Below are 144,179 nucleotides of genomic sequence, written 5' to 3'. Positions count from 1 at the left end.
CGGGTGCCCCTATCCAGAGTAAAATAATCTGAAATTAATTCATTTGTTTGTACCACCACTACCGGGTGTCTATAAAGTAACTTAATCCATTCAATAAAAGTATTTCCGAACCCGTACATTTCCAAAACCTTAAAAAGATAATCCCATTCTACCATATCAAATGCCTTTTCACGTCAAGTGAGATGGCAGCGACTGGAGTCTGATCATGGATGAAATGCCTTATGTTATCAGAAGAGTTGCTGCCCTGAATGCAATCCCACCTGATCTGTATGTATAAGAGATGTCATAAATTTACTTAATCGGTTAGCCAAAGTTTTTGACAAAATTTTAACATCTAGCTGGATCAGGGAAATTGGACGGTAACTCTTACACTCGCTTGGATCTTTGTCCTTTTTAAGAATCAGACTGATCCGGGCTTGCGTCATGGTTGGTGGAAGCTTTCCATTCTTTAATGATTCCGTATAATCTTCTAACAAAAGTGGAGCCAGTTCTGTAGCATAAGATCTAAAAAATTCAGCGACAAAGCCATCTGGCCTGGACCCTTGCCTGTAGGTAAGGCCTTAATTACCTCGTCAAGCTCCTCCAAGGTTATCTCAGAATCAAGAGAATACTTTTGCTCAGTTGTCAGTTTAGGGAGTTCTAATGGTTCCATAAAGTTTCTAATATCTTCATCAGTAGACAAAGATGTGGAACTATAAAGATCAAGATAGAATTCTTTAAAAGCATTATTAATATCAATGGCCGATGTAAAAATTTCACCACCAGCAGATTTCACTTAGGGAATGGTAGAAAAAGACTCTCTCTGCTTTATATATCTAGCCAAAAGCTACCCTGCTTTGTCCCCCAACTCAAAATATGACTGTCTTGCAGTAAATAACCAAAACTCCACCTTCCACAACAAAATAGTATTATATCTGTATTTCAATCGGGTCAGTTCTCTGAGGCCATGAGAAGACATTCGGCGCTTCAGCTCTTTTAATATTCCCTTCCAACTCCACAAGTTCTCGTGCTTTGGATTTTTTGATGAATGAGGCATACTGTATGATCTGACCCTTAAAAACTGCCTTAAGTGCCTCCCACATTTCAACATTTGTTGGAAATCAGGATTTTGCAAAAGGGATACATTAAAGCGCCAAATATGATTTCTTTTTCTCCATTTGTGGCAACACCTCTAAACTCACCAGGGCATGATCTGAGACTAAAATGTTTCCAATTGAGCAATCAACAACAGATGAAATGAGGGACTTAGATATATAAAATATATATATATATATATATATATATTCTACAATAAATCTTCTGGACTGATGAAAAAAATGTATAGTCCCTACCAGATGGGTTCAAAAGTCTCCAAATATCTGTAAGACCAAGATTTTTACACATCCTGTGAAGTGTCAGTGTTGCTCTAGTGGGTTTACACACTTTTGCTTCACTATGATCAAGTACTGAATCCATCAATAGATTAGTTGTCTCCTCCCAATATTATATCATGAGGGGTGCCAGTGGCTTGCAACATCCCTTCAAGATCTATAAAAAAGCCCTGCACATCAGTGTTAGGTGCGTAAATATTAGCCAAAATCAACCTTTGCCCCGAATTTCTGCTAAAACAGTAATAACTCTTCCTAATTTATCTTTAATCTGTTTGAGACATTTGAATTGTAGATGTTTACTTATCAATGTAATGACTCCCCTGCTCTTACTTGAGCCAGCACTAAAGAAAACATGTCCACCCCATATCTTCCCAAATTTTCAGCTTCCAGCGGGGGAAGATGCGTTTCTTGAAGAAACACTATATTATATTTCCTTCATTTAAGAAAATAAATAACCTTCCTTCTTTTTATGGGGTGCCCCAACCCATTCACATTCCACGTGGAGAGAAACAATCCACTCATATTAACATTTGACATTTTACATATTAGAAAAATAGATTGTGTGTCAAAAACAAGATTATAAAGATCACATTCCAACATTAGTGCAACAGTCAAACCCTGAACTTTCCCCAGAACAAAAAAAAAACAGAAAAAAGAAAAACATGCGCATTAACCCCGCGTCCATCCCTCTAAACTCAAACAGTCCATGCACACCTACGAAAGTCCCCACGACAACTTTGCCATCAGATTGCTCAATTTTGTGAGACAGAATTACATAACAGAAAATAATCTATAAAACAAACTCCAGCCAATAGGCAGGATAAACACAAAGAACGTGTAGATTCATTCACAAAACTGTCCCGGAGGTGTGTTCCTCCATAAAACAAGCTCCAGCCGCTAGAAAAAAAAAGTTGCCTCGGGCAGTCAAACGAATGTTCAGTGAGCCGGCTGTTCATGAGTGCAGCAGATGACCTAATCATTCCAATGTCCTGCAAAAAATACTCCACAAAACAAGCTCCAGCCAATAGGAGGCATAAACACAAGGCACGTGCAGATTCATCCACAACTGTCCCGAAGGAGTGTTATTCCACAAAACAAACTCCAGCCACTAAAAGAAACAAAACAGGCGCCCTGTTTCCTTGGACGGTCAAGTGTATGTTCAGTGAGTCAAGCTCACTTGGGAGCAACGTGAGAAACACACCATGACTTCCTCAGTCCATTGATTTTATGAAAGACATTGCTTGTTGTGGGCATGTAAATATTTTGCGGCCATCCTTAGTATCTATTCTCAATTTAGCTGGAAACATCAGTGCAAAAGAAACCTTCCGTTGATGTAAGAGATTCTTGCATTCTTGAATCGATCACGTTTCTCTCTTGTCGAATTCGCAAAGTCTGGGAACAAGAAAATGTTGTGGTTCTTCCAAGAAAGCCTTCCTTTACTCCTCGCCTCGCATAACACGAGATCTTTATCGGATGATCTCAGAAATTTGGCTAGAATTGATCGGGCCCTGTCTCCTTCCACAGATCTCCGAGCCGGGACCCTGTGAGCTCTCTCGATTTCCAGCTTATGGCCTGTTATTTTGAGCAGACTCGGAAAGCACTCGTCTAGGAATTTCACCATATCTCGGCCTTCGTCATGCTCAGGAATTCCAACAATTCAGACATTGTGTCACCGATTACGATTTTCCCAAAGGCGTTCCAAATCTACTTTGGTCGCTAGCGGGTTAGCAGCTAATTCCCTCTCCGATGACTCCAGATAATCGATCCGTTTCTCAACGTCCCCGATTCTTGTAACCAACTCAGAGAATTCCATACCAGTAATCGATCAATGTATTACCACAGGATCCTCCAAGTCTGCCACAACCTTCGTCAGCATCACAGACATACTCGCCAGGTGCCGCTGAATTTCTCCCGCCGCACCGTCCAAACTGAGTCCCTGGTCTGTGGCCCTGTCTGGGGTATCAGCTTGAGCACTTAAGTGTCTTTTAATATCTCCAGAGTCTGAGGATTTTGAATTCTTTGACATGTTGACTTCCTAGAACAGTTATGAAGCAGGGTGTATCGAATCTCACCAGTTTAAGACACAAAAAGAATTAAAAACTAGCAAAGTGCGCAGAGATCGCCGTTCACACGTCCGACCCCCGCATGGCGCCACGCGACTCCTATTGTGCAGTTTTAACAGTGGTTTAACCAGTGTGTATTGTAACATTTATGAACTGGCCCCATTCACTTCCAATTCAGTGCCTCACTGTAACTGCAATTTTTGCTCTTTTGTTTTTAAATAAATGTGGAACGAGCCAGTGTTATTTTATGTGGTAATCAACATTATGCCACAAATGCGGTCAATTGAGCTTAACTTACACTGAACCAGGAACATTCCTTTTTTTAAGAACTCCTTTTTTTTACAATGTATGATTGGTTTGAATGTGAGTAATATGAATGTATATAGATTTCTGAATAGATTACACAAATATCTTTTATTGCTTGGGAATATAGTCAATGAATGGACAGTTCACTAATGTATTAAACAGCATGTACTGCCCTGTAGCTGTAGAACAAGTTAGCCATACACTTATTAGTTTTTTTCTCTTCTTGTTTCACTTCTTGTTTCAAATGTCCTGCTGTGGACATGTTTTTCTCACTGTTATTTTAACACAAAGCGCATATAAATAACACAGACTATTTTTTATCTCATTTCAGGACATTTTTAAATGACAAAAGAAATATTGTGTGATTTCTTGTTATACAGAACCAACATTTAATGTTTGTTATTGACACCCATAAAATAAGTTAGGTTTAATAAGTTGAGTTAAGGGGAGTCTCGTGACGTCATGCGAGGATTGGACGTGTGAACGGCGAGCTCTGCGCACTTTGCTAGTTTTAATACTTTTTATGACATAAACCGGTGAGTTTCGATACACTCTGTTCCATAACTGTCCTAGGAGGACAATATGTGAAAGAATTCAAAATCCTCAGGCTCTGGAGACATTTTTATTCTTTTTCTCCCCAATTTGGAATGCCCAATTCCCACTACTTAGTAGGTCCTCGTAGTGTCATGGTTACTCACTTCATTCCAGGTGCGGAGGACAAGTCTCAGTTGCCTCCGCTTCTGAGACAGTCAATCCGTGCATCTTATCACGTGGCTCGATGTACATGACACCGCAGAGACTCCCAGCATGCGGAGGCTCATGCTACTCTCCGCGATCCATGCACAACTTACCACATGCCCCATTGAGAGCGAGAACCACTAATCGCAACCACGAGGAGGTTACCCCATGTGACTCTACCCTCCCTAGCAACTGGGCCAATTTGGTTGCTAAGGAGTCCTGGCTGGAGTCACTCAGCACACCCTAGATTCAAACTCGCGACTCCAGGGGTGGTAGTCAGTGTCAATACTCGTGAGGCGAGGAGTAAAGGAAGGCTTTCTTGGAAGAACCACAACATTTTCTTGTTCCCAGACTTTGCGAACTCGACAAGAGAGAAACGTGATCGATTCAAGGAATGCAAGAAACTTTTACATCAACGGAAGGTCACTTTTGCACTGATATTCCCTGGTATTGGAGGAGGGAGTGTGGGCTAAGATTCTAAAAAACGTCAAGTCTACATTTAGAGATGCAAGGGTGCGCCTTATGCAATTTAAGATTTTACATCAATTCTATTTGACCCCCTCTAGATTGTATAGGCTTGGTCTCAAAGACACACCCACCTGCTGGGGATACCAGTCAGAAGATGGGGACACAACCCATGTTTTGTGGTGGTGTGTTAAGATCCAAGAATTTTGGTTGAGGGTTCAGAGTTTTATGTGTGATGTATTGGGCACTCAAATTTAATTTTGCCACAGACTCTGTATTTTAGGCGATGGGGCGGTCATTAATATAGGGGATAAATGCATACAAAATTGTGTCCTAGCCAGTGTTATGATCGGCAGACAGATCATATTTAGGGGATAGAAGTCGGCTGAAGCGCCCTTGTTTCAAGAGTGGCACACAGAGATGGGCAGGGTAGTGGCATTTGAAGGAATGTCATATAGAAGGTTAGGTAACATGGATTTATTTAATAAAAAATGGGGCAACTATTTAGCCTTTTTAGAAGGTTCTCGGGGAGGGGCAGTAGAGGGAAATTTGTAGTTTTAAATGTATGATTTTATTTTATTATTTATTCTTAAGTGTTTCCTCTTGTATGTTTTTTTTGTATTTTTTTTTTGTTGTATTTTTTGTATTTTATTTTTTTATTTGTATGTGTGTATACATTCATTTTGTGTTGGACCACTGGATGTTTGTAGTGTATGGGGGGGGAGGGGGGACAGACAGACTTATAATTTGATATAATTTGATTCTGTGTGTATGTTCTGTTTCTTCAATTCTGTTTTTTGAATCAATAAAATGTAAATAAAAAAATAATAAAATAAGTTGACTTAAGTTTGCGCACTGGTCTGTGTAAGAATATATCAGTGCTTAAAACAGAGATAAGAATAAGTCTTTCATTGATTCATAAATTATATTGTTATTAGTAAGAAATATTTTATTAGGTTTAATTAGAATAAAAAAAATCTCATTATTTGAAAAAATCTTACATAATATAAAAAGCCTGCAGCAAAAACCTCAAATTTGGTATTGTTGTGTTGATCTGAATATTTGACCAACTCTTTTAATAACACAAATGATGCGTTCCAGTTGCACAGCTGTTGTTTTATTTTTGAAAAAAGTAGCATATTAACAACTACACTGTAAACAAGTATGAGGAAATAGCATTTTAAAGGAGGTGACCACTGGTGAATTTGTTAAATGGTTAGCTAATTTCTACATACACATTTACAATGTTTTACCATGTTTTTTAGATATGGTAGCATTGTAATACCATGGTTTTTGGACATGCTTCATGGTGATAGCTTGGTATTCTTTGAATCACCATGGAGTGCCATGTATGTAAATACCATTGTATATCAATTTTGGTAATCATTCAGTACCATGATATAAAATTACCATGGTATTACCATATAATACTGTCACTGTGCAATGATACCATCCCAGTACTTTTTGTAAGGGAAGGTAGTTTTAAAAGCATTATTACTGTATTGCTAAATTACTACTATAGCTACTGTAATAATAGGTTTATTACTGAATGAGGTGTCACTTGTTGCAGATTATAACTATCTTGCTTGTTTTCTTGTTTTACTACAAAAATAGAAGATAGTAGCACACTTTGGGTCATGTGTGGATAACGCGTGTCTTCTCTGCTCTAATGTGTGTTTTATTTTTTATTGAAAACATCTTACTTGTATTGGTTGGGATGACAGGAGAACACCAATGGGGGTTTACTGCCTGTCATTTCTTTCATGCGTTTTTTTCTCTTTTAGGAGAATCTACAGCAGCTGCTGCTGATGTCTTTACCAAATGTTGCTGTTTTAGGTCGAGATCCCCTGACAGGTGTGATGCTGTCATCTGTCATATAACTTCAAAACAGGATAATTTTCCTTCTCCAACTGTTTATTAACAATTCATAAAAATACAAGAAAGACCCAAACAAAAATGCAAATGTCTAAGATTAACATATACTGTGTTAATGTGTCTCGTTGGTTTCCCTCATGTCAACAGAGGGCGCTGTTGCAGAGCTGAGGAGACTGCTACTGTTATTGCTGGGCTGTGCTGTACAGGTAACCATTGTAAATATACTGCATGCTCACACACATATCTGCTGTCTTCAGAAATTTGCTCCTTAGATATTACCCTGTAAAATTAATGAGAGTGCAATGTTGATAAACATGCCTATGCTTACTGTGTGAAATTATCTCTCTGTTCCCATGATTTGTTGTCACTAGTGTGAAAGGAAGGAAACTTTCATTCAGCAAATTCAGTGCTTGGATATCGACACGCAGGCAGAGATTGCCCTTTGCATACAGGAGGTCAGTGCCAGGACTGTTGATAACATTTAATGTTCATGAAGAACTGAGAGAGTGTACTGTTCATCCTTTTAAAACATAAAGTCAAAATGTCAGTTTTAAGGCTTTAAGTGCTGTACATGACTATTAGCTATGAGGTCATCTACTGTATATGCTAGTGTACTCTTAAAAGTTGACAACAAACTTTTAGCAGCTATTTTAGAAGCATTTACAATTTACATTCAGATTTTTCAGCAAAATGGCCAAAAATGTTGTTGACTCATTTTGCACTGAGGGGCGTATCCAAATGTTTGTTCAATAAAGTGCTCTCTAGAGTGAGAATGTCCCTCCCTCAATACCAGCAATTAGCAAGTAGCAAGCTCAGGCCGGATTCACATACACCTTGAGCGGGGCATCTTGGCACCCATGTTAACAGATTACAGCTTTCACATTGCGAGCAGGAGCCACGAGGTGTAGCGCCCCAGATGCGTCCCATTGAGCAGATAGTTTCGGCATTGAGCCCATTTTTATCGGCAATTAACCAATCATGACCAAGTACGCTGATAAACATAAACAAGTGCACATGACTGCCCGCTGTTGTCGTTGAAGCAACAGTTTACCTCATTTGGATTTGCAAGGCCACAACACTGGATGAATGATTGTGGAGGTATCAATTACTCTCTCTAAATATATATATATATAATTTAAGGCTTTATTAAAGAATATATTTGCCGTAGGAACCTAGAGCTAACTTTTTTTTCTGCGCACAGCCATGGTTCTGTTTTCGTGGCCAATGTGAAAGTCCAACGCGACTACGTTGTTCACGCCCCTCTCACGAAGTATGTGTGAATCAGGCATCACTGCTGTGATTTAAACTGTTAAGGCTATTATTGGCTATTTAAGTAAAGGACAAGCCCTTAGATAAACATGACCTGCCCCAACATCCTGTTTCAAAACACTGTAAAAATGTTTTGTCAGGTAACTTTAAAAATGTGATTCATGTGGAAATTAACTGGTTTTATTCAATAATGTAATTTAATCGGAATAAATTTACCTGACAAATTAGGCTACACCAACAAAAGGAATTTCCCCTTTTTCTCCCCAATTTGGAATGCCCAATTCCTAATGCACTCTAAGTCCTCGTGGTGGCATAGTGACTCAATCTGGGTGGCGGAGGACGAATCTCAGTTGCCTCTGTGACTGAGACAGTCAATCTGCGCATCTTATCATGTGGCTTGTTTAGCATGTTACTGCGGAGACATAGCACGTGTGGAGGCTTCATGCTATTCTTGCGGCATCCACGCACAACTCACTACGCGCCCCACCGAGAGTGAACCACATTATGGCAACCACGAGGAGGTTACCCCATGTGACTCTACCCTCCCTAGCAACCAGGCCAATTTGGTTGCTTAGGAGACCTGGCTGGAGTCACTCAGCACACCCTGGATTTGAACCTGCGACTCCTGGGGTGGTATTCAGCGTCTTTACTCGTTGAGCTACCCAGGCCCCCACAAAAGGAATTTTTAATGAGTTAAATCAAATATGAATAGATCCTTGAGGTCACATTTGCAGGTTACCACTTTTTACAGTGTGGGAAATGTGTCAGCTAGTCGTGAACAAATATAAAATATATCAACAAAGTTGTGAACATCCTCTCAAACTAAAGAGTATTTCTTCATTTTTTTATGCTAATCACTAACCCAGTGATTCATCATGCTCCAGGTGACCCAGGACCCGAGTGCTGTGCTTCCCCTGGAGTTTGGAGACATGTGTGGACTGAATGGGGCAGAGCTGCAGAGTCTCTTCTGCTCCATGGCCAAACAGATCCAGAGTCTGCATGCTCAACGAGACACACACTTGGAGGTGAGAGAAGAACCTATATCTAACTACTGTATATCTGTGAATTCATGTTTCAGCTGAAGTAGGTGAGGATGAATTTAATTATAACAGAAGGCATTCATTAGCTTTGCATGTCTCTGTATGATTTAGAGGATAGCAGAGCTTTATCAGGAACGGGAATCATCTACATCCCATATAACCACGTCAAGCGGGTTTGGACCTCCAGAGGGACTGGCTGTGCAGCTGGCAGACAGCAAAGCTAAACTTCGTCGACTCAAACAGGAACTGTGAGTTTATTTGTTACTGCATATTTGACACTTTATCTGTACTGTCTGGATGGGCAATACATTTCCATATTTTTCAAGTCCCCATTATTATTGTTATTAAGTTATTTATTAAATTAATCCCAGCTTAAAGGAAAAGTTCAGCCAAAAAGGAAAATTCATTTACTCACCCTCATGCCATTCTAGATGTGTTTGACTTTCTTTCTTCTGCTGAACACAAATGAAGATTTTTAGAAGAATATCTCAGCTATGTTGGTGTAAGTGAATGGTGTCCAGACTCAGAAGGTCCAAAAAGCACATAAAGGAAGCATAAAAAGTAATCCATACAACTCCACTGGTTAAATCCATGTCTTCAGAAGCGATCTGATAGATGTGGGTGAGAAACAGATCAATATTAAATTTCTTTTTTACTATCAGTCTCCACCTTTGACCAGTCCGACCAGTAGATGGATGAATGTGAAAGTGACACACAATGTTGAAGTAAAAGTTTAGATTTTCAGTAAAAAAGGACTCAAGTATTTGCATGTTTCTCACCCACACCTATCGTATCACTTCAAAAGATATGAGTCTTATGGATTACATTTATGCTGTCATTATGTCCCTTTTGGACCTTCAAATTTCTGGTCACCATTCATTTGTGAGTACCTACAGACCAGAGATATTCTTCTAAAAATCTTCATTTGTGTTCAGTAGGAGAAAGAAAGTCACATGCATCTGGGATGGCATGAGGGTGAGTAAATGATGTGAGAATTAACATTTTTGGGTGAACTATTTCTTTAAGGTGCAAAGGAAACTATAAAGCTGTGTCCCAAATAATGCACTGTATAGATAGCATGCACAAAGCCATAAAGTGTATACATTTTCAAAGTGTAGTATCGTCCCAAATGGAACACTTAATGTTTTTTTACTAGAAGGAAGCATTCGCTGTTTAACAGCTGAAGGAAGTGACTTTTATGCTTGTGATGTGTTGCCGCTATCTTAGCATGTTAGCCAAGCTCTATCTGTCTATCTGTCTGTCTGTCTGTCTGTCTGTTTATCTATCTATCTATCTATCTATCTTATCTATCTATAGTGCTGTGAAAATCTTTTACCCCTTCCTGATTTCTTCTATTTTTGTGTATTTTAATACTAAATTGTTTTAGATCTTCAAACGAGATATAACATAAAATAAAGGCAACCTGAGTAAACACAAAATGCAGTTTTAAAATATATATTTTGTTATTGAAGCAAAAAAGTTATCCAACACCTATATCACCAATGTGAAAAACTAACTTCCCCCTTAAACTTAATAGCTGGTTGTGCCACCTTTAGCAGCAACAACTGCAACCAAACATTTATGATAACTGGAAATCAGTCTTTCACAATGCTGTGGTGGAATTTTGGCCCACTCTTCTTTGAAGAACTACTTTAGTTCAGCCACATTGGAGGGTTTTTGAGCATGAACTGCCCGTTTAAGGTCTTGCCACAGCATCTCGATTGGGTTCAAGTCAGGACTTTGGCTAGGCCACTCCAAAACTTTAATTTAGCTTTTTTTGAGCCATTCAGATTTACGCCAGATGTAACAGGACCCCTGTCTTTCAAAAAGTTCCACTTTCAACTCATCATTCCACAGAACATTCTTCCATAATGTTTGAGGAACATCAAGGTGTGTTTTGGAAAAATTCAGCCATAATGTTCTTCTGGGTTAGCAGTGGTTTTCGCCTTGCCACTCTTCCATAAATGGCATTTTTGGCCAGTGTCTTTCTGATAGTGGAGTCATGAACAGTGACCTTTATTGATGCGAGAGAGACCTGCATTTCCTTGGATGTTGTCCTTGGCTTTTTTGTGACTTCCTGGATGAGTCGTCGCTGTGGTCTTGGAGGAATTTTGGAAGGTCGGCCACTTCTGGGAAGGTTCACTACTGTGCCAAGTTTTCTCCATTTGGAGATAATGGATCACACTGTGGTTCTTTGGAGCCCAGAGCCTTTGAAATAGCTTTGCAACCCTTCCCAGACTGATGTATTTCAATCACCTGTTTTCTCATAATTTCTGGAATTTCTTTCGACCTTGGCATAGTGTGCTACTGGGTGAACTTCATGCTGCTGAAAAAGTTCTATTTAGGTGTTGATTTGATTGAACAGGGCTGGCAATATTCAGGCCCGGGTGTGTCTATTCCAGCTGAACCCCATTATGAATGCAGTTTCATAGATTTGAGGATTTAGTAACTGAGAGGGCAAATACATTTACATTTACATTTATTCATTTGGCAGACACTTTTATCCAAAGCGGCTTACAAAAGAGGAAAACATAAGCGAATCATCTTAGGAGACAGTGGTATGAAAAAGTGCTGTATTACAAAGTATCACTAGCATCATAATAGTATTCAAAACAGAATAAAGTGCAACAGGAATTTTTTATTTGTATTTTTTCAATGACTGGTTAAGTGCTCATGGAAAAGATGTGTTTTTAGTTGTTTTTTGAAGACAGAGAGTGAGTCAGCTTCACGGATGGAGTTGGGAAGGTCGTTCCACCAACGTGGTACGATGAAGCTGAAAGTCCGGGAAAGTGTTTTGGTGCCTCTTTGTGTTGGTACAACAAGGCGACGTTCCTTAGCCGACTATTTCACACAGGCCCAGTTGGTATTGGATAACCTTTTTGCTTCAATATATAACTATTATTTAAAAACAGTATTTTGTGTTTACTCAGATTGCCTTTGTTTTATGTTAGATTTTGTTTGAATTTTAGTATGACATACAGTATACACAAAAGCAGAAGAAATCGGGATAGGGGCAAATACTTTTTCAATCAGTCAATCAATCAATCAATCAATCAATCAATCAATCAGTCAATTGTCAGTTAGTCAGTCTGTCTGTCTGTCTGTCTTGACAAACTTTACCTATCTAGTTATTTTTGCAATCCTGCTTGGTGGCACTAATGACACAGAACTGACACACTTAAGCTAAAAAGATAATTACACATCAAAATGCTTGACAGAGAGGACAAAGGTGATCAACTACTGGACTACAAGCAAGAAGTGCAAACTATGGAGGAAGAGATAAAGAAACTACAGAAGGAAGTGAGCATGCTCTAATACATGATTAATAAATGTATTGTTTGATAGGGACAAATTACTGACATCCGATTTTATGTGCTGTGTGCGTTTGGTTGGGTCAGAACCGAGTGTTGCAGGTTGAAGCGCGTGTGAGTCGGGGGCTTAAGGATGAGTTGGACTGTCTGCGAGAGCGTGCAGGCAGAGTGGAGCAACTGCAAGTGGAGCTGAAAAACTGCACACATCGACTCCGCAGTATGGAGCTGTACCACACCCAGTTAAAGGTAGACACATACATCAGACTGGAATTAGGAATGATGACATGGAATTTAATTTGGAAATTAATTTCCATTTGATTTGGAAATATCTGGGGGCATGATTAAGTTATTTACTCATTATTTTTTATTACTTTGTTTTATAATAAAAGGGATAGTTTACCCAAAAATGAAATTTCTGAAAAGGCAGAATGTTAGTGACTGACAGCCTCAGTCAATATTCTCTTTCATTGTTTCTTATATCCATGCAATGAAAGTGACTGAGGCTCTCATTGTAGTCACATGGGTTTGAGACAACATGACGGTAAGTAAATAACAACAGAATTTATATTTGTGTGAACTAACCATTTAAATGTGTTAAATTGACAGCCCTAATATTTAGTTACTTATGACATGTATATTGGCAAATGATCAGTGTCATAGAACAAAAGAGATAAAAGAAACTGTGGCAATGTAAAACAAGTTTAGTTTGTTTACAGTAATTATCGGTTTATTTGGTCCTCTACAGGAGCAGCAGCTGTACTGTGCCTCACTGCAAGAGAACAAAGCTCTGCTGGAGGAGCAGCTGGCCGACACTCGTGCACGCTGCACAGCTCTGCGCGAACTAGAGAAAGAAAATCTTCTTCTCAGGCAGAAACTCATGGATATGGAGGGTGTATGCATGACTTTATTAACACTCTTATGGTTTTATGGCATGCTTCAATTTGTGGCTGTGGAGCTAGATTTTGATTAATTAAAGTTAAATGAAGTTTGTAATTTTTCTGATGTTAAAATAATTTCTCCTATCCCAGCTTAGTATGCAGAGACAACTATTAGTAAATCAGTAGTAGGTTTGTGACACAGCAGCATTGACTCGACTTTTAGAGAGTCGTGTTCTTCTAAAATGAAAGAGATATATTTGATAGGGGTATATAATTGAATGTGTGTAGGAGCGTGATGTGGAGAGACAGAGTGTGGACGAGCTTCTGGAAATGAATATGAGTCTACAGGTGGATCTTCAACGTCAGGCTCATTCTTTGGATGTCAGTCCGAGTGTGACTCATCAACACTTTCTCCAGTCAGAGCCAGAGTCTGACGAGGAAGTTCAGGAAATAAATATCCCTCAGATTGGTAGGTTTAAATTATGCTCAATTAGCTATTATGACTCATGCTGTCGCCATGTCATTGATTTCATGACTTAAATCATGTATTTGTATACCCAGCTGTCTTTCTTACCTTAGTAATAGATATTTCGGAATACATCTACATTGCTAACACTCTCTCTAAAAGGAATAGTCCCACCAAAAATCTAAATTCTGTCATCATTTACTCACACTCAAGTCATTCCAAACCCCGAATTACTTTTTCTTCAGTGGAGCAAAAAAGAGAATTATTAGGTTATTGGAATTATTAGAAAGACATTTAGCAGATTGACCTGGGTGAGCTTTTACAGACAATTAAAATAAAAGGGACAGTGTTGAGCTACAAAAATGACAAAAAAGCACCAAAAAAGTATAAAAATAGTCCATATGACATATTCAAACTTTTTGATCAGTTACATGACACGGTAATAGCATTCATCTTTTTATATGCAAAATTAAGAGCTGCAGGGAAGATTATTAGTGAATATCAACTTTAAATTTCCGTCTAGAAGACTTGTATTATAGTGCACAATATAGGCAAAAAGTTGTATGGATGACTTTTATGATACTTTTATGGTGTCTTTTTTTGTGTGTCATTTTTAAAGCTCGACAGTGTCTGTCCCGTTAATTTTTTCATATTCGCTTTTTGTATGGAAAAGAAGAGTGTAAAAATCCTGCCTAACTTCTAGCACAGAAGAATATAAATCATATGGGTTTGGGACATCATGAGGGTGAGTAAATATTTACAGAATTTACATATTTGAATGAACTGTTCCCTTTAATACGCATATGTGTACATGCACGTCTGCCTTGCTTTCATTTAGATCTGAAGCCGTTGAGTGAAGAGGTAAATGAAGCTTCCTCGCTGAGGCTTTTGGGAGCTGAAAATGAAAACGCTGAACTTAGGAGACGACTAGAGCGCCTGCAGGCTGAACAGGAGGTCAGAGGTCAAGGACATCTTACAAGTTTCATCATCTGATACAGATTGACCGCTGTGTAAATTCCCATATTTCCCATGTTCCCATCCCTCATGTAGGCTCAGCACGCCAGCTCCCCCGAGGTAATTGAAGAGCTCCAGGGACGGACGGATCAACTCTCACAAGAGCTTCAAGACACACTGAGAGAGGTTACACGCTTTAGATCAGGGGTCCCCAAACTTTTTTCTGCAAGGGCCACATAATTTTTCCTTTCTTTGATGGGGGTTTCGCCATTTTGTCGTCTCTTTGAATTTTCTCGCTGGCTCACGCGTCACCTATTCGATCGCGATGGCACGTTATGTTGAACGAATGTTGGTAGGTGAATTTTACAAATAATTAGGCTATGTTAATAACTAAGGGAAATTTTAGTTTGAAAGCCAACCTTTATTATCAAATACAGACATGATATAAGTAAAACATATATTTAAAATTGCATTTTAAAATTACAAAATATGTCTCTGGCATTGTTCAGAGGACCGATCCAAATGTGGGGGTGGGCCGCATTCGGCCTGCAGGCCTTAGTTTGGGGACCGCTGCTTTAGATGGAGAGGAGGATTTAAGTGAAGCACAACAAATCTGATAGGCTGATCAGGGTCTTGTATCACCCAAAACAGGTATATTAACGCAATAAGGTGTAAAATGTAGTGCTTAAAACCCCTTTACCAGTGATAAAATCACTGTAATGCAAGGACTTGCATGGCTTATTGCTTTTTTGAAGCAGTGATGACAACAGCAATATGATAAAAGACACCAATGTCCAATAAACAGTTACATTTATTATTAATAATTAACAGAATAAATAATTCTTCCACCAAGTAATACAGTTAATAATCCTAACTGTAGGAGTTTGCCGTTACCAAGCAATTTTGCTATTTATTTATTTTTATTATAAAGAGAGCTGTCAATTCAAAGCATTAATTTACTGTGATTGTTTATAATATAAAATATTATGCAGATTTCTGTCAACTGCAGGCTTGTTTAATGATATGGGAATAAAACAAACAATATATTGACTTCTAAAGCCACTTTTTTAATTGTCTAATCAATGCTTTACTCGTCTGCCACAATAATGCAATATATTTCAATCTGAATATATAAATTATTATATTTATTTTAGGCCCTAAATATTATATTTATAATTATTTAAATTATATAATTTATATAATTATTTATATAACTATGTAAAATTTATATTGAATTATTTTTATTTGGGGGCCTTTCTCAGCAAATAATGATATATGCAATTAATTTGATTAATTAATCTGCATGTCATGTATTTGTTAAAGGGATAGTTCACCCAAAAATGAAAATTATCTCATCATTTACTCACCCTCCTGGCATCCCAGATGTGTATGACTTTCTTTCTTCTGCAGAACACAAATTAAGGCTTTTAGAAGAATATCTCAGCCCTGTAGGTCCATACAATAAGTGAATGGGTGCCAAAAATTTTAAGCTCCAAAATCCACATAAATGGAGCATAAAAGTAATCCATAGGACTCCAGTGGTTAAATCCATATCTTCAGACATAATATGATAGGTGTGGGTGAGAAACAGATCAGATTTGTAAGTCATTTTTTATCATAAATTCTCCTCCCTGCCCAGTATGGGGCGATATGGACAAAGAATGTGAATCACTATAAATGAAGAAGAAGAATGTGAAAGTGAAAGTGAAGAGGAGATTGACTGAGCAGGGAGGAGAATTTATCATCGAAAAAGATCTCTTTCTATTGATCTGTTTCTCATCCACACCTATCATATCGCTTCTGAAGATATGGATTTAACCACCAGAGTCATCTGGAGTACTTTTATGTTGCCCTTATGTGGATTTTGGAGCTTCAAAATTTTGGCACCCATTCACTTGCATTGTATGGAACTACAGAGCTGAGAAATACTTCTAAAAATCTTAATTTGTGTTAAGCAGATGAAAGAAAGTCATATACATCTTGGGATGCATGAAGGTGAGTAAATGATGTGAGCATTTTCATTTTTGGGTGAACTGTTCCTTTAATGTCTTGAAATGTAATCGATTGACAGCCCTAATTATAATATTAAATGTGTGGTTACAGGTGTACGTTTATACTCGTCTCATGATCCAATCAGAATGTAAAAATGTATTAATTTTATGATTTGTGATAATGACCAGCAGATTGTACATTATCCCGCTTCTTAAATAGCTATTACCAAATAAAGAAACAAATAGACACAAAACATTGATTTGAGTTTAAATTATTTTATAATGAAACAAGAAATATGAAACTAGCATTGCAATGTTGACAGTTTAGTGGTAATTATACGAAAACATTTGACTGCAGAATGCCACAATTTACCAGTCAGAATCAAGTATTCTAGAAATCTGTTTATCTTATTTTCCAGTAAAAATAACTTTTTTGTAAGATAATATGAAAATATATCTTGTTTTCTGAGAATATATCTCAAATTAATAAAAAAATTCTCCATTGGCAAATATTTTTTTCTTGTGCTAAGCTGGAACCTAATTCATTTTTGTTGTATTTATGCATAATACAAGAAAAAAAAAAAACTATTCATCTTACACACATTTGCCTCTCAAGTAATTTAAGGGTGCTTTTATTTGAAAACAATAATATTGACAATGCAAAAACGTTTTCTGCAGTGCACTTTCATGTTGTCCTTGTCTCAACTTTTGAATCATGTCATTTGAATTCTCTTTCAACTCTTAGATGGAGTGTCTGAAGAAAGAAAATAGCCGCTTGAAGATAAATCTGGAAGATATGAGAACAAAACAGAAGCAGGAAGACCTCGAGGTGGAGAGAACAGTCACAGAGGGAAAAGAAGAGAAAAAGGAAATAATCCCGAGAGGAGAATGTGAGGGAAAAGACACAAAAAGAGAGAAAGAGGATGGAAAAGAAGAAAGAGAGCAAGACATAATAAAAGCCCAGAGAGAGGATGGAGAGGGGGGAGAGGGGGGCAGCGTAATCCTCAGTGAGAGAAAAAAGAAGGTTATTTTTGAAATGAAAACCAAAGAGAGAGGCGAGACTGAGGGTGAGAAAGACATAGATAAGAAAGACGTCACAGAGGAGACATCCCAGCCATCAGAGTACAACTCTGAAGCCCAGACAACCACACAGAAAGAGGAGACAGAAGAAGATCAATTCTCCCTGGACACACTTATCCTACATCAGCAGCTTCAGCAGGCCCTGGAAGAGGCTGATAGACAGAGCACTCTAGCCCAGGATCTGCGCTCCAAACTGGCAGAACAGAGTAAGAAGGTCTTGGAGGTCGAGCATAAGATGGTTTTCCTGGAAGCTGAGAACCAGAGGCTGAAGAAGGCAGCAGAAAGCCTCATGGAGGCTAGGAAACAGATAGAGGTAATGAACCATTATGTTATGACAAAAAAACCTAATTACTACAAGATTACTTTACATTACAGCACCATTAAAATCTCTTTCACCATCCAGCCAAAAATGGTCTTGTCGATAACAGCAACTGAAGTAAGAAAAGCCCCTGCCACTCGCAATTAAGAAGGGCATCCAGTATTGCTACTAGACCCTTGTTAAATAAGACATTTCTCACACTGACACACTTTGCTAATTGGGCCTTATGGCATCATGAGCAGAATTATTTTTTATGTAAATTGTTTATTAAACCATTCTTACGAAGAAGAAGAGGTAGAATGGTTTTATGAAAGATTTACACTTAAAGAAATATTCCGGGTTCAGTACAAGTTAAGCTCAATCGGCAGCATTTGTGTCATAATGTCGATTAGCACAAAAATGAATTTTGACTCATCCCTCCTTTTCTTAAAAAAAAACAAAAATCGGGGGCCTGGGTAGCTCGGTGGTAAAAGACGCTGGCTACCACCCCTGGAATTCGCTAGTTCGCTAGTTCGAATCCCAGGGTGTGCAGAGTGACTCCAGCCAGGTCTCCTAAGCAACCAAATTGGCCCGGTTGCTAGGGAGGGTAGAGTCACATGGGGTAACCTCCTTGTGGTCGCTATACTGTGGTTCATTCTCAGTGGGGCGTGTTGAGTTGAGCGTGGATGCCGCACTATGTCTCTGTGGCAACACGCTCAACAAGCCACGTGATAAGATGCGCCCGTTGGCGGTCTCAGACGCGGAGGCAATTGGGATTCACTACGCGACCACGAGGACTTAAAAGCGCATTGGGAATTGGGCATTCCAAATTGGGAGAAAAAAGGGAAAAAATCCACAAAAAAAAAGCAAAAATCGAGGTTACAGTGAGGCACTTACTATGAAAGTGAATGTGGCCAATTTTTGGAGGGTTTAAACAGAAATGTGAAGCTTATAATTTTACAAAACCACTTAAATAATTCTTCTGTTAAAATTCATGTATTATTTAAGCTGTAAATTTGTTTAAACTGTTATTTTAACAGTCATTTTAGGGTTTGTTGACATTACATCATCATGGCAACAAAGTTGTAAAATTGGGTATAATTTTACACAGAGAAGTTTAATAAGTGATTTTATCACAATTAAATCATGTTTACACACATATTGTTTATGTCTTGTGGATATACTGTTGAAACAGTCGAGTATTTTAACATTCAAAAATTGGCCTCCATTCACTTCCATTGTAAGTGCCTCACTGTAAACCAGTGTGGCAGGAAGGATGCTGCACACCCAGCCCCTAATCAAGCTAATCAAGCCCTTGAGAGGGATAAAGGTGACTGGAGGCGGCAGTTCAAGAGAGAGATTGAGTTACGGGCAGCTGCCCTGCATGTGTTTATGTTTGTGTCTTTTTGTTTTATTAAAAGATTATTTATATTGTCAAGCCAGTTCTCGCCTCCTTCTTTCCATTGAACTTTGTTACACTGGTGCCGAAATCCAGAAAGGAGGAGGGATGCGCCGTAGTAGAGTCCTCGCCATTACTATCCAGCCCAATGGAGCAGCCGCGGCCATCCGCCGGGGGACAGAGGAGCCCGGCCGCCTGAGAGCGGAGGAATGGCCGCCGACCACGAGGAGGAGGGGCTCCTAGCCGACCGCCTGGAGCGGTCAGGGCTGCTGCCAGGGGCGGAGGAGACCCCTACCGGCCGTTAAAACGCAGTGAAAATTGTTAATCTGATAAAAAGAAAAGGAGGGGCAAGTCAAAATACATTTTTGTGGTAATCAACATTATGCCACAAATGCTATCGATTGAGCTTAACTTGTATTAAACCTGGAATATTCCTTTAATGTCTTAATGTCACCAGTGAGCAACTTTATAGAAAACGTGCCTTAACGTTTTTAATGTCTTTTAACCCCCAGTTGGCAAACCAAAGGTTAAAATCCACAGTGCTATATAACACTTTACTATGTGTGTCTGTCAGGTTTTGCAGGGTGAATCTATGCAGCAGGAGGAGGAACTGATGCGTCTGCGTAGTCAGGTGGAGTTTCAGAAGATGGAGGTGGCAGTGATTGCTCAGTTAGAGGGAGAGAGAGCAGCACTGGAAAGAGAGAGAGAGACACTCAGAGCCAGCATAGACTCACTCAGGGCTGCAGTACGCAAGGTGAGACAAATTTCCCTTTTTACTGTGAAAGAAAAGACATTAATTACATCACTGGGGAAACATTTTGATGAAAGTTATGCTGTAACAATGACTGAATATACAAGACACAATAGGCATTTAAGGCATGGCCAGGCAAAGGTCATTTTTTTTTTTTACCCCTTGTCCTGCACTGTTTGTGAATGATACCTGAAATTGACTTGTGGATTGATGAGGTGAGTAAATGATGAGAGAATTTTCATTTTTGTGTGGACTATCCCTTTAAATTGAAGGAGGGCAGTGAGCCCTATCAAGGGACCAGAATATCATAGAGACTTGGGGGTGGGCTCTTTTGACTTGGGCCTGAAATCACCCAGAACAACCTATTAACCACCTAGCATTGCCCTAGCAACCACCCAGAACACCCTAGCAATTGCATTGCAATGTGTTAACAACCACTCAAAACACCTTAGCAACCACATATTAATAACCTGGCAACCACCCATAGCATCCTAGCAACGTGGCAGTGAGGTTTCCATGGGCAAGCACCACTCATATTTACTGTAGAAAATATGAAAATAAAGTTGATAAATAGCCGCTAAATTTAGAGAAAATAGATTTTTTCATATTTTATATTTTAACCGAAGGTAACAAAACAATTTCTGACTCATAGGGTGATCAGTTGGAGCTGATCAACCAAAACCTTAAGGCCGACCTCGAAAGATTGGGGCGGAGCTTGGAATCTGCCAAGCGCTGCGAAGAAGAGATGGAAACTGAACTGCGGGAATCCAGCCTGGAGGTGGAGTCTCTGACCAGAGGGCGGGAAGAAGCTCTCCTTGAGGTCACGCGATTGGAGCAAGAGAAGGAGGCGTGTCAGGCAGAGCTGGACAGCCAACGGCGTGAGCAAAGACAAAGAGAACGAGAAATGGCCAGACTCAGACAGCAACTGGAGAGCACGACCTCTGCCCTAGAGCACGGTAACCAAAGAGCCTGCAGCCTAGAGGCACAAAACAGGTACAGAACAATATAGCAAGTTGGCACATTTGCACAAGTTTGAAACAAATAGCATCACGCATATAAGAACATCATGTATATCAATCACTATATCTGCCCACAGACGGTTGGGTCAGGAGCTTTCCCAGCTCAAAGAGACATGTGCAAAGTTAGAGGAGCTGCAGAAGGAAAACCAGCAGCTCAGTACACTCAACGCTGAGAGCAAGACCCAGATTAACTCTCTAGCAAAGGTCTGTGCAGTTTCAATCTGTTTGTGTATATGCGAGGTCTAAATTATAAAGGCAATTACTACAGCTCTGCAGTACATCTTAGTTTTGCAATTATGTTTGCCTGGACGTCCCTTGGTGATGAATGCTACTGAAATGAGCCACTTTAAATAATGTTTTTCCAACCAGGAACTGTTCTCTAGTTCCTTTAACTCAATTAGTCTAAAGCTCCTTAGATAACTGTGCTTAAAATGCATCTTGGTGAGAGTATTTAAAGGTGCTGTAAGCAATTTTTATGTAATGGCATGCAAAAAAGCCCTTATTTACCACATATAACTGAAACATCCCACATGTCTGTGACAGCGCTAATCTCTGTAAACAGCAACAAAAAAGTGGTCAGATTCTTTAGCCAATCAGAAGACTGTCACAGACAGTCATTTTGTGTTTTCAAAGGGGAGCCCATAGATGAGAAGTAGGAAGCTAAGTGTGGAGAAGTTAAAGTGAATTATTCAAGTCAAATACCATATTCAGTTTAAAGGAATATTCCGGGTTCAGTACAAGTTCAGCTCAATCCACAGCATTTGTGGCATAATGTTGATTACCACAAAAATTAATTTTGACTTGCCCCTCCTTTTCTTCAAAAAAAGCAAAAATCTGTGTGACAGTAACGCACTTACAATGAAAGTGAACGGGGCCAATTTTTGAACGTTAAAATACTCACTTTTTCAAAAGTATAGCCAGAAGACACAAACAATATCTGTGTTAACATGATTTATGTGTGATAAAATATATAGCCAATTTTACAGGTTTGTTGCCATGACGATGTGATGTCAATAAACCCTGAAACCCTAAAATGACTGTAAAAATGACAATTTAAACAATTTTACTGCTCAAATAATACATGAGTTTTAACAAAAGAATTAATGTAAGTGCTTTTATAAAATGATAAGCTTCACGTTTCAGTGTTTAAACCCTCCACAAATTGGCCCCATTCACTTCCATTGTAAGTGCCTCACTGTAACCTCCATTTTTGCTTATTTTAAAGAAAAGAAGTTATGATTCGAAATCAATTTTAGTGGTAATCAATATTATGCCACAAATGCTGTTGATGGAGCTTAACTTGTATTGAACCCGGAATATTTCTTTAATAAGCAGTTGTCGAGTGACAACACTGAATTGATGTGCTACTGCTCCATCTCTGATTATAACAGTCAACTGTATGGTTCAACTGTATCTTTGGAGGGCGGAGTTTCGGAAAGAGGGGCGTGTCTAATTTAGTGACTAGAGCCACGTTTTTATGCAAAAAAATGCAAAATAATTCACATTCTGCCAGGGAAAGCATTTATATAAAAATCACATCCATGCATAACGCATTATATCATTTAAAATATCCTGTACATTTTTGAATCAAACTCACTCAGAATGCGACAATTTCTGATACAGTTTTAAGTGTCTAATTTTTTGTTTATTATGTCCATGTATGTGGTTACAGACAATTACACCAGTGAAAATTGCCCTCAGTAACTTAAACTTGTCCTCTGTCACGCCTGCGCTCGACTACAGTATCTCAGAAGAGAAGCATCATGTGATCTCCGCTCCTATTAGTACTTGAAGTATTGCATCACTCCTCATTTGCAAAATGTTCAACTTTTCGTAATTTTGTCATGTGTCACTGCAAATCTCCAGCTCTATTTGAAAATTAATCGCAGGCAGTGTGAACGACCCTTAAATCTGGCACACGTTCCAGAATGGCCTACGTCACTTACAGCACCTTTAAAGAGCTCGAATGAAAGATTTCTTAACAAGATGCTTGGTTGGTTTTGGATGAAGCTGTTAAGATACAGCAGTTGTCTAACTTTGATATCCCAATCACAACCAGGAACTGGCTAATGAAAAAGCCCAGTCCCAGGAGTTATCCAATCAAGTTGCACAGCTGAACCACACACTTGAGGAGTTGCAGACCAAGCTTAAAATGGCAGCTACGCAACAGCACCGATCTAGTCCAGAGGTCACTTCATCTCCAACTGACTCTCACACACAGAGGATAGAAGACTCTGTATCAAACAGACGGTCTGTACCGCTGGCAGGAGGCCCCGAGGAGTCTGCTGTCAGTATTGGAGATAAGATTAACCACAGCTCTGGGCCCACAGACTCTTTCTGTACAGAAAAAGACTCAAAAAACAAAGGGAACAAACAACATCAGACAACACCAGAGCCTGCCACAGCAAGCCAGGAGGTCTTGAGTCAGAGACTGATAAATACAGAGAGGGAGGTGAGATAAAATGCAGAATAATACCCTTGAAATGTCATTACATTTTTGGCCCCACAGGGCTACCTAATGCCTGTCTTTAATTAAACATTATTAACGCTGTCCAGAGATTTGGATGACTTTTTGAATGAACGGATAATAACTTGCCTCTGATTCGCCCGCTGAATTCTGTGCCTCCGGTTTTATCCCAGAATGCAGTTCTGCAGCGTGAGCGGGAGGTGTTGCTGTCTCAGCTCACTCAGTCTCAGTCAGCCTGCACTCAACACCGAGAGCAGTTGGTCACCCTGCAGCGCCACTCCATCTCGCTGCAAGAGAACTGTGCTAAATTACAGGCCCTCAACACCAAACTACAGGTGAGTGTGTGATTGAGTGTGGGTTGCTTGTCTCAAAATGGACCCTTTGATGCTGAACAAAAGGACAATGTATTTTAGAAAATGACATTTGTTTAAATCTGTATTAGTTGTGCCTTGATAATAGGTGGGCACTCAAGGGTTTCAATCACACTGTTGGCAGAGCATAAACCACACCACTTGGCTTTTCATAGGCTCGTTATTAACACATCACTGACCACACTCTCACATTTTGTTATACAGCTCTCTACTTCATTCTAATTGGTCAATCACGGCATTAATTGTGATATTTCTGAATAATGACTGTTGTCTTTGGCAACACTCATGTTCTGTCTCTCATATCACTCTGTGGTCTCTAAAAGTAAGATAATAAAATAATTAACCTCAAAACTATATTTTTATGTCCATGTATTTATATATTTGGTAAGTAGCCATATCAGCCAGGCATTGTTGTACATTTTCAATTTTATTTAGAAAGTTTATGTTGCAAAAATGACTGGCTAAAGGCCTATTCACACCAAGACCGTATTTTCAGTGCAAATGTTCGTTCCAAACGACCTTTTGACTAGGAACAATGGATTGGTATTCACACTGGGTCCGACAAATCATCTGCTGTCAACCTGAAGGTGTTTTTACGGAGAGCAGTCCGTTTTTTTTTCTTCAGACTGCTATGATAACTGACTGACCAATGAGATATGAGCTTTTTGTCATGTTTCCAGAGTCGCTACTGTTGCACAATCGACCGCGTTGGTGGCACTTTTCAACTGGCAAACACAGGTGCTGCTCTTTTACTCGTCCCATGCACAAAAAACTCTAAATTCGAAAATACTACATTAATTTTCATTGCTATGCAGAAGACCTGCAATTGTGTTTGTCATTGAATCCCAATGATCTGGCTAATTTAAGTGTTCTTCAGGCTTGTTTAGCAGATATAATAAAATATGATGGCATGTAATTTTCTTCAGTTAAATACAGATAAAACAGAATTTGTTGTAATAATCGGTCTTGGTTTTAAAAAAAAAAAAGTCAGATTGAGTCAGGTGGTATATTCAGCAGGTGGTGAGAAATTTGGGAGTCTGTTTTGATACAAATTTACGTTTTGAATATCACGTCAAGCAGTTAGTTCAGTCTTGTTTTTAACAGTTAAGGAACATTTCCAAGGCTAGACATGTCTTTGGGATACAGAGAAGCTTATACATACTTTTATTTTGTCTTGCCTTGATTATTGTAATGCCCTGTTTTCAACTTTAAATCAATTAAATCAATCACTTCAGCACGGCTACAATCAGTGCAAAATGCTGCAGCTAGACTTTTGACACAAACTAGTTCTTCAACTCCAGTTTTTGCTTCTTTGTACTGGTTACCAATTCATTTTAGGGTTGATTTTAAAATGGATTTTTTTTTTTTACATATATAGCATTACATGGTTTGGTGCCAGAATATTTAGCAGAACTTTTCATACCTTATGAAACAGTTAAGGCCATTTCCCACTGGCAGTACTAAAGCTTTTCCCCGGGACTAGTGCTTTTCGTCGCTTTCGCACCAAATTAACTATAGTTCCTCAAAGCCATTTTATGGGACATTTTTAGCTCTTACTCCAGGGTAGGTACGTTTGGGGCATATAGGGAATGTGGCAGACTGTGGGAGGTGCTGTAGCCTGTGATTGGTCAAAAACCTATGACACACAAAGCATTGAGAAAAGAGAGGAGTACCACAGCCACCATTTGTAAACAAACTAGCTGCTAGCCTGCCACTCAGAGGATTACTCTAATTTTACAATTCCCTTACAATTAAATAACATATAACAAGCAAAGTATTCAGAGGATCACCCGTTTCACATGTGTTAGACGTCTTAGATCTTCTTGTCGTGAACTCTTGGCTGTTCCAAAATCCAGATGTAAAACTAAAGGTGATAGAGTTTTTGTAGTGAAGGTCCCATGATTATGGAACAGCCTGCCCTGGGACATTAGATCTGCTGAATCTGTGTCTGTTTTTCAAGTGTCATTTAAAATCTCATTTATAGACTTGCTTTTACTATGTGAATGTGTTGTGTTTTACTGAGTGTGTTTTGATTTTATGTTTTGTGAAGGTTTTTGTGCTAAATTGCTAAAAAGTGCTATAAAAATAAAGTTATTATTATTATTATTAAATTCAATGCAAATATGCAGTAAATAAATAATATAGAAGTAAACACAATACATTCTTTCTTTTTTAGAATTATAATGTAATGTGCTGATACCTCATATTATATAATATAATTTTTTATTTTTTTGTCTTAATATACTTAATTTAATATATACAGTATATTACTGTGACTGCTTTCAGGCATTAAAAATAGCAGTGAGGTTCTGCAATTTATTTGGACTTGCTCGTAGTAAAATATCACATAAAAAGACCCTACATGCAAGGATAAAATAAGACACAAAGTATTCCTGTAAGTGTGCTTTTTTTCTCACAGCACATAAGAAACCCTGAATTTGATACAAATATGCAATAATTAAATAAAGAAAAGACCAAGAGGCTGTTTCTTCCTTAATATGATTTTTAATGTGATGCATCATACTGAATGCCATACCTGTTTTACTTAATGAACATTATTTCAGGTGTATTTATATCACTGTACCTTGTGATATATAATATAGGCATAGAAAAGAGAAGCTGGGTTCGGAAGTTCATTTGGAATGTACTTGTAGTAGCAAAATACATGCATAAATATAAAGACAGAATACATGGGACATGTAACAGCGCTCTTTATTCATCTCACTCACACAAAAAACACAGATTCTATATTCCTCTAATTGCATCAAAAACATGGAAAGAACATAATGAAACAGTTATGCCAAATTAGGTAAATTATTGCCTTAACTGCGTTTTTTTATATTAATCTCATGCATTGATTGCTGAATGCACAAGAATAAATGTTTGCAGAACAGTGCCGCCTACTGTACAGGGGTGAAATTGTTTTTCATTTTATTCATTTTGGTTTCGATGTGATTGTGAATAATCTCTCTCGTTGGCAGTTCATCTTGCAAATTCGTCACAAATTCCTGATTCTGATCTAGCGGTCTGATATTTCTGAAGAATGACTGTACATCTAGGGATAAAGTGAAATCACACCTGTCATCCGGGTATTGCAAGTCAATCACTTTTTATAATTTTTCACTCTCAGGTGGAACAGGCATCTCTAAGTTCCGAACATGCGTCAGTTTTGGCACGTTTCAATGAGAGCGAGGTTCGCTGTGCAGCTCTGGAGGCAGAATCAAGGGTGTGGCTAAAGGAGAAGGAGGAATCAGTGGTGCATCTGGAGGCTTTAAGGCGGGATCATGAGAGATTGACCGCTCTACAGCAGAGACAGGAGATGGAGCTTGAAGAGTTGCTGGTCAAACACAGTCAGCTAAAAAGCAACAGTCGCAGTCTAGAAGCTCAGTGTAAAGACGCTGAGGCCAGGTACAGTGCTTTAGACAATTTTCAAGAAATTCTTGAAGCACTAAACATGAGGCTGTCAGCATACAGTCAACATGAAATCAAAATCAACCCTATTTACTTTCTAAAAGGAAAAGTTTACCCAAAAATGGAAATCCTATCATTACTGACTCGTCCTAATATCTCTCCAAACCCCTTTGACTTTCCTCTGTGGAACACAAAAGTGTTTATTTGCCATAGAATGAAAGCGAGTAGTGACTGCTTTCTGTCAAACAAAACAAAAAAAGTACCAGAAAATCTCCAGAAAAGTAATCAGTAAGGCTCATGCAACATATTCCAAGTCTTCTGAAGTGATATGTTCACTTTGTGCAATGAAGAGAATGAAATTTAAGTTAAGCTATTCACTCTCAAATCAAATCTGACTCAGATCAGTTCTGGCTCCATTCTGGTGTGGAATGCCCACTTTTCACAATCCAATCAATTCCTGACAAATCAAATCAAGTCCCGGCCTACATTTTTTATCATTTATTATCCTGTATTACTCAGAAATATGTCACATTACTTAAGCAAGATAGGCTGTGAATGCCGCTTCATCTTGAGTTTAACTTGAAATACGAAAACATAAGGCAGCAAATCGATAAATACAACATCACTTGAATTGCAAAAATGTTATCAGAGGCTGAAAACATGCTTTATGCCTAAACATTTAAGGACAGAGAATACTGGAACATGTTATCAGTCAGTTGTTGCTCCATGAGTAACTGTATGTTGCTACACATTGTACATTTAATAAAAGTAATTTACGGTTTAGCAAATGACATTTCATTTTAAGCTTGTAAAATGATTTAAACGCTGTGCTTGTCCAGATATAAGGAGCTGTTGGAGCGAAAAGCTCAGCTGGAGGAGGCAGAAAAATTGATACACCTGGAGAGAGAGAAAATGAAGAGAGTGACACAAGGGCAAGTGGAGAGCGAGAAGGAGCTGGAGAGACTGAGAATGGACAATGAAAGGTGAGAAGTCGTAATTGATCTGACCACAACACTGGGTTGAAGTTACAGTCAAGCAGATTCATAGGAAAGAGAGAGGAAGTGATGATGCCACCCACCAGAAAAGCTTGTCACCCAGTGCGCTGATGGTACGCCCCACCAAAGTTTCACCACAGTGTGAGTCATAGGCCAGTTTCCAGTAGTTGTTGCCATGGCATGACAGCCTGTGAAAGTGTTTGTAAAGCTTGTTGCTTTGGTGAACAGAATGAAAGGAACAATTTACATAACATGCTTGTTAGGAGGGAGTTCACATTTATTCAACGTGTTCAGTTTGTTGGATGGTTGTTTTTTAGATTAGATTGGTGCTTTGATCATTTGTTTTCTAGACGACAGGCTGAATGGATGGATGGATGTAAAGAGACACTGTTGGGGTAAATCTCACGTAAACATGTCCGGGTTTTATGCCAAAATCATAGGAAAAAATGTATTACATTTTGCATAAAGAAATGTAGCCCATCCGCCTCAAGGTTCGATGTGTTGTGCATTCTGAGATGCCATTCTGCTCACTACAATTGTACAGAGCGGTTATCTGAGTTACAATAGCCTTTCTGTCAGCTCAAACCAGTCTGGCCATTCTCCGTTGTCCTCTCTAATCAACAAGGCATTTCTGTCCACAGAACTGCTGCTCACTGGATGTTTTTTGTTTTTGGCACCATTCTGAGTAAACTCTAGAGACTGTTGTGTGTGAAAATCCCAGGAGATCAGCAGTTACAGAAATACTCAAACCAGCCCTTCTGGCACCATCAATCACGCCATGGTCGAAATCACTGAGATCAAATTTTTTACCCATTCTGATGGTTGATGTGAACATTAACTGAAGCACCTGACCTGTATCTACATGATTTTATGCATTGCACTGCTGCCATACGATTGGCTGATTAGATAATCACATGAATAAGGAGGAGTACAGGTGTACCTAATAAAGTGGTCAATGAATGTATATATGTAAGGGATAGTGTACAGTCAGCCCATTGTTGCAAAATAAACCCCAACAGGTCGATCTTGTATCATCCTAAAGGGGTTTTTATGATAACAACCGGCTGACAGTACATTATCCCGCTTATTACATGGCTACTAAGCAAATAAATATATATATGGAAATTAAATATTGATTTGCATTGAAATTTTGTAATTATGTGAGAACAAAGAAATCGCTGAACAGCTGAAATCCACCTCCGGTTTGTGTTCTGTTGGTGTTTATTCTGAGAAAATGACCGTCTGACTGCTCATTATCCATCTTATTACAAGACTACTTTCCAAATAAATAAATGCGTATGAAACATTGATGTGACTTGAAATTATTTTATTATTATAGAAGCAGGAAAGTTGACTTGCAATACCCAGATGACCGGTCTAATACGTCTTTGCCATTGACCAATCAGAATCATGTATTTTAGAGTGCTGTGTAATATATATATATATATATATATATACACTGGTGGCCAAAAGTTTGGAATAATGTACAGATTTTGCTCTTATGGAAAGAAATTGGTACTTTTATTCACCAAAGTGACATTCAACTGATCACAATGTATAGTCAGGACATTAATAACGTGAAAAATTACTATTACAATTTGAAAAAAATGTTCAGAACTTCTTAAACTACTTCAAAGAGTTCTCATAAAAAAAATCCTCCACGTGCAGCAATGACAGCTTTGCAGATCCTTGGCATTCTAGCTGTCAGTTTGTCCAGATACTCGGGTGACATTTCACCCCACGCTTCCTGTAGCACTTGCCATAGATGTGGCTGTCTTGTCGGGCACTTCTCATGCACCTTACAGTCTAATTGATCCCACAAAATCTCAATGGGGTTAAGATCCATAACACTCTTTTCCAATTATCTGTTGTCCAATGTCTGTGTTTCTTTGCCCACTCTAACCTTTTCTTTTATGGCTTTTTCTTTGCAATTCTTCCCTGCATCCCTGAGCCTTCTCTTTACTGTTGTACATGAAACTGGTGTTGAGCAGGTAGAATTCAATTAAGATATCCTCTTGTTTAGTTGAACATCTGGACCTTCCACATCTCTTTCTGTTCTTGTTAGAGCCAGTTGTCCTTTGTCTTTGAAGACTGTAGTGTACACCTTTGTATGAAATCTTCAGTTTTTTGGCAATTTCAAGCATTGTATTGCCTTCATTCCTCAAAACAATGATTGACTGACAAGTTTCTAGAGAAAGCTGTTTCTTTTTTGCCATTTTTGACCTAATATTGACCGTAAGACATGCCAGTCTATTGCATACTGTGGCAACTCAAAAACAAACACAAAGACAATGTTAAGCTTCATTTAATGAACCAAATAGCTTTCAGCTATGTTTGATATAATGATAGTGATTTTCTAGTACCAAATCAGCAATTTAGCATGATTACTCAAGGATAAGGCATTGGAGTGATGACTGCTGGAAATGGGGTCTGTCTAGATTTGATCAAAAATGACCTGTCTAATGTTCTGACTATACTTTGTGATCAGTTGAATGCCACTTTGGTGAATTATTTCCTTTCAAAACAGCAAAATCTGTACATTATTCCGAACCTTTGGCCGCCAGGGTATAGGGTATATTATATGCCATAAAAACATTATGGCATATATATATATATATATATATATATATATATATATATATATATATATATATATATATATATATATATGCCATAATGTTTTTATTTTTTTTTAATGTTTTTTAAAAACTCTTTGAATATATTGATGATCTGTAGATACCAGAGCCTGCAGAAGGAGTGGGTTCAGGTCCAGTCCGAGTTGCTGGCTCAGAGTTCAGTTCTGCGGGCAGAGTTGAGTACAGCTCAGCTGGAACGGACCAGACTGGAGGGAGAACTCAATACCCTTAAAGAACACAACCAGCAGCTGGATCTGAACAATGTCCGTCTCAGCAGCCAGTATCAGGTCTGAATGCATGCTGACAATTTTGTGTGTATATGTGCATGACATCTTTTCTTAACACGTCACAAACCCTGGTTTTGTGAAATGTGACTTGCTCCATCATTATGTCACTTTGACCCAGAAACACATTTTGAGATCAATGCACTAAAGTAAAAAGGGAAGCATTTAAATTATTATATCAGCCAAAATTTAAATAATTATATCACAACTAAATTTTGGAGTAAAAACATAATTTTATAATTAGAAAGCATAGACTGTACCTTTGACTTTAGTGCGTAAAGTTCCAAATGTTTTTCTGAGTCAAAGTGACTCCAAATGATATAGCAGGTCACATATGTTCATGCGCAGTATGTCCCAGTTATGATTAAATGGGAATTTGAGTTGTTTTAGTTTTTGCTAACATTTAAAAATGTTAGAACAACGTTAACAATAACAATTGTTAAAAAATTATTTGTTTATTATTATGTAGAGCCGAGGAGGGCGGGGCCGGGCTGGAATGAGACACACCCGGTCCCCAATCAGCCTGATGGGGCGCGCGAGGGATAAAGGCGGCCGGGGACGACAGTTCGAGAGAGAGAGAGAATTGCAGGCAGCTGTACTGTGTGTTTTTAGTTGTGTGTTTTGGTTGTGTTTTTTGTTTAAATTGTTCATTAAATTATTATTTAAATTGTCAAGCCGGTTCTCGCCTCCTCCTTTCCACTAAACCCCCTTACACTGGTGCTGAAACCCGGAAAGGAGGAGGCGAGAACCGGCTTGACAACTTAAATAATAATTTAATGAACAATTTAAACAAAAAACACAACCAAAACACACAACTGAAAACACACAGTACAGCTGCCTGCAATTCTCTCTCTCTCTCTCGAACTGTCGTCCCCGGCCGCCTTTATCCCTCGTGCGCCCCATCAGGCTGATTGGGGACCGGGTGTGTCTCATTCCAGCCCGGCCCCGCCCTCCTCGGCTCTACATATTAATCATATTATTAATCATGTAAAATAATACTTAATTTGAATGTATCTGAATTTGTGAATTTGTGTATTTATGCATTAGTTTACACATTAACTTATGAGAGTAATTAAATACTTTTAAAAGATGGAGATGGACAAAAGCCTTCTCTAATCTATTTATAAATCAAATCCAGATAGGGCTTGTAACAAATGTAGGGTAATTTGCAACCTTTGTAAGGTGGAATTTAATTATAATTGAAGCTTGACTGTTGTGGTAATCAAACATCTTTGATATATATTATTTTGATGTTGATTCTTATAAGAGGAACTGAATGTATTTAAACTAAATTCACTATTTGAAAATAAATATATCTAGATGCAAATAACAGCAAATTGAAAATTTGATATTAATCACATTAACTACACTATTAACTAAATATCATGAGATTAATCATGGTTAATTATTCTAATTTAATGACAGCCCGAGTATATAAACAGATATATGTGTGCTATAGCTCCTTACCCAGCTGAAGGCAAACATGGAGGAGGAGAACCGACATCTAGTAGAGCAGAACCAGAGTCTCGCCAAAGAGAACAAAGCTCTGCTGGAGAGCAGCCTGGAGAGCCGAGACCAACACCACAACCAGCAGAGAGAGTACCTGTACGAACACAAACACACATTCACATGCACTCTGTAGGGAGCATCTGCATCAGTGAACAACCTTCATTTTTTCCCTCCCATTTGTCCATCTCTCTCTCCACTTCAGTGATAAACTCAATGAGCTGCGCAGGGAGAAGCAGAAGCTGGTGGATAAGATAATGGATCAGTATCGAGTTCTGGAACCAGGGCTGCCTGGCATGTGTCCACCCAAACAACCAAAGTTAGTCAGCATTTAACATCTGCCTCTAGCAGACCTCTTTACCACAGGCTCACTGGATCTGAATCATAAGCCAAGTGCACATTGCAAGTCTGAAACTCATTGGCCGTAGCACATTTTAAGACTTACAGTTTCTTGTTTGCTGTCATTTTGTTGCACGCTTTACCCAACTAATCGCAGACTAATAGTGTCAATGAACACGTTTACATGCACACCATTAACTATATAAAATCAGCTTATTAAAAAAACAATCTGACTTTTGGCTTACTCTCTGCTTTTGAAATCAAAACATAAGCATTCATGCACAATTTTGCCCACCCCAAGAGCAGTGGTTAAGGCGTTTACATAAAACACGAAATGGGGGTAGGTGTGACTTATCCCGATAAAGGAAAAATTTTGAGGTGTTCACATGACCTTATACATTGTCTGCTTATTAGGCATAATCGTTTTTTTTTTTTGTTGCATTTAATTACTTAATTCTTAACAACATGAACAATATGAAGGAAGGGCTTGCGATCGTTTTTGCACTGATTTGCACAGAACGGGACGAAAGACACATCGTAGTGGGGCTTTTTGTTACAGATTTTAAATGGTGACGACCTTCAGCCTTATAGTGTGCACTTGACTTTACTCGCCACCCTTCAATCACCTAAACTCTTTTGTGGCTGCAGGAAGTCGAACTGGATAGCAGACCGCATGAAGAAGCTGATAAAACCGAAAGGTGGAAGTAAAGAAGGTCGTCCTCAGTTCATTGCTGCTGGCAGTATAGAGAACCTTGCAGATGCCGTAGACGGTGCGCCCACCTCTCCAGCTCCAGTGCGTGGTGAGAGCCACAGGGCTGTATGGCCAGCGTAATAACATTAGATGTATTATAGCACAGAGTGGAAGAGAGTGCCAAAAAGTTAAGACCGCAGGGTTCCCTGGACTCTGTAAAATACAAAAAAGGTCCCCAAAAGCCCATAACAATGAATGATGCTGTTCCCTTACCACATTAGGCCATTCCCTGCTTGGATCCTAACCAGACATAGTAATTCTGTATTTATGTGAAGGAGCAGTGGAATGCAGTTTGCAGATCTAATTAATATTCTGCAGATTGTATACAGCAGAGTGTAGATATCAATGATATTTATGAAGATGTAAATACTGAAGTGTGTACCGTATGTGTACAGTACTATGCAAAAGTTCTCATTTGCAGTGATTATTCTGATTAGATTCTCATTACTGCAGTACAGTATTTGTATTACTGTATAAAAGTAAAGAATTACTATAATATAATAATTTTGTTTTATAAAATCAGCATATTTTATCAACATAAATTACAGGGAGTAGAACACTATTGTTATGTATAAACACTTTACTATTTAAATAAGCCATTATGTTTTCACATTAAAGTAATACAAATGAATTATTAATTATTTTATTTTTTTGCATTAAACTAATGGGCATTTGTGGGGAAAAAAATGCTTAAAAATGTATTTTTAAAAATGATAATTGTTCTAAAAAATCTTAATTCTCTTTATGCAAAATATCATTTCTTATTCTTTTATTTTTGGTAAAATATGACCCAGGCATATTTTAGTTCTTTACAGGTTTCCTAACATTCTCAGATAAATACCTATTTCTAAAGAGAGAGACTAAAAATATTTCATTTTTGTTTAGTAAAATGCACCTTTAACCTATTTCACCCCTCAGATCATGAGCAGGCCCCCATCAGTGCGCCAGTCTCCCCGAATCCTCTCAGGAGAGTTTCATTCCAGCCTGAATCAGAAGACCAATCCAAGGTGAATCTGCGGTCCGGTCGGCGTAAGCTGGGCTCCAGACATGGCTGGGCTCTCGGCCGGGGCAGAGGAGGAGTTTCCCAGTCCTTCAGTCCTGGAGACCAGCGCACACAGCCTCGCATTCGCCTACGCTCCTCCCAAGCAGGCGCCACGGCCCTCTGGGAACACGATGGGAGCCCCACGCCCAGCCAGAACAGCCTGAGCGAGGAGGGTAGAGGTGAGAGAGAGACAGGGGTAGAGATATATACTAGATGAACAATGAAGATGGGATAATGATGGGATGGATGAGGAATGGGTGGAAGAGAATGTAACTACTTAAAATAAGATGTATTTCTTAGTGGGGTTTTTTTGTATTGTTTCGAGAATAATCTCTGTGTGTGTACATACTTAGCTATAGTTTGGTAACCAAATTGTTCCCAGAAGTGAGCTAAATATAACCTCCCTTTGAGGACATTTGGGGGCGTTGTCAATTGGAAAATTGATTAATAAATAAAGCAAAATGCTGTTTTATTTTAGTTTTTTAGGGGAAAGGTTAGGGTTGGTTCTCATTGATTTTAATGACCTTTATATAAAAAACTTTAGAAGTCTGTGGTATGTCCCCATTTAGAAAGCTAAGTAAACGTGTGTGTGTGTGTGTGTGTGTGTGTGTGTGTGTGTGTGTGTGTGTGTTTTAGTTGAGAGTGAGGAGAACATCTCGCCTGAACACTCAGATGTCAGCCGTGTTTCATCAGGAACTGAAGGTAAGTCTACAGAATTAAAGTTATTTATTTAATATACCTTAGCATCTGTAATAAAGCCCAAAAACCCATGACATTTCTTTCTGTTTCTCTCCTTTAGATTTTCACTCCAGTTTTGACAAGCCACAAGACTCAGAGCACAAACAAGAGTAAAGCAATACAAATTTGTTAAAGTTCATTTAACTACTTGTATGTATCCATAGGTTTTGACACAGTTTTGCATATACAACATACATAAGGCATGTATACACAAACAAATAAATGAATTATATCACATATGTATGGTACTCTTCCATAAGTACATGCCATATATTTATAGTTGGGTTTTAGAGTCCACATTGAAAATCTATGATTCAATGTGTAACTTAAACCAGGAAGTTTTAGGATTTTAAAACATTTAAAACAAAGAATAGTTATAAATTAAAACAAGTAAGAAAGTCCATGCCAGCTCAAGTGCAATTCGGAAATGCTGAAATTATTGTAAATTTTCCAAATCAGCTTTTCACTCCAATTGCTATGCTAATATTCAAATTTATAATGCAAATTTATAATTTTAGAAAAATGCAAAATGGAAGCATTTTGACTTGTGAACTCAGATATTTTAACTATGCAGAGTTCAAAAATATATATTATACTAAAGTGTATAGTGACTGAGGCTGCAGTTTCTATTACTCAGCACTATGTGGCAGTGTAATGGCCAGTGGTTTACGTGCTTTTCTATCAGTATGATTATGAGTGTGTCTCATTCAAAGTGATGCTAACAAGATATTTATGAGAGCAGATTAATTCATGCTGTCTCATTGGAAAGAAGCTGACACTTTAGAAACTTTGTCATTTAGCTGGGAGGCAGAGGGAGGGGAGGATGATGATGGGGGTCTTAAAACAACAAGGGTGCAGGCAATTTTTTTGACAATCCCTGGCTGGGGTGAATCATAACTCAAAAACGACAAATAGAACGCTAATACAATTCATGAATTATGCAGTTGTCATGGCAACATTAATCAAAATGCGTCAGTCCGCATACCATTTTGTCGATGAATTGATGATATACTGAGCGCCACGATTCACTGTGATCAGAGATTGTCATCCAGTAGACCACATTTTAAACAATGTCATAAAGATGCTGCATTCAATAGGCTTAGACCAAACACTGTAAATCAATTATTGTCTGCCTAAAACACCATATTTTTCAGGCTCCCAGTGTTGAAGAAATAAATTGAGTGGCAGAGTTGGCAGAATTTAAGCTAAAATTAGAGGACCCCTGAGGGTGGCTTTCATTTCGTTGAGAGGAGAATTATTATTCTTTGAGATCTCAGGGCTTGATTGCATCTCTGAGTAGGGTTCTTAAAACATAGCAACCAGATTTCCATATATACCAACTTGTATACTTGTATGCAGCTATTGCGAGGTGAGATCTCATCTGACCTCCTCCCTCTACAGGGGTTGTAGAAGATACTCTAAAGACTTTTTGGGAATCCTCTGACATAAGGGCATAAGTATTGCCATCTATCCAAAGCACTCTCATCTAACCCCATTCGTTCCGTCTTTCTCCTTCCATCAACAACTCCTGTCATGCTCCCCTCCCCTCCATGCGCTCCTGCTCTCCCTCCCTCCCTTGTCTCTCCCCCAGTGTATTAAAGACTTTGACGCTCTCAGTAAAAAGCTGATTTATTTTGTGGAGGTATCGATCGCGCTCTGCATTAAAGATTATAATTCATTACCTCGGCCCTTTTAATACATTAAACATTTCAAAATAAAAATAAAATAAAATCGAGGTGGGCGAGAGGAGAGCACTCAGACACTGTCCACTCACATGCGCAAGCACACACACACACACACACACACACACACACACACACACACACACACGCACTGTTTCAATCACATTTGGATAACACACATACATAAATTTGAAACCTTAAAAGAACAATAAAAAAAAAAATCAGCCACCAGGTTTTCATAAAGGTATAAATATACTATGTCAGCTTATTTAACAAAATCACACAAGCTCTCTAAAAAGGTATGTGAGCACATATTTGCATACTCTGAATTGTGGTAGAGATTTCCATTTATTAGTGATGCTTAATAAGGCTAGCATCACTATTATTATTGCTCATACTTCTTCTTCTAGCAATATTATGGTCAGACATACGGTTTATGACTGGCTTGCGATAAAGTGGGCAAACAATCCAATAGACTTAACTTTGGAATGAGTCCACACACATATCTATGGATCAGAACATTATAGACACTTGAGAGTGGGATCTTTTGACACGGGGTAGTAAGCAACCTCCTAGCAATGCCCTGGGTCACCCCCCGGCAGCAAAAGTCTCATCCGCTGTTAATGAATTTAGGTTGAGGGTTAGATTTAATGGTAGGGTTAAGTTTAGGTTTAGGGGCCGGTATAGGTTTTTCTGTGGGACTCCAAATAAACACAATTAACACAGCAGGCCTTATTCATGAAACACAAGCAGAACAAATTTGTGTAAATCGTAATTAAAACAATTATTTTGTAAAGTGTCCCATTCAAATCAATGGCACAATTTATGTAAGAATGCATTTACATACAAAATTGTTCTTCTCATTTTCATGAATAAGGCCCAGTGTGTAAGTGCCGTATGCAGCTCTCGCGGGGCACTGGGTAAACTGTGGGGTTACCTTCTAGACACAATCGTGTAGAGAGTCATTAACTAAAAGTATAGCGACACAACAAACTTAACATTTTTCAGTAGCGTGACAGTAGCTCAGCTATTTTCACAATAGTGTACCTTTTCCAATAATGAGATACATTTTCCAACAATTAGCATCGCAAAAGAAAATGAGTGACGTCACAAAACACTACATTTGTCACATTGGATTGCAATAGAGAAGTGTAGCCATAATCAAATGCGCTCTCTCTTTCTCTCATGTAGCTCTGGTAAAACCAAATCATTTAAGGGAATCTCTTTTGGACAGTTCATGTAAATGAACAGGTTAAAATAAACTATTCCCTTATATCGAGCGTTGGGAACTCTGAATCACTTTAGTTAGTAGGTTCTTTCAAATGATTCATGTAAATGAACCAGTTCATATGAAAGATCCACTTATTCACTAAAGCCCTGCACAGCCTTAAAGGGACTTTGCCTTCTGTATTTTTAAGCAAAATATTTAGTTATTTGCTACTGTTTATAAGTATATTTCAATTTAGTTCTATAAAATATTATGTTTTCTCATTTATTAGTGTATATTAAGTATACTGTAAATTTGGATAAATATAAAAAAATATATATATTTTATATAAATAACTTACAACATTTAGCTAGCTAGTTTTAGTTAGTAGCTTGCATTGCTGATAACTACATTTTAAAAAGAGTAGTTTGACTGAAGTTTAACTACTTTTAGTTATGAGTAGCTTGGGAAGCTAAAGTTTCAAAGTGGCTTCCCAGACACTGCTCAGAAAATCTTAGCAACACCCTGGAAACCACTCAGGATATTTAGTCCAGAAATTAGTTAACACTGGAAAACTATAAGGCCATCTGTAACATCTTTTGCATAGGCAAGTACCACTCACATTCTCTTTCGCCAATGTAAAAATCTAGTTTTCTTAGCACTCACTTTCTTTCCAAAGTATATAAACTGCATGTCATAAAAGTGGAAATAACCCGACCTGGTCTCACAGATTGAACGTTACTCTAAGAGATCAGGCTGAAATTGCCAGAACAGGTAGCTGGGAGTACACATAACAGGCAGGGCCAAGAAAAGAAAAGTCAAGGAGAATGCCAAGAAGACAATGCAAGATACCCACAATAATTGCAAATGCACTGGAATTCTTAGATCAATGAAAATATCCATGAAAGACAGTGGTGAAAGTGCATTCAATTCTATAAGAGCAGAGCATTGTACAAAAAGCATGAAGATAGATTACAAAAATAGAAGCAAACAGGATAGAGTTACAATGGATCATTTTATAAAGGAGTGAAAAGGCAATCATGCATTTGTAATGGAAATGCAATGCCCATAAATGACTCTGTGTTGCATTAACAGGCGAAGCACTCACCCTCTATCTAACATCTAGTAGTTTTTTTTTTGCAAATACTGCACTTCAGTTAAAGGAGTTTCTTTGGTTTGCCTAAAAATAAAATTAGGGCAGAATTTTCTTTTTGGGTGCACTTACCCTTTAACTGGTTTTCTATTGGTAATACCGCTTAATGGTTAAAAAAAATTGAGGTGAATATTAAGAACATTTTTAGTATGATACTGCTGGAGAGTAATGTGGTAAACAAACCATAATCTTATTTTATAGTCTCCATGTGCTTTGGGATTTCTGCAATTGCTAAATATTACATCAGTAATATTATATTAGATATGCACTACACATTTGTCAGACAGAAAGAAATGATCTCACTACTCCCATACAATACAGTAAACATCTTTAATATTTCAGTAGACACCAACAAAGAGAAAACACACACACGCCGTAGGTAGACGCCACGGAGCTCTGCATGAGATGCAGTTTTACTTCACTGACGCTTCTCTAAAAATAATTCTCTCATGACCTGTTAGGCTGCCACAATGTTTACTGGAGAAGAACAAAAGTAAACTGCGTATTTAATTAAAGCAATTGTGCAGATGTACAGAAGAGCTGTCACCTAAAACCACCCTCACTCTGTGCTCTTCCAAGAAGATTTGAGCAAATTCTGCAAACCCTATTCAGTCACAGACATCACAAGCAACATTTTGGGTTTGAAGGCTCCCTTTTAAAGAAAATGGTTTCAAACAGGCTTCCAAGGCACGATAATGGCATGTCAAATTATCTAAATAAATTCAAGCGAGCTCTAGAGGTAACCGAGCAAATACTAGTGACTACAATGCTTATTTCTCATTAGAAACTGTGTCATTGGTCATTTATAAATAATTTACTTCATTTTACTGCTTCTTCAGATGCCATTTTTATTCTTTCCTCCAACTGCTGAATCACACTGCCAATTCAAATACAACAAAAGATACATCTACTCCCTTCAAAACCAGACCGGAAAAAGTCATTTTATTAGAAAGGATATGACATAAACATTGGATTCAGATGTGCCTTGTTGCCTTTCTACCTCCAAAAACAGCATTTTTCAGATAGCTAATGCAGCCTACATTTCAAGGTGAAAGATTCGCCCACTGTTTGACGACCATTTCCGTCGAATGAAACTGTCCTGTTCTGAAGGGTTGAAGGAGACTTCAACCCTTCAGATCTGGACAGTTTCATACCCCCTCCCACACGTCCTCCCGGTTTATCCTCTACTCCCCTCAATGTTGGTGTTTCTGGCTTTGACAGGCTTTCAGCTAGTAAATCAGTGAATTGATCTTGTGGGGTAGCGGAGTGTCCTGAGTTCTGCTAAAGATCCATTTTCATTTCACAAGCAGCCCCTCCACCCCACGCCAACATCTCCTCCAGCATCCATAAACATCACCAATCTCCCCCTCCAACTCCTCCTGACCCTTTCTCTCTCCCTTTCACACTCTTCCTTTTCACAATTTCACTTCCTCGCTCACTTTCCAAATAAGATAAGGTCTCTGTTCTACCCACAAGGTGAGTTTTTCTTCATTAAAAAGTTTTACCTCTTTTCACATAACCAACCAAAAACTACTCCTGTAGATACCAATACCACCCTATAGATAGACCTCAGTCATGTCTAATTTCCAAGATGTTTTTGTCACAAGACTTTTTTTGTAAATATATTTCTATTTAATTGTTCCAGACTGCCAGACAGTTTAATATAGTGGAAGGAGTCGTGCGCTCGCACATGATATCGAGAATCTCGCATTGATTTTGTCACACGTGACCCTGACCAATGACGTGTCGGAAGCCATATATGCTTCCGCTTGAGTCATGGTCTGTCTCTTTGACATTCTTGCCGAAGAGACCTCACTTGAGCATGCACAGTTTTTGGGTCAAGCAGATAGCTCCCACTATAGCTGTGTCTCTGGAAAACATTGGAATTTAAACATTGGCTTGAACGGTTGTTGAATATCATTGGATATTTTGGATGGAGTCACAAGCCCCATGGGGGTTCAGCTACGTGGATTTTTTTCAGACTAAGGACCCATTTGTTATCTTGTCAGTGGCATTCAATAACCAGCGGTACTAAAGTGAGTATTATTGTTTAAGAATTCAGTGGTTGACCAGGGTTCTCCATTCATTAATTTAGGTTGGCTATGGCTGCCTCATGCTCCCTCTGCTCTGGGCCAATGGATATTATGGACACCCATATTCAATGCCCTACCTGTCTTGGCATTGAAAACACCTCAGATAGGCCTTAATATATCCCTGTCCTGAATGCAGTTTAATTCCATTGGAGGTTAGGCAACACTGGCTTGCAAGATTTGACTTCGACTTTCAGGACATCCTCTCAACCAGGACTCCAGCTTGGCTGTGCAGCAGCAAATGGCCAGCAGGTAAGGTTGAGGGGCCTCCAAGGAAAAAACTGGGCCCCCTCGACTTTGTTAGCCCACCAGGAGGCTGAGCTCACAAACACAGTTCAGCATCTTCAGGCTTTATTGGCAGGTTCTCTCCCTCCCACCAACCAGAATGCAAGTGAAGGTACAGAGGCGTGAATGCCTATCTCTCCCTTACCTCTGCACGAGTGAGCATCCAGCTTCTCCAAGGAGAATTTGACACTGTGTCTCTCTCATTACATTACCTGTTTTCATCACAGGATACACTTAAAATGGCACTAGCCAGGTTGAAATTGGATCCGCCCTCACCTGTGCTGGGTCCCTCGAACATCTTGCGCCACCCAGTCTCCCGGCCAGAGGATTTTATAATGCCGAGCTGTCCTGACTTCACTGAGGTTTTTTATCCTTTTGCTCCGTTCCATCGAACAGGCCCGATCATGTGGCTCGAACACTAGCAGCAATGGCCAAGGCTCAGGAAAGAGTCCTGGGTTATATGCCTCCATTAGAGCCATGCATATCTTCCTTGGTAGTGTCCCCTGTTGAAGCATCTCCGCTGCCCCAACCCAGAATGCAGACGTATGGATGACCTATTGGTCAGGGTCTAAAAAACAGTTTCAGGCTTGAGTCAGGTAGGGAATTCCATGGCCCACCTGTTGCACTTAATTCTTCCATGACTGCTGCCCCACTGGACAGCACCGCTTCAGAGCTGCTTGATGCTTCCCTTCAGGCTTTTGGATCAACGAACAATGGTCTCACTCTCAACACCTTGAGTGAAGTGTGAGTTATTCTGATCGTTCAACACATCGGCTGCCAGTCCGCCACACAACCTCGCTGTAGCGCATGCAGGGGCAGTCTTATAGAACATCACACCCAGGAGAGGCACCACAGGTTCATCCTAATAGCCCCTCTTCTGGCCAGCAATGCCTTGGTTAAGTCTTCTGTTAGCCCTCAAAACTGGACAGTCTTAGCCATTGCCAATTGTCTCAGATGGACAGGGTGCTATGGCATCCATCCCTGGAGAGGTTGAAGCTGTGCGTCTAGCCCCTGGGGTTGAAAAGATGCTTTCACAATGCTCGGTAGGAGTCAGGAATACTGTCATGAATGCCAGAGCCCCTTCAACATGTATAACATATGTCAGTAAGTGGAAGCTGTTTGTTTCATGGTGTACAGATCAGGCTCTTAATCCAGTTGACTGTCCTATCAGCTCAGTGTTGGAGTTTCTGCAGCACATACGGGACACTTGGCATTCCTCAGCCACACTAAGGGTGTTTGTGGCAGCTATAGCAGCTCACCGAAACCCTGTGGGAGATGTGTCAATTGGTGCAAATAAACTTGTAGTGGCATTTCTTAAGGGAGCTGTGTGCCTTATTCCACCGGGACGCATAGCACACACTCAGTGGGACCTGCAGGTGGTGCTCAATAGCCTGTGTTCAACGCCTTATGAGCCTCTTGAGCAGGCTGACATTAAAAATCTTTCTATGAAGACAGCTTTTCTCTTGGCCATAACATCAGCTAGAAGGGTCAGCGAACTGCATGCCTTTTCAGTAAGTCTGCAATGCCTCAGGTGGGGGCCCAAGGACAACTGGTTTATTCTCTAGCCGAACCCAGCTTTTCAACCCAAGGTGTTGTTAGCATAGTTCATTAACCACGCTATTCATCTTGCTGCATTTTGCCATGATGACGATGCCTCCCATAGAGCCCTGTGTCCAGTACTGACATTGCGGCAGTGTCGAAGACTGCCTCATGGCATACCACAGATCAGTTGTTTATTCAAAATTCACATTTGAATTATGTGTAATTTATGCAGTGGAACGAAACGTCTAAGTATCTTCAAATAATGTTTACCACAGACCTTTTTTTAACTCATAAAATGTAAACCAAAACTGCCATAAAAAAAATGCTAATAATAGTAATCGCTTTCACCTAATCAATGATGACACAATTCAGAGGCTGCATTTACCCTCTAAGATTACATTTTTATTCAGCTGGGTAAAAACTAGGTTTGGGTTAGGGCATATATTTAATAAATATGCATTCCTGTTGACTCTATTACATAATTTACAACTAAAAATACAACTCGCTTTTGGCACCATTCTCTGGACATTTCACTCAGAAACTGGAGCTCACACGTACCCATCCATTCAACAACACTTCCAGCTCTGGCCACTTGGGGCAGTGGTTTAATTTCAGTAAGCACAAGCCAATTTTAACTGAAGAACTTTCAACCTACTGTCGTTGAATATCAGTCTGAGCTGACTTCCATATCAGCCAGAGCAACATAAACAAAAAATTACTTTGTTAAACGACCAGGAAATAATAGCAGAGCTGTGAGAGAGTGTGAGCTTGGTTTGAATGGCAGAATCTGAGGTTGTTTGAGCCTGACGATAGACAGAGAACACAGCTGGAGGGGATGAGGGAGAGGGAGAGAGAGAGAGAGAGAAGAGAGATGATAGGATCATTGAGAACGAGTGCACTAAGGGCATGGGCAAGAGAGATAAGGGGAGAGAGCAGCAAAAATAGAGACGAGAATCTCTTACGTCCCTCTCGTCTCGCTGTGGTTCTGCTGCTGGCAAATAGGATGCACTCCAGTGTGATTTTCACTGAAGGGTTACTATTTCAGCAGCATTCCCACACTGCCTGCTTTCACTGTGCAAATACAGCAAATTAAATAACAATTTACTAAGAGGGTCGGAGAGGGACGGAGAGCTGGACTGAAAGAGGGAGGAAAGGAAGAGAGAAGTGCTGATGGGACGCTGATGAAGTCTGGATTTATTATAATTACTCTACTGAGCTCTTCCTCATGTTTGCTCTCTTTTGCACATTCGATCCCTTTTTCTCCTCTCTCATTATTTGGAGAGGATCGCCTGATGACAGTATCTGAGCTGCCTGACACTTATTAAAAAATGAAAACTGCTTCAGATGAGTTTATTAAACCCATCTCTCTCTCAATTGTTTCACAGATAGAAGAGCATGTTGAGATGAAAGTAGACTCATCTTTTTTAAATGGTTATGAAAGATCAAATCTTGTGAGATGAGTGGGGGGAAAAAATCATCACATAACAATTATAAGTTTGTTTTGACATGGAAAAAAAATTTATCTGCATCAATATTTCAAAATGTTTCATTTGTCAGCTAGCAAATTTTTTTTTAAATCCTTTTGCTGACATACTATTAACTCGAAGGCTTACGGTGTAATTAATGAAAGTTGCATTAAGCGTTGCCCCAGCCATTAGTTTAGAGAAAAGAGTTGACTTTAATGAGAGTCTTTTATCATACTGGAAGACAGAAAGTACATTGAAGAATTAGACATACTGCACTTTCATTATAGGTTAAGTGATACAACCATTGACATACATTTTTGGTTCCTTTGATTGCTATAATTAAATTTGTATTCCACTCTATAAACAATATTTACACATGAAATCTACTATAATTTCAACTGTAGCCACAATACAAATCATATCTATTTCAAAATAGCAAGAAATTATTCTTGGGTCAAGTAATATACACATCACTCAAAATAAGAGAGACCCATTAACAGAAGTTTAGTAATTGTGATATTAAAAAACAAATTTTTTTTTTATTTTATTTTATTTTTTTTATTAACATTTTTTTATTGATTCATCTATTAAACAATGAAAAGCAAAACATATACAATCAGAATCAATATTTAACCCTCACAACCCTCATAATGCTAGTTAGGACCCAGTTTTTTATGTGGTTATTCTCCATATTAGTGACCGCCCCATCACCTAAAATACAGAGTCTGGGGCAAAATAAAATTTGAGAGCCCAATACCTCACACATAAAACTCTGAATCTTCAACCAAAATTCTTGGATCTTAACACATCCCCAAAAGACATGGGTTGTGTCTCCATCTTCTGATTGACATCACCAGCAGGTGGGTGTGTCTTTGAGACCAAGCCTATACAATCTAGAGGGGGTCCAATAGACTCTATGTAAACTCTTGAATTGCATAAGGCAAACCCTTGCATCTCTAGATGCCGACTTGATGTTATTTAGAATCCTAGCCCACACTCCCTCCTCCAATACCAAGATTAGATCTTTCTCCCATAATCTCTTAAGAGAAGATGAAGTTCCGTCCCCCAGACTCTGAATTAGCAGGTAGTAATACACTGATGCCTCATGACCTTTTCCAAAAGCAGTAATCACCATTCCCAGAGTATCTGCTGCTTTAGGGGGGTGTAAACTACTCCCAAAAACAGTACAGAGCAGGTGACGCAGCTGTAAATACTTATAGAACTGAGATCTGGGAATCCCAAAAAGTTGAACCAAATTTTTAAAGGATCTCAACACTCCACTCTCATACAGGTCACCGAGTGTAGTAACCCCCTCACAATCCACTCTGACCAGCAAAAAGCGGACTTGCTGATACATTTTTTGGGGTTCAGCCATATGCTCGAGGCAACATTTAAATAAATGTCCGAATTAAACACTCTGGACACTTTTGTCCACACCAAGTGCAAATGCGAGACAACGGGGTGTAACTTAACTTCTCTGGTTAGTTTGATAGAAAGACTTTGCAATGGCGAAATAGGGGCCAGAACTTCCTGTTCAATACAAAACCAGGGAGGGGCTCTCTCAGGTGGAAGAGGCCAATGAGCCAAATGTCTGAGACCGAATGCATACTAATAAAACAAAACCTTGGGTAGGCCTAGCCCACCTTTGTCAATCGCTTCGAGCTTCGGATTTAGACCAATTGATTCTGTATCCTGAGAACTTAGAAAAGGAATGAATAATTCTGTGGAGGCAAGGCATAGATCTAGTGGGATCGGAGACGAATAATAAAATATCATCAGCATAAAACAAAAGCTTATGCGACACACTTCCCACCACCACCCCTGGAAAATCATCTTCCCTTCTTATCGTGGCTGCTAATGGTTCCAGGTCAAGACAAAACAATAATGGGGAAAGAGGGCAACCCTGCTGGATGCCCCTATCCAGATTAAAATAATCTGAAATTAATCCATTTGTTTGTACCGCTGCTACCGGGTGTCTATAAAGTAATATACCCGTATATTTCCAAAATCTTAAAAAGATAATCCCATTCTACCATATCAAACGCCTTTTTGGTATCAAGTGAGATGGCAGCGACCAGAGTCTGATCATTCGCCACTGACCACATGATATTGATGAAACGCCTAATGTTATCAGAAGAGCTGCAGCCCCGAATAAACCCCACCTATTCTATATGTATAAGAGATGTCATAACTTTACTCAATCGGTTAGCCAGAATTTTTGACAATATTTTAACTTTTAGCTGGATCAGGGAAATTGGATGGTAACTTTTACACTCGCTTGGATCTTTGTCCTTTTTAAGTATCAGACTGATCTGGGCTTGTGTCATGGTTGGTGGAAGCTTTCCATTCTTTAATGATTCCGTATAAATGTGGACTTTTCTGTAGCATAAGATCTGCCTGTAGGCAAGGCCTTAATTACCTTGCCAAGCTCCTCCAAGGTTATCTCAGAATCAAGAGGATTTTTTTGGCTCAGTCATCAGTTTAGAGAGTTCTAATGGTTCCACAAAGTTTCTAATATCTTCATCAGTAGATGAAGAAGTGGAACTATAGAGATCAAAATAGAATTCTTTAAAAGCATTATTAATATCAATGGCCGAGGTAAAAATTTCACCACCAGCAGATTTCACTGAGGGAATGGTAGAAAAAGACTCTCTCTGCTTTATATATCTAGCCAAAAGCTTCCCTGCTTTGTCCCCCGACTCAAAGTATGACTGTCTTGCCCTGAATAGCCAAAACTCCACCTTTCGCGACAAAATAGTATTAAATCTGTATTTCAATCAGGTCAATTCTCTGAGGCCCTCAGATGACATTCGGCACTTCAGCTCTGCCTCGGCACTTTTAATATTCCCTTCCAACTCCACGAGTTCTCGTGCTTTGGACTTTTTGATGAATGAAGCATACTGTATGATCCAATGCCTAAGAACCACCTTAAGTGCCTCCCAAGCCACGCCCACAGAGGATACTGAGGACCAGTTGGTCTCCATATACACACTGATTTCAGCCTTTAACATTTGTTGGAATTCAAGATTTTGCCAAAGGGATACAAGTGCCAACTATATGATTTATTTTTCTCCGTATGTGGCAACACCTCTAAACTCACCAGGGCGTGATCTGAGACTAAAATGTTTCCAATTGAGAAATCCACAACAGATGAAATGAGGGACTTAGATATGAAGAAAAAAAATCTATTCTAGAATAAATCTTATGGACTGATGAAAAAAATGTTTAGTCCCTACCAAATGGGTTCAAAAGTCACCAAATATCTGTAAGACCAAGATTTTTACACATCCTGTGAATCGTCAATGTTGCTCTAGGGGGCTTGCACACTTTTTCTTCACTATGATCAAGGACTGAGTCCATCAAAAGATTAAAGTCTCCTCCCAATATTATATCATGAGAGGTGCCAGCAGCTTGCAACATCCCTTCAAGATCTATAAAAAAGCCCTGATCATCAACGTTAGGTGTGTAAATATTACCAAAATCATCCTTTGCCCCTGAATTTCTGCTAAAACAATAATGACTCTTCCTAATTTATCTTTAATCTGTTTGAGACATTTGAATTGTAGATGTTTACTTATCAATGTAATGACTTCCCTGCTCTTACTTGAGCCAGCACTAAAGAAAACATGTCCACCCCATATCTAACCAAATTTTTCTTAAAGAAACACTATATCATATTTCTTACATTTAAGAAGATAAATAACTTTCCTTATTTTATGGGGTGCCCCAACCCATTCACATTCCACATGGAGAGAGACAATCCACTCATTTTAACATTTGACATTTTGACATATTAGAAAAAATAGATTGTTTGTCAAAAACAAGATTATAAAGACCACTCTCCAACATTAGTGCAACAATCAAACCCTGAACTAACCCCCAAATCAAACAAACAGTAAAAAGAAAAATCAACTCCGCGCACAACAGCGCCAACCGGCGTCCATCCCTCTAAACTCAAACAGTCCATGTACGCCTACGAGAGCCCCCACAACAATTTTGCCGTCGGATCGCTCAAGTCCAGTGCTTCTATACAGTTTTTGTGAGACAGAATTACATAACAGAGAAAATCTATAAAACAAACTTCAGCCAATAGGCAGAAACACAAAGAATGCGTAGATTCATCCACATACTATCCTGAAGGTTTGTTCCTCCACAAAATAAGCTCCAGCCGCTAGTGGAACCAACACACACACACACAAAATACAAATAATAATAATAATAATAATAATAATAATAATAATATAAATAAATAAATAAAATACAAATAAAAAACTGTTTCCTCGGACAGTCAAACGAATGTTCAGTGAGTCGGCTGTTCATGAGTGCAGCAGATCACCTAATCATTCCAATGTCCTGCAAAAAAATATTCCACAAAAAAAAAAAAACATCCAATAGGAGGCACAAGTACAAAGATTCATCCACAACTGTCCCGAAGGAGTGTTATTCCACAAAACAAACTCCAGCCGCTAGGCAGAACCATCACAAGAAGAAACAAAAATAGGTGCCCAGTTTCCCTGGACAGTCAAGTGAATGTTCAGCAAGTCAAGCTCACTTGGGAGCAACATGAAAATCACCAAAATAACTTACTCATTACAATGACTTTATGAAAGTCATCGCTTGTTTTGAGCATGTAAATACTTTATGGCCATCCTTAGTATCTATTCTCAATTTGGCCGGGAACATCAGTGCAAAAGCGATCTTCCGTTGATGTAAGAGTTTCTTGCATTTCTTGAATCGATCACGTTTCTCTCGTCGAATTCGCAAAGTCTGGGAACTGGAAAAGCCTTCCTTTACTCCTTGTCTCACGCAACACGAGATCTTTATCGGATGATCTCAGAAATTTGGCCAGAATTGATCGGGGCCTGTCTCCCTCCGTGGATCTCCGAGCCGGGACTCTGTGAACTCGCTCGATTTCCAGCGAATGGCCTGTTATGTCGCGCAGACTCGGAAAGAGCTCGTCTAGGAATTTCACCATATCTCTGTATGGCAGCGGGGGCATGGTCAAGCATCTCTCCGGAGAGAGAGAAAGCAGGTGTAAGCGCCCTTACCGCTGCCACACTCTGCCTTCCTCGTTCTCAGGAATTCCAACAATTCGGATGTTGTTTCGCCGGTTCCGATTCTCAAGGTCATCCAACTTTTCCCAAATGCACTCCAAGTCTGCCTTGGTTGCTAGCGGGTTAGCAGCTAATTCCTTCTACAATGACTCCAGATAATCGATCCGTTTCTCGACGTCCGACAATCTTGTAACCTCAGAGAATTTCACCTCCATCGCCATAATCGATCAACGTATTACAGCAAGATCCTCCAAGTCTGCTATGACCTTCGTCAGCATCACAGACATGCTCGACAATTGACGTTGAATTTCTCCTGCTGCACCGTCCATATTGAGTCCCTGGTCTGCGGCCCTGTCAGGGGTATCAGCTTGAGCATGTAAGTGTATTTTAATATCTCCAGAGCCTGAGGATTTTGAATTCTTTGACATATTGTCTTCATAGAACAGTTATGAAACAAAGTGTATCAAATCTCACTGGTTTAGGACACAAAAAGAATGAAAAACTAGCAAAGTGCACAGAGCTTGCCGTTCACACGTCCGACCCTCGCATGGCGTCACGCGACTCCCTAAATAAATGGCCTTAAATAATAATAAGGCTGTAGCACAGAGACGACAGGGGGGCTGGACAAAGTGGGAAGGTGTTGTTGGCAGAAACATCAGCATGGCAGACAGTTTTCTTATCAGGGCAACATACAACACTCTCCATGGTTTGGCCAGGAAGAATGCTGCTCTCTCTGCAGCAGTCCAAATGTAAGCCTCCAGCACATCTAGTCAGGCAGCAGGATTGCGCTCTCTCAAATGTGACACGACCATGTCCTGAGCAGATTGGCCGAGGTGCTGGAGGAGCACAGACAGGACATGAGTAGAGGTCACCCTCCACCAGTGTGTCATAACATCCAATTTGTCAGACAAGGTGGGGGCAATGCAAGTGCCACACCAAGGGTTCCACCAAGCATAGTTCCTTTCACCCAGGACTGGAGAATGAGAGTCGATCTCGGCAGGAAGCTCCAGTTCCCTAGGGAGATTACCAACACAAGTCTCTGCCCTGACATAGTGATGTGGTCCAGCGGCGCCAAGACCGTGCTCCTCATTGAGCTAACTGTCCCATGGAAGGAGGGAGTAGAATCTGCCTTTGAGAGGAAGAGGCTGAAGTACTCAAATCTCGCCACTGAGTGCAAGGAGTCTGGCTGGAGAACCATCATCTACCTGGTAGAAGATGGATGCCGCAGCTTTGTTGGAATATCAGCGGTTTGCCTCCTGAGGGATATGGGAGTAACTGCCTGAAGAGGCAGAGAAGAGCAGCTTTTGGCTCTGGGTGAGGAGAAAGGAGAAGTGTTGGGGTAGTAACACCTAAACTGAGGTCCAGCTGCAAGGGGTGGCAGGAAGATGTCCCTGCCACTGCTCTGCCCCCAGGAGAAGTTCCGGGTTTAAAGGAGCGAAACGTTATTGAGCGGTGGTACCCGGCTGACGACCCTGCAGCTGACCTAAGGGCACCGGAGGAGGTGCGTCAGGCAGTAATGCCATAGCATCCAACAACTACCTGTGTAATTAATTAAATAATTGTTGTTGTTCTAAAGTCAAAAGAAATTATTAAAATATTTTCTGGAAAATATTAACTTTTTTTTTTTTTTTTTTTTACACACACTTAAAATAATTTGGTGAATATTTATTTATCTATAAAAAATTTTTACACCTATTTTCAATTACATTTTCAGCAGAACCCACAGCACCCCCTTGTGCCCCACAGACCTCAGTTTGAAAACCCCTTGACTATGCCATAAGTAGATTTATCAGATGCTGGATTTGAGACGTAAATGTTTTATGAAGGCTCAGGTATGCTTTCTGAATCAATCGCAAATAATAACCACCTCAAAGCACATTTTTATACATTTGTTTATTCATTTTTTTCTGTTAATGCTTTGTTAAGACATTTCACTTGTAAGCTGACACTTTTATCAATCCAATAGCAATACGACTCCACTGGGAAATGTATATCAATCACTGAATTTTACTGTAATATTGCTTGGCGATTTTAATGAATCAGATAGTGTCAGGCAGCTGTTATTGATGTTGTCATTGTTGTTTGCTGGGCAGCATCAGGTAAATGCGAGACACACAGATGTGACAGAGAAGCAGGTTGAACTTGTGTGGTGTTTCCACAGCAACTATGATATCTTCTCATAATTTGCTCTTTGGTGGTGAACCTGCAAGAGAAAAACAGTCTAATAGAGCTGAGAGAGCACACATATTGTATAGCCTACAGGAACACTCATGACTATAGATATAGCATTTCAGACACCTACATTAACACTTATGTTTGGAGCTCAGGGTGAAATCTCAATAATATTATGTCATAACTGTGAATATCAGACTGAGGTTTGTCCATGCAATATGTTACTTAAAAAAAAAAGAAAAAAAAAAAGTTTTGAGTCGATATGTTTGTGAATATTTTAATAAAGACATAAAATTGAGTACTATGAAATACTAAATTAGTCAGCCTGGTGCTTTGTAATTAATTTCCTTTACCAATTTAAACACTGCATCTAACTAAAATGCTAATGTAGTCAGTGTTAGTTTGTTAGCAGTGCTAGATGCAAGCATCCGGCTATCAACAGCTGAATGAAAATAATAACTTTATATTGCATTCGTTTGTGCCCTCTGTCCCATAGAAAAAACAACACAAATGCAGTGACATCACAGTCGGGACTACCAGTTACCTGTCCTCTAAATGATGTCTCTGACTGGTCAGCAGGCTAAAGTGGGAGGGACCGGGACAGACATAAGGATTTGTGGAGAAAACAAGCAATGTTTTTGAATCTTTGAAATGTACAGTTATGCTCATAATTTACCAACCCATTTCTTCAGTTTACATAATCTGCTGTTATGTCATCTTATGTTTAGCTTTTTTTTTTTTTTTTTTTTATAAGAGTGGTCATAAATTGCTTTGTTTTTAATTAAGTACTGCCCTACTGCATATCAAAACCCAAGTATATAGTCAAAATAATAACTGAAATTACACAAATTATCGTGTTCAAAACTTCCCTTCCCTTAGTTCTTAACCCTTCTTTTTTGTGAGAAATTCATTGACATTGACCAGGGTTGTGCAAAATTCAGAAAATCTGAATTGATCGTGAGTTGGTATTTGAATTGAACTGACCACGCCCCACAGGATGTTGAACTGGAACTTCCAAGCTGATAATTGGAATACCTACACACTGTACCGTTTTGAGAAAAAAAAAAAAAAGAATTGTGGCTAATATAAATAAATAAAAAAAAAAACATATAAAAAAAATATTTCAGAATAAAAAACATCCAATGGGAAGATAAAAAATGAGCAAAAAAGGTGCCTACACATATGTAGTGATCAAGACATCATAACTTGGGGATGGTCTCTTTTGACTTGGGCCAGTATGCAACCATCTAGAAACCATTTAGTAATGCCCTAGCAACCACTAAGTACCACCCTAGCGATGCCCTAGTAACCATTACAAAATCTACAATATAAAAAATACAGAGTGACTATTTACACCCCGGTGTAAATAGCATCTGCCACATAGTTCAGTTATTTGCACCCCAATAGTCTGGTGGAACCACAGAAATATACAACAAACTAAACAATATGTGTTGTTAAAGTGGCGTGAGGATTAAAGACAGTGTGAATGTGTACTGTTTTCCTAGCCACTGTGGTTCGAATCAGTGTTTTGTCCCATTTTTTTTCCACTCTTATTATTTCCTTTAATACTACTTACAATAATAAATAATAACTAATATAAAGGTCTATTTTATCACAGTGATTTGGTCACTGTGAATGTTGGGGAGTGCAAAGAAGGGTTTGATCCGGAGGCGTTGCTGTTGATCGCACTCGTTCCCTCCCACGGCTTGGCATTGCTTGTGTGTAGATTGCATCACTACTGTATTAGTAATATTGTAGTAACCATGTTTTTTGGCAGAAACCATCGTTTTAATGACCATGGTGTTACTACAGTAATAAAGTGGTAATATAGTAACCATGGTTAATTTTGTGGTTACTATAATTTTACTACAAAATACCATGGTGAAACTATGGTTACTGTATGTTAGGTTTAGGGGTAGGGGTTTTTGTAGTGTGTCTGTGGGACTCTAAATAAACACGATAAACACACTGCAGTGATTCCCGTATCGTATGTACTTAAATATGGGTGCAAATAGTATCTACTATTATTTGCACCAGGGTTGGGGTAAAAATAATATCTGTCATATAAATATAAACAAGTAATATAACAAATTAAATGTAAAAAAAATTCTAATTCATTTATTCATTGTTGAGGAGAATCCAAAGGCATTTTTACCAAATACAATATTAAGATTATTTCGTCACTGTTTTTAGCTCTTAAACAGGTCTACTATTGTGTGTTGCATCCTTTAGCATCAATGGCTGTTTAAAGCTTTTTGTGACATGAGTCCCTCAAAGGTCCTGAGTGTTAAAGCTAGACATAAACATCAAACATTATTATGAACCACTGTAGGGGGAACTCAAAAGTGTCGATCGAACGTGCAAGGAAACCAAACAACTTACAGTATATGGAGGCTTTTTTTGTCAAAAACAGCAGACAGCATTACAACCAATGACAAGCTAAGGATTCATGCACAACCATCACAAAAGGCTACAAACAGTCATTGATGCCCCAGGAGGCAACACACAATCTTAAAACTTCTGAACAGGATAATTTGCATAATTTAGTTATTATTTTGTCTTGCTCAATATATGTAAACATCTGTTATGTCAAATAGCTTCATCAGGGTAGTTCTAAAAAAAATAAAAAATAAAAACAAAATGCAATTTTTATGATCCCTCTTATTTAAGAAAAAAATTATAAACATCTTGCAGATTCTTCAAGGGGTATAAAAATTTACAAGCAGAACTATATTGGTAATATGATAAGAGCAAGGGTGATTATTAATCAGAAATGACAGCTTCCTCTTAAGGGGCATGGCCTTAAGTAAATAAATGGGGACAACGGTCTAACAAAATGAAATCAACATTTAAACATAAAATGTAAAAAACATTTTTTTTTTTTTTTTAGTTAAATCTGATCCAATGGACACAGAGCAAAGAATACTGTTTGGATGTAGTCACTGAAAAAGGCCTTAGATTCAAGTAACTGTAAAGTGTATTTGTGTGTGTGAGATTGACAGACCTTGTGGGAAGTAGGCAGACATCCTCTTCTCGTACAGCTCTTTGTCAGATTTCAGAAACACACAGAAGATGACCCGGTCCAACTGACAGCAGATAAAACAAATAAATGAAAAATAAATCAACACAGACTAGCGCAAGCTATGATTTTGCTTTTGTGCAGCACAGAAAGAGAGAGAAAGTGAGACAGCACTACACAGACACAAATACAAACAACATTCATAGACTTAATGATGAAATATAATAACTTTCAATATAAAGAATAAGATGTTTTATCCTTACTGTACTCTCTTAACCTACAGCAGGAATTAGGTTTCATGAATAGAGCAAAAGGAATATACAGTAAAAAAAAAAAAAAAAAAGTCCATATTGTCTTAAATGTTTGGTCAATATTAACATAAATCTGTTTTAAAATCTGCAGCTTCGTGATTACAGCTGAATAAAAACTGTGCTGATATTCAGTGCAACATTCCACTTGCTTGTGTGATATTGCTTAATTGTAGCATCTGTAGCATGCTGTTGATTGCCACAGAAAATGATTTCGACTTGAACCATGCTGTGACTAAAATTAACTTCTATTTAACCCAGGATATTAACTAAAAATCTTTATTTATCCTTTTTAAACACTTGAGCCTCTCAGTCAAGTGTTCTCCCAGTGGATAGAGGGTCCACTCAGGGGTGCAGTTGCTAAGCATATTCTAATAGCCGGGCCTTTCTAACTGGAGAGGCTCTGTGCCAATGACCTTACTGTCCTTGACAGAACACCAGCACCAGTCCCAAATGCTTCATGGCAAACAACAACATAAAAAAGAATACACTGTGTTCCGTGCCAGCATCCTAGAACCTCCATCTCCATGACAACAGTGGCGAGGGCAGGTGGGCTGTTCCTGCTTCTAATCATGTTCCTGTAACACATCATTGCATCCAGCTAGCCGTCCTCATCTGCTACTGAAAAATTGCTCTCTCTCTCATGTTTCTCTCTTTCCTATCTAGCAGTCATTTTTTGTCTCTTTCCATTCCCTTCTGCTAAATGTCTCCTCCTCTAGCTCACTCATCCTGTCTTGCTTTGTCTTTCTGATTCAGAAAAAGGTGTCTGTAGATCGATCTTGATTTGTTGATACTATTGATACTGTTGTTGATTGATCCTCACATAAAAACATCGATCCTAAGTAGGCCTGCATGATTTGGTCAAAAAATCATATTGCAATTATTTTGACAAATACTTCTGTTGCGGTTTGAACTGCATTATAATATACATTTAACATTTTATACTGCTACTGCTTGAATATAAAGGCTAAAATAACATATTTTAAAAACAGCAGCTCTTATGTTGCAGTCTAAAAATCGCACGAGGCCATATCACGATTTTGATTTTATTTTGATTAATTGTGAAGTCCTAATCCGGTATTTTTTTTAAGCTAGTGATTTTATCATTTATTATGACAATCAATGTGCAATATAAGTTTGGAAGGGAAAAATGAACTGTGCTAGCAAATGGTTGTGTACGATAGGACGATTTCTCTTTTCGCTCATCTTAAAAGGTGCAGATGCTCATGTTCTGTAATTGTTGTTAATAAGCGATAAACAGCAACTGCTAATTAGCAGTTAATTAGCAGTTTAGGCCTAAAAAAAAATTAAATGGTGACTATAAAATATAGTGAGAATGGCTATAATTACCTTTTTATCCTTAAAAGAGGGGTTGGTATTAAAATTGGTCTTGAAAATACTTAGTATCATATCGAAATAAACAGAGTGATATCACCCATCTCTCTAGTAAAAAAGCAGTATATTGCAAAAGCATAAGTAACATTATACAGTGATCTCAGAAAGTATTAAGACACTTAATTTTATTAAAATATATGATTTTCATTGCATTAGATTAAAAATATCAAACCATGAAACATTTATTTTAAAGACAGACAGCACGTTTCAAGCAAAACAATTAACAAAAAAATTGTTTTCTAGGTTTTAAATGATAAAAAAAATAGATATAGGCTGTTCGAAATTTACAAAATAAATAATTAAAAATATATATATATATGGAAATTTATATAATTGATTCTAGGTCAATCATTAAATAAACTTAATTCTCCACAGAAATGCATATAAACCTGTATTTCAGTTGACAAGAGAACTGAAATAGAGTTAAAGAAATAGTTCACCCAAAATTTTTAATTCTCTCATCATTTAATCACCCTCATGCCATCCCAGATGTGAATGACTTTCTTTCTTCTGCAGAACACAAATTATGATTTTTTGAAGAATATTTCAGCTCTGTAGGTCCAAACAATGCAAGTGAATGGGTGCCAAAATTTTGACGCTCCAAAAAGCACTTAAAGGCAGCATAAAAGTAATCCATACGACTCCAGTGTTAATCCATGTCTTCAGAAGTGATATAATAGGTGCGGGAGAGAAATTCTTCTCCCTGCCCAGTAGGGGGCGCTATGCATGAAGAATGTGAATCACCAAACACACAAGTAGAAAATGTGAAAGTGATCTGTTTCTCACCCACACCTATTATATCGCTCCTGAAGACATGGATAAAACCACTGGAGTCATATGGATTACTTTTATGCTGACTTTATGTGATTTTTGGAGCTTCAAATGTTTGGCACCCATTCACTTTAATTGTATGGACCTACAGAGCTGAAATATTATTCTAAAAATCTTCATTTGTGTTCTGCAGAAGAAAGAAAGACATACACATCAGGGATGGCATGAAGGTGAGTAAATGATGAGAAAATTTTATTTTTGGCTGAACATTCCCTTTAACACGATCCAACTTGACCAAAGGAGGCACAGATCACCCTTATAGTGTCATCACACAAAACAACTATTTTAACAAAAAAAACATAAATAAAACTACAAAGGAGCTAAAACCCGGGGTAGCTGTGTAGCTAAAACCTGTGTAGCTCAGCGAGTAAATACGCTGACTACCACCCCTGGAGTCGCGAGTTCAAATCCAGGGCATGCTGAGTGACTCCAGCCAGGTCTCCTAAGCACCAAAATAGGCCCGGTTAATAGGGAGGGTAGAGTCACATGGGGTAACCTCCTTGTGGTCGCTATAATGTGGTTCGCTCTCGGTGGGGCACGTGTTGAGTTGTGCGTGGATGCCGCAGTGGATGGCGTAATGCACTCAACAAGCCACGTGATAAGATGCAGGGATTGACGGTCTCAGACGTGGAGGCAACAGAGATTCGTCCTCCGCCACCCGGATTGAGGCGAGTCACTACACCACCACAAGGACTTAGAGCGCATTGGGAATTTGGCATTCCAAATTGAAAAAAAAAAAAAAAAAAAAAAAAGCAAAAACCTCTTAATTTTTTTTTAACTATGAACTATTTAAATGCATCCATAAATTCCCTTTGACCAAGGAAACATAATTAAATATTTCAAGAGCAAGGGATAATAAGTATTCCCCATAGCCTCAGTTTTGTACTCAATCTTTTGAGTTATTAACACAAAAAAAAATCTATGGATAAAGTCTATGGTTCAAGGAACATAGATATTTGAGTTATGAACTCAAAACTTGACATTTCAACTAATGCTTAATTAAGACAACTTGATTTTTTTCAGTAATGACAACTTTAGGGTTTATAAGTTTACACTGTATCCTATACATTTACACAAAAAACACAATCAAATAAAGTAAAATAAAATACATTTAGTCTCTCTCTGTCACAGTGTTTTTTCTCTCTCTCTCTCTCTCTCTCTCTCTCTCTCTCTCTCTCTCCCACTCTCTCACTGCGGGTTAGGAGTGCAGATGGGTTAGCAGGCAGCAAGGCACTGGTTAATTAGTGTGCTGTAATTAGGGTGTCTCTGTCATTTCGCATGTCTGTGGCGTAAAGGAAGACAAGAGCGAATAAGCACACAGCTCAGAATGAGATGAAAGCTCAGGACAGATCTGTGAGAGATGAGAGAGGGAAAAAATGCAACACATACATGTGCCCAGGGACAAGAGAAAGAATGTGGCCACACTGTGGGATACGCAGAAGTTTTGTCGGAGATGTCCTGATGGCTCATTTCCTGTTAAATTTACTCTGGTCTCACATTAACTCACAGAGGCCAGGATATGTGTTTGTGGATTTTGTGCTGTTCTACACAGCCTGTCAAAGCCCCGTTAGGAACCAATTAAAGCTGTGAGGTTATGACTGTGTGTGCTGACTCAGAAAAGAATGTCCCCATGCAGCCACCATCTGTTTGCCACGGCGTGTGTTACTCATCGAACAATAACAACAATGGCAAAAAAAGAACACCAATAGGGAAAAGACAAACACACACCTTCTCATGGTTTTCCTCCAGGTATTCTCTCACTGTTTTCAGGGCAACTTCGACTGCTTGATCAGGAGGGTATCCTGCATCACACACATCACGCAACCCATGAACACAAAACACATCAGATTGGGGAGATTGGGGCTAGTTGTCATACTTTTTATTTTCTCAGAGTATGTTTATTGCTGAAAGTCAACTTCTGTATAGACACAAACCTTTAAGCCTTGGCTAAAAAAACTATGAACAGCTTCACTGTTATTGTGCAGGAATAATATAGTTCATTGAACACAACAGGGGGCATGTTTTTACACTATACGGGGTAAGTCGCCACAATGGAGCCTGCCGTTAAATTGCCTAGGATAGGCTTTTCAGCAAAATGTAAATAGTTAAATAATTCTGAAATACAAAACAATTAATAAAACAGCAAAAATGTAAAATATACATATATATATATATATATATATATATATATATATATATATATATATATATATATATATATATTATATAGTTGATACTTAATGTATGCCAGTGTGGTTTACTGTGTTTACTTGTTTACTCAAAAACTATTGCAAAGTTTAGTGGGTAGAACTCACAAAAAATATTCTAATTTAAGAGGGTTTTGAACTGGAAGTTTCAAACCAACATACAAAACCACTGCTTGAGAAAACACATTTTGTAAATAGACTTTTACTAAAAACCTTACAGAGATATAGCTCAGATATAGTTTGACAACTAGCCAGTCTCCCCTACACAAATTAACACACACATTACTTCAAATGTAGTGCTGTAATTTGTATGATTGACAACGAGATGTCGTAGATCAACAAGTTCACACCTTGTTAGCATATCCTGAAAGTCAACATGAAACAGTACACACAACCCATTTAACTTCTGTAATGTGACATTTCTGAGTGAGACAGAATATTTTAATATTGAAGATGTGAAATTAAAATGTTAGGCAGTACTCGATTTTATCCATTGGGAATTGATTTTATCATGAAAAGAGCGCACAAGAATGGAGCCAGACATGAATGTGAGTTTGCAGATGATTGCGGAGGACTACTCCACTCCTAAAACATTGCAGGCACCCACTTTTAGAGACTTTTTGACAAGACATGGAGGCTGAAAGTCAATTTCACTCTCAGGAGCATTTCAAAATATCCCAATTGGTAGTGCTTCTTTTTCAAAATGGTTATTATTTGCTATTATTTGAAGTAACCTTTATTACATTAATATTACTGTATTAACTATTGGCAAGATTTTAGAAAGGCTGCACTACCTACAGTACAACAGCACCCTTAAAAATGAATAAATAAATACAGTATTTGGCTGCTATTAGTTAACATCAACCAATTGCCCGCACAGCCTCATGCTGTGTCAGTCAGATGAAAATCAAAGCCGTTTCAGAAGCGGAGCAACTTTGTTTTGTTTGTTTGATGAAAGATGAAAAAGACAGATATTTTTTTGTTTTGGAATACTGTGTAGTGATAAATCGTGCACAATAAGACCAAGAATGTGATTTATGAAAGTAAAAGGAGTCAATTATGATTTCATGTTGACTTTAAGAAATGTGCAAAAACATGGCACCATATTCTTAGCATGAAGACTTATATATATATATATATATATATAAAAAACCTGATGGTGGTTGTTTTTGAAGAACTGAAGCTGTTGGGTTCATTTCTAAGTTTAATCTCGACACGTATAGCTAAGAAGGGGGATTATAATCACAGTGACATGCTCTCACACCTAATCTCTCCTAATCTGACCGTCTAATCCCACCCTTAATCTGAAAATCCCCCATGCTACTGCAAGTGATATCCACTCCCAGAATTCCTCAAATGAGGTTCCTACTACATAAACAACCACAAATAAGAGCACACCGTGAGCACAGAGGTCACATCATAGCCAAAGTCCATAGAGTGCTGAAGTAAGATGCAAGATGAGTGTATCATAAAAATGAGAACCACTGACAGCTAATAAATGCTGTTAATGAATAATCATAGAAATGATCAACGTTATTTAATCATTTACAAGTCGAATTGAAAACTCTAAATCAACCAACCCAATCGTAAACCTCGAATCAATTATATAGTCATTTATAGTCAATGACTATAGAGGAGGTATAAAAAATATAAATCATTGATGTAAGACAAAAATTTTTTTTTATTAATTTGGTCTCTAAACTTTTCACCTACCATATACTCCAGTTGAGATGCAGGGAAAAGCCTACAGGAACATAAAAAACAAAAAAACAAACAGTAACAGTAAAAGCAACTTAAAACAATTATTCACACGTTACTGTATAAAATTTAAATATATAACATTTACTATATACAAACTCCTAAATGCTTCAATATATACATGTGTACTGTTATAATAATAATAATAATAATAATAAAAAACAATTAAGGTTTACAAAGCACTTAAAGTTGTAGCTATTTGTCCAAAACAACAACAAAAAATAGCTTTTACAAGGGAGAGTGAATGTAAATTGATTAATTACAACCCATTAAGCATACAATCCATTTATAATGAAACCCAGCCACTTGCGGCCCAGAATTAAGGGCCTTAAAAACAAAACATTGAAAACTAATGGAGTGAGTCAAAGTCAGTTGTTTCTGATTTTAAAGATATTTACTGCTGTGGTGCCAGCATGCTAACCATGTTGTTCCAAACCTCTATGATCTTCTTTCTTTCATGGAACACAAAGGAGTTATTTTGCTAAATGTTCTGGCCTCTCTTTTCCATTAAATTAAAGTGAATGGTAAGCTCCAACTATGAAAAAAATAAAAAATAATAATCACCATAATAGTATAATAAAAGTCTCTCAAATCGTATTCGCCTTTGCGTACAAACGCACTTGGGCGCCATGTACACAAATGAGATTTGAGAGCTTTTGGTCTCTGACACAAAGCAATTGAATGGATTCAGAGACTTGAAATAGAACACACAAGTCGTATGGACTACTTTTATGGTGCTTTTATTGTCATTTACGGTGATCGTCATTTACAGTGACCCCATTTGCTTTTAAAGTATGGAAAAGTGCGGCAAAGACATTTTGCAAAATAACTCATTTTGTGTTCCATGCAAGAAAGAAAATCATACCAGGTTTGGAACAAAAATAAGGATGAATAAATATTGACAGAATTAGCATTTTTGGGTAAACTATTTCTTAAAAATAACACTTGGCAAAAAGATATTGGGATAATTATTTTTTTTTCCATAAAGAACACCAGTCACATAAAGAAAAAAAGACAAACAAGTCTCCTTCTTGAGAACCGTCACAATAGATCTTAGCTGTACCTGTGTGTGTTTATCCTTGATGGTGCACTGTTTTAAAATCTTTTATATATGCAGTAACCTGTCATCTATAAATCAATCCCTGAAAGAAATAAAGCTGAAACAGCTCTAAGCTGTTTTAGTAGATTCATATAAAAATTGTAAGGGCATCAGTGGAGTGTGAATCACGTACTGTGTTATGACTGGGTTGGAGGCATTTTGGTTCTTAAACCATGATGCAGCTATGAGACGTGAGTATTATAGGGTGAGAGTTTAACGTGTTAACTATATGTTCCTGTGTTTATGTGTGCTCATACAGGAGCGGGTCAAATTTAGCATGCTGCATCTACAAGTGTGAGATTGTTGTGGGCTGTTATGATTGGTATGGCTACATATGATTTGAGTTTCAGTCTAGTTATACTTTTAGTTATACTTTTTATTAGTTTAAGTAGTTTAGGGCTTTCTAAGTTAATGCTTTAATTGATATGATTAAAATGCTGTTATATTTCTCAGGGCCATCAAGTGTTATCGCTGTATATTTAAAAAAAAAAATTGTTTTATAATATACTAATAAACGATGTATACATATATATATATATATATATATATATATATATATATATATATATATATATATATATATATATATATATAAGATAACTAAATGTTCTTTAAAAAAAAAAAAAAAATCAAACTCAAATCAATTTGTGGTCATTTTTGTTATTATTATAAAGTTCATTTTGGAGTCCTGGAAATATATTTTAGTTTAGTTTAATTTTTTTGTTTGTTTATTATTCCAGTTAATAAAAAAATTTCTTTTAGTTTTCATTGAAGATAACACCACTGGCTGCACACACTGTGTGTGTGTGTGTATGGATCAAGCCCTCACCACAGTCCGCAGGTGGTTTTTAGTCGCTGTGTGCAGGCAGTTATAATAACAGTTTCTCAGTGCTTGTTCCTCTCTCTTCCCCACCAAATCTTGGACTATTGGGCCCACGGTGTGAATGACAACTGTGAAAGATAGGGACACATTTAAAATGAAAAAGAAGTCAACCCCAAATTTGAGAAAATACGTGAAATTTCTTTCATAACATCAACTTCCTGTCCCCTATCCTTCCCTTTTACCTTTCGGGGGAAACTTGTTCTTTTATTTACTTGAGATTTGTTCTCGTCCTTTTTTCACGTATGTTTTCTGCACTCTTTGTTTGTTGTTCTCGTCTTGCCACCTGTCTGTTCATCAACTTCTTAAGCCCCACGTGTCTTAATCCTGCATCGTGTATCTCAATATTCCTTCTCCCATTTACAGTGGGGAGTCCACGTTGAAAATGGAAAAGTTTTGGACTTTTTAAATGTAAAATGCATAAGAAATATTTTAGATACTGTACTGTTTCTAGGTCACTAATTAAAAAGCAAATTTGCATAGGCAATATTAACTCCTTAGTTCAAAAAGTCAGATCTCCTTGCTTCCATTGAAGTACACAAGATGCTTTTTGAAACGTTGTCAAATCATGCTGAATAACATGAATCATTAGGTTTTGCTGAAGCAATCGTGTAGTTCATTCCAACTCAAGTGCATATTGTTATTAAAGGAAAACGGGAACATACCAAATACAAAGAACATTCTGGAATGTACATTTTTTACTTCTCAATAAAAAAAGTTGTGTGCTGATAATTTAATTTATAATGAAAAACAATTAAATAAAAATACAATAATTTTCACTAGTGGTTTCAGACTTTTGAACTCTACAGTACACTCCGTTCAAGCGTAACCAGTGTGTCCATTTCCATTGTCCTCATTTTCTGTCTACCTTCTGTCTACAACATTTATCCATCTGTCCTCTCAATAGCTTATGTCCCTCCTCTCGTCATGTGTCATATATCTGTGGCATGTCCTCAATCTCCCCCTTTTGCCCCAATTGTGCTAGGAGCTCCCAGCAGCCCAACGTCAGTAATTGTCACACTCCCACTCGTCTTTCCCTCATCCATCCATCCCCCTTCTCTTTCTCTCTCCCCAATACCTCTCTGCGCTGCGTGCTGTCCAGCTGCGTATATTTACCGCTGCACTCTACAGTGTTTACAGCATCGATCCACCTCTATTTGTTTAGTCCAGCAGCATCATCATACATCAACTCGGGCAGAGACATTACTTACACACACACACACATACACAAACATAGCCACACTCAAAGATGCTCACACATGAAGTGCAAAAGAAAACAATAGACTGAAAAAAGAAACGTAGAATAATGGGCCAGGGTTATTATAGATTTGTATTTTTAATATACAGTTGAAGTCATTAAAACTCATTTTTTAACCACTCCACAGATTTAATATTAGCAAACTATAGTTTTGGCAAGTTGTTTAGGACATCTACTTTGTGAATGTCATGAGTAATATTTCCAACAACTGTTTACAGACAGATTGTTTCACTTTGAATTGACTAAATCACAATTCCAGTGGGTCAGAAGTTTACATACACTAAGTTAACTGTGCCTTTAAGCAGCTTGGAAAATTCCAGAAAAGGATTTCAAGCCTTAAGACAATTAACCAATTAGCTTCTGATAGGAGGTGTACTGAATTGGAGATGTATCTGTGGATGTATTTTAATGTCTACTTCAACAATATGGGAAAATCAAAAGAAATCAGCCAAGACCTCAGAAAAACAATTGTGAACCACCAGAAGTCTGGTTCATCCTTGGGAGCAATTTCCAAATGCCTGAAGGTACCATGTTCATCTGTACAAACAATAGTACGCAAGTATAAACACCATGGGACCACGCAGCCATCATACCGCTCAGGAAGGAGATGCATTCTGTCTCCTAGAGATGAATGTAGTTTGGTGCGAAAAGTGCATATCAATCAAAGAACAACAGCAAAGGACCTTGTGAAGATGCTGGAGGAAACAAGTATCTATATCCACAGTAAAACGAGTCCTATATCTACATAACCTGAAAGGCTGCTCAGCAAGGAAGAAGCCACTGCTCCAAAACCGCCAAAAAAAAAGACAGACTACAGTTTGCAAGTGCACATGGGAACAAAGATCTTACTTTTTGGAGAAATTTCCTCTGGTCTAATGAGAAAAAAACTGAACTGTTTGGCCATAATGACCATCGTTATGTTTGGAGGAAAAAGGGTGAGGCTTGCAAGCTGAAGATCACCATCCCAACCGTGAAGCATGGGGGTGGCAGCATCATGTTTTAGGGGTGCTTTGTTGCAGGAGGGACTGGTGCACTTCACAAAATAGATGGCATCATGAGGAAGGAAAATTATGTGGATATCTTGTAGCAACATCTCAAGACATCAGCCAGGAAGTTAAAGCTTGGTCGCAAATGGGTCTTCCAAATGGACAATGACCCCAAACATACCTCCAAAGTTGTGGCAAAATGGCTTAAGGACAACAAAGGCAAGGTATTGGAGTGGCCATCACAAAGCCCTGACCTCAATCCGATAGAAAACTTGTGGGCATAACTGAAAAAGCGTGTGCAATCAAGGAGGCCTACAAACCAGACTTGATTACATCAGTTCTGTCTGGAGGAATGGGCCAAAATTCCAGCAACTTATTGTGAGAAGTTTGTGGAAGGCTACCCAAAACATTTGACCCAAGTTAAATAATTTAAAGGCAATGCTACCAAATACTAACAAAGTATATGTAAACTTCTGACCCACTGGGAATGTGATGAAAGAAATAAAATCCACCGAGAGCGAACCACATTATAGCGACCACAAGGAGGTTACCCCATGTGACTCTACCCTCCCTAGCAACCGGGCCAATTTGCTTGCTTAGGAAACCTGACTGGAGTCACTCAGCACGCCCTGGATTCAAACTCGCGACTCCAGGTGTGGTAGTCAGCGTTTTTACTCACTGAGCTACCCAGGCCTCCGACATTTCACATTCTTAAAATAAAGTAGTGATCCTAACTGAACTAAGACAGGGAATGTTTTCTATTTGTGAATTGTGCAAAATGGAATTTGGCTAAGGTGTATGTAAACTTTTGACTTCAACTGTTTTTTCAATTTGAACTTTAATTTAATTTCATGTTAGGGCTACCAAAGTTATATGTGTTAACTGATTTAATTTAAATATTTTTAATGCCATTAAATTTCTATCTAGTGACATTTTCATGTTAAATGAAGGTAGGTTGTAAAGGTATCAAGTTCATAATGTGTATCAAAAACTACTATAAATTCATGGTTACTATCATTTATTTTAGTTGAAATTAAGAAAATGCATTAGTTTAGTTTCAGTTTGATGTTGTTAATGTTATGTATAATTTATGTTGCTTTTATTTTTATTTCAGTTAACAAAGTTGTTTTCATTTATGGAATAGTTTACCCCCCCCCCCCCCCAAAAAAAAAAAACATTATTACAATGCAAGCAAATGGTTTTGGTTACTATAAATCTCTACATTCGCTTCCACATTTTTCTTCTTTTGTTTTTGGTGAATCATATTATTCATGCATATTGCCACCAGCTGGGCAGGGAGGAGAATTTGTTGTAAAAAATGACTTAAATATTGATCTGTTTCACACTCACACCTATCATATCTCTTCTGAAGACATGGATTAAACCACTGAAGTAATCTCAGTTTTGGTCTCCATTCAGTTGCATTGTGAGAATCAACAGAGCTGAGATATTTTTCTTAATTTATGTTCTACAGAAGAAAGAAAGTCATACACATCTGGGATGGCATGAGGGTGAGTAAATGATGAGAGAATTTTCATTTTTGGGTGAACTATCCCTTTATACTTTTACAGTACTTTTAAGTGAGTCACTATAATCTGTCATTGTATTGGTAAAGGACCAGCACATTAATTAAATTCATCTATTTTTGTATTCTTCATAAGAAAGTCATACGTTATTGGAGTACACATGAGGATGTGGAAATTATGACAGAATGTTCATTTTTGGGTGAACCATAACTTTAATGATAATAGCTCTACATTGGGCATATGTTTCAGTGGAAGTACAGTGTCACAAGACTGTCATGTTTGTAGTACAACATGAGCTACAGTATAAAGCAGTTAGAGAGGAAGAGAGCAACAGGATGACATAATCGCTGCAGACATATGTGCAGCTGGGGATGAAAGCAAACTAAAGAAACCTCCCGAGAGGTTCAGATATCGCACCGCTCAACTCTAACTCCCTCACTCTCTCTTTTCCTCTAAACAAACACACACAACCAGATTTGCAACAATGTGCCGGTGAAAAAACAGGAAATAAACATTTTCTACAGTGTAGATTTAAGACTTTGTAGGTAAAAGATAAATTTATGAACCAGATAGTTCCTGCTGTTAAATCTAACTGGATGTACAGTGGATGAACCACATTTTAAAGCTGTGGTAGGGACAACATGCCTGCACATCACAACATTTCATATAAATTGAAATCTACTGTGTATTAACATGCAGAGTCTACATATGTACAATATCACCTACAGGTACACTACTTTCCAGAAGAATTATTTATTGGGGGTTGCTAATGCAAGCATCACTATAATTCTTTTAAAACACCTTACTGTGTATTAAAATTCACAATCTGGCAGATGCAAAAACAGGCAAATAAAAAGTCTATAGACTTACACTGAAAGAGGAACCCATATCATAGAGACTTGGGAGTGGGCTCTTTTGACTTAAGCAGTAAACAACCACCCAGAACGCTCCAGCAACCACATAACAACACATTAATAACTTCTCAGAGCAGGTCAGAGCCTGGCAACTTCAAACCAATGCCCTAGCAACCATGCACAAAAGCATTGTGGCGGTGACTTTTGCACAGGTCAGCCCCATCAAAATCAAATCAAATCAAATCAAATCACTTTATTGTGTCACTCAGACAATGTAAAAGATAGTTGACATGAAATACTTTTAGGAAGTTGACATGTCCTGCAGTGTGACATTTTATAATTATTATGCATGCATTTTTTATGACTTTGATACTATATGGAATTTGTGTCATGGCAGGACCTTTTAAAATGAACAAGTGAAGGCAAAAGGTGATTAGAAATGGTGAAAAACTTAAAAGAAACAAAAGACACTTTCCCTTTTATATTCATATAAACTGGAACATAAAAGAAAAAAACGTAAAAAAAAAAAAAAAAAAAAAGCTCATGGACACGCATCAAAATGATCACACGGGAAGTCGTGTGAAGTTGTTTCCAATTCTTCCGTTACCCTAGGATCGGCCATATTATGATGACTCGCCAATTAACCGACAAGTGCCATCTCCTATCAGACATGTTTGCATTGGCTCCTGTGTGTTTACCTTCCCCTGTGGCCTGATTGGAAACATGTGGCGTCAGCAGTATGGGAGACCTGGGCTCAAATCCTATGTTGAAACCCGAACATAATCACATAATCAGTGATGGTGCAATTCTGAGTTGCATTTTTCCCTCTAACATTACAATTTTACTCTATTGATGGTTGGGTTTAGGTTTGGGGGTTGTGGGACACAGTTTATAAAATACTGTATGCATTCCTCTTCACTGTATTACAGCCTGTATGACTGCAAAAAAAACCTCACTTCACAACTTGCTTTTGGTGCCCCTCCATGGACATTTCAGCCAGAAAGCTTAAACGTGCCCATAGGCCCAACAACACTTCCCGCTTTGGCCACTGGAGGAAGTGTTTCGAATTTCAGTAAGCACAGACCGTTTTTAGCTAAAGAAAGTTCTCTAAGTCCTCGTAGTGGCGTAGTGACTCGCCTCAATCCGGGTGGCGGAGGACGAATCTCAGTTGCCTCTGTGTCTGAGACCGTCAATCCACACATCTTATCACGTGGCTTGTTGAGCGCGTTACCGTGGATACCTAGAGCGTGTGGAGGCTTCACGCTATTCTCCACGGCATCCATGCACAACTCACCACGCACCCCACTGAGAGCGAGAACCACATTATAGCGACCACAAGGAGGTTACCCCATGTGACTCTACCTACCCTAACAAACGGCCAACTGGTTGCTTAGGAAGTCTGACTGGAGTCACTCAGAACGCCCTGGATTTGAACTTGTGACTCCAGGTGTGGTAGTCAGTGTCTTTTACTTGCTGAGCTACCCAGGCCCCCAATAAATGTAATTATTGAACGTTGGTGACTTTTATCATATTGCTTTTTTTTTTTTTTTTTAACCAATAAGCTACTAGGGGTTCTTGCTTACTGTCAGTATGTTAACATGCGCAGTTATAATCACGCTACAAGAGTTTTTGCACAGTCAAGCTACAGTCCTCATCTGTCAGTCCAAGTATACATGACACAATAATCGAATATTTGAAAGAGGGAAGTTTTAAATACACATCACCTCTGTCTTTTTCAGAATGCGCAAAAATGTGCAAAATTCGGACTGATTTTTATTTGGACTAAACCGTTTACATGACATTTTTTAATTAAATTATTCAGTTAAAATTAAATACATTCATAATAAAATGTTATGCTTTATTATGACTAAAGTCAAACTTTTAAAGAGCATGTAAATGTACTAAGAGGTATTACCACAGCTTTGCGTTTTGCCTAACACTGCGCATGGCCCCTGATACACATGGCCTCTCGTGGCTTTTTGCTTTGTCTACACCAGGCAGGAGATTTTCTATACACGTCTGTTCTCCTTAAGTTGTGTGGCCATCTTGCTTGCCATTATTTAAACGGTTCTACTTCACCATATCATCCGGTTTATAGATCCTGCTCTGCAAAAACATATTGTTCTCTTTTAGTGCCATATTTTAACATGCAGCCCCCATACTACACACCAAAACCTGACAAAACCCATAATGTATCAAAGAATCCACTCCAGACTTGCTATTATCAAGCTCTACATCACTTCTCTGTCCCTCCATTCCTCCTCCCACCTGTTCCCCTTTTCTCTCTCCTTCCCTCTCTGTAAAAGTTTGTCTTTCTTTTACCAAGCCTTGCTGTTCACTCAGCCAGACCAACCCCAAGGCTTGTGCACAAAGGGAGGCCCTGGCCTCTCCCACTAAGCCCCTGGAGAAAATGTCACTGTGAGCTCCATCCCCATTCTGTTGCGGTAGAATAGCAGGTGTGTCGATTTAAAAACGAGCGAGAACACAACTGCTTATCATCTGAAAAGTCAGAAGGTGTTTGACTCCAATGACTCCACCCCATTTTCTCATTCTATCTCTCAAATTCAAATTTGCATGAGAGTTGGGTTACATTGTACCCGCCGTGAAGGTCCTATCAAGCACAATGTACTACACAATAGATCTCTCTCTATTCACCTTGGCTTTTATCCAATTGGTTTTGACAAGTGGAGGCTGTGATTTTGAGAAAGCTGTGGCCCAAAGTAATTTGAGATAACAGCCCCAAATTTGAGGTCATTCTAAATGTACAGTGTGTTTCAGTGGATTGTTTAATAAATATAATTAAGTAATTGAACCTTGTTCTTCATCTATTCTATGAGAGAGAGAGAGAGAGAGAGAGAGAAAGGGATTAGTTAAATAACAGGAGAGGAGAGTGGGTGTTCGATTGGCCTGTGTGGATTTTAATTAGTGTTAATTGGCCACAGAGGGAAATGAGGGCTCGGAGAGAGTATGTGAGTGTGTATGTGTGTGTATTGATAAATACACTTCTCTCCTCTCTTTCTCTCCCCCTAGAAATGGTTGTTATTTGTATGGTTGCATCCCTAGTCAAGGCTGTATTGGTACACAGGTGGACTTAGGGACTGACAGAGGCTGTGGATTCTGTCTTTTCTACACCAATGAGATTCACTGGGTTTCTTGCTCATCCCTCAACTCTGAGAGGGTATATATTAATACTATAAGCCTGTTTCACTATAAGACACAAACATACTTTCCCTTATCCTCCTCCAATAAGCAACAGATGTGGGGGCACATGTGCAAACTTCAGCTGAGGCAATCAAAATATGACAATACTTCCCCCAATCACACAAATCTCTTCAAATCTGTTCTTTAACATTGTATTTATGGGATTTTTGATTTAATTAGTTGTGCTTGCCAAGGCAATTGCTCATATTCAGGGCTGGGCTTGTCTTTTGTTTTTGTGTTTTGTTTTAAGAAAAATAATCCAAAGTATTAAAGGGATAGTTCACCCAAATATTAAAATTCTCTAATCATTTACTCACCCTCATCCCATCCCAGATGTGTATGACTTTCTTTTTTCTGCAGAACACAAACAAATATTTTTAGAAGAATATTTCAGCTCTGTTGGCCCATACAAAGCAACTGAATGGTGACCAAAACTTTGAAGCTCCAAAAATCACATAAAGGCAGCATAAAAGTAATCCATAGGGGGTTTTCCATTGCCGAAGGTGCCCCCTATGTATGGCGCCCCTATGCATTGCATACATTGCATATATGGCTTTTGTGCCTCTGCCAAAACCGCTTGGATCACTTCCAAAAAATGGATTAAACCTCTGGATCCTTATGGATTACTTTTATGCTGACTTTTAGCTTTTTGGAGCTTCAAAGTTTTGGTACCCATTCACTTTCATTGTTTGGACCTACAGAACTGAAATATTCTTTTAAAAATCTTAATTTGTGTTCTGAAGAAGAAAGAAAGTCATACACATCTGGAATGACATTAGGGTGAGTAAGTAATGAGAGAATTTTAATTTTTTGGGTGAACTATTCCTTTAAAAGTTGACTATTGACTCTTAAACGTTTGTGCAATGGACATAAATGATAGCTCAAATTGTGTGGCTTGTTGAGGAAATATGTGCTATTACTTTTGCAAGTGCAAGGTATTATAAAAATTCAGACTTTGCATACACTAAAATGGGCAAAACATTTTTTAGATTTACTTTGAGCATGTTTACATGCACACCAATATGCTGATAACTACCAAAAATCAGCTTATTCAAATAAATCAGACAACGCAAGAAATCCATGTTTACTTGAGATTTGAAACCATTGGATGATTCTCTTCTTTTGACATCAAAATGTAAACAGTCATGCACGCAACACTTATGCACAATGGATAAAGTGGTAAGAACACCAGTAAAGGTGTTTACATGCAAAGTAAAATCAGGCAATCGTTGCAACCTGTGGCAATCGTTTATGATTAAACCATTTCTTACCCCAATAAAGGAAAACTGTATAAGGTGTTTACATGACCTCACACACTGTTGGGTTATTAAGCATTATCGCTGTAAGATCATGCATGCAAACACACTCATTAAAAGAGGGATCTGAGCCATTTCTAGGGTCCAGAATTTTATAAAGACTTGCGGATGGGCTCTTTGCACTTGGATCAGTACATTTTTAAAAGATAAAAATTTAAAGAGGGTTTTTTAATAATCCATCACAAATACCTAAAGTGAACGCTGTTCATACAAAACGTATCATCAGATCAGTCATTTTAGAAGCAGCATGTACTCGACAAAGTCATACACAAACACTAAATTCACTCCTACAATTACTTCTGATATTAATTGTTCTACTCCCTGCAGTTCAGTACAGTACAGATTATGAAAGAAAAATGAAAAAACAAGTAAAGGTCAAATAGAACCTAACAGAGGACTTACCTTGAAGTGTGTGCGAGTGTGTGTGTGGTGATGGGTTGATGTTTATCTGTGTGTGTGTGTGTGTGGGGGGGGGGGGGTAGAATCAGCAGCATTGCAATCTCGGTCTCTGAAGCTAGGTACAATTGGGGGGGGGATCATAAATTAGACAAGGAAATTACTGCTAAGTGTACGAATAAATTAAAGTGTGCTTGCTTCTGTAAACACTGTCTGACTACATAATTACTGAACACTCTCTGGAAGAGTGAAAGAGAGAGAGATGGATGGGGGAGGGAGGGAGGGAGACTGATAGGCAAAAAGGTTTGTGTTGATGCTTTATTCATACAGTGACGTGCAACATGTACGCTACTGTTTGACATTTCACTAGAGAGGTTGCCCAACACCTGCTCACATTCCTGAGACTAAAAACTTAAATAAATGGGGAAAAATGCACTTTTGGCATTTATCAAGCGTAATTTAGTTTCCACAAAAGTACACCACTGACTTTGAAGCGATCAAGCGTCTAATTCTGTTCTCTGCCTTATCTAACCACTGTACTGGAAAAGATGCTCAGCTTTAATTGTAAAAAATGATTCTGAATCCATCATACATAAACTAAAGAGCTGAAAACCTTTCTGACTGATTTTTGATGGCATTTGTAAAATGCTCTTGTATGATGAACTACTGTATGCTTCATGGGAGACTCACATCTTGCAGGCAGGCCATAGGCACCGGTCATCTTGGCCTCGCCTGATTCACAGCCGTTCAAAGTCGCACATTCCTTTCTCAGCAGAGGACCGGCTCCGCGATGAATGGCACCATCCACTGAAGGGTTAGAATTATGAAAAAATGTCTAAAGACTGTTGAACACAATAACACTGTAACAATCTTTATACAGAGAATATTATTTAAAGGCACAGTTCAGCTGAAAATTTAAATTCTCTCATCATCCACTCCCCCTCATGCCATCCCAGATCTGTATGACTTTCTCTCTTCCACAGAACACAAACAAAGATTTGTAGAAGAATATTCAGCTCTGTAGGCCCTTAAATGCAAGTGAATGGTGGACAGAACTTTAAAGCTCCATAAAGCACATAAAGGCAGCACAAAATTAATCCATACAAATCCAGTGGTTAAATCCATATCTTCAGAAGCAATATAATAGGTGTGGGTGAAAAACAGCCACCTACTGGGCAGGGAGGAGAAAGAAAAAAAGGGAGGGATAAACCAACGGAAAAGAATAAATCAATCATATTTGATCAACAGCCCAGCAGGTGGCGATATGCAAGAAGAATGGCAAAAAAATAACCGACAAAAAACAGAAGAACTCTCGTGAAGGTGCTTATGAGGGCTGTGGAAAAGTAGATTTATAGTAAAAAAGGACTTAAATATTGATCTGTTTCTCACCCACACCTATCATATCGCTTCTGAAGACATGGATTTAACCACCATATGGATTACTTTTTTATGCTTATTGGCTTGATATGCTTATTGGACCTTCAGAGTTCTGGGCTGCATTTCCCAAAAGCATCACAAGCTTAAGTTGATCGTAGAGACCACTGGGTCAAAGTTTTCTACGATCTACTTTGGCTTACAATGCTTTTGGGAAACGCAGCCCTGGTCAACATTCACTCACACTGTATGGACCTACAGAGCTGGGATATTCTTCTAAAAACCTTCATTTGTATTTAGCAAAAGAAAGAAAGTCATACACATCTGGGATGAGCAAATGATGAGAGAATTTTCCTTTTTGGGTGAACTATACCTTTAATAAACACAAATGTGGCGCAAGATGCATGTATGCACGCTTATTTGCTTATTTATTTATGTTTGGAAGTTACCTATAAAATTCACTTTAAAATCCACCAAAAATCTGAGGGGGCAAATGCATGACACTTCAAGATGTACTTTAAATCCAAAACGCTTTAATGCTGGGCCTTTTAAGAAGCCAAACCCCCCAATTTTTATTACAGCACTGAAGGCAGTGAATGGAGAGCAATAACAGTTTTACTCGAGGGATTTCAGCACCCTAGCACTTTTTCTGATATGTGCTCAGAATCTGTAGAAGTGAGAGAATAGAGTGATGAAAGTATACAAGGATATGTAGTAGTGCCATATAAACATAGAGGTTAAGATCAAGAGATTAATGGGGAAAGAACAGATGGAGGGAAGTTGTACTCTGTAGATTTGAGGGAGGAAAGGAGGAAGAGTGGAAGGAATAAAAGAAAAGATGCTAATGTGGTGACAAGTTACGGCTGTTGGGAATAGCTTGCCTTCCTGTGTAATTGCAACATGCACACAGGCACTTTAATGTAAAAGACTGACATCTTGTTAGCAGGTGCTAATTGGCTCTTTGCTTACCTGACAGGGAAGTTGTGACATGGAAAAAAACATATAATATTTTCCTACATTCCATACAGATCTTTTTTCCAGCACACAATCACATTTGCTCCTTGCATGCAACCCCACACAACACCTCATCATACAAAAACATGCATGCATATGCAATGCACACATAGGACTTCTGTGTACAAAAACACTCATTAACAGTTGTTCTCAATTTCCAGTCAAATAAGTTTGGCCTGGACTAGGCAGCATTAACAAGTGTCACCGAAAGGCCTTCTCTTATTAGCTGAGCTGGTCACCATGGCAGCCATTAGTAAGAGCATTTGATAGGATCTGGCACATCTGCTTGCCCGTGTCACAAATCCCTCGACACCAAAGCACTATCTCTCTCTAAACACTTGCCCGCCGTTCTGGGTTTTTAACCAGAATACCAACAGAGCTCTCTCTGCCAAGTGGAGACAGAGAAACACACACACATAAAATAAATCAATCAGCCCTTATCCATATGCGGCTCTCTGCACAGCTAAATACAGAAATTTTACACACATTGTGACTTTAAGGAGTTAAAGTTATAGTTCACACAAAAATGAAAATTGTCATCATTTACTCACCTTCATATTGTTCCAAACCCAAATCACTTTCTTGCTTCCATGGAACACAAAAGGAAACATTTTGAAGAATGTACCGAATGTTGCTCTTTTCCATGCAATTACAATGATTTGAATCAAGATTTGAAACTTCAAATCTTCAATTGAATCTTGCAGCTTCAAAAAGCATGCAAAAGCACCATAAATGTACCATATGACTCATGCACTTTATTCTTCGGAGGTCTTCTGAAATCATAAAATAGCTGGGTCGAACAGACCAAAATTTAAGTTGTTATTCATTGGAAATCCAACATCTCATTGGTGCATATGTAACCGGTCTAGCTCCGAGTGGGATTCGAACCGGCGTCCGCCAGCATGGGAGGTGGGCGCTAACAAGGAGGCTAAAGTTTACAGCCTCTAGCGTCAGTCGCTAGTGTGCCTCTTGAGGCCAGGGGAGTGAGGTTTACACATACGGCACAGCTATCACATACCAGCGGGCTCCCGTTACACATACACAAGAGTTTATTTGAGAAGTAGTGATGTCTGATTTGTGAAGCAAACAAGTTTTGTTAATCGAACCATCTGATTCAATGAAAAGCTCCAGTCACCATTCATTGAAACTGTACAGAAAAGAGTGACACCCTGTCTATAACAGACGCGAGCAGCATTGAAATTAATAGAACTTTATAACCATTATAATCAATGATGCTGTCTACACGAGAAGCGTCCGTTACTGCGCGTCAGTTGCTGCGCGTCAGTTGCTGCGCGTCTGTTGCTGCGTGTCCGTTGCGCCTACAATAAACAGGTCTCCAGTTACATTTTGCGCTGCACGTGCTGGCACTACTGCACAAATTAAACGGTTTAGAACGTTTGTGTTGATGCGTCAAGTGTAGACAGCCTCAAGCCGTTGCGGAGCATCGCATCAACAGACGCACCCAGTGTAGACAGGGTGTGAGCAATACATTGTTAAAAATTTCTCCTTTTGTGTTTTACGGAAGAAGAGAGAGCCATGTTAGGTTTGAAACAACGTGAGGATAAGTGAATGATGACAGACTCTAATGTCACAGCATACTTTAATACAATCTGGAGCTCTCCTCCGCTCTGAGCATCAGGAGGGATCTGACTGATGTCTTCTATTGTAACAAACTGACATTTGAATCGCCTATAGTTATATGTGCCATTTGCAAGTATGATCCATTTGACCGTGAAACTAGTAAATCCAGCATGAATTACATTTTTCCCATCACTCATTCCTTGCCTCTCTTCCTACCTTCTGTCCTCACTCACTTTCTCTTTCCATATGTCCCTTCCTTTCATTTCCTGTCTTGTAGCCTCAGCTGTCTGAAAATGCAGGATGCTAATGAATAAAAACGGTACAAAAAATAACATAAACCACCATACAACACATACATGGTCTGAAAGGGGGTTTGGGGTGAATTTCTCTGTTTTTTTGTATTTGTTATTTTTCATAATATTCTATTCTAGGCCTTAGAATGAATTTAGTGCATGTGGAGACCTTTATGTATTTGCTGGCTCAGCTGGGGAGTGTCGCTGAATGTATAAGTATATGAAGTTTTTATTATTATTATTACTACTATTATTATTAAACTCCAAAATGAACTCCAAAACTGTATGTATTTGACAGAAATGAAAAACACACTCTGGTTTGGAAAAATACGCTTTTCATAAAAAAAATGTTCCAAAAAATGTTGCACATTAAAGGGATATTTCACCCAAAAATGAAAATTCTGTCATCATTTACTCACCCTCATGTTGTTCCAAACCTGTATGGCTTTCTTACTTCCATGCAAGTGAGGATGTAAGGCAGAATGACAGCCTCAGGCAGAGGTGGACTGGGAACAAAAATCGGCCCTGGAGAAAAGTTGTTGAGCGGGGGGGTTGGGGTGATGTACATGCAATGTTAAGTTGTCGATGTGGAAGGTTGTGACAATGTGTGTCACTGTCTCCTTCTGCATATCGTGGAACCCTTCGGCATATTGCGGACGGCCCACCAGGAAATGTCCCGGTTCTCCCGATGGCCAGTCCGCCTCTGGCCTCATGCACCATTCACTTTCATTGCACGGAAAAAAGCGCAACCAAAGTCTGTTGAATGATGACAAATGATGACAGAATTTTCATTTTTGAGTAAACTATCCCTTTAATAATAAAAAATAAATAATCATTTCTGACACTGGACACATACAGTAATATCTCAAGTGTTCTTTTCTTTATTTTCTCTTCTGTTATTTTAATGCAACCCACCATTCTGCCCCGCTAGCTTTAGTGCTTTGCCTGCCTTAAACACCATCGTGCAAAGACACCCCCCTCATGTATCTCTCTTTGCATGCAGTGCTCTGAGGCTGTGTCCTCCCTGATGTATAGTTTGTCCCTGCCTAATTATCACCCAGGTTTGTCTTAACAAACCTCAGAAGTGCAGCCAACAAAAAGAGAAGGAGAGAGTGCGAGTGGAAGCTGATGTTTTTGCATATTGGTGACAGAAATAGAGAGAAATGAGGTGTTGGAGTGTTATGGAGTGAGGAGAAGAGGTGATGGGGTAGGGCAGAAGGATGGGTAAAGAGCAAACATGAGACAGATAGAGATGGAAGACATGTAGAGGCACAAACTGACAGTGAGGTTTAAAATGAGGGAGGTGAAGGTCAGGCCTAAATCAATCCAGTTTCCCATTTGAGTTGGAAGAACTACATAAAACTCAGGTCAATATACAGCAGTGCACACTTCTGAATTTGTGTGTGTGTGTGTGTGTGTGTGTATGTATGTGTGTGTGTGTGTGTGCGTGAGAGAGACACGGTTCTGATGAGTTGGATTCTCAAGTGCAGATTTATCACTGATATTGATTAGCTAACAGGCAGGCACTTAACACGGGCACAAAGAGCACGAGCGGCACATGCTTACAATAACACACATACATGTGCATGCACACACACACACACACACACACACACACACACACACACACACACACACACAAATACTGAGTCAACAGTTGGAAATTTCTGTTAATATGCATGGCACTCTGCTAGTACTATCATAAATCACATACAAAAGATTGTGCAGTGCACTTTTACAAACACACATACTTCTCATTTAGATTCAGGAAATGTACATTAGATTTAAGAAAACAACATTTGTACTTAGTTTAAGAACACACAGAGGCAAAATAAGATTTGCATAATTGACATTTATATCTATTGACATAATCCATCTACAGTATATTGACAGAAGATATGTGCCATGGTGGTCGACTAATTTGAGAATTGCGTCTCTCATTAAAACCATCACCACAAAAAATTTGAATGTTAGTAGTCGACCCCACTAATCGACTAGTCAGTTGTTGGACGACTAGTCGATTAGTGGGGTCGACTACCAACATTAATATTTTTTGTGGTGATGGTTTTAATGAGAGACGCAATTCTCAAATTAATTGAGAGAGCATTTTTGTGTGATTATAGCTTGCTGTGCTTTAAAAGTGAATAATAGCACAGTAAAACCTTCTGCAATAAGTTCTGACTCATTAATGCTTTAAGTTTAGTCCATTTATGCACCGTTGCTGTTTCAGCCATCAAAGCGTTGCATCAATAATACATTACAAGGCGATCGCTGTCGGACATTAAATTCTCTGATGTGAGTAATATTTTCACGTATTTATGAGATGCTTTGGAGAGATTAAAGTCTTTTGATTATTCTGTCTTGACAAAGCTTAAATAAATAGCTGCAGTGAAAAAAGGTTTAAACTGCTTGATGTCATGAACTAGATATGTACCCGCATCATTATCGTGCAGTTCTGCGCTTTTGAATGCGCAGCGAGCATCACCCTGAGACTCCCGAGTGCTCCAGTTACATTGAAGTGTGTCATTCTGTGTTCAGGATGTGCATCAGCAGTTTTAAGCCGCTATGTATGGGAGTCTTTCTAATTTCTTTCTTCTCTTACTTTGATAGTTTTGTGCAATAAGATGTTACATTGATTTAGCCTAAATAATTGTTGAATATCTGTTAGTTACCATGTTGAAATGCTGTGCTTAGCATCCGTATATCCATCTGAAATGTGTCTGATCTGGGTCACATGAATATAACAAAGCCTAATTATACATTATTATCCTTAACACCGACTAGTCATTCAAACCAACCGATTGTCGTTTATGAAAACTGGTAGTTTTGCACATCACTAATTGACAGTGTTCCAAAACAATGCTGATAAAAAAGAAATGATCACTTTTGTGAGTCATGCTTCATGACGACTAGTCTTTTTGTTGTGCGAAATATTCTGGTTTGCTTTTAAATGGTTTATAATTGGTTATAATTTAATATAGGGATAATACACAAGAGGTAAGGTTCATTTCAGACTGATCACACTGTGAATTCAGCGTCAGGAGGTCAGAAGTTCTGCTGCTGAAATCGGTCTGCACTTACCGAATTTGATACCACTGCCCCCAGTGGCCAAAATTAGAAGTGTTGTTGAGGTGAAACGTAAACAGGGTGGCACCAAAAGTGAGTTGCATTTTTTGTTGTAAATGACTTGGTCAACAGGAATGCAGATATTGAATGCAGGTTGGAGGCGTAACGTTATCACTCGACGACCATGCGCTACACGGACGGGTTTAGCCGTTGCGCACCTTCTCTGGGTTTACATCAGCGTCTCCCGCTGAACACGTTTACATACGTGCCCTCCCAAGAACGTCAATGGGGGAGAATTCAGTGGAGGATGCCGCGATTGGGCCGTGAAAATGTATGCAACATGTTTGATTTCTACTGAGAATTTTAAGAGCTGTGGAGGAACTCAAAACTCTTGAACAGCTAGACAGCCCTGACAGCACTTTTTCAAATTACACATCACCCTTACTAAAATGTATAGCAATTTCACACCAGTAAAAGTAACTGTGGTATTTTGAGATAAAATGTATAAACATGTTATAGTTTTATATTAAATAATCTATAAGAGTAATCTATTAGACTTACATTTTATTACAACTGTGGCAGTTAGTTAACGTTTTTAAATGTGTTTAGGCTACTATTTTTTCACAACAAATTCTATAATTTATCATTTGTATTTTTTTTTTTTTTTTAAAGAAAGACCAGCTACATTAACATAACCACAGTAAAGAGAAGACATCCATGGTCCTACCTGTGCTTTGAAAAAAATGCTGCTCACCAGAATCATATTGTAAAAAATTTAAAATCTCACGGGGAAGCATGCCACCGACCCTCCTACATGATAAGGAAGCACTTTGTGACTTGATGGGTGAATGATGAAAGACTTTAGAAACACCACTTGAATGTGGAAAACAAAATATGGGCGCATGCTCTTATTATTATTTTCGCATTTATTTTGAACATCTTTGTACTTGTTTTGGTTTGCATGTTTTTTTCTATTGATTAATGGCTTACAATTATAAAAAGTGATACGAGTGATCCGACAGCACAACTATAATAACGGTTGGCTAGGACAAAGGTCGATTATATGGTTTAGCAGCTATTATACAACCATATTTGACCACAAAATGCTATGATTGTCCAATCAGAAGCAAGGATTGCAGAGAGGGGTGGAATTAACAGCTTTATTTTCTAATACTCTCTTGTTAAGAAGGTTTAACAGCTAGTCTGGTGGAAACAGATGTGCTGACAGGAGATAGCTACTGTTGCTATATAATGTAAATGTGATTTCTCACAGTGCACAGTCTACTGGAAAAACAGTTGTTACATGTAACACATTGATTGTTCAGAACCTTCCGAGACCAGGAGCATTACGGGCCTGTAACTAATGACTAAAAAAGCAGCTCTCAGATAATTGCAGATGTAGTTCCGGATCCTCACGAGAACATTACTTATTTGATGGACCATCATTTATAAGTAGGATGTTTACCTATGTCGAGACGGTCCTGTTTCTCCTTACAAACAAGCCCTGTGGCAGTAGCATGGTACTTTGGTATATACTACTAAATGATAACCATATTCATGCACTATGGTATTTATATTGTGATTCAAAGCACTATAAATAATGAAATAGTAGCCTACAACTACCATAGAAGAAAAAAATGGTGATGGTATGGTACTTTTTTTTTATAAAATGTTTTGGTTAGTGTTCCCTTAAAGGGATAGTGAGTAAAAGACAGAATTTTCTGTTTGGGGCAAACTTTCTCTTTAAACATTAGTTCAGAATTGACTGTATGTGTGGCTATTGCCAAAGAGTTCACTGTTTGATGAGTATATGTTTGTACAGATAGAGGGGAGGAACCTGAAGGTTTTACTGTATTTCTGGGAAGATCTACCATCTTGTCAGATCAAAGGACATTTTAATACATCACAGTGAAAAAGCACCATCTCTCTTTAATTCCGCTGTTTTATTCAGAATCTGCTGATGAATTGTTTTTCTCTTGTAAATTTTTGTGGTTGTGCGTGTGTGTGTTGGGAGGAAAGGGTTGCTCTATCAGAGATGGTTTAAGAGTTTAGCACTCATTTCATCTCACTGGGTCTCTCTAATCGCTATTTTGCTCCTCAAATAGCGCCTCTGTTCTCATTCACAGGGCAATCAGAGATCGGCTGTTCAAATTCAGAGAAGTGCAAAGCCTCGGGCTGACAACAGCTCCCATCACACACACACTTTCTCGCTCTCTCACCTTTGCTTCCACCTGCTGATTCTCACTTGCTCTCTTCCACCTTCTAATTCCTCTCACACTTCTCCAGTGCTTCTCTCCTCTAATGTCCTCTATTTAGCAAAACTGTAGTGTCTACATTTCTTTCATTCAACCTTTGAAAAAGAGGCGAAAAAAATTTGACTCACCTCCTCCTCCACCCAGCAGTGTCTTGTTAGCTGAAATGATAGAAAAACAAAACAGAGGACTCTTCAGAGACATTGCTGGAAAAGTGACATTGGCAACATGCTGGTGATTGACAAAAAATGGTTTAGAGGATCCTAGACCAATTCAGTCAAGAATAAGTATTAGCAGGAGAAAAGGTATAGGCATTTAACCCCTTTAACCATAGTAAAATTACTCAAATGCATGGCCTTGAATGGCTTATTGCTTTTATCAAATGGCAGCAACCGCAGTATGATACAAATCACATAATATGTTTAATAAATAGTTCAAATTAATTATCGGAATAAACTATGCACCCTTTTCACATTTCTGGCTTCGGAATGTGGAAGTAAGCCATAGTGGGGTAAACATAGCTGTGAATGGGAGACCATAGCAAATATTACTTTTGCATTCCCATTTGGTCCAAAAGCAAAAGTAAAAATACCCAGGAGAAAATCCCAGGAGATCAGCAGTCACAGAAATACTCAAACCATCCCGTCTGGCACCAAGAATCATGCCACGATCCAAATCATTGAGATCACATTTTTTCCTCATTCTGATGGTTGATCTGAACATTAACTGAAGCTCCTGACCCGTATCTGCATGATTTTATGCACTGCACTTCTGCCACATTATTAGCTGATTAGATAATCACATGGGTGTCTGTTGGTGCCAGATGGGTTGGTTTGAGTATTTCTGTAACTGCTGATCTCCTGGGATTTTCACACACAACAGACTCTAGAATTTACTCATTAATGGTGCCAAAAACAAAAAACATCCAGTGAGCAGCAGTTCTGTGGACAGAAATGCCTTGTTGATGAGAGAGGTCGACGGAGAATGGCCAGACTGGTTCGAACTGACAAAGTCTACAGTAACTCAGATAACCACTCTCTACAATTGTGGTAAGAAGAATATAATCTCAGAACGCTATTCTGAGATGCAGGTTGGTGCTGTTTTGGCAGCACGAGGGGGACCTACACAATATTAGACAGGTGGTTTTAATGTTGTGGCTGATCGGTGTATATATATATACAGTGTATATCAGTATATATATATATATATATATATATATATATATATATATATATATATATATATATATATATATATATATTTATTTATTTATTTATTTAAATAATATTAAGTATATATACAAGATACAGATTTATATACTGTATAAGTCCATTCGCCTCTAACTGTAGGTTGTACCAAGTAACATCTCAACTTGCCACATTTAGATAGAATAGGTGGTCACTCATGTACGTTCATCTGCATTTTGCTATGGCTTCAAACATTGCTCATCCCATCAGAATGTAGAGTCAGACTCTGAACTGTTTTATCATTATATTTAATTATAATGAAGATTCTCATTCAGAGAACATTCAAAAACACTCCACTTAAATATACATATTTAAAAATGTTTCATGCTTCGTTGGACAGCAAATTATCTGCATTTCCAACATGCCACAACTGCATTAGGACCCTTACGCTTTTCTGCTTGCTAAGTAGATTGTACAACGTGGCCATCCAATGCGCTAATTGATATATGCATCAATGCAGTAAAAAGCAGAGTCTGGAACTTGTGTCACAGGTGAAATGAAAGCCTTCATGCAATTTTATAAATTACACTTGTCGATACAGAGCTGCTTTTTCATTACAGTCAAAGTGCAAAAATGTTGTCTACCAGTTAAATCTCAATAAAAAGGGACAGTTGGCTCTGTTTGCAGCAAACAGTGCTTCAAATTTAAGCTCAGAGTCTGAGGCTATCGCAATGAGTGTATTGTTTCATAATCACACTATGAAGCTAAAACACAAATGAGCAATAAGATTGCTGATTATTTTTCCCATTTAAAATTCATTACACCTCTGCACACGGACGTTAAACTGCATGATGAGAGATGCGCTTATGAGCCGACAAATAATTTACCAGATGGAGTTAATGTAAGCCCAGACAAACAATTTTTTTTTCAAATGAACATACAAATTTGCAACAGGGATAGACTGACAAACAGAAAACAGGATGGAGAGAGAGGAGTAACCATAGCAACCCCAAAGCCTAAAGGTTTGTTACTGAAACCTAGTTAATTACACAGAGAGGGGAAAGAAGGAGAGATGGAGACAGACTAGATGAGAGAGACAGGAGAGACGGAGAAGGAGAGATATAATTTGCAAGTGGAGGCCCCATTCACTCCTGTCTGTCAAAGAAAAAAATACTAGCAGGAAGAGGAAAGGGACCAGACATGTATGAGGAAGGACAGAGTGAGAGAAACAGTGGGAGAGAGAATGAGTGAAGGCTGCAAGTTGATGATACCCCAGGGAGAGAGATTTGCCATCTGCTTAAACCCTGTGCGCAGTGTCTTACTCAGGGGAAGGGTGACAGTAATACCGTGGAGTTGATGATGATGATCTCACACACAAACACACACACACACACACACACACACACACAAAGAGAGAGACACTTGTGCTCTCACAGTTCTGTGAGGCATATTGACATGATCAGATTGTATTCGGGAATGTGTTCACAAAATGCAATCTTCCTATTCAGAACTGTAACAATTCCCTTCAGGCAAGATGAAATGTATCTGTGAGGAAAACAATGTCCATGAACATCAATACCAAGGTTGGGAATGTAAGCTAAAACTGTGTTCAGTGCCGATTCGTAATGTAAGCTGCACACGATACACAACAAAATGCAGTATATTCCAACATCTAGAGTATGTGTCAGGATTAGGATCACAAAGAAGGATTAGAAAAAAAACAGAGGGATAGATGAGAATAAAGAAAGTTCAACAGAAGGTTGGGGTGAGAGTAGAAAAGGAAGAGAAAGAGAGAGATAAAAAGATATTTGAAAGTAGGTAAACAAAAGTGTAAAGAAGGGATCAGCAGTGAGAAAAAAGGGCATAGCAGAAACAACATGTTGGAGGCACACAAAATAAGTTAAAAAAAAAAAAAAAAAACTACACACCATGAATGGAGGGTTGGACAGAACAAAAGAGTAAAAACATGCAGAGAGATTTATTATTTTATTTGTTGTCTTTATTTTCTTATTAGATATATTCATACATCTAAAATCTTTTTTTATACTTGCAACAGTTTTTTTATTTTTTATTTTGTATTTTTTTTTAACTGTAATAATTTATATAGGAAACACAGGAATAAAACATCAAGAGTGCCTGTTCAGAAGAGGTGATGGTCAAGTATTTGGAACGGAAGTCTGTGTTTCTGAAATAGCCTGCCATCGTGGAGATGAGGTGAAACCCAGGGAGAGAGAGAGACGTCGTGTGTGTCCGAACAGATGCCCTTAATGTCTGACACTCCAGAACCCTGCAGACACCTTGGCAAATTCATGCAATCGCATTCATTCACACACACACATGCACCATGCATACATTACACATAGGCCTGCTTGCTCTGCAGTAGATGACTTCATAAACATTTACATCACATATCTAAAGCAGGGCTAGAGTGACATGTGGGTCAGAGTCAATCCTGCCCACAGTTCAGTGCACTGATAGTTCAGGACATGCATACCGCACACACACACACTGCTTCACATGCACTCCTAGAGGGAGAAAACACAATGCCATGCATTAAAATTTTATATGACATGACCACAAATAAGGACAAAAAGCAACGCTGATATTGTTGTAAACAAATCACAGTAATCCATATTCAAAAGGGGAATCAAAGTCGCAATAAATATGCAAACGCATCAAATGACTGACTGGGTTATTATTATGATTATGCATTTCATGATCTCAATCCTAAAAATGCTTCATCCACCACGACGTCGTGTACAATTCAGAGTTGGTGTATTTCATTTCACATGTCAAGCAAATATTTTGTTTCAAAATTGTTTTGCACAAACAGTGTGCCATGTTCAATGTGCCAGAGGTGGAGTGGCGGGAAAGAGAGAGAGAGAGCGAGGCTCTTTGCTCTGAATGACAGAGAGCGCGCGCGCGAGAGAGAGAAAGTCTGAGCGCGCGCGACGGTCACAGCAGACCTGACTGACTGGAGTATGAAGCTGTGAAGTACACAAACCCATTAGAAAAGGCGACTTAGAACAGAAGAAAATAAACATTCCTCACTGAACACAAACGGAGGAAAGATGCCGTTTGCCCACACTGAGGTATGTTGCTCTAAACTGTTTCTCATATAAGCTACTTGTTACCAACGGCTTAGGTACGTTTATATTTTGGTCTGCCTGCCGCCAACTCTGACTTTAACTGAAATGATGTATAATAATGTATTTGATACACATTATAAGCGTTGTTAGGAGAATACCGAGGTATTTTGGCTGCATGCGAAGCCTTTAAATTCGTCTTTCATTTATTTGCTCTTAAGCGCCTGTTTAATCAGTCTGAGGCAGCAGCCACACACACTTTAAATGCGGCGCTGTGAATTAAGCACTTACAGTCGTTTATTTTAATGAGCTGTTATTATAGGCGTGTATACTGCGTATTCTGACAAAATGAGTTTGTTCTCTTCATGCTGGACATTTAAATAATACTAGCTATATAAGCTAGAGAAGATTTGCATTTGTTTTTGCACTTTGAAACCTGGTGCAGAGATGGGACTGGAGCTCAGCTCTATAATGCACGTGTTTTTTTGCGACTGTATTCTCGCCAACTCTCTCATATTAAGAATAAAGATGATAAATAAAGGGATAGTACAGCTGCATAGAGCATCTATTTAAATCCTTGGATATTAAGAGTCATTTTTATGGCACAGATTATGGACATTGTCCTTGACTGTAATGTGATTTCAACTGAGAAACATCATTGAAGATGTAATTTTATAGGGGTTGTAAAAGAGAGCAGGAGGCTTGAGTTATTCCATGTATTTTTATTTTATTCTTTACTATGTAACACATTTTTATGTCATGTCTGATGGCTATATCCTGTTGTTTGTAATTACATTCTCTGTAAAGTTCTTCTTTTTAACAGTACAGATTTGAACAAGAGACAACATCTGTGTAAAGAAAACGGGGGAAAAAAGAGGGAGTTGCAGTTTGGTTGCAGCTTATTTATGAATGCCAAAGGCACTCCAGTGTAAACCTTTAGGGAAGTAATTTTTCAGAAATGAAGGTGTTGTAATTGTAGAGCGAGAGAGAGAATGCGCGTGTGTGTGTGTGTAGTGCACATGAACAGTATGTGTGTTAACATGGTGGTAACCTCTCTATATTTTATCACATTTCCTTATTTCTCATCTTTTTTCCTATCCTGTCGGTAACAGCCAGGAAACAGTGGGGGTTTTGTAGACTCGCCAGCATGAGCCCATAGCTGTGCCAACACAGTGGGCAAGTATGTAACAAACACACTTTACACTGCATGAAACAAGTACAGCAAGGCCTGCATCATGCATGCACACATGCGCATACGCACACACACACATGCCCCCTCCAAATACAGTTTGGGATCACAACAGAGTACCAGCAGAACTACGCTCAGTTCGCTTTATTTTTTTTTACATAAGAACCTTTGAGTCGGGGCCTGGGTAGCTCAGTGAGTACTGATGCTGACTACCACCCCTGGAGTCCCGAGTTTGAATCCAGGGCGTGCTGAGTGACTCCAGCCAGGTCTCCTAAGCAACCAAATTGGCCTGGTTGCTAGGGAGGGTAGAGTCACATGGGGTAACCTCCTCGTGGTTGCAATTAGTGGTTCTCACTCTCAATGAGGCGTGTGGTAAGTTGTGCGTGGATCACGGAGAGTAGCATGATCAGCAGTTACATAAATACTCAAACCAGCCCATCTAGCACCAACAATAATGCCACGGTCCAAATAATTGAGATCACATTTTTTCCCCATTCTGATGGTTGATGTAAACATTAACTGAAGCTCGTGACCTGTATCTGCATGATTTTATGCACTGCACGACTGGCTGATTAGATAATCGCATGGATGATTGTTGGTGCCAGATGGGCTGGTTTGAGTATTTCTTTAACTTCTGATCTCCTTGGATTTTCATGCACAACAGTCTCTAGAGTGTATGGAGAATGGTGCAAAAAACAAAAAACATCCTGCGAGCAGCTGTTCTGTGGGTGAAAACAGTTTGTTAAAGACAGAGGAGAATGGCCAGGCTGGTCCAAGCTGACAGGAAGGTGACAGTAACCCAAATAAACACGCGTTACAACAGTGTTATGCAGAAAAGCATTTCTGAACATACAACATTTTGAACATTGTGGTGGACGGGCTACAACAGCAGAAGACCCCTCCGGGTACCACTACTGTCAGCTAAGAACAGGAAACTGAGGCTGCAGTGGAAACAGGCTCACCAAAACTGGACAGTAGATGATAGGAAAAACATAGCCTGGTCTGACGAATCTTGTTTTCTACTGCGTGATGCTGTCATGTCAGAGTGGAGCATAATCTCTAAGGAATGTTTCCAGGACCTTGTTGAATCCATGCCATGAAGAATTCAGCTGTTCTGGGGGCAAAGAGGGGTCCTACCCAGTATTAGAAAGGTGTACCTAATAAAGTGGTCACTCAGTGTAGTATATACACCGATCAGTCACAACATTAAAACCACCTGCCTAATATTGTGTAGGTCCCCCTCGTGCCGCCAAAACAGCGCCAACCCGCATCTCAGAATAGCGTTCTGAGATAATATTCATCTCATCACAATTGTACAGAGCAGTTATCTGAGTTACCATAGACTTAGTCAGTTCGAACCAGTCTGGCCATTCTCTGTTGACCTCTGTCATCAACAAGGCATTTCCATCCGCAGAACTGCCGCTCACTGGATATTTTTTGTTTTTGGCACCATTAATGAGTAAATTCTAGAGACTGTTGTGTGTGAAAATCCCAGGAGATCAGCAGTTACAGAAATACTCAAACCAACCCGTCTGGCACCAACAATCATCCATGTGATTATCTAATCAGCCAATCGTGTGGCAGCATTGCAGTGCATAAAATCATGCAGGTACAGGTCAGGAGCTTCAGAGAATGTTCACATCAACCATCAGAATGAGGAAAAAATGTGATCTCAATTATTTGGACCGTGGCGTGATTGTTGGTGCTAGACGGGTTGGTTTGAGTATTTCTGTAACTGCTGATCTCCTGAGATATTCACACACAACAGTCTCTAGAGTTTACTCATTAATGGTGCCAAAAACAAAAAATATCCAGTGGATGGCAGTTCTGCGGATGGAAATGCCTTGTTGATGAGAGAGATCAACAGAGAATGGCCAGACTGGTTCGAACTGACAAAGTCTACGGTAACTCAGATAACTGCTCTGTACAATTGTGGTGAGAAGAATAGCATCTCAGAATGCTTTGGCAGCACGAGAGGGACCTACACAATATTAGGCAGGTGTTTTTAATATTGTGGCTGATCGGTGTATGTATATGCTATTTACTATATTACATTTTATGATATGTCAGCATATCGGCCACCCTGCACTCTGGATATCGGCATCGGCCATTAAAAAACCCATATCGGTCGACAACTAATAATTTTAATCGATTGACATCACTAGTCTTTACATTTATAAATGAAAGAACACCAGCAGCACAGTGGTAACTCAGTTAAAAGCCAAACAAATTACAAACAGTACATCTTAAAGATTCTCAGCTACAGCAAGGGGCAGAGCATACAAACCGACGAACAGACACACAAGCCACAAACTTTTTTTTAAAGCTCTTATTTATTACAACCACTGCTTACCAAGTGTTACACCTTGTCCTAACCAGATGCAATGCGATAAGATTCCAGCAACACGCAGTTGGTCTGTCCACACCAAGTGCGACTAGACACTATGATATTAATACACTAAAATGAGGTTAACTGACAATAAAATGTAGAAAATGGAGCAATTAAAGATGAAACAGTGTGTTTATTGAACGGAACTTATTTTCTCACTGAAGCTGCGTATGGTCATTCTCTTTCTACGGCAAACCCAAGGAGATAAATACACAATCACACACATACACAGGGCAAAGTTACTTTATGAATCGCTTCCTAATTCAATCTGTTACGATTGTTTATGTTAACGCGGTACTCCTCTTGTTATTTCGCCGATCTCCACGTGACAGGGAAGTGGAAAGTCAGAATGAGCCAGTAGGTCTCCCCACTGCCATTCTGAACTGGTGTGTGTGTGACAGAGCTCCGGCTGAAGAGAACGATACCTCAAGCACAACATTCAGTATGTGTGTGACACCCCCAGCCAAAATCAAGTTGTTGTGAACCAGCTAGTGAGATGCAATTTTTTGAGTTTAATATACTGCAATAAGAATAATTTTAGATCCATTTGGTGACTGTGCTGGCTGGCGTGATGTTGCAGAAATAGAAACCATTTCAAAAATAGAAAGCCCTGTCGTTCGTCATGTGTCGTGGCTGGATAGGACAAAAACTCTGATTAAGATGGAAAAGATGCATTTTATCGAGTGTCTCGGCATTGTGTCTGGTTAGAACACAGTGTTATCGACTAACTTTTTTGTTTCTAATTAATTGTTTTGTCAAAGCCACTTTAAACAGGTTTGTATGTGTTAATTCATTTAATAAATTAGAAATAGACAATAGATGGAGATGTGAGACCTGCCAGTTGCTGGTGAGTGGTTTGTGGCTGGCAGACAGAAGTCTGTGCGTCAATGAGTGAATCATGATCTAGCTATCGACAACAGTTCCTAGAGCGCCATATATTTTTTCTGATATTTGCTAACAGAAAGGTTGTTTGTCGTTTGTAGCACATAATCGCAAACATCACACACAGACCAATGCCACTTTGTCATACCCTCGTACAATATTCAAAACAGAAACAATCAAGCAGTCTTTCGATACAGCATCAGTGTGTCCATTCAATACGCAACTACCACTAAACCGCAATAATACAGTGTTCGCTCATGGTTTCCAGCCTGGCAGTTGTAATAATTTCACATTTGATTTCCCAGACTCCCTAGCATTACCAAACACTTTTATCTGGAGCTGTTAGGCTACCTCAGTGCTCTCAACAACATTGTTAAAAGTTGCAAGTGTGCCATGCAGTTTTTGAAAATGATTTCTGCTTGCAATTTGTAAATACGTTTATGGGTGTGATCTGACTCTGTTGAATACCATCTCTGCTAATTTGTTAGCGAGAATGGTTCTGTTGTCAATAACCTTGTTACTTACCTGTGGTAAAAACATGGCAAAATGTTTTACGTTTTTAAATCCTCTTTCCCTTTTCATCAGGGGCAACACAGAAAAATGCAACAAACACACTGAACTACATCAATCATTTCTATTTGATAATGCCACATTGCCCAGTTGCAGAATTAAAGTGAATGTTTACGCAACATTAATGACGAAAACCAAAAGAGAACTGAACAAGGTTATGATAACAATTCTCTTCTTTTAATTCACCTACTCTCTTATGGCACACTGAAACTTCAACAAATTATAATCATAATTGCAAAAGTTATTGTTTGATTATGCATTATAGTAAGGAGAATAATGCTCAGCTTGAGAGAGAACTGAGCTCCTATTAATGTGCTTTTTAAAGGCAAAAATGCACTCAGACTCCTTTTGCTTTCTGGTGAGGGAACAGCACTCACACAACAATGAGTGTTTTTGTCTTATCCTCTGCCAGGCCGGGGTTGTCACAGACACAGGATCTATGTCAATGTCATTCATTTATCAATGTGTCCGTTTTGGTAATTGACACAAAAGTAATTTTTTATTTCGCTGGAATCAAACGATCTTCTGTGTGCCTCGCCTGCCTTTAACCATTCAAGAAAAGACAGTATTGTCTGAGAAAAAGTATTATAGAGGAGATTGTGTCTGGGGGAGTGTTTGTAGGTAAAAGTGGTCTCAAAGAGTTACTTGTATTGCTCTAAAAATCAATGAAATGGAGACGAAATGAACCTAGTGAATGTGGTATTGGGTAAATGGACAATGACTGAAGGGGCCCTGACCAGTGCGAATAGCTGATTTTTATTATTCCATGCAAAACCAGCAACAAGTTCTGAATTCTCTTGTAAATTTGCTTTAATAATGCAACTAGTTTTGAAGTTGCTATAACCATGTGGCAATTTCAACTGAGAGGTTAAGTAATGTGAATCCAGACACAACCATGTCACAACTGATGTAAAGCATGCCTATAGACTGCGTTTGGTTTAAAGTATGCAGATTGAAACCCTACAGCCTTTATTGAAATGCACAGTTTATCAACCCCCAACACATGCTTGTTAAATCATTACAACTCATTTATAATTTACATGCAGAGAGACCCATTCAGGCAGAGTTACATTTTTTATTTTTATGCTCTGTTACTTAAAGTGATACTGTGTACTGTGGGAAGAACACACAATTACATGCACATATACACGCACACAGCATGGTGCCTTGCAGTTCGGCTCTAAATGAGCTATAAAAAAAAACAAATGCACAGGCCTCCCATAGGAAGTCAAACACTGTTCGACGTAGTAGAGATCGCTTCTGAACATGCTTTGTTTCGGTTTGTCAAACATGTGGGCAACTTTGTTCACTGACCTACAGTAAATGCATGAATTGTCTTTATATAAAAACTGCCACTTTTTATTCAACCCTCAGTGGGGGCTGTTTGTTATGACATTTGTTTGCTCTTTCTTGCTGAGTGAAATGCTGATAAGAGAAATGTACCCACATTAAGTAAAACTCAGACAACCTAATTATTTTTCTTCCCGTGCACACACACTGTTTTTGAGTGTTTGTGTTTGATGTTCATAAACACTGACTGAGGGACAGCAAGAGGTATGATTGGTTTGTCTATGTGTGTGTATGTGCAATAGCATGCTTGAAGACAGAAAAAGGGAGAGCAGTGAAGTACCTAGCACTTAAATTGTCTGCTTATTTCCAGTGACTGCATCATTTACAATGAAACTGAGAGTATGAGTGAAAGGGAGCAAAGAGGAAATAGGAGTGGAATGGTCATGCCATGCGAGAGAAGAATATTATTGGAAAGAGATACTGTAGCGAGCTAGTTAGAATGTGTCAGTGTAACTTCACTAGACAGTGATTTAGGTATGTCAGTGTTCATGCATAATTCTAATAAAAGCCCATTTCATCCATCTGGAAGGGTGGATTGCACAGTTAAAAATCTTTTATTTTTATTGGAACCAAAAAGGGGAGGTTGATGGAGCAAAAAAAAAAAAAAAAAAAAAGAATACTGTAATCAAATGAGAAAAACAAAATGGATTAGTTCAAAGGAGAAGATGAGAAAAAGACTGGACTTCATGACAATGACAAACGTCTGTCATATACAGGTGCATCTCAATAAATTAGAATGTCGTGGAAAAGTTCATTTATTTCAGTAATTCAACTCAAATCGTGAAACTCGTGTATTAAATAAATTCAATGCACACAGACTGAAGTAGTTTAAGTCTTTGGTTCTTTTAATTGTGATGATTTTGGCTCACATTTAACAAAAACCCACCAATTCACTATCTCAAAAAATTAGAATACATCATAAGACCAATAAAAAAAACATTTTTAGTGAATTGTTGGCCTTCTGGAAAGTATGTTCATTTACTGTATATGTACTCAATACTTGGTAGGGGCTCCTTTTGCTTTAATTACTGCCTCAATTCGGCGTGGCATGGAGGTGATCAGTTTGTGGCACTGCTGAGGTGGTATGGAAGCCCAGGTTTCTTTGACAGTGGCCTTCAGCTCATCTGCATTTTTTGGTCTCTTGTTTCTCATTTTCCTCTTGACAATACCCCATAGATTCTCTATGGGGTTCAGGTCTGGTGAGTTTGCTGGCCAGTCAAGCACACCAACACCATGGTCATTCAACCAACTTTTGGTGCTTTTGGCAGTGTGGGCAGGTGCCAAATCCTGCTGGAAAATGAAATCAGCATCTTTAAAAAGCTGGTCAGCAGAAGGAAGCATGAAGTGCTCCAAAATGTCTTGGTAAACAGGTGCAGTGACTTTGGTTTTCAAAAAACACAATGGACCAACACCAGCAGATGACATTGCACCACAAATCATCACAGACTGTGGAAACTTAACACTGGACTTCAAGCAACTTGGGCTATGAGCTTCTCCACCCTTCCTCCAGACTCTTGGACCTTGGTTTCCAAATGAAATACAAAACTTGCTCTCATCTGAAAAGAGGACTTTGGACCACTGGGCAACAGTCCAGTTCTTCTTCTCCTTAGCCCAGGTAAGACGCCTCTGACGTTGTCTGTGGTTCAGGAGTGGCTTAACAAGAGGAATACGACAACTGTAGCCAAATTCCTTGACATGTCTGTGTCTTGATGCCTTGACCCCAGCCTCAGTCCATTCCTTGTGAAGTTCACCCAAATTCTTGAATTGATTTTGCTTGACAATCATAAGGCTGCGGTTCTCTCGGTTGGTTGTGCAACTTTTTCTTCCACACTTTTTCCTTCCACTCAACTTTCTGTTAACATGCTTGGATACAGCACTCTGTGAACAGCCAGCTTCTTTGGCAATGAATGTTTGTGGCTTACCCTCCTTGTGAAGGGTGTCAATGATTGTCTTCTGGACAACTGTCAGATCAGCAGTCTTCCCCATGATTGTGTAGCCTAGTGAACCAAACTGAGAGACCATTTTGAAGGCTCAGGAAACCTTTGCAGTTGTTTTGAGTTGATTAGCTGATTGGCATGTCACCATATTCTAATTTTTTGAGATAGTGAATTGGTGGGTTTTTGTTAAATGTGAGCCAAAATCATCACAATTAAAAGAACCAAAGACTTAAACTACTTCAGTCTGTGTGCATTGAATTTATTTAATACACGAGTTTCACGATTTGAGTTGAATTACTGAAATAAATGAACTTTTCCACGACATTCTAATTTATTGAGATGCACCTGTATTTATAACGTTGATGCGATACTCACCTCAGGAGAGGTAAACATAATATCAAACAATAATAGAAATGTGAGATGAAATGCGCTTTTTTTCTCCTCTAAAAAATAAAAATGGGACAAATGTGGAGGAAGAGGAAAAACACACAACAGGATTGGCAGAATAAGAATGTGGTTTAGCATTTACCCATTCATTAGGGACCATCAGAGAGAGAGAGAAAGAGATGAGTGGTGGAATTTAGAGAGAAGGTGGAAAAGCATAAATTATTTCAGTGGCAAAACACTGCATAAAATTTAATGCACTGTATTTATATAGTAGTGTTAGTAGTGGATCTGTAAACGAGAAAGAGACAGACTGACTTCCAATTATTATAGGCGAAGTCTAAATGTGTTTAATCCATGAGGTGACTGGAATTATAATTTGCTTCATTCAGGCAATACTGGGGAAAAAAAACTTGATGTTAGTGTTTACGTATCATCAAACCACATCCCTTAAAATCCTCTGTTAAACTCAGGGTCAAGAAAATTAATTATTGTCCATTAAAATGATTGCTCTACACATTTTATAGTCAGATGAGATGTGTGAAGACAGTCAACGTTTATATGAGGTGTATAGAGTTTGACTAGCATGTTGCAGGTGCAGATATGCAAAACCAAATGCACCACTGATTGCTTCTGCCATGCTGCTTTACTCCATCTTTCACGATGAAGAAGAGGTAAATAAAGCACTCTTCCTATGCACTACAGTTCTTTCTGATGGTATTTATTTACAGAAGATCTCACAGCACACAGTCATCTTGCATTCAGACATGTAAAGAAATGCAATGAATACAGAGAGCAGAGACGTGTCGCAAAAAAAAAAAAACAGACATCGGAAACAAACAAAAAAACCTATGTTTTTATGTCATGTAACAGAACTATATGCGCTGTAAGGATGAATGTCCTTCGTCTATTTACAACTTACACTCACTCCTTATCCATGCATCCCTGTCACACTTTGCCAATAATGCAACCAGCCCTAAGAGGAATTGATGCTTGTGCGTAGGGGTGGGCCATACATGATAAACCGGTAGAAATTTGGCAACTGGCATATATTTTCGTTTATCGTCTGTATCACGATAACCCAGAATCGCCACCGAGTGGCAAAAAATGTGCACCTCATTCTATTCACGTCACATGTACGCGGTACGCATTCTGTCTGAGAAATTAAGGAGGAAGGCGGGGCGACTTCATGTGAGACTGAGAGAATTGAAGAAACAGGGTTTTTCAGGTATTGAACATTACTGCAGTCGCTCAAGCGAAATTTCGGGCAGCCGAAGCAAATTCAATGACATTCTTCTTGCGTTCTGAATATGCTTCTCATCTCACACACACAGCTGTGTATCACGTGGTTGCCACGTGCAAGTCCACTCCAGCAGGCTTCCGGATTGTGCTCCACAGACAGGAGAACGCAGAGCGTGTGATTACTGGCACTACTCAATCCAGTTTCTCTCTATTGCGGCACAAACTTCAAAACTTGTGTGATCCATTTGAGTTTTTTACCTTTAAGCGATATGGAGGAAGTCAAACATCTCAAACAGTGAGACAGCCTTGCATTCTAAGCAACACTGACAAGGTAAACAGCTAAAACAATAACTACGTTTCCATCCAAGGATTTTTTTGTGACAAAAAGTGTAGTGCATCAAAAAGTTTACCGATATAGCTGATGGAAATGCAAATTATTGCTAATATTTCACAAATGTCGACATAATATTTTTCCATTTAACTCTAGCACATAAACTCTATGTTGATACTTCAAATGTCACGAAAAACTTGTTTGGGAACACTTTGTCGAGAAAATAGGCATTAATGCAAAAATATAATGTCACATAACAGAATTTACTCCAATTGTTAGCCTGTGTTAATCATGATGACGGTATACATCCTTGAAAGCCAATTTATTGTACTTGAAGCATTACTTGCACTGTAATGAATTGGTCTTAATGGCATACCTGCACAGATCCGATGCTGCAAACACATCTGCATCATGACACTTCCAGGAGTGCCAACACAAATATGTAGTATCATACACCTGTCATTGACAAGTGCACGGAGAACAAATGAATGGCCACTGTTTGTGATTAATTTAATCGCGGTAGCCATCCGTTTATTTATTAAAGCTGCTTTTCCACACCATTGAAAATAATAGATGGCAGTCATGGAATTAACCCACAATACAAAGAAACATCATTTCTGTGCACAAAGATGTTTTAAATGAAAAATAAATACACAATACTCGGAGAAAAGCATCAGTGTGCTTTTCTGGAACACTAACATACAGCCCAATTCTATCAAATTATTGTTTAGATTACTTTTGAAAAAATGCAGGCAAAATTCCCTGGTTTAAATAAAATAAGTTACCAAACAAATAAAGCATTACATTAAAAAAAGAAATTACCAAACAAAAAAGTAATATTGTTAGACCTATATATGCCTGTTCTTTACACAAGCCTAAATTAGCCTTACCCTCTTCTGTAGGTGAAAAAATTCAGCTGAATGACACTCAGAATGTTCTACACTTTCAAGATTATAAACTATCAGAACTATTTGTCCAATGCTGAGGTCACTTTCAGAAAACTAGCTTTTGAACATTTGAAAACTTTAAATATTTTAAATCTAACCCTCTTTACCTTTTAGAAAATGTAAAATTCATTATGATGCTAAAATTAATTTTAGATGACAATCAAGTTCGTTAAAAGTTGCTGGACTAATATGCAGGAAATAATGCAGTTGTGATGGTGATGCTTTAGATTAGATGATTGTTCAAAATAACCTATTGAATATCAGGAATGTATCATACGTAAACCCTGATATTACACCGCATCAATGTTTCTTTAATAGCTGTGCACACAGCATATACACGCCGATGGATGGTCCTTATACTAAGACTGAAAGTTCCCCCACTACTTGGTGCAGGTTGCCAGCTTGAAAACGGCTATGACTATTCGCTTTTGGGTCGGAACTGGTGGCAACCTGCGATAGGCGCAACATTAGGACCAATATTACAGTCCTATCAGAAGGGCAACTGTTCCCTTTTGATTGCAATTCCTCGTCTTCTGATTGCATTTATTTGTGAAACTAAAATGACAGTAAGCTGGATAATTTCAATGAATTGTCTCAATACTCTCCCCATTTTTCAAAGACTTTGGGGAAAAAAAATTAGGGACATCTGGGAGGCGAAAGGTACACAATTAGCGATATACACTCGTTTCTGTATGGAAATGGCTTAAGGGCAGCTTTCTTTTGTGATAAACCAAAAATTATGCGACAAAGTGGTTTTTTTAAGCATGACATCATCATGCACACCATTTTTATCGATAAAAGGTCATTTGAATGGAAACAGGTAGAAGACGGCAAATGTTGCAAATTTTTTTTGACACATTTTCACTTTGTCGATAACAAAACAGCATGAAAAGTGGATGGAAACAATGTGAATGTGTCATGCGCCAACAATTATGTGTCATATGTCATGCAGATTTTTTAAACTACACATCATCACCCTTAATAAAATTCAGTTTGAATGATGTTAGAAAACAAACCGGCTTTGCTTTCAGATATTAAAATATCGTCTAAAGAGATTACTTAAAATAGCTAAATTTAGTGTTTTTTATCAAGGATAGGAAGGATATTTTTTACTCATGAATAAGATTAATTATTTCCTTTGTTGCATTGCTTTCAGAAGATGTCAGGTTTCTTGAGGAAAGTTTGATAATAATAATAATACTAGTCAACAACATCAGACTGAAATGTGAAATTTTGCATTGTGGTAAGGTTGCCTACCACTTTTTGAATACCTCCAATAAATGTTTTAACTCTTACTATGTTTGTTAAGTTCCTAATAAAGAGAAAATATTCATTAGTATTTATTTCAATTACTGGATTTAAAAAAAAAAAAAGGCATTACAATATATTTATTTAATTTATAAACCAATTTTTAATGATTTTTTTATTATTATTTTTTATGTAACTATATCATGATATATATCATTATTGTGATATAAAATTAGTGATATCATGATATAAGATTTTGGTCATATTGCCCACCCCTACGTGTGCAAGTTTAATCACAGGTAAGCCTTGAGGTTTTTGGATTGCATATGTATACATTCAAGAGATATACTTCAATCCTTTAGGCCTCTCTCTCTCTTCTCTTTCTCCATGCACCTTTAGTACATCTTTATCACATTCACAACCCACTGGCTCTGTTCAGTGCAACAACACTGCATATAATAAGGACATAAATCAGTATAGGCATTTATGCATTAATGGTTCACAGATTACAGTAAATGCACTGGTGAACATCCAAGAGGATGGAAGCCAAGAGAGAGAGAGCGAGAGCATGCACATGAAGAACTGATGGGAAAATGGGGAGACAGTAGAGACATGGGGCTTTCCCACTCTCCTCGTCCATCCATCCCTGTGACACTTTCCCCTCATCCCTGCTTCTGCCTCTCTTTGCTCCTGGTTGTTCATACTAAAAGGCTGCAGTGTGTGGGTGTGTGTTGAGAGGCTGGTCACATCACTGCATCTCTTGCCATTTTCACTCCCGTTGCTGAATTACCCCAGATTACCTTTAGCTAATTATCATCAGAGCTTAGAAAGCGAAACACACACATACACACGCACACATTACAATTCAGCACTGCAGGGCCACTGGCAGTTAAAGATCTGAGACATCACTGGACAGCCAAGAAAAAAAAAAAGACAGAACGGTACCTTTCTAGGCACATCTCATCAAGGTGTTTGTACTGAACTGTCAAAACATCTCTATGTAGCAATTATATATTTTTTCATTTCACTGCTGAATAGTAGGTAATTACAATGAGTAGACTGATCAATGAATTAGACTGCTTCCTAAAAAGAAGCTTTGAAGCATCATTAGCTCAAGATGGATCTGTCGTTTTGTGAACGTGGCAACTGTAGAATATTCTAGAGCACTTTGAATACAGTACTAGAATGCCGAGTTCTCAGAGTTGCATTGATGAAACCGCTTTAAAACACAACTGGGCTGCAGACTATCAGTACAATGTCTTAGCCTGGAGGCCAGGGGTACTAGTTTCACAGGCATGTGCTGATATGGGAGCTGAAAAATATCCTGACACACAAGTATGCCCTGCGGCCAATGCTCTACTATAACACTGTCTATCTTCGTCTGCCCGATTCAAGTCTCTCTCTCTCACACACATACAGTCATTCGGGCTATGTGCTGTTCAGTAAAATACCACAATTCCCAAGGGCTTTATTCAAATCATGTCATATTAACAGAGTTTAATGCTCTTATGTGCATGTGACTACACAAAACTCCATTTGTTTATATTGTTATGACGCTATTCATCAGTGCCTGATCTGAATTAATAATGAACTGGATTTGCTGGGAAATAATTATTTCATGATGTAAAGTCATATTTAATGATAAAGCTGTGTGAGGAACAAGACAGACCATAAAAATGTTATGCTCCTTCATGATCCTAAGACAAAGCCTAGTGAGAATGACTGCTGTATGCATGTTTATGTGTCTGTCTTTATGTCAGGTCTGTGAATTCATGTTCTTGCGGATTTAAACTCTACTTGGCCAGGCAGTCATTTCTGCCTCCAAATTTGATTCCAATAGGTTCATCAATCTTGCTTCTTTCCTTTACCTCTCCATCTGCCTCTCTTTCTTTTCCATTCTCTCTCTCTTGCTCAGCAAATGAGAAATTGAAAGGCAGAGATGGGTAGGTTACGTGCACAGGATGGTAACATTTTTGATGGGCTCACACACATATGCATACACACGAGCACGCATACGTGGACATATAACATGTTCACCCTGAAATATTCAAGGACACACACAATGGGCGACTGATGTGTCACCAATAGTCACCATTCTAATAACTCTAAGAATGGAGGACTGCTGTAACATACACTGTACTGCACTGTCCTACTCTAGGTGAACATTATCCCTGTCCATTTTCAGCATTTACTGATACACGTTTGGGAATGGAGGTCAGCACAAGCATGACTGCAGCACAGATATTACCTCTTATCATTTCCCATCATAATCTCTTCCCTAATGTGAATGCCCCATTATACCGTACATGAGCGAGAGAGGCAGAGTGAAAAAGGTGAACAGAGAAGGGCAGCGGGCTGTGTATTTTTATGGTTTTACACCGACAAGACATTTAAAGCATCTGCCTGGATAGCCTTTAAGTTTTTCACTATCTACAAGCATTGATTTTCGAAATTCCCCAATACGTTCATTGATTTTAATTAGCCTGCTTTGTCCTTATTACTCCTCCTCTGCTCTATTCCCTTTACATTAGCTGTGCGCCCCGCAAATGTTCCCTGTCTCCTCGCACACATGGTACAATGGCCCTCTACTGATCCATCTTCACCAGGCTGCTGTGGCCACATAGTGCATTACATTTCTGCAATAATGTTTTTGATCACCCCCAATCTATGACTGGACTGTGAAAAAGCAATTAGACTGGGAGTCAATGGGACCCCGAGGAGACTTTCAACATCACAAACACAAATCAACCACGTCAGGCCTGGGAATTTAAACAGATTCAGCTCACTATGATACAAAGAGAATTAACAGTTGCTGGTTCAGAGGCTGACTCCCATAGCAGCAGTTCTTGTAAACAAAAACAACAAACACTCAAAGCGAAGATCTAAATATATAAAAATATACCAAGCATAATTTTAGGCTCACCTGAAAACATAATTGGTCACAGAAATCAGCAGATTGAGTGGGGTTGGACGCCATCTTTTGTTGTCTTTCCTCAGTTTTGTCAACAGTGTGACCCACTTTGCAAAAATATATGTGTGTGTGCCTTCATTTTTGTGTTTTTGGTCAGGGCTATGGCTTAGAGCAGACTCTAAAAGAGATTTTCCACTTAATTCTGCACACTGAATTTGTCTTCACCATTTCAGAGTTGACATTCTTTGAAGTACGGTTCTTTTTAGGTTGGGCCAAGTTTAAAGAGAAATGACACACTATGAATATTAAAGTTTTCTTTCCTGGCCAGGCACTAACTGAAAATGTTGCCTTGGTTTTCTTCACAGGTAATGTGGTTTCAAAATGATGGGAAACAGCATTCCTGTATTCTGTCACTCTTCATTTAAGAAAAGACAATCAATATGATGTCAACTTTGATGGACACATTGCAACTTGAATACACATCGTCAGCTTGGATGTACTGTTGCTGTGAGGAAGTGGTGCGAGTGATTCTGGCTTCTTTTATCGACTGAGTCTGAAAAAATTTCAAAGGTTTTTCTGGGTGAAGTTATGTTTATTTCAGTGCCTACAATTCAATCCTACCATAAAGGGCTGTAATTTCCATTGGTCACTGAACCCAAAGGACATAAAAAATCAAGAAGGAAGTCCTTGAGCCCTTCAGCAATTACCTAAAATCAAGAGGATGAGTGACATGTTCAAACCCAGACCCCTCTAACCTACAAGGCAAAGGACAATGTGGGATACTCAGTAAACACAGGTAAGAACTATTGTAACTAGTTCTGATGTAAAAATAACCAACATAAAATTGCTTGGCCTGTTTCATCAGTGCTTGAATTTTCCTTGGTGCTGTTTCCTGTCCCAATACAATAAATATGTATAGAGTTAGATTTAGAGTTTTGAGGCAGGATAAAAGTCGATAAAATCTATTATGTCATCACCAGAATTGAAAAACAATCCAAAAAAGAAAGGAACTACAAACTTGAGAAGGATCAAAAAAGCCGATTTACACAGAATGAAAATGCAGGACTGATAAAGAAGGATCAGCAGGATATACAGGGGGAAAAAAATAACCTAGTACGATTAAAGATGAGTGTAAGAACAGATTACAAGAGATTAAAGATGCACAGCGGGTGGTTATGGAGATGGGCAGGATAAAAAAAAAAAATTCTTCAGTGCAGAGAAGCATTTGAGTGAAGGATAGAGGAAGTGAGCTGGAAAAAGATGAGAGCTGTAGAACAAAGAATGTAAAGCTATACCGCCTACACACAAAGTTTTTAATTCAAACTACAGCAAGTTAGAGACAGCGTCTCGCGGTCAATCCACCCTCTAAAGGGAAACCTAGTTGTTCAAGATGTCTTTCCTCAGTGCTTCTTTCTCACAGTCCCATACACGTACAAAAATAAATGCACATGCACACACATACTGCTGTTTTATTTTGCTGGCTTTAGCTAAATAGATTATAATAAAAAATAAAAAAAAATCTGTAGCATAAAGGCACATTTTCTTAGACATTCAGGAAGGTGGCTTTCTGCCATTTTCTTTCCTTTCCTTCCACATGCCACCACCCCTCTTTGTGAGAATACACTGCCAGGCCTGAGAAACAGCCGATTTTTTTCTAAAAATACCAAATGTATATACACACTAAAATTGCTCCTATTTTCATGCAACACATCTCATTTAAAAAGAGAGACAGACTTGAAGAGGAGGGAGTTGAAGTGGCAACAGTTATATCAGATACAGTATGAAAAAGAAATCTAAAAATAAAGTATTAGTTTTGCAAATAATTTCCTTAGAATGTTTTTTTTTCATCACATCTGTTATAAATGTTGTCTGTAGTCAAAGAAAACAAGATGAAATGTGTTTTCCAATAAAAGCAAGCTATTTTTCTCCTGCTTTTCTCAGTATTCCACTCGCTTGCCGTATCTGTAAACAGTCAAGTGGTTTGCATGAGTGCTAGCTCTGATTAAGGGTTTGTTTTGCATGTAGTCGCTGCCTAAGGTAACAGCGTTTGTAACCAAGGGGCAGCCAACCAACTCCCATCTGGCCTGGCCTGCAACACAAACAACCTTGAGTCCAACCCCATAGGATGGCAGGCAACAATAAGAATGAGGCCCCAGCAGAGTAATGCACACACACACTTCACACACAAACACTCAGAATAGCAAACAGGTACATTAAGTTTAGTGACACAGAAAAGAGTGTTTTAATGCTGAGGTTGCGTTAACCGAAAATTTTCTGTCATTGAATGATTTTTTTTTTAGCAGTGACAGAAAAATCTGAAGGCCATCCGTCATTTTGACGGATTACACGGAGGGTGATCTATTGTAACTTGTAACTGTAATTCCCGCCCCTGCCAGTTGGTGGCAAGTGCGCATATTAATTAGCTATTATCTAGTATTGTCTCATCTTTGATCTCAGTGCTTAACGTCTTTGTCTTGTGTAGCTTTAGTAACCGCTACATACAATTGTAAAAATGTCACGGCAGCTGAGTGTTAAAAGTTTCTTCAAACGGCCAAATAGTTGTGATGTCGTTGATAAAAGAGGTGAAAAAACAGGGGCTGATGCAGATGCGGTGGAGGATGAAGGACAAACAACAGATAACATTAATCAGTCACCGGCAGTTAATGTTACGGGGCAAGCAAATGGCAGCAGGGAGGTCAGGAGGGAATACCGGGTTCAGTGGGAGCAGGAGTTCACGTGGCTAAGGAGGGAAGGTGGCAAAATGTTCTGTGGCATCTGCATAAAAGCTAACATGAGTAACGGATTTGTCCAAGGGTGCACGACGTTGCAGAAATCAGCTTTGAATGATCACAAAAGTAGCCATAGCCACATCGAAGCTTCATGGGTGGTCAACCAGAGCATGGCAATGGTCAAGCATGTAGAGAAATCACAGGCTGCCTGTAACGAGGCATTAAAAACACAGCTTAAGGTTGTGTTGCATATGGCAAATACAAACACTCCGAGCCACCTATATCCTAACCTAATACACCTCTTAGAGTCTGCTGGGTGTCCAAACCTGAACAGTGCACACACGTACACCCACCATGACACTGTTAGTCAGATCGGGGAGGCTATAGCAATGACCATAACCAGCGCAGTGGATGACCGCCTCGTGAACAGCAGATACGTTGGGATAATAGTAGTTGAAACTACTAATATCACGGTTGAGAAAATGCTGATCACATACCTGACACTTCAGCAGAGAGGGGAGCCTGAAACTGTGTTCATTGGAAATCATGTAATACCCTCTGGCACTGCAGAATGCATCACAGCAAAAATAAAAGATGTGTTGACAGGCTGTGGTGTAGCTATGGCTCGGGTAGTTGGACTGGGAAGTGATGGAGCAAGTGTGATGGTGGGTCGAAAGGCTGGAGTTGCACAACAGCTGCGTCAGAATGACTGTCCCTACCTCATAAATATTTACTGTGGTGCGCACAGAACGGCACTGGCTACCTGTGATGCCTTCAAGGCTGTGTGTGAAATAGGGGCATACGTCACCATTATTAATAACATGTACACATACTACAAGAATTCGCCCATTCGAACACACAGATTAAATTAACTCCAAAACTAAATGGAGGAACACAACATGTTGAGCCTAAAACAACCATCGGCTATGTGCTGGCTGTCATTGGAGAGGGCAGTTAAGGGCATACATGCCAACTGGGTTTCTCTGGTGTTGGAGTTGGAGGAGAAGGAAGCTGCGAGAGACTGCCCGGTAGCTAAGGGTATTAGAAAACAGGCAGACGTACAGAACTTTTCAGTTTTGCGCACAGAGTACATCGCGGAGGTCACCAAATCTATCAGAAAAAGATTCCCTTTGGAGCATGTGGGCCTCATCGCTGACCTCGACACCGCACTCAATGCATCTCGCTATCCGGGTGCTGACAACGCATTGAAGAGCTATGGGCTGGATGCTTTGGAGCGCATCTATGCTACTACGGGTCACAGAGGGGTGTGGCTGTGCCACTGGTGCAGAAGGAGCGCATGCTGCGGGATTTCCTCCCGGTGAAGCGAATGCTTGCAGGATCGGGAACTCCTACATTCAGAGAGTCCTGAAAACTTTTGATCGCTTCCCTGGGAGAAATGTTTCCCAACTTCAAAACTTCGGCTGAAGTAGCGCTAGTAATTCCAGTCTCCAGTGTGGCAGCAGAGCGCGGGTTCAGCCTCCAGAACTGAATTAAAACGCAAAGGCAAAGATGTAAAATCTAATGACAATTGCCTCAGCATCAGTCTTCCTTGATGCGTTTCATTACGCACAGGCGAGCACCCAGTTTAAGACGATGTGGACCAGGAGGAAGGTTTGAGTTGTCGACTGAGTTTTGTTCAGTTCATTTTTTACTTTTTTTGTTCATATTTTAATCGTATTTGTTTTTTGTAACAAATTTGTAATATTGCGTTGTTCATATGTTGTGTTTTAGTGGCCTCCGCTGTCATTGCGGGGGGAAAAAAAACATGAATCTGCTTTGTGTGGTGTCTCTGTTGTCTGTTCTCTTCATAAATAAATAAATGCATAATCTGCTATATGCTCGTCCTGTTAGTTCATGATTAAAATGAAAATGTGAATGAAAATAAAAGCTATTAAATGTCTTATTATCATTAAAATATGAAAATTAAAATGACGGGTAATAATAGATTATGACGGAATTTATAAAGTCTAACGCAACCACTGTTTTAATGTCGCTATACTGAAGCATTCAGTAAAAAAAAGCACATAATGATGTATTATCTAGCATTATGACACAAAATAATTTCATTTCCCCAAAGAGCTTTAGAAATTTGAAAACACAACTGTGTGTAAGGTTTGTAAACCTACACAACTTGCTTGCGATATTACATATTAGGCCTACTTGTTTATGATACTATATCGATATCTGGATCGCAATACGATAATGTGTTTGTGATTCAAAACTGTAGTATATTGCAATCTTTTACTCTTCATTCATGTAATAAAAATACTGAAAAAATACTTCACTGCATAATAGAGCCATAAAAGTCTGTCAGTAAAAAAAACTATGTGATGGAATAGAATACCTTGGTGCAGCATGTTTTTCATAGTACGAAAACGCTTGTAGTCTAGATGTACAGACAACCTCACAAACGAAAAAAGTTATAGGGCTCTATTTTTGTGACCGCGGTAGTGCAACCATGCACTACTTATTATCTAATTTCGTGAGTGTGCAAATACTAAGCGCAATTTTCATGCCAGCCCAAAGAGCAAGTGGACATGGGTTGGAGTGTTTGAGCTATCTGTGGGTGTATGTGCGCAAACTGTAGGTGTATTTTATGTTAACGAAGGTGTGCAAAGAACAATTTGCTATTTTACTGAGAAATAGGCCATTAAGCTAAGACGTTTGAGAACCACATCTATTCTCGCCAATGTCTAAACTCAGTTCCAGCATTTGCAGTTTGGGGATTCTACCAGCAGATGGTATCAAAGAGATATCGATCCCTTTTAATACTAGCCATGATTTGTGTGTCAGTATATCAATATGATTTATAATAATACTTTTATTTTGTATAGCATCTTATAGAGAAACATATGACAAATATACATATACAACAATGGGAGAGACGCAAAGCATATTTCAAACAGGTAAGACACGAGTGAGCAAGACAAGGGCCGATAGTCCTAGAAAGGCCATGAGAACATGTACAACACAAACATCGCGGTCTGAGGCAGTCGGCAATACAGTCACAGAGCAGGGCATGCATTGCATACAGCCCATTTACACTACCAGATTCTTATGAATGGGCTGTCTTTTTTTTTTTTTTTTCCCTTTTCTCCCCAGTTTGGAATGCCCAATTTCCAATGCACTCCAAGTCCTCGTGGTGGCATAGTGACTCGCCTCAAGGCCATGCCCACTGAATTTGCATGCATAACGGATCACATATTGCTGCGCTTTGGGCATAGTACTCTTAAAATAGGGCCTCTCAATTTATTTTCGAAGCTTGTTCTGAGTTTGCATTTTGGTCAAATAAATATAATTGAGTGCTCACTGAACAAATATGGCAGTACATTTCATTTTGGTTAGAATATGGTTGGTTAGAATGGTGGTTGAGTATCGATGCTTTATTGTGAGGTAAAATATAAAACTTTGAAATATAAATTTTCCCCCACCTCTAAAAATTCAATTTTGTATTGATTATTGGAAATTGATTTAATATTTTGTAGATTAGTAAATATTCCACTTCAGACCTGAAGGGACTGCTTAGATACTGAAATAATATTAAAAAGAATTTCCAGCCTGATTGCACATACTGTATTTCTCTTCTTTCTCTTTTTTTTTTTTTTTTTACTCTGATAAAAGTCACAAACAAGACTCAGAGAATACATACACAGAAAATTCACAATTCCAGCCAATGACTAGTTAAACTAGTTAAAGATCAGAGTGAAATCTCTGTTGGGCATTTCATGTATTCTCTTTGAATAATTCATGCTATTTTGAAAACAATAACACCAAGGAACAGCATCCATTATGCATGTCAATTTGTTGTAAATGTCTGTGGTTTTCATCCAAATCTCAATTGCAAATCAGACAGAAAAGAGGAAATCTATCTGACCCTTCCGTGAACTTTCCAAAACTTGGGCTAAAATTAAACCAGTGATTTATTCAGACACGGTTCCCTGTAACATTTGAATTGTAATATGTCTTAAGGTCAATCTAAGAATAAACTTGTAATTGTGTTTCAGGATCTCAAATGCCAATCATATTTTAATATGCTCATAACAACCACCTCAAACCTGCAGTTTTCAATGTTTAATGCAGTAATGTAATAGCTACGTTCACCTCTCTTCCATCAATCCATTTATTTAGCTTGGTCTCCATTCATTTGGCTTTCTCTCTCAATTCCTTTTTTTATTCTAATGTCTCTGTCTTTATGCACCATATAAATCAGTTGCTCCGTTAAATTTATCTAGTGAGTCATTCAGTTGGTGACTGATTTTCTCTGATCTTGCTTACTAAGCTCTTACCACCTTATGATGTTTTTTAAATTTAAGCACAAGTACTGTAGAAATCAAACTGTATACTTCATTACAAGCATGTGGATTTATAAATGCATTGTACTCTACAGTATACCTACTAATACAATCTCTGTTATATTTCTATATTTCCCACAGGCCTTGTGAGTGGAAGCAAAAAAGGACAAGAAAGACCTGTGTACCCCCAATTACTGTCTACAAAGATTTTTCAAAAGACATTGGTTTAAATTAACTGAAAAGAGAGTGGGGTACATTGTCTGGAACTATGGCCGCAGAGAGCCTTGTTGAACTCCGTGATTGGTTGTTCCTACTTCTCCTGTGTTTGACATTATTGGTTGAAGTCCTCGAGTTTGCTGCAGCAACGGCTGCTGCTGCTGAGGCAGCTCTTGGGGAGGCGGAGCTTCAGGGAGACGTGCCATGTCCCTCTGCTTGCAGGTGTGATGATGGCTTCATTTACTGCAATGACCGTGGCTTGAGTATCATCCCTCCATTACCACTAACTGCAGCCGTGCTCTACCTGCAAAACAACCGCATTGACAACGCTGGGCTACCGACATCCTTAGAACAACGAATGACTGTCAGAGTAGTTTACCTTTATGATAATGAACTGGATGATTTTCCAACACATCTGCCTCCATCCCTACGGGAACTTCACCTCCAGGACAATAATATACGAACTTTACCCCGTGCTGCTCTTGCACGTCTCCCCCTGCTGGAGAAGCTTCACATGGATGACAATTCCGTTTCGACCGTAAGTATCGAAGACAAAGCATTCGCCAACAATCCAAGGCTGCGCCTTCTTTTCTTGTCACGCAACCACCTCTCAAGTATACCATCGGGACTGCCTGCATCACTTGAGGAACTCCGGCTAGACGACAATCGAATTTCAACTATTCCAACGCATGCATTTCGAGGACTCTCATCTCTAAGACGTCTCTTCCTCGATGGCAATCTATTGGCGAATCAACGAATCGCAGATGACACATTCTCACGGCTATCTAATCTGACAGAGCTCTCTCTGGTTCGTAATTCGCTCCAGGCACCACCCTTAAATCTTCCAAGCATGCATCTTCTTCGGCTCAATTTACAGGACAATGCCATAGCCCACATGACACAAAGTTCCCTGGACGGCATGCGAAGACTACAGAAACTGGACTTATCAGGCAACAATTTAACGACTCTTCCAAGAGGTTTGTTCAAGGACCAAGACAGTCTTTCACAGTTACTTGTCCGAGGAAATCCCTGGCACTGTGGCTGTAACCTCCGTTGGCTTCATGACTGGTTGCATGAGCGAGGTTCATCAGTGACTGTGAGAGGTTTAACTTGCCATGGACCAGAGAAAGTAAGAGGTATGTCACTAAGGGATCTTACCAATCAACTGGAAGACTGTGAGATCAGTATTGATGGTGCTGGAGGGATGGTTGGAAATGATGGGGCAAAAAAAGATAAAGGCAGTTTTCCAATACAAGCACCAGCTACAACAACCCCTCCACTTCCCCAGGGGTCTCTTTATACCCTCAGATCCAGGCGACCAGTACACAAGTATCCTGATATGGGACAGGATGGTCTTGGAGGCGGAAGTAGCATTGCTGGTAAATCATTATTAATCAATGTGAAACCTCTCTCACCAGAGACAGTCCATGTTACCTGGCAGGCTGCACAACCGGTTCCTTCCTTCAGGCTTTCCTGGCTGCGACAGGGCAACAATCCTGCAATGGGCTCAATCACAGAAACACTTGTGCCAGGGGATCGCCGTGAGTATTTACTCACACAGTTACAGCCCCAGTCAAGCTATATTATATGCTTGCTGCCTCTCTCTGCAAATGATGGTAAAAGAACCTCCTTCACGGCAACAGGAGGATTTAACATAAATACAAACTCAGAACATGAGCATCCTGCTTGTGCCAAAACGGAGACAGATGCCCTACAGCAGCCCATTTCAGACCAGAACAGTGATCAAGGAGCTGACCAACTGTCAGCCCTACCACTTGCTGGAATTATTGGAGGTGCAACAGCATTGGTGTCTTTGTTCTTAATTTTTGGCATCTTCTGTTGGTATGGACACCGTGCAGGGTACCTTGAACCAGTTGACAATTCCATATACGGTAGAGATGTTGTTGGATCGCGAGGTGCCAGCAAACATTATGATGACTATGTACAATCTGGAACCATAAAAGACACCTCAATCTTAGAAATCAGGGCTCACGGTTTTCAAATGACACCAATGCCTGCCCAACAGCCTTTGCAGCCCAAGGCAAATGTTGAGGACATGACATACATCCATACTATATTTCCCCCTAATAATACAACTCTTTATAGGAGCACTATGAACCACACAGGAAATCCAGGCTATGGAACAAATCGAGGGTACAGAGAAGGGGGAATACCAGACATAGATTACTCATACACGTGATAGCCTTTTTATATCCCCCTGCCTGTTCTGTTCCTGTCTTCAGGTAAAGCAGTCTGGGCAAGGGTTCTTTCTCCCTAGGTTCCAAAGTAGGGGTGTGCTGATTCTATGGGGACTGCATCCCCCCACCCCTCATCTGTCATACTCAATGTTATTACTGGATACTGGATTTCAAGCAGATTTTTATCAATCTAAATATGTATATTTAATATAACATAGTTAAAACACCATTGGAGAATAAAGATTAATGTAAGATTAAAGGAATAGTTCACCCAAAAATGAAACCTAATTTGAATCCTCACACTAATGTCGCTCCAAACCCACATGACTTTCTGTCTTTTGTGGAACATAAAATGTTTTTTTTTTTTTCAGTTAACATTTTTTATTGACTCAAACATATAACAAAGAAACAATGCAACACACAGTACTGTGCAAAAGTTTTAGGCACGTGTGAAAAACTTTCAAAGTGAGGATTTCTTAAAAAAAAATGACAAATAGTTTTCATTAATCAATTAAAGTCATACAAAGTCCAGTAAACAGAAAAAAGCTAAATCAATATTTGGTGTGAACACTTTTGCCTTCAAAATAGCACCAATTCTCCTACTTACACCTGGACACAGTTTTTCTTGGTTGTTGGCAGATAGGATGTTCCAAGCTTCTTGGAGAATTCGCCACAGTTCTTTTATTTATTTAGGCTGTCTCAATCACTTCTGTCTCTTCGTGTAATCCCAGACTGACCCAATGTTCAGTGGTGGGCCCTGTGAGGGCCTTGCCATCTGTTGCAGGGCTCCCTGTTCTTCTATTCTATTTGCAAAAGGAATATTTGGGAGTACAAAATGTATATTTCCTATTGACACATTAAAGTAGCAGATATAAATTACCATCTTAAGACAAATGTTTTTGTGAAACATCTTATGTGCCTTAAACATCTGCACAGTACTGTATATACATTGAGTCAACATTGAACCCCCACTATTATCCTTCCCCAATCACCAACCCCACCTCGACCCCCAAATAACACCCCTGTGGTCACAAATAGAATACACACACACACACAAAAAAATAAAATAATAATAATAATATATATATACAGGTGCATCTCAATAAATTAGAATGTCATGGAAAAGTTCATTTATTTCAGTAATTTAACTCAAATTGTGAAACTCATGTATTAAATAAATTCAATGCACACAGACTGAAGTAGTTTAAGTCTTTGGTTCTTTTAATTGTGATGATTTTGGCTCACATTTAACAAAAAACCACCAATTCACTATCTCAAAAAATTAGAATATGGTGACATGCCAATCAGCTAATCAACTCAAAACACCTGCAAAGGTTTCCTGAGCCTTCAAAATGGTCTCTCAGTTTGGTTCACTAGGCTACACAATCATGGGGAAGACTGCTGATCTGACAGTTGTCCAGAAGACAATCATTGACACCCTTCACAAGCAGGGTAAGCCACAAACATTCATTGCCAAAGAAGCTGGCTGTTCACAGAGTGCTGTATCCAAGCATGTTAACAGAAAGTTGAGTGGAAGGAAAAAGTGTGGAAGAAAAAGATGCACAACCAACCGAGAGAACCGCAGCCTTATGAGGATTGTCAAGCAAAATCGATTCAAGAACTTGGGTGAACTTCACAAGGAATGGACTGAGGCTGGGGTCAAGGCATCAAGAGCCACCACACACAGACATGTCAAGGAATTTGGCTACAGTTGTCGTATTCCTCTTGTTAAGCCACTCCTCAACCACAGACAACGTCAGAGGCGTCTTACATGGGCTAAGGAGAAGAACTGGACTGTGGTCCAAAGTCCTCTTTTCAGATGAGAGTAAGTTTTGTATTTCATTTGGAAACCAAGGTCCTAGAGTCTGGAGGAAGGGTGGAGAAGCTCATAGCCCAAGTTGCTTGAAGTCCAGTGTTAAGTTTCCACAGTCTGTGATGATTTGAGGTGCAATGTCATCTGCTGGTGTTGGTCCATTGTGTTTTTTGAAAACCAAAGTCACTGCACCCATTTACCAAGAAATTTTGGAGCACTTCAGGCTTCCTTCTGCTGACCAGCTTTTTAAAGATGCTGATTTCATTTTCCAGCAGGATTTGGCACCTGCCCACACTGCCAAAAGCACCAAAAGTTGGTTAAATGACCATGGTGTTGGTGTGCTTGACTGGCCAGCAAACTCACCAGACCTGAACCCCATAGAGAATCTATGGGGTATTGTCAAGAGGAAAATGAGAAACAAGAGACCAAAAAATGCAGATGAGCTGAAGGCCACTGTCAAAGAAACCTGGGCTTCCATACCACCTCAGCAGTGCCACAAACTGATCACCTCCATGCCACGCCGAATTGAGGCAGTAATTAAAGCAAAAGGAGCCCCTACCAAGTATTGAGTACATATACAGTAAATGAACATAATTTCCAGAAGGCCAACAATTCACTAAAAATGTTTTTTTTATTGGTCTTATGATGTATTCTAATTTTTTGAGATAGTGAATTGGTGGGTTTTTGTTAAATGTGAGCCAAACTCATCACAATTAAAAGAATCAAAAGACTTAAACTACTTCAGTCTGTGTGCATTGAATTTATTTAATACACGAGTTTCACAATTTGAGTTGAATTACTGAAATAAATGAACTTTTCCACGACATTCTAATTTATTGAGATGCACCTGTATATATATATATATATATATATATATATATATATATATATATATAATAATCATATATAATTAAACTAAACCTCTCTCTCTCCACAGCCCCTCCCCAAGAGTCCCCCAAAAATACCAAATACCTGCCCCACAGGTGGGTGTGTCATTTAAAGTGTGGATTTTTTAAAAGTCTTAACAGTGTTTATTTGTCATATTATGGAATTTAATATTGACTCTGATCTATCAAACTCGAAACAGAAGAAATGACAGTAAAAGTGACTGATATGACTCAATATATTCTAAGTCTTCTGAACACTGCAAAAAGGATTTTTTTTTTTGCAGTGTTCAGAAGTATTTTTGTCTCGTTTTCCAGTAAAAAATATTTAAACATTCTTAAAACAAAATGCATTTAATTGAGAAGCAAAATGACAAAATACAAATATTTTGTCCTGTTTTCAGAGAAATGTAACAAAATTGAGTAACATTTATGCTTATTTCAGAAAAAAAAAACTACTTTTCAAATGGGGTAAGAAAAAAAAACGATTCAAAAGGGAAACTAATTTTATTTTTCTCACAATATTGGCTAATGTTTTTTTCATATTTTAAGCATAAACCCCACTAAATTTGGTTAAATCTCTTTAAACGTAAGACTTAATATATAAAAAATCAGGGTGATGAATTTAACAATTGCCATAATTATAACAAAATATAAAAGTCATTATTCACTCTGAAATCAAATCAAATCATTAACAAAGTACAAAAAAAATATGGTGGCTACTTTGAAAACATCACTGGTTCTTGCGACATGACGTCATGATGTTTGGTCAGACCAGTGAGGTTCATGTTATTGATGTGGCCACTATCTTTGTGCACTTTATCAATTATATTAATTTATTTTATACATTTCATTTTGTTTGTCACACAAAGTTTTTGTATGTACTTTAAATGACTTGAAATATAGTGCATTAGTCATATTGAATATTTTTACTGTTTTAATGCTGTTTTGTGTGTGTGTGTGTGTGTGTGTGTGTGTGTACACTTTCAAATTTGACTTGGCAAATAAACCCTGTTAAGACTTTTTTTATTCACCTTTTGTGTTCCATGGAAAACAGAAAGTAATACGGGTTTGGAGCAACATTAGGGTGAGTACAGAATAACAAATTTGTCATTTTTGGTTGAACGATTCCTTTAAAAAAATATCTGGATTCGGTAAATTTAATTGTAACATTTTGGGCATAGGATAAGTTCAATGTTGTAGATGTTACTCTAAATAAAATGTAAAAAAAAAAGAATTATTGATTATTCAAACCCAGGTTTTAAAAAAATAACATGCTTCTCTGAAATGTTTCTTAATTTGATTAATTCAGTCACACTTTATGTCTTTTGAAGTTTATTGACATTACATATAAATCTTTGAAATATTCTGATTGTGATTGAAGCAGGTTTTCATTCAGCACACCCCTATTCCAAAGTACCCTTTGTGCCTCCTTCAGTCTGTTTTCAAAACAATGTTCTTAATGGGCAAAACAAAACAAAAACAAAAACAAAAAAAACCCTGGAACATGCTTAAAACACCTATAATAGTCAGAAAGTGCCAGGGATACCACTCTTGGTGTTCATGTTAACAAATATCTGATGATAATTGAAGGCTGGTTTTGCATCTTAGTACCAATGATTATCAGTTTCCTGAACCTAGTTCACATTAAGGGTTAGCATGATGATTACATCTGGGACCAGGTGAAAACCGATAGAATTTTATTACCTGGGCTGTAATGTGTATATATGCACTGGGGAAAACTGAAGCCTTTCCAGTCTGGAGGATACTGACTCCCTACTTTTCCTTTATTCTCTCTTTTTCTTTTGCATGCAGCAAGAGGACTTTGTTCCCAACCCAGGGAGCTGACAGTGGTGATAATGGTTTTGACAATGAAAGACCTCAAATTGCTACTGTGTTTCTTTTCTTTTAATAAGAATGAGAAAAGTGTGGGGAGAAGGAAACAAAAGCAAGACAGGGAAAGAGATGAAGGCACAGAGAATGGTTTCATAGTCTCAAAGGAAACTGTCCAAAAAAAAGGTGGATATCTTACATTTGGGTGGGAGAAAAAAAAAGTTTCCCATGACTAAGGAGTTTTAGGTCTTTAAAATATTTAAGATCATAAAAAGCTAAATAAAGGCACTTAAAGACAATCATGAATTGATGAATCAACCTAAACTGACAGGCTGACATAGATAACACAGTCAATTGAGCACTGAAAAAAATGCAGGCTGAAGGGCATGGTTTGTTTACAGAATATACCAGTTTTTTTTAGTAGTATCACTAAATCCATTAAAGATGATGACAAATTTCAGACAACATTTACATGTGTAGGCTCATTACAATCTTTATGTGCGTATCTATACCCCTGAGGTGCAGGAAAAACAGATATCAGGGACTAATAAAAAAATCAACACTGTGAACTTCTGCATCTTGTGTGTGGGCTATAAAGGGAGACAGAGAACAAAAGTCTTTAACTGATTAAAGGGATAGTTCACCCAAAAATGGCAGTCACCGAAAAAGAAGTATCTTTACTTGTACTCGTTCCAAAAAACAAAATGAACAAAAAAAAAAAAAAAAAAATGGTATTGGGACATCCCTATCCAAATCCATATGACTTTCTTCCATGGAACACAAAAACAGATGTTTGGCAGAATGTTAGCCTCAGTCACCATTCACTTTCATTGCATAATTTTTCTATAAAAGTGAATGGTGACTGAGACTAACATCACTTTTTGTGTTCCACGTAAAAAAACAAAAGTTATACGGGTTTACAAACTACATGCGACTGAGTAGATGATGACAGAGTTATTTTTTATTGAATTGTTTTAGGTGAACTATCCCTTTAAAGAGAAATCCACTTTTTCCACAGTCTGACTCTGTGTGACTTAATGCAGCATTAGCCGGGAGAGCAGAAAGGTAGGAACAATGAAATGATATACTGGACCTGAGATTTTCCAGCCTTTTCTGAAGCATTTTAAAAGTAACCTATTCAAACCAGTAGTACATGTAAATCACTTCCTTCTCTCATTATAGATATGGAATACCATCTTGATGAATAGAAAATAAAGCTTGTTATCTTTTCATTGATATATGTATCATTAAAAGTTGTGATGAAACACAATATTGATGTGTACTTAGTTAATTGAGAAGCTGTAAAATATATGATCCATAATACAAATGTATTTCCATGTGTCAGACCAAATCCCCTTGTCATTTCATAAGGACCTTAAAGAGGCTAAATATGTTTGAAAATCATGAAAATCCCCATGGTGGTGTTGAACAGCATATATGGCAAACTTACACAATGGAAGAGTGAACAAGGACGAGAGTAGCCAAATGAGTAGTGTTTGTTTAAGAGCAGACATGCCTGAAATCTGAAGAGTGTGGTAATGCCTGTGTAAGCAATGCAGTGATCAATATAATGTAGGAGGTTGAGCACCATCTATCCTAGAAAGAATGCTTTAAACACAAGCCCCTCAATAGCTTAATAAGTATGTTAAAGAACATGCTGTGTCCTCTGCAGCATCTCAGACAATGTACAGTATAATTAGTTATTTGCACCTGTTTCCCAACCCATTTCTTATCTTAATGCAATTCTACACTGTAAAAAATGCCTGTAATTTTAACGGTAAGACTGTAAAACTGGTACAGAAAAAAAAACAAAAACATTAATTGATTAATTAACAGTAAAATATACAGTACATTTTTCTTAATATATTTTAAGACAATACAGTAGTTTTTACAAAAAATATTTTTTTTTAGATTTAAAAAGTATGATTTTCCTGTATAATGGTAAAAATTTACATTGTTTAACAAGAGAATACATGTACTTTTTATAGTAAATTATTGTTAAAATTACAGTAAAAAACAATAATCGGGCGTTCCCACAATTCCCTGCATGACCCATCATATTTCATTATATTTTATGGGAATAGTTATGTTTCTTCTTATTTTTAATATCAGCTATCTACATTGGGGAGTTCTGTGTTATATTTGATGTAGTTTAGTTAATGTTTATTACATTATTTTAATTTCACATGTGTTACCCTGATGGTGTTTAGTGTTCATGTGAGTGACACTGAGCACTGTCTCTACATGTTTATTGGTCATTGCTCCTGGAAGAGCCACTATTGGTGAACTTCATGTCATCATGTGCCCTTCTGTAATTACTACGGTGAGTAACAATACATTATAAAGTGAAAAGCAGAATTTTACAGAAGGTTAATATCACGTTTATGACGTGTTTTTACTGTGAATTTAACAGAATTTTGTATTATTATTTTTTTTTACAGTGCCAGCGTGGTTATGTATATTACAACAGTTTTAAACTGTAAAATTTACAGGTTGTTCTGTAAAGTTGTTTACATTTTTACTGTATTTCTAACATAATTATTCTGGCAACCACAGCTGCCTTTTTTTTTGTTTTTTTTTTTTTGTTTTTTTTGTAAAACAACAGGATTTTTTTTTACAATGTAGATAAACAGCACCTTTTTTCACAGTGATTTACAATTCTTAGCAACATAAAAGAGTCTTAAGCATATGACTGGTGTTAAACAGTGAAGTAAACATATGGTGGAAGACATAGATGTAGCATCCATAAGGATCTGAATGCAACATTTAGTAAAGTGTGTGTGTTTGCTGCTAAAATGATCAGTTCTGAGGACAACTTCACAAAACCTAACAATTAACTTTAACGCTTGACAAGTTCCAATTACTGGTAAATCAAACTCCCAAGAAGCTACACCTAGTGGCTTTGCAGTGGCTCTCACATTGTACCAAGTGAAACCAAACTGAGAATTACAATTACGTTGAGCAGTTGCACGCACCTAGCAGAAACTCTCAGAAGTCGTCCAAGATGAACTGCATGCCTCCTTTCCCTGCATTTACCACATTGGGTCAATTAAGCTAATTAGACCAAGAAGAGACCAACAATTTCACATTCCTTCATTGAAGCTAAAGTGGCGATTGATTGTGAGAGAATGGTATTGGTGGGAGGCTTTTAACAAGTCCTGAAATAATTGCAAAGGGGGTGCCGTTCTGCAAACTCAATCAGTTTTTTTTTTCCAATCCGACACATCATTCATTTCATTAAAGGTTTAACAGCTGAGAGCTCATTTCTAAGCTTTGGGCATCAAACGGAATTCAATCAAAGCACTACATTCTGGAATTTCTGGACATGCCAAAACATATTAACACTTCACGTTCTTATTTATTGTTCATATTGATGTTCAAATCTTAATCTTCTTTCCTTTTTTTTTTAAGGAACTCAAAATTGGAAAATTGGCTACAAAGAAAAGCCATCGGCCTGAAATGAAATTTTATACACGATTCAGAATGAATTTATTAGGGTTGTGTGACAACCATTTCCCTCCAACAAGCTTGGTTTCCAATTAGCAACAATGTGACATGCTGAGAGATGCACGATCTCTCAGTGTGAACTCATTTTAAATTTGCCTATGCTGCTGAGAGGGTTTGAACCACCAGTGAAGGATGCTGAGCTTCATTTGCAACAGATAACAGATTTAATAGCTTATGCTCTTTGACAAATAAGCTGCAGTTTCAGACCTATTTAGAGATGTCTACACATTTTACATGTGCCTGTGCGGCGCTATCCACACTCCCTGCAAAAGCTGTGTGAATATCACAAGCTTTCTGTGTAAGGAAGACATATCAGTGTGAATTATGCATACAATCTTAGCAGGCAGAGAAACTAAAACTGCACCGGCAGATATCCGGCATTGCTCCCTTCATTCTCATCCGCTGTCATGCCTCTCTCCTCTATCAGTCTGTGGGGCTATTTTTCTGTCTGAGGGTTAAGATATGCTGCTGTGAAACATGTCTTAGGGCTTTTTAGATTATTCCGCTGTCAGTCAAAAGAAGGAATTAAAAAATAAATAGAAACCTTAACCTCAGTCACAGCACCCTCCACTTTTTTTGATGCTTTTTTAATAAATTCAATAAAATTCCCAAATAGTTGCATTATAATCTATACTGCATTGCATCACTCTTATCTGAAGATCTGTACCTGGAATATCAGTTATCTGTGACTCGGAATACTGACACTCATCCTTAATTCCTTTTTTGATAATGAATAAACACGGAGGGCAAACTGTAGCAAACGCAACTGCTCTCAGTGGACATTGCTCTCAAAAACATTCCAAATAATCTTCACAAAATAGCACTGTTGGTTCTGTTTCAAGAGAAACATCCTAAATCTTCTCCTAATATTAACATTTAATTATTTTTCTCTTTACTTTTCCATCACATTTCCATATGACAAAAAAGGGCATGTGCTTTCCTCTCGCAAACTCAATCACAATAGTCCATTCACTATGTAATTCATCTTAATAAATCCAATACAGGACAGTATATCGTCTCCCACTAACTAGATGGATGGGTAGGTTGACGGAGAGATGGATGGATGGTGGCGTAAAAAGGATGTTTATCCCTCCCTCCACCCCTGCACTCGGAAGGACAGTTCCTAAGTGCTTGTGGATTTTATGTTTACTGTGTTTTATAGGGCTGATCCAGGAGCCAAGAGCTGTAAAATGTTGTGAGAGGGAGGAGAGAGAGGACAGGGGGGTGAAGGCAATGTTATTGTAAATCCAATCTTTATTGAGAATGACAGACAAACAGTCCTCCTCACTCCGGCCCACCTCTCCATCACATTCCCCCCTTGATTGATTGAGTTCTCAGCAAAGTTTCAAAGAAAGTGCGTTTGTATGTTTTTGCTCAGTTGTATTGTTGTTTCTAACCTTCCTAACTGTTCGATTAGCACAGATCATGACACTGTTATGTCAAATATTATGTTTTCAACCTTTAAAATACACAGTAGAACATATTGATGCCTATGGAGTTCCTGTTGGTTTTATTTTAAGGTACAGTATACCATAAATTATAAAAGCACATACTGAGAGGTCACTCTGAAAAAATATGGCAGCTTCGATAAGCAAGTACAAATGGAATGGAATGGAAACAATCTCAAAGGTTTGACATTGGGGTCAGTTCATCTTAAGTGGTCCAATAATTGTAAAGTTATCGACGGTCATCTCTGTGTCATGGCACATGACAAATTTTGGTTATACCGTGGTTTACGGAAACCTCAATATCTCGGCTCAGGATGGTTCTAGCTCCTTGGAACAAAAACTGATCTCTAGAGCACATTACAAGGTACATGAACATACACTATATTGCCAAAAGTATTCGCTCACCTGCCTTTAGACGCATATGAACTTAAGTGACATCCCATTCTTAATTCATAGGGTTTAATATGACGTCGGCCCACCCTTTGCAGCTATAACAGCTTCAACTCTTCTGGGAAGGCTTTCCACAAGGTTTAGGAGTGTGTTTATGGGAATTTTTGACCATTCTTCCAGAAGCGCATTTGTGAGGTCAGACACTGATGTTGGACGAGAAGGTCTGGCTCGCAGTCTTCGCTCTAATTCATCCCAAAGGTGCTCTATCGGGTTGAGGTCAGGACTCTGTGCAGGCCAGTCAAGTTCTTCCACACCAAACTCGCTCATCCATGTCTTTATGGACCTTGCTTTGTGCACTGGTGCGCAGTCATGTTGGAACAGGAAGGGGCCATCCCCAAACTGTTCCCACAAAGTTGGGAGCATGGAATTGTCCAAAATCTCTTGGTATGCTGAAGCATTCAGAGTTCCTTTCACTGGAACTAAGGGGCCAAGCCCAGCTCCTGAAAAACAACCCCACACCATAATCCCCCCTCCACCAAACTTCACAGTTGGCACAATGCAGTCAGACAAGTACCGTTCTCCTGGCAACCGCCAAACCCAGACTTGTCCATCAGATTGCCAGATGGAGAAGCGTGATTCGTCACTCCAGAGAACGCGTCTCCACTGCTCTAGAGTCCAGTGGCGGCGTGCTTTACACCACTGCAACCGACGCTTTGCATTGCACTTGGTGATGTATGGCTTGGATGCAGCTGCTCGGCCATGGAAACCCATTCCATGAAGCTCTCTACGCACTGTTCTTGAGCTAATCTGAAGGCCATATGAACTTTGGAGGTCTGTAGCGATTGACTCTGCAGAAAGTTGGCGACCTCTGCGCACTATGCGCCTCAGCATCCGCTGACCCCGCTCTGTCATTTCACGTGGCCTTGGAGTTGCTGTCATTCCCAATCGCTTCCACTTTGTTATAATACCACTGACAGTTGACTGTGGAATATTTAGTAGCGAGGAAATTTCACGACTGGACTTGTTGCACAGGTGGCATCCTATCACAGTACCACGCTGGAATTCACTGAGCTCCTGAGAGCGGCCTATTCTTTCACAAATGTTTGTAGAAGCAGTCTGCATGCCTAGGTGCTTCATTTTATACACCTGTGGCCATGGAAGTGATTGGAACACCTGAATTCAATTATTTGGATGGGTGAGCGAATACTTTTGGCAATATAGTGTATATAAACTTTTTCCACATTCTTGTTCCTTAGACTTAGAACTTAAGTCCTAATGTAATGCTCAAGATTGCTCAAAGTTCCACTTTTAGGGTCAATTTATAATGGGAAGTGTATGAGTCTCAGTCTTAATTTTTTTAGGGGGTACCTAGGTAAGTATAGTGTGCATGCAGAACATTTCAGGTTTGAGACTTCTCTTATTCTTTTTTTAAATGGGGGTGAGAAAGTGCAATTTAAAAAAAAAAATTGAGTTTGAGATTCCACTGGTTACAGAGCTAGGGCTAGTAGAAATCTGGGGAAAAGCCTACTTTATTCATGTATTTTGAGAAATGAACAGATGTAATATAAGCATAACAAATAATAAAAATGAACAGTATTTTACAGTAATTATGTTTATGATTGACATACAATAGCTTATGCTTGTCAGTGAGGTTTAAAATGTTACTACTTTTGATATTGGCAACAGTGAAGCATGGTCTATCACAGGGTTCTTCAAAAAATTCATAAACAAAAGCGTTTAGTTTAAAGTAACCTTAATTAATTGTATGTGGATTTTAAAAATCAGCACCCAAAATTAAAGATAGGGAGATCAAGATTTTGTGAACAGAGGCCAAAATGGTGTGTGCTGGCAGGAGCATCTGGAACTCACACTGTCTGTCTGCACACAACATCAAAACATCAAGCTGATGGTTGAGTCAGCAAAGCTAAAAGTGGACGACAAGGACCTGTTGGAACTTCTAGTCTGTGACATTTTTTTTTTTTGTCATTAACAATTTGTATTGATTCCACACTCAAATCAACATAAACAGCACATGAAAACACGGAATCAATTTTCAACAAAAATTTGAAAATTTTCAACACATATCCCAGTGGTCAGACACCAAATAATAACAGACACACATACAAGCATACAGTCCAAAGAAAATACTCAAAAAAACACAAAAAATTGTCCAACAAAAAAGAAAAATGGTTGCACACATCAATTAATTACATACACACCATTTAAACTGTCCCTCTCCACTGTTCCTCCCTGGCACTCTCCAAGAAGGCCAAATACACTATATTGCCAAAAGTATTCGCTCACCCATCCAAATAATTGAATTCAGGTGTTCCAATCACTTCCATGGCCACAGGTGTATAAAATGAAGCACCTAGGCATGCAGACTGCTTCTACAAACATTTGTGAAAGAATGGGCCGCTCTCAGGAGCTCAGTGAATTCCAGCGTGGTACTGTGATAAGATGCCACCTGTGCAACAAGTCCAGTCGTGAAATTTCCTCGCTACTAAATATTCCACAGTCAACTGTCAGTGGTATTATAACAAAGTGGAAGCGATTGGGAATGACAGCAACTCAGCCACGAAGTGGTAGACCACGTAAAATGACAAAGCGGGGTCAGCGGATGCTGAGGCGCATAGTGCGCAGAGGTCGCCAACTTTCTGCAGAGTCAATCACTACAGACCTCCAAAGTTCATGTGGCCTTCAGATTAGCTCAAGAACAGTGCGTAGAGAGCTTCATGGAATGGGTTTCCATGGCCGAGCAGCTGCATCCAAGCCATACATCACCAAGTGCAATGCAAAGCGTCGGTTGCAGTGGTGTAAAGCACGCCGCCACTGGACTCTAGAGCAGTGGAGACGCGTTCTCTGGAGTGACGAATCACGCTTCTCCATCTGGCAATCTGACGGACGAGTCTGGGTTTGGCGGTTGCCAGGAGAACGGTACTTGTCTGACTGCATTGTGCCAACTGTGAAGTTTGGTGGAGTGGGGATTATGGTGTGGGGTTGTTTTTCAGGAGCTGGGCATGGCCCCTTAGTTCCAGTGAAAGGAACTCTGAATGCTTCAGCATACCAAGAGATTTTGGACAATTCCATGCTCCCAACTTTGTGGGAACAGTTTGGGGATGGCCCCTTCCTGTTCCAACATGACTGCGCACCAGTGCACAAAGCAAGGTCCATAAAGACATGGATGAGCGAGTTTGGTGTGGAAGAACTTGACTGGCCTGCACAGAGTCCTGACCTCAACCGGATAGAACACCTTTGGGATGAATTAGAGCGAAGACTGCAAGCCAGGCCTTCTCGTCCAACATCAGTGTCTGACCTCACAAATGCACTTCCGGAAGAATGGTCAAAAATTCCCATAAACACACTCCTAAACCTTGTGGAAAGCCTTCCCAGAACAGTTGAAGCTGTTATAGCTGCAAAGGGTGGGCCGACGTCATATTAAACCCTATGGATTAAGAATGGGATGTCACTTAAGTTCATATGCGTCTAAAGGCAGATGAGCAAATACTTTTGGCAATATAGTGTAAGTGCCCCACTTCTTCTCAAAGGCACCCAAGCTGCCCAGCCGCCTATGCGACATCTTTTCAAAGGCCGCCACTGTGCCCATTTCGGTGCACCACACATGAAATGAGGGTACACCAGCCGACTTCCATTGGATCACTTTCCTGCCGATCATCACACTGGTAAGGACCCAGTTTTTAATGTTTGTATTCGCTAAGTTAACCCCTGCCCCGTCACCCAAAATACAAAGTCTGGGGCATAATGAAATCTGAGTGCTCAGGATCTCACAGACATAACTATGAACCCTCGTCCAAAACTCTTGAATCTTAGTACAATACCAAAAAACGTGGGCTATGTCCCCATCCTCTGACTGGCATCAACAACATGTGGGTGTATCTTTAAGACCAAGCCTATGCAATCTAGAGGGAGTCCAATAAAAATGATGCAGAATCTTAAATTGAATGAGGCGCATCCCTGCATCCCTAGACATAGACTTGGCATTCTTCATCCTCCAGTACTAAATTCAAGTCTTTCTCCCATAACTTCTTGAGAGATGTCAAAACCCCATCCCCTAGACTCTGAATTAGTACCTAGCTAGTACCATCTCAAGAGTGTCTGCAGCTTTAGGGGGCTGTGTACTATACCCAAAGATGGTACAAAGTAGATGGCACAGCTGTAAGTACCTGAAGAATTGAGATATGGGAATCCCAAACCGGTGTGTAATATTTTCAAAGGCTCTCAATGCTCCATTTTCATACAGGTCACCCAGCGTAGCAACTCCCTTCTCAATCCATTCTGTCCAGCAAAAAGGGGACTTATTAATACACAGTTTAGGGTTTAACCAAATACTTGTGGCAACGTTCAGGTAAATGTCCGAATTGAGCACGCAGGAAACCCTTGTCCACACTAACTGCATGTGTGAGATAACGGGATGTGTCTTTACTTCTCCAGGCAGCTTGGTAGAAAGACATTGCAATGGCAAGATGGGGGCAAGAAGTAATAATAAAATGAAATCTTGGGTAAGCCTAGCCCACCTTTGTCAATCGGCCTATGTAACTTATTGAAATGTAATCTGGGGTGCTTATCATTCCAAATGAAAACTTCGCTATGCTTTCAAATTGCTTGAAATAAGAGAGGTGAACATCTACTGGGAGAGACTGTAGCAGGTAGTTACATTTTGGAATACAGTTCATTTTAATCACATTAACCTTCCCAATTAGCGATAAATGTAATGAAGCCCACCTGTCTACATCGCTCGAAAACCTTTTTATTAAAGGGTCAAAATTAACTAACTAAATCAGACAAATTTGTGGGGAATAAAATGCCCTGTTTGGGCCACTGGAAGGCCGTTACTGGACAGTACGCTGTCAGAGCCAAAGCTTCAGATTTAGACCAGTTGAATTTGTATCCTGAGAATTTGGAAAAGGAATTAATAATTCTGTGGAGGCAAGGCATAGATTTAGTAGGGTCAGAGACGAATAATAAAATTCATCTGCATAAAGCAGAAGCTTATGCGCCACGTCTCCCGCCACCACCCCTGGAAAATCATCCTCCTTTCTTATCGCGGCTGCTAATGTTTCCAGGGCAAGACAGAACAATAATGGGGAAAGAGGGCAACCCTGATGGGTGCCCCTATCCAGAGTAAAATAATCTGAAATTAATCCATTTGTTTGTACTGCTGCTACAGGGTGTCTATAAAGTTAATTGATCCAACCAATAAACGTACCCCCGAACCCATACATTTCAAAAATCCCATTCTACCATATGAAACGCCTTTTCGGCATCAAGTGAGATGGCAGCATCCGGGGTCTGATCATTCGCCACTGACCACATGATACTGATGAAATGCCTAATGTTATCAGAAGAGCTGCGGCCCCGAATAAACCCCACCTGATCTATATGTATAAGAGATGTCATAACTTCACTAAATCGGTTAGCTAGAATTTTTGACAACATTTTTACATCTAGCTGGATCAGGGAAATTGGATGGTAACTTTTACATATGCTTGGATCTTTGTCTTTTTTAAGAATCAGACTGATCCGGGCTTGTGTCATGGTTGGTGGAAGCTTCCCATTCTTTAAAGATTCAGAATAAACTTCTAAAAAAGTGGAGCCAGTTCTGTAGCATAAGCTCTAAAAAATTCAGCGGCAAAACCATCTGGCCCCGGAGCCTTGCCTGTAGGTAAGGCCTTAATTACCTCGTCAAGTTCCTCCAAGGTTATCTCAGAATCAAGAGAGTTTTTTTGCTCAGTCGACAATTTAGGGAGTTCTAATGGTTCCACAAAATTTCTAATATCTTCATCAGTAGACGAAGACATGGAACTATAAAGATCAATATAGAATTATTTGAAAGCATTATTAATATCAATGACCGAGGTAAAAATTTCACCACCAGCCGATTTCACTGAGGGAATGGTAGAAAAAGACTCTCTCTGCTTTATATATCTAGCCAAAAGCTTCCCTGCTTTGTCCCCCAACTCAAAATATATCTTGCCCTGAATAACTAAAACTCCACTTTCCGTGACAAAATAGTATTACATCTGTGTTTCAAATGGATCAACTCTCTAAGGCCATCAGACGACATTCAGTGCTTCAGCTCTGCCTCGGCACTTTTAATATTCCCTTCCAACTCCACGAGTTCACGTGCTTTGGATTTTTTGGTGAATGAGGCATACTCTATGATCCGACCCCTAAGAACTGCCTTAAGTGCCTCCCAAGCCACGCCCACAGAAGATACTGAGGACCAGTTGGTCTCCCTATAAACACTGATTTCAGTCTTTAACATTTGTTGGAAATCAGGATTTTGCAAAAGGTATACATTAAAGCGCCAACTATATGACTTCTTTTTCTCTATATGTGGCAGCACCTCTAAACTCACCAGGGCATGATCTGAGATTAAAATGTTTCCAATTGAGCAATCAACAACAGATGAAATGAGGGACTTAGATATAAAAAAATTAAAAAAAATCTATTCTAGAATAAATCTTATGGACTGATGAAAAAATGTATAGTCTCTACCAGATGGGTTCAAAAGTCGCCAGATATCTGCAAGACCAAGATTTTTACACATCTTGTGAAGCGTCAATGCTGCTCTAGGGGGCTTGCACACTTTTGCTTCACTATGATCAAGGACGGAGTCCATTAAAAGATTAAAGTCTCCTCCCAATATTATATCATGAGGGGTACCAACGGCTTGCAACATCCCTTCAAGATCTATAAAAAAGCCCTGATCATCAGTGTTAGGTGCGTAAATATTAGCCAAAATCAACCTTTGCCCCTGAATTTCTGCTGAAACAATAATGACTCTTCCCAATTTATCATTAATCTGTTTAAGACATTTGAATTGTAGATGTTTATTTATCAGTATAATGACTCCCCTACTCTTACTTGAGCCAGCACTAAAAAAAACATGTCCACCCCATATCTTCCCAAATTTTTCAGCTTCCTGCGGGGAAAGATGTGTTTCTTGAAGAAACACTATAACACATTTCTTACGTTTAAGAAAAGAAATAACCTTCCTTCTTTTTATGGGGTGCCCCAACCCATTCACATTCCATGTGGAGAGAGACAATCCACTCAAATTAATATTTTACATTTTGATATAATAAAAAAAATTGTGTGTCAAAAACAAGATTATACAGACCACATTCCCCATTAGTACAACAATCAAACCCCGAACTTCCCACCGAACAAAACAAACAGAAAAAAAGAAAAACGTGTGCATTAACCCCGCACACAAAAGCGCCAACCGGCGTCAATCCCTCTAAACTCAAAAGGTCCATGTACGCCTACGAGAGCCCCCGCAACAACTTTGCCATTGGATTATTCAAGTCCGGTGCTTCTGCACAAATTTTGTGAGGCAAAATTACATAACAGAAAAATACTTTGTAAAACAGACCCCAGCCAACAGGCAGAATAAACACAAAAAACATGTAGATTAATTCACAGAACTGACTCGAAGGTGTGATCCTCCACAAAACAAACTCCAGCTGATATAAAGCCTTTCAGTTTCCACGGACAGACAAACAAGTGTTCCAATTGTTCAGTGAGCCAGCTGTTATGAGTTCAGCAGATGACGTAATCACTCCAGTGTCCCTTAAAAATATTCCACAAAAACAAACTCCAGCCAACAGGAGGCATAAGCGCAAAGAACAAACAGATTCATCCACACTAACCCGAAGCAGTGTTATTTAACAAAACAAGCTCCAGCCGCTAGGCAGAACCAGCACAAACAGAAACAAGATAGGCATCCCGGTTCCTCAGATGATCAAGTATGTATCTAGTGAGTCAAACTCACTCGGAGGCCGCATGAAAAAAAAATACACCATGACTTACTCAGTCCATCAACTTTAGAAAAGACGTCCTTTATGTGAGCATGTAGATATTTTGTGGTCATCCATAGTGTCCATTCTCAATCTGGCCGGGAACTTCAGTGTAAAAGCGATCTTCCGTCAGTGCAAAAGTGCCCAGCTTCCTTAAACAGTTGAGTTATGTACAGCGAGTCAGTCCACTCACATAAGAAATGCCCAATGGATTACTCACCCATAGATTCTATGAATGACAGTGCCTGCCTGGGGCATAAAAATACTTTGCGACCGTCCTTGGTGTCTATTCTCAGTTTAGCAGGAAACATCAGTGCAAAAGCGATCTTCCGTTGATGTAAGAGTTTCTTACATTCCTTAAACTGATCAAGTTTCTCTCGTCGAATTCGCAAATCCGGGAACAAGAAAATGTTCTGATTCTTCCAAGAAAGTTGTCCTTTGCTCCTTGCCTGGCGCAACACGAGATCTTTATCGGATGATCTCAAAAATTTGGCCAGAATTGATCGGGGCCTGTCTCCCTCAGCAGATCTGCGAACCAGGACTCTGTGAGCTCGCTCAATTTCCAGTTTATGGCCTATTATGTCGAGCAGACTCGGGAAGAGCTCGTCAAGGAATTTCACCATATCTCTGCCCTCCTCATGCTCAGGAATTCCAACAATTCGTATATTGTTCCTCCGACTCCTATTTTCCAAATCTTCAAGTTTTTCCAAAATGGATTCCAAAGCTGTTTTGGACGCGGGCGGATTAGCGGATAATTCCCTTTCGGAAGACTCCAAATAATCGATCTGTTTTTCAACTTCTGTCACTCTTGTGACCAACTCAGAGAATTTTGTTTCCATCGCCATAATCGATCGATGTATTACAGCGAAATCCTCCAAGTCAGCAACAACCTTCATCAGCATCACCGAGATGTTGGACAGTTGATGCTGAATTTCTTCTCCCGACGTGCCATCCAAATCGAGTCTCCGGTCTGCAGGCCCGCCAAAGGCCTCAGCTTGAACACATAAGTGTCTTTTAATGTCTCTAGAGTCTGAGGATTTTGACTTCTTTGCCATGTTTACCTCAAAAAGCAAATATGTAACTGGGTATATCGAATCTCACCGGTTATAACATGAAAATAATTTAAAAAACTAGCAAAGTTCGCAGAGCTCGCCGTTTACACGTCTGCTTCTCGTATAGCATCACGTGACCCCCCCTAGTCTGTGACATTAACAGTTATGACTGCATGCTCAACAAGTGTGACCAGTGTCCAGGTATAGAGGCCTTACTACAGATGCTTGAAGAGTCAGACAAAGATGACACACTTCCTGATAACATCACCTTTAAGCAGTGGGTTATGACTGACACAGCAGATATGATCACTGTCGTTCTCCATAAGGATGAATTGTCTGTTTCTCTGGCTGAGAAACTCAATGCGTTAAAGACACACCATTGGTCGAGGACATCAACATGGAAAACTGTTATGTATTTGTAAAAGTCTTCCACCAATATGGACCAAGAACATCATTCAAAATGTCTACTGAGGACAAAGTGTGGGTTCCCATGAACAATGTTCTCAGAAAACTGACACCTGCCAAATTGACTACTGTCACCAGACATTGCCACAACATTTCAGAGAGACTGAGTGAGGAAATCTCACAGCTTCTAATAAAACATGTACATGTAAACATGTAAAACTTTTATTATTTGTAATGCTTATATTACATCACATCTTCATTTTAAAAAAAGCATGAATAAAGTAGGCTTTTCCCCAGATTTCTACTAGTCCTAGCTCTGTAACCAGTGGAATCTCAAACTGAATGCTACTATAGAGGACTTATTTCTGTGAAAATTTCAGGTTCCTATCTGGACCCCCACCAGAGATATTCAACCCGAAAGTGAGAGGAATTTTTAAAAATTGCACTTTCTCGCCCCTATAAGAGAAGTCTCAAACCTGAAATGTTCTGCATGAACACTATACTTACTTGAAAAGGGCAAAACTGTGATGGCTAGACCACTGGGTCAGAGCATCTCCAAAACAGCAGGTCTTGTGGGGTGTTTCCGGTATGCAGTTGTTAGTACCTACCAAAAGTGGTCCAAGGAAGGACAACTGGTAAACCGGCGACAGGGTCATTGGCGCCCAAGGCTCATTGATGCGCGTGGGGAGCAAAGACTAGGCTATCCCACAGAAAAGCTACAGTAGCACATATTGCTGAAAAATGTAATGCTGGCCATGATAGAAAGGTGTCAGAACACACAGTGCATCGCAGCTTGCTGCGTATGGGGCTTCGTAGCCGCAGACCGGTCACAGTGCCCATGCTGACTCCTGTCTGTCAGAACTGGACCATGGAGCAATGGAAGAAGGTGGCCTGGTCCGATAAATCACGTTTTCTTTTAGATCACGTGGACGGCTGGGTGCGTGTGCATCGTTTACATAGGGAAGAGATGGCAGCAGGATGCACCATGTGAAGAAGGCAGACCGGCGGAGCCAGTGTGATGCTCTGGGCAATGTTCTGCTGGGAAACCTTGGGTCCTGGCATTCATGTGGATGTTACTTTGACACGTACCACATACCTAAAGATTGTTGCAAACCACGAACATCCCTTCATGGCAATGGTATTCCCTGATGGCAGTGGCCTCTTTCAGCAGGATAATGCACCCTGTCACACTGCAAAAATTGTTCAGGAATGGTTTGATGAACTTGACAGAGTTCAAGGTATTGACTTGGCCTCCAAATTCCCCAGATCTCAATCTGATTGAGCATCTATGGGATGTGCTGGACCAACAAGTCCATTCCATGGAGGCCCCACCTCGCAACTTACAGGAATTAAAAGATCTGCTGCTAACATCCATGCCTTGATGGGTCAGAGCTGTTTTGATGGCACAAGGGGGACCTACATGATATTAGGTAGGTGGTTTTAATGTTGTGGCTGATCGGTGTATATGTACATGTACCTTGTAATGTGCTCTAGAGATCAGTTTTTGTTCCAAGGAGCTAGGACCATCCTGAGCCGAGCTATTGAGGTTTTCCATCATGTAGCCTACTTAAAATTGACCCAATTTACATCCTGCTCTTATTGTGAATGATTCAGCCTGATCTCATAAAAATAGCGTGACCGTGGCGAAATTTTAGCAAAATGATATTGCGTGGTTCCTTACACGAATCGCAGCAGTTCCAAGGTGAAATGTCCACTGTGTGGCATTAAAGGCAAGAAATTTTCTCCCAAAGAGATGAGAATTTTAAGGTTAATGCTCTATTGATTTTTAAATCAACTAAATCTACCTCCCTACCCTAAGCCTAACCAATAAAGTGTCATAAAAAGAAAATGTGAAATGAAAAACTGATTTTTTTTTAGATTAATACTCTATCACAGTGTTTCTCAACTGGTGGGATGCACCCAAAAGTGGGTCACAGGTCTATTCGGACTGGGTCGCGGACAGCAGGGAAAGAACAATGCCATGGTTCTCCCATTGAACATTTTTCGGCGGCCGCCCAAGTGATAGCCTATTTAGGACTGCCGTTTTTTTTTTTTTTTCATTACACATCATCACCTTAACAAAATTTTTCATGATTTTGCATGAGTAAAAGTAACTGATATATTTTGAAAAAAAATTATAGTTTCATATTAAATAATCTATAACTAGAATCTATTAGACCTTATTTTTATATCAACAGTGGCAGTTGTAGTTAAAGTTTCAAAATGTGTTTCAGCTACTATTTGTTTTTTATTTTTTAATTATTATTATTATTACTATTATTTAAGACTAGCAACACTGACCTAACCATGGTAATGAAGAGCCTTTCCTCCTGTGTAATATGTTCTGTTTGAATGATGTTTGAAATTAGGAAAAACGGGATAATATTGGGCTCATATAAATAAATATGTGCTTCAAGGGGGGAAGAAAACCTCCTGTAGCTTTTGTCAACAACAAAAATAATGTAATTGATGCATGCCCTTATACTTGAAAACCACGAACAAAACTATGCAAGATAAAAGGAAATGCGACCCAGGATACATTAAATACAGGTTACATTTTTATTATGGTGGGTCACCACTTGATTTCCAATGTAAAATCTGGGTCCTGAAGCAAAACCAGTTGAGAACCACTGCTTTATCGAGTTTTAAATCAACAAAACACATCTCCCTACCCTAAACCTGAAACCTAAACCTAACTGATAGTGTTATAGAAAGCAAATGGGAGATGAAAAACACAATTTCTGTAGCAATTGTTATTATTGTAAAAAATAATTTTGTTCTTAAAGGAATGTTCTGGGTTCAATACAAGTTAAGCTAAATCCACAGCATTTGTGGCAAAATGCTGATTACCACAAAAAAAAAAAAAAAAAAAATTCGACATCCCTTTTCTTTAAAAAAGCAAAAATCTGGGTTACAGTGAGGTACTTTCAGGACTCCTATCCCGATCCATTGCATTGCAAGTGAGCTCCCGCGCAATTGGATCGCACTCAAACAAACTTGTAAATGTAACTGCATTAAACATTAATTTACATTAAAATGTATCTTTTTCAAGCCATGCACTACAGTAAAAGTGTTTAGATGTAATAAGATAGCATTGTGTGAGGAACTGATATGAACTGATAATATGCCATTCTACTCGTGATTTGTGTGAAAATGAATAAAAGTCACTGTTGTTGTAGCACCTCTAGTGTATATATTTGGAAACTGCCGCGATACCCACATCGAGCCATGTATTTTGCAGAAATGTGGTATGGTAGCATGATTCTATGAAACCAGGTTGCAACAATTCATTGGTGCGCGTTATTTCAAATAAAACAAATCGGTTAATCTTCATTCTTTCTCTTTTTTTGTAAATGTAACTTGCTTCACCTCTGAAACAACTTTTCGTCTGATGTCACCAAGCTCTCTTGTTTTTAACCCCTACCTTCAACAACCTGTCACATAGAGACCATTTTTCACGTTCCAATTATTTCCCGCTGGATCAAAGTCCTGCCCAACATTTATTTCTCATTGAATGTCCTATTTCTCTCTGAAATACATCACATTGCGGAAGTAAAATGTGATGCACTTGAGTCATACTTGCAAGATCTATAAAGCAACATGCTGTAAAAAACATCCCAGGTACAATCATTTGAGAGTGTGTTTGCGCTCACTTGGGTACTTTGGTGAGATGCACACTTAGCAGTCTTGTGAAGTTCATTCCAACCTCCAAATTAATGACCTCAGGACAGTCTGTTAATCCTCACGCTTTTACACTGAGACCTACAGCCAGCCGATCAATGCGTCAACTGGGAGAGATGAATCAATGTCCTGTTACACAAGCTCTTTGTCTCCTATGTTCACTTCTCATGCTGCATCTAATCTGGAAAAATCTCTCTGCAATGATCCTAAACACCGAACTACATTGGGCCGACTAGCAGCTGTCATGCCCTCATCAGCCTCTGCTCCTCCAACTCCATCTCACTCTCCTGATTACTAATTACATCCAGCTGCTCCCCCCATCAAACCATCATCCAGAACACTATAAAGTCTCACCACATTCCCTCAGTCTTTGTCTAGTCTCGTTTGGACCCTCTTCTAGTGTGTTCAGCTCTTCTTTAAGTATACTACTCATGAGTTATTTCCAGTTGGATATCTGTTATCATTGTTACCTCGTAGTTTGATTTAACCTGTGTTTTGTCCTTGTTTTCACTGTTTCCTCCTCTGAGTTGACCATTAAACTGCATCTGGGTTCAGTACCTTGTCTTCGGCATTTTGCCAACTTTTATCGGAGGTTTATCTGGAACTTTAGCATGGTAGTCGCCCCTCTCACCAGTCCTCTTAGAGGTAAACCCAAGTACCTTTCTTGGTCTCCACAAGCCACTAAAGCCTTCCAGCTTTTAAAGACTTCCTTCACTCTTTGTCAGCCCCATACAGTGGGATATTGATCAACGTATCACCCAGGCAGCTTCCTCAGAACCAGCACCAGCAGCCTGTCCACCCGTCATAACCTTCGTTCCATTTGTACTCCTCACAACGCACAACAACTTAAGTGGCTCCACTCTTCTCCTGGATCTGGACACCCTGGAATCTCCCATACCCTTGACCTACTAAGGAACAAGTACTGGTGGCCTCATCTAGTCCAGGACGTTACCAATTTCATCCACTCCTGCCCTGACTGTGCCATGGCTAAAGCACCTTGACATCTCCCAGCTGGTAAGCTCATACCCCTTCCCATCCCACACCGTCCTTGGTCCCACATTAGTGTTGACTTTATTACTGACCTTCCACCTTCCCAAGGGTTTAATTGTGTCCTAGTAATGGTTGACCGGTTTTCTAAATCTTGCTGGCTGGTACCTCTCGAGGGTCTTCCCACGGCCATGGAAACCACTGAGGTACTCTTCCAACACGTCTTCCGGAACTTTGGACTGCCCAAGGATATAGTATTGGACAGGGGACCTCAATTCATTTCAAGGGTATGGAAGTCCTTCTTTAACCATCTGGGTGTCTCAATTAGTCTCTCCTCAGGTTATCATCCTCAGTCCAACGGTCAGACAGAGAGAAAGATCCAGGAGATAGGACGGTTCCTTTGTACCTATTGCCATACCAACCAAGAAGAGTGGAGCCGCTACCTACCCTGGGCAGAATATGCAGAGCTCTCTCCGTCACCCTTCCACTGGTCTTACCTCGTTTCAGTGTGTCCTTGGCTACCTACCACCTCTGTTTCCCTGGTCTGGAGAACCCTCCAAAGTGCCTGCTGTGGATCACTGGTTCTGAAACAACGAACGAATCTGGAACGCCACTCATGTACACCTCCAGTGTGCTGTTCGACGCCAGAAGATTGAGGCTGACGCCAGATGCTCTACCACACCCAAATTCCATCCAGGGCAGAAGGTTTGGCTCTCCACCAGAGACATCCATCTCAAGCTCCCCTGTCGAAAGCTAAGTCCCCATTACATCTGCCCTTTCACCATCATAAAACAAGTTAACCCTGTCACATACCATCTAGCACTGCCTTCACAATATCGCATTTTTCCTTCATTCCATGTATCCCTTCTCAAACCTTATATACACTCTCTCCATTCTCCCTCCACAGAGCCTGATGAGGGTAACCGTCCACCTCCGCCGCTGCTCCTGGAGGATGACCCAGCTTACATACAAGGCCATCTTGGACTCTTGGCATTGTCTGGGTCGACTAGAATACCTCATCGACTGGGAGGACTATGGTCCTGAGGAGCGGTCCTGGGTTCCCCGACATGACATCCTGGACCCATTGCTTCTTACTCATTTCCATAGTCAACATCCCGATCGTCCAGCTCCTCATGGTCGAGGCCGCCCTAGACGTTGAGTGTTCCAGTTCACGGAAGCTGCCCGTGGAGGGGGGGTACTGTCATGATCTACAGCCAGCTGATCAATGCATCAACTGGGAGAGATTAATCAATGTCCTGTCACACAAGCTCCTCTCTCTCTCATTCTCCATCTCGACTCTTATTAGGCCTTATAGTTTCTTTTACTCCTATGTTCACTTCTCATGCTGCATCTAATCTGGAAAAATCTCTCTGCAATGAGCCTAAACACTGAACTACATTGCCCTCGTCAGCCTCTGCTCCTCCAACTCCATCTCACTCTCCTGATTACTACTTACGTCCACCTGCTCCCCATCAAACCATCATCCAGAACACTATAAAGTCTCACCACTTTCCCTCAGTCTTTGTCTAGTCTCGTTTGGACTCTCTTCTATTGTGTTCAGCTCTTCTTTAAGTATACTACTCGTGAGTTATTTCCAGTTGGATATGTTATCATTGTTACCTCGTAGTTTGATTTAACCTGTGTTTTGTCCTTGTTTTCTCTGTTTCCTCCTCCGAGTTGACCATTAAACTGCATCTGGGTTCAATACCTTGTCTCGGCTTCGTAACAGCAGCAAGCGAAATGTCCAATATGGTAATACATTCAAGATTGCAGAAACATTAACCAGTCATTGCTTTGCTTTATAGCAGATTAGAGGTGATGATGGAGAAAATAATAAACCCTGTGCACTTTCATAGAGCTATATGAACATGCTAATGTCAATATGCCAATTACTGGATATGTTGACTCTGATGGCAGTATATTAATTGTGAGTTTAGTTTCCTGAACTGCAATAAATGCACTTTAGTCTTATGATGCATGACACATTCCTCCTTACCTTTTTACTGAGAGTCCTGAAAAACTAAGAGACTTTTTAGTGATGCTTTGCAGTGCCATCTTAGTGCTTGACTTGTTTCCTTTGCTATTTATGGAAACAATTGTAAGAAAAAACAATATAAGCACTTTTCCTAAGTTACTTAGTTCTGCATCTGCCAAGAAAACACACATAAATGCAGATGTTATTTTTTTTTTTTTAAACTCAAGTGTGTGTACAGAGTGGCTGACTGGATAAAGCTGGATAGAGCAGCTCTAACTCCACCTAGTGACATGTGCTCTACTAACTGGTAAAGACAATTTCAGCTCTTTTTTTACATTTCAATATTATTGAAATGGCACTGAAAACTGTAAATTGGTTGAACTGACTTTTTTATTTTGTCCACTTAAGTTCTTGTTGAGTGCACAGGCTCTCTAATCTACAATGCACATCCTCTGTTGCAACCTAAAGTCAGAGGTTCATTGCCTTTATATATACAGTAGGCCAACTTTAATTCAGAGAGAACTGGGCCATAAACAAGCCAAACATGCCAAATATGAGTTCAAATATGCCATATCTTCCACTGTAAATTAAAAAAATTAATCTTGTAATTAAGAAAAAAGAAAGAATTAAATGAAAGGGGAAAAAAAACTATTTTGTACTCTTTGTTCAAAGAAAAACTTTCAACAATAAACTGCTGAATCAGTGTTTGAAGTTTATGATATATGGCTTTGGTACAAGCATGCAGGAAACAATAAAATAAATCCTGGCAGACAAACTCAACCAGGTAAATGCAGACAATGAATTTTGCTGCACTGTGACTCTCACCTGCGTTGGCAATCGCATCAATCTCCAGTTTTGTGATGTCACCACAGAAGAGGGAAATTTTCTTGTTCAGCTCTTCATTGGGTTTGTAGTGAGGTGAACAAAAGGAGTCACCTATAAGGTAACAAACAGTAAAGTTAAGAATGTAATTAACATATATAAATACATATAATTTAATATCAACAGCATTAACATGTATTTATTTACACAAAACAACCCCAATAGTAAACTATGCACAACAATCTATTCATGTCTACAGCCTTCTAACACTTCTGCAAAATTTTTAAACAGCCATGGGTTGATTTTTTCATTCATGTTTTGAGGGTTTGACACATTGCACAAATTAGATTTGAATATTGAATGAAAGGGATTTTTGATAAAACAGAAACTTAAGCAAATCTTCAGTAAGTCAAAACAGAGGCAGATAAACTGTGGTTATGATTACAATATAAAAATCAACATGGTACTATACACATTTCTATTATCGAATTACCCCCTAAAGTCTGTCCTGCTTAAAAAAAAATGCATTACTTACAAAATGCAATACATCTTTTAATTATGGCATTGGCTTGATTATTTTCAGTGGTTATTGAAGTTTGCAAATGTTTAATGATGCTATTTTCACTATACATTAGGCCAACAGAATGCGAGGAAATTTGAAAATTATAGGGACTGTAAAATCTGTGGCACATTTATGGTAATTTTGGGCTTTAATCCTCAGGGACCCAAGCATAAAGCTTTGATGATGTATTTTCTTTTTTCCTCTTTGTATGTTTTTAGGAAGCCACTGATTATACAAATCTTGTTTTTTTTTTAAGCACATTTTGCTTTGAGGTGACTTTAGCAAGCCGTTTTATTAACTCTTAAATGCACACCTCAGGTCTTTAGAGACCCGGGACCTCATTCCACCCCCTGTACCTCATCCATTTTTTTGAGTTGTGCCCACACCTCATTAGTATTCCTCAGTCCAACTCTTATAAATATTGCAACACAAAAAAATGGCAAAAAAAAAATTATAATGGTTTACAGTAAGTACCAAAAGTGTATAGGGTCTCTAGAGAGCACTTCCACAAATTATATTTTTTATAATTAATTCATATCTATTTAAGATTACCATCACAGTATATCTATTAATTTGTGTATTACAAGAGAAATGAGTACTATATTCATACAAATAAATACTAGATCACTTTGACTTTCTGTGCAACAACAATGGTGAATTATCAGTATTTTATAAGCATGTACACATACATAATATACATGCTATTTCTTACTCAAGGTGGTGCTGTTGTTTCAGTGGTTGACTTGATTTAAATTTGACATTGCTGTTTGACGAAGAAACAACATCGAAGTAAACTTATAGCAAGTACAGCACATGAACAGTATAATATGACTTTTGTCATTTGGGTGTACTACTGAAATAATGAAAGTTGTGCATCTATTTAGACTCAACAAGTGCCTGAGAAAATACTCATAAGATATACATAAGCTACACATACATTACACATGTGTAGATTATGTGTAGCTCAATATGTGTTTTACAGCCATTTGCATCTCATGAAATTTCAGAGTGAAAATAATGAATACTGTTCTTGATTTGTCCTGATTTGTTGCAGTATCTGGGCATTTTGTACATCCATGATTGATAGATATAAGTGCCGAGTTTCTTAAAGCCTGAATATGTAAGAGTGTTTGGGAAAATGACCATGCATTTAAGGGTTAAATTTGCCATTTTTTTCCCCCACCAAAACTGTTGTTGCGAGACAATTTAGAGTGTCAACTACTTTTACTCTACTTTTTTCTTACCATAATGAAAAAAATGGGTATTGTTTAACTGTTGTAAACCAATGTTACAAAGTCTCTGAGGGTTGGACATTGAGCTGGATTTAAGCTAGTTTTGAATGGTCTTATCACAGAGCTGGCAATCCTGTTGTTTATAATGAGTGTTTTGTGTTTCTGGTTTACCTGATGGAGTCCAGACAAGAATCTTCTCCAGAGGAATGTAGTCCTTGTACACTTTCCTCCTATTTTCCCTATCCATAGAGCAAAGCTGATCTACCAAAGACAAATAAACAAACCAAAGCATAAAATAGACCGAAATCTTGAACAATTTCCATACAAGCTTTTATTGTAGTCAGAAAATGAGGCAAAATGTATTTAGCAATGTCAGGCGTCACTTTAATTATATTGATAAATTATTACAAGTGTCTGAGTACACAATGACAATCTGAGATTGAAAAACTAATTTAAAGGAATAGTTCACCCAAAAATGAAAATTCTCTCATCATTTACTCACTCTTGTGCCATCACAGATGAGTACGACTTTCTTTACGACGATCAATATTTAAGTTCTTTTTTTACAAAAAATCTCCACTTTCAAACAGCTCTCCTAAGAGTTTTTCTTTTGTTTTTTTTCCGGTTCGCATTCTTCGTTCTTTTCACCACCTACTGTGCAGGGAGGAGAATTTATAGTTAAAAAGGACATAAATATTGATCTGTTTCTCACCCATACCTATAATATCACTTCTTAAGATATGGCTTACACCATTGGATTACTTTTATGTTTCCATTATGTCATTTTTGGACCCTGTTGACTTGCATTTTATAGAGATATTCTTCTAAAAATCTTAATTTGTGTTCTGCAAACGAAAGAAAGTCATACACATCTGGGATGGCATGAGGATGAGTAAATGATGAGAGAATTTTCATTTTTGGATGAACTATCCCTTTAAACCTTAAAAAAAATATGTATGTTTTTGAAAATGTTAAAACAAAGAAACGTTAGGCCATAAAATGAATAAGAAATATGTACAATTCTGTACTATTTCTATGTCACTAATTAAATAAGCAACTTCATGACATTGACCATGTTAAGTCCTTTGTACAAAAAGTCAGATTTACTTTTGATGTTCCTTGGGACATTCTCAAATCATGCTGGATATCATGGATCATCAGGTTTTGCACAAACTTGTGGAGTCCAATACCAGCCCGAGTGCATGCTATCAATAAAGCAAAATGAGGACAGACCACATACTAAAAAATTCAAAAATTCTTAAAAAGTAACAAACTGTTAATTTTATTTACGGATATTATTTTATTGATTTGTCGATTCAACTTCATACTCAACAGTTTTTAGATGAAAATATGAAATGTATTAAATTTGACAAAGAAACATAAATAAACACTTCCGGGGGGGCCTGGGTGGCTCAGCGAGTAAAGATGCTGAATACAACCCCTGGAGTCACGAGTTCGAATCCAGGGCGTTCTGAGTGACTCCAGCCAGGTCTCCTAAGCAACCAAATTGGCCCAGTTGCTAGGAGGGTAGAGTCACATGGGGTAACCTCCTTGTGGTCACGAATAGTGGTTCTCGCTCTCAATGGGGCGCGTGGTGAGTTGTGTGTGGATGCCGCGGAGAATAGCGTGAAGCCTCCACATGCGCTAGGTCTCCGCGGTAACGCGCTCAATAATCCAAGTGATAATATGCACGGATTGACAGTCTCAGACGTGGAGGCAACTGAGATTCGTCCTCCACCACACGGATTGAGCCAAGTCACTACGCCACCACAAGGACTTAGAGCGCATTGGGCATTCCAAACTGGGGAGAAAAAATTACAATAAAAAAAATTATCTACCATATTTTAAATAATTTTAAGAGATCTTGAGGCTCCCCTGGAAGTGTGTTGAGGCCCCTAGTGGGTCCCGACCCCCTGATTGAGAACCACTGATGTAGCCTATATGTATGTATGTATTTATCTATTTATTTGTGTATTCAGAATTTTGTGAAGTGAACCCTTTGGAATAATTTGTAATCAATAAACATACCTCATTGTTATTATTATTACTTATTATCATCATTATCTCAAATGAGTAACCTTCAATATGCATGTCATTTTAACCCAGCACTGTGTCAAAAAACAACTCAGCACACTTGTTAATGTACAGTAGACCTATATAACTCATCAAGCCAAGTTAAAAATAACACTGCATGTGTTCTGTCCAATAGTTATCCAGAACTGTGTTCCCAAATAACCCAGTAATGGTCATTTTAAACCCAGAATTTTTCTGAGTGTGCGTATTACATTTAAATAATTTCTGAACGGCGTCTTGGAAGTCTGATCCAGACTTTTTGACATTAAGTGCACTTTTTAGTGAGAGACTCACTCTTTGTCTCTTTCCAGTCAGTGTTGGGTGAATGCAGGTTCAGGTGAGTCCGCTCGCTCATGGCGTGCAGTGTGCCGGTGTGCAGAGTCGCGATGACCGCAGCTGACAGCCCCACCGCACCGAGGGCAACTCTGGTGGAACCGCGGGGCTTCAATGACCAGAGTGAACTTGAGGCTGTCGAGACCTTCTCCCACCTCTGTGCTTTAGCAAAGACCCCCTGGGAATGCAATACCCCTTTACCTGCGCTGCAGAGTCTGTGAAAATGTGCGAATTTGCTGACGGACTTTAGACGACTCGGGCATCTGTTTTCAGCGCTTGATAATAAGCCAACGCTATTTGAGAGCGAAACACGAGTGGCAAGTTTTGACACCTGAAACGCCATTGCCTGCGTGTTTTGTCCTGACTCCTGACAGCTGTCAAATGTGAATTTTATACCCACAAGTCTCCCGACTGCACCTTGATTTTACCGTGGTTTCGATTTAGAGTGAATTATAACAAACGGCGTTCAGTTGATAACACATATATTCTGAAATCGAAACTAAATTGCCTGCAACAGTGAAAACAATCGGGGCAATACCAATATGTAGGGGTCCATGTGCGTTTACTTGGACTGTCCCGGATCACACGATACATCCAATACTGCCATCTAGCAGGAATAAAAATATAAACGCAATATTTCAGTTATTTTGACTTTGGGTAGTTGAGGAAGAACACAGACATGAACTCTTTTAATTCATCATCATATTTTTATACAAATGTGAAAGTGAAAATTAAAGTTAAAGTGAATATTTTAGATGCTATAACTGGTCATGAACCATTTTAACCACCTTTAATACATGTAAAAATTATTCCTAGCAAAAGTAAGATGTAAAGAAATGGTTCAAGTTACATTTATTTAAAGGGATAGTTCACCCAAAAATGAAAATGCTCACATCATTTACTCACCCTCATGCCATCCCAGATGTGTGTGACTTTCTTTCATTTGCTGAACACAAATTAAGATTTTTATTATTATTTTTAGAAGAATATCTCTGGTCTGTAGGTCCATTCAACGCAAGTGAATGGGTGCCAAAATTTTGAAGCTCCAAAATTCACAATAGGGTCACATAAAAGTACCCCAGACCACTCTGGTGGTTAAATTCATGTCTTCAGCAGCGATATAATAGGTGTGGGTGAGAAACAGATTTATAATATCTAATAAAGTCCTTTGCCCTTCACCTTCTGTTTTTGGC

General features: G+C 38.9%; 3 protein-coding genes across 6 annotated transcripts in view; 2 read left to right on the top strand and 1 right to left on the bottom strand.

Moving 5' to 3' along the window:
- Window positions 1-36,050, top strand: part of LOC127418404 (girdin-like) — a 40,725-nt gene extending 4,675 nt beyond the window's left edge. The window contains exons 4-29 of one of the 2 annotated variants that reach the window (XM_051659056.1): window positions 6,727-6,796; window positions 6,965-7,023; window positions 7,189-7,272; window positions 8,971-9,111; window positions 9,238-9,374; window positions 12,345-12,426; window positions 12,525-12,683; window positions 13,183-13,329; window positions 13,604-13,784; window positions 14,620-14,735; window positions 14,832-14,921; window positions 17,472-18,119; window positions 20,078-20,257; window positions 20,907-21,247; window positions 21,351-21,477; window positions 23,333-23,725; window positions 23,914-24,075; window positions 27,242-27,519; window positions 28,362-28,505; window positions 31,254-31,440; window positions 32,897-33,042; window positions 33,149-33,262; window positions 33,931-34,082; window positions 34,952-35,254; window positions 35,712-35,777; window positions 35,875-36,050. In XM_051659056.1, the coding sequence (XP_051515016.1) occupies window positions 6,727-6,796; window positions 6,965-7,023; window positions 7,189-7,272; window positions 8,971-9,111; window positions 9,238-9,374; window positions 12,345-12,426; window positions 12,525-12,683; window positions 13,183-13,329; window positions 13,604-13,784; window positions 14,620-14,735; window positions 14,832-14,921; window positions 17,472-18,119; window positions 20,078-20,257; window positions 20,907-21,247; window positions 21,351-21,477; window positions 23,333-23,725; window positions 23,914-24,075; window positions 27,242-27,519; window positions 28,362-28,505; window positions 31,254-31,440; window positions 32,897-33,042; window positions 33,149-33,262; window positions 33,931-34,082; window positions 34,952-35,254; window positions 35,712-35,777; window positions 35,875-35,927 (4,560 nt within the window). In that variant the 3' untranslated portion in view covers window positions 35,928-36,050. Of the gene's footprint in view, window positions 1-6,726; window positions 6,797-6,964; window positions 7,024-7,188; window positions 7,273-8,952; window positions 9,112-9,237; window positions 9,375-12,344; window positions 12,427-12,524; window positions 12,684-13,182; window positions 13,330-13,603; window positions 13,785-14,619; window positions 14,736-14,831; window positions 14,922-17,471; window positions 18,120-20,077; window positions 20,258-20,906; window positions 21,248-21,350; window positions 21,478-23,332; window positions 23,726-23,913; window positions 24,076-27,241; window positions 27,520-28,361; window positions 28,506-31,253; window positions 31,441-32,896; window positions 33,043-33,148; window positions 33,263-33,930; window positions 34,083-34,951; window positions 35,255-35,711; window positions 35,778-35,874 lie in introns of those variants that run through there. The other variant, XM_051659057.1, reaches the window with a different exon arrangement.
- A 16,116-nt stretch (window positions 36,051-52,166) lies between these two features.
- On the bottom strand, window positions 52,167-143,537 carry LOC127418410 (ADP-ribose glycohydrolase MACROD1-like). Of its 3 annotated transcripts, XM_051659068.1 has the most exons (11): window positions 142,948-143,536; window positions 140,752-140,841; window positions 138,790-138,900; window positions 83,210-83,239; window positions 74,189-74,305; window positions 63,911-64,032; window positions 61,938-61,968; window positions 59,746-59,819; window positions 55,469-55,550; window positions 53,009-53,044; window positions 52,167-52,495 (listed from the first exon to the last, which is right to left on the bottom strand). In XM_051659068.1, exons 1-10 carry the CDS (start codon window positions 143,327-143,329, stop codon window positions 53,037-53,039), a joined length of 1,047 nt encoding a protein of 348 aa, XP_051515028.1. In that variant the 5' UTR covers window positions 143,330-143,536; the 3' UTR covers window positions 52,167-52,495; window positions 53,009-53,036. The 3 variants fall into 3 exon arrangements, with proteins under 3 accessions (XP_051515028.1, XP_051515027.1, XP_051515030.1); XM_051659067.1 differs by lacking the exon at window positions 53,009-53,044 and having other exon boundaries at window positions 142,948-143,534; XM_051659070.1 differs by lacking the exons at window positions 53,009-53,044; window positions 74,189-74,305 and having other exon boundaries at window positions 142,948-143,537.
- Window positions 86,353-112,483, top strand: LOC127418408 (leucine-rich repeat transmembrane protein FLRT1-like). The gene is made up of 3 exons (XM_051659064.1): window positions 86,353-87,357; window positions 103,097-103,527; window positions 109,894-112,483. Exon 3 carries the CDS (start codon window positions 110,021-110,023, stop codon window positions 112,166-112,168), a length of 2,148 nt encoding a protein of 715 aa, XP_051515024.1. The 5' UTR covers window positions 86,353-87,357; window positions 103,097-103,527; window positions 109,894-110,020; the 3' UTR covers window positions 112,169-112,483.
- Window positions 143,538-144,179: the final 642 nt, after the last annotated feature.

This window comes from Myxocyprinus asiaticus, chromosome 27 (genome assembly GCF_019703515.2).
Source record: "Myxocyprinus asiaticus isolate MX2 ecotype Aquarium Trade chromosome 27, UBuf_Myxa_2, whole genome shotgun sequence".
Taxonomy (NCBI): domain Eukaryota; kingdom Metazoa; phylum Chordata; class Actinopteri; order Cypriniformes; family Catostomidae; genus Myxocyprinus; species Myxocyprinus asiaticus.
This window is presented reverse-complemented; position numbering and strand designations above follow the sequence as displayed.

Excerpts from the sequence above, each read along its gene's own strand:
- LOC127418408 (XM_051659064.1), top strand. The coding sequence starts at position 110,021 with ATGGCCGCAGAGAGCCTTGTTGAACTCCGTGATTGGTTGTTCCTACTT.
- LOC127418410 (XM_051659067.1), bottom strand. The coding sequence starts at position 143,329 with ATGGCGTTTCAGGTGTCAAAACTTGCCACTCGTGTTTCGCTCTCAAAT. Across the intron at positions 59,820-61,937 it reads CATCTCAACTGGAGTATATG|GATACCCTCCTGATCAAGCA; the intron begins GTAGGTGAAAAG and ends TGTGTGATGCAG. Across the intron at positions 52,496-55,468 it reads GTCTGCCTACTTCCCACAAG|GTTCACCACCAAAGAGCAAA; the intron begins GTCTGTCAATCT and ends TTTCTCTTGCAG.